Raw genomic sequence first — 141,445 nt, 5'->3', positions numbered from 1 at the left:
GACAGATTGTTGTCCAGTTTCCACTACAGAGTGTGAGTGTGCAGAGGTAACTTTATCCCTGCCTAATAATGTCACAATGAGCTACTCTGGTTTGAGCCTAAACACCAGCTTAAAAACTTTACACAGCTAGCAATAATGCCCACTATGAACACTATATAGGATTTTTATAGTAGCACATGTACATATAGTCATGTGGAATATTGATTTTTGCTATCACTTTGATATGCACCACATTGTGCTGTGTTGAATCCCACTGAATGTTACAGGAAACCAATCGATAATCGGATCGCAGCGAGCTGAGAGGTGAGGGATCGCATGCTGCCTTTAACTCGCTCCTAAGATGCTTCTCTCATGCCCGAGACCATGCTGTGTCTGTCTACCAAACTTGCCGCCGTTACCCCGACGGGGTCTGCGCCTCTGGAGCTGATAGCCCATTGGCTTGGGAGCTGAAGTTGGACCCCAGTTGCTTGTCCTCTTCTGAGGCCTGGAAGGGTCATACTGAAGGTGGGTGTTGGGGGACCAGGAGCCCTGTGGGGTCAGCAGCGGGACATGCGCTTGCGGTATTGCTCCACCAGTGGGACCAGGCACTGAGGTGAGCCGCTCTGCAGCAGGAAGGGGTGCTCCAACAAGTCGATGGCGCTGGCTCTCTCTAGGGGGTCTCGAGTCAGCATACGGTCCAGGAAGTCTTTAAGAACTGGAGAGACCTGCACCAGGAAGAAATACAAACAACCTTTATTTGTCACATAAACAATCATACAGAGTACAACATGTAGTGAAATGCTTGCGTCTGAGCTGCGCACAGGTGTAGCTGCGCCATTCCAGGGCTTGGTTTTTAGCATGGGGGGTCTAGACAGGACAGTTACTGGGTCGAGCTTGCAACTCCAAAGGTGTGTAGGCCTACCACTACGCTATCCAGCTGCTGTATAGGAACATAATAGGTACGTATAAGTACATAATATAGTTGTACTCCAATAAATCATTGCAGTGATATGGTCGTGTAATTGTGTTGCATCCAGCATTTGCCGAGACACTTCAGTCTGGACCATCAATGCTGCTAGCTTGCGTTCGTCTGTTCTCGTACCTGACTGGCGTTTCGAACAGTAGGAGCTGGCTCATCCCTCAGCCTCTTCATCGCTGCTACAGGGGTTTCACTGAAGTATGGCGGCTCTCCATCCACCATCTCAACCACCATGATGCCCATCGACCATATATCGACCTGGAAATAAACCACGACACAGGAAAAAAAGTGTCTAACAGGTCTCATACTATTGCACAGATTGCCTCTGTTGGCAATCAGTGCTACACTAGTGGTATTCATGCAAACTGAATGTGTGCCTCCTCACTTCAGTGCCATATGGCGACTTGGATATGACCTCAGGCGCCATCCAATAAGGTGTCCCCACTAGAGACTTCCTCTTAGGGATGTCCTTACTGATCTGTGCACAGAAGCCAAAGTCTGAAAGCTTGACCTGTGAGGAAAAAAACGCTTTCCTTAATTTTAATCAAGAAAGCAAAAAGAAAAAGAAAGAAGGAGACAGAAAGAAAGAAACATTTCATACCCTTCCGTCTAACGTAAGTAGTATAGAGTCACTTTTGATGTCTCTGTGAATGACTCCCTGTGAATGGAGATAAGCCAGGGCTTGCAGCACAGCTTCACACACTGTAGCAATCTGCTCTTCACTCAGCCTGCAGCACAACACACAGAAACACACAGATTTTACATGAATTTCACACTTTTACACTACTAGTTATGACGAATCAACAGGACTTAAAGTTGAATTTCATGAATCACCGCACATTAAAGGCAACGATAAAGTAGGCAAGGTTCAAAACAACAACTCCCACGTAGCACAGTGACGAATGAAGCACGCCCGTTCTGCCGCGATGCTAATGTGCCTTTAATATTTTTTCAAGTGCAGCATAAACAGTTAGAGTCGAGCAGCAAAAAGACATTTCACAGAAAACACCAGGTAACAATTACTTTACAGAGCAAGGTTCCTCCCACACACAACAACTATAGGTTAAAAACTGTCTAAAACTATATAAGATAAAATGATTAAAACTGAGTGGATTTTTAAAATAATCTGACATCATAGTTCAGCCTGGAGAAACAGCATACACAAAGGACTCTTGATCTTGATTGTTGTGTCAATATCCTGATTATTTTAGGCTTAGACCAGCAGTGGCAGTGACAGCTGGCTCACTTTATATATCATTTGGTATGAGAGGAAAATTTCCATCCCTTTGAGTCAAACAATCTAACCCTGAGGTCACCCTATGGAGACTGAGCCAGCCATCTGTTAGTAATATAAACCATATTGACAGCTCAAACAAACACACCCTGATAAATTTCAGCTCCCTGCTGCTGGTCAATATGTTTTCTCCCTTTTTGATGTATGTCGTAGCATCAGGGGATCAAATGTCTACCCAAAATCAGCCTTCCGTGTGGCATTTAAACACACACAAATTCAATTATTTTACTGTATTATTATTTTTCTCTGGAGGAAAGCAGCAGACGTGGCGTGCACGAGAAGACTTGATGACAGTTTTGCACTCCTGGGAGGAACATCGATTACCCACCAGTTGATACCACACTACCCTCTTGTGGCTGATTTAGTTATTAAAAAATATAAGTTCCATATGGAATCAATGAAATACAGTTTTTTGTTGTTGTTGTTTTGTTTTGTTTTTCTTCTGTGGATATTTAATGGCGTTCTCACCTGGTTTCAGAAACAATGTTAGTCAGTGCTCCACCCTGCAAGTACTCCATGATGACCCACAGCTCTTCCTCCACCAGAGCAGACTTAAACATCTCCACCACATTTCTGTGCTGATAGTCCCTCATGATGACCACCTGCAACACAAAACATTATTTGGTGGTATAATCTTTAGAAATATAACAAACAATGTCGCCACTTATTGGTTCTCCAGCAGTAAAGATGACTGCTGCTCAGTCATTGGAATTCACTGCCAAGCAGAAATATAGTTCATTTAAACTCCATGAAGATTACAAAGATGATGACATCAGTGCTACTCTTTCAGACTGGAAAATACCTCCAAATGATAGATGTGCATAAAAATATTGGACTCTATAAAGGCATACTCTGTGTCAGCTGCCTTTTGGAAGCCTCTTGGTTTTGTCAGAAATGATCATATTTGAATACAAGTGATCACTTAACCTTAATAAGCCATTGGATGTGTCACCCAGAATCAGATACCAGTTAGTGATAAGTAATACTAATAAAATATTAGACTTGTTTGTTTGTTTTTTAATTGCATTTGACAGCACGGCAAGCCAAAGCTGTCAGATAACTGTCATGGTCCTGGGCCATGTGGGCCCAGTATTCTTAGTTCTTTGTATTTTTGTATTTCGTTCCTTATTTAGGCCATGTCTTCTGAGTTGCCCTGTTGTGTTGTTCCCTAAGTGTTTTCCCTTCATGGCTCTCTCCCCCCTGTGTGCCCTCTATGTATTGATGAGCCCTCGTCTCCCTTTGTGGTTGTTTCATGTTTCCCCAGCCCGTTATGTCTGTGTTTCCCCGTGCTCTCTCTCCTCCTGTCTGAACCTCTGTGCCTGTACATGTCATGTTCAGTTCACCCCGCCCTGTCTCGTTATGATTATCAGTGTCACCTGTGTTCCCCGTGTGTGCCCACTTTCCTCGTTTACCCTCTGTGTATTTCTGTCTGAGTCTCCCTCTGTTCGGCGTCGTGTTCTCCCTCATGCTGTGTGTGATTCCCCTGTGTTCCTTGGTGAGCTTTATGTTAGTTTTTCCCAGTTTAGTTTTGTATTGTTTCTCGTGGCCAGCAATAAAGCTGTGTTTTTGAGTTCATCCCCGTGTGTGTGAGTTTTGCGATTGGGTCCTCATCCTGCCTGCCACACAGCCGAAACATGACAATAACTGCATTAAAAATGTTCAAACGTTGCTATGAAAGGCAAAATTAACTCTAGAGACCGACTCTGTTTTTTTCTTGTACCAGGCTGTAAACACTTCCCTACTTTAAAGCTGTGTTAACATAGGGATTAACTCACTTAAAGTGCTTTTTTTAGCACTTAAAATGAAGCAACTGCCTTCTCTTTTATGCCCTGATATCACTAAACTGCTTTCCCACAGGCTAAACAACAAAGATTAGAGATATGTTGCTATAAATGACTCTCGGTACATTTTAGAGTTATTTGCATTTGTATGTTGGGTTATTTTTTTTGTACCTCATTAAAGAGTAGCTCTCGCCTCTGCTGCCGCCGCAGGTCCATCATCTTCACCGCCACTTGCCGGCCGCTGTGCTTCTCTGTTGCGATACACACCACTCCTGTGGAGCCCTCTCCGATCTTCACAAAGTTCTCCAGATAAGAGCGGGGATCGCCTTTGTCCACCACCATCTGCAGGGCCGCCTTGAACTGTTCATGTGTCACCTTAGGTGGGTCGGGTGGCGGTCTGGGTGAGGGGTGTTGCGGGGGTCTGAAGGCAGGGGAGCAGGTGCCTGGAGGACTGGTGGCTAATGAGCCTGTAGGTGAAGGTCGAGGTTGGGAAGGGCTGTCTTGTCTGGGATAGGGAGGGTTGGGGCATCCGGAGTGTCTGAGAAAGGGGTCTGGTCCACTGGGTCTCAGTCCCATATTAGGAGACAGACCCAAGGTGTAGCTGGCTGAGGAGCGAACAGTCCGCTGGGGTCTGACGCCTCCCACAAGAGGACTGCTGGTGCCGGTGGGCAGGAAACCAGAGTGGTACCTCACTGCTGATTCTCCCTGCACAATAACACAGAAAAATGGGGTGAGGAAAATTAAGAGAGAACTGAAAGGCAGTTGGCCACCTGCCTGAGGTTCTTGACCCACTTTAAAACTAAATGTAAATCAAGTTCTTCACTTTCCCTCCTTTTCCACTTCACCTGATATGACTGATGTGTTGTTTTATGGACCCAAGTGTCCTGCAAAGATCTTGCCAAACACATCTTCTTTCAACATTTACAACTCTACTGGCAGTAGAGTTGTAAATGTTGAAAGAAGATGGTGCCAGTAGACTACTGGCACCATGAACCCACTTTCATTATTTTTAAGTCTAGAACTAAACCAAAGATTCAAACTCAGAACTTTGATCCTCTTTAGTGAAAAAGCCAATCAATAAGCTGCTTCACTAAAGTTCCACAACCTAAGCATTAACATGATCCGTGATGGTTTTTTGACAGCAAAATATAACTTTATTTAATGTATTCAGAGCTCATGCAAGAAACATGCTGAGTAGTTAAAAAATGATGTACATAGGATTAGAAATATGCATATATTGTGTATTCTATAAATAATGTATTATCGGTACACTTAATCGCTGCAAAGGCTTACTTTCAGGTCATAGGAGGAGAACGGCCTGCCAGGGCTGTTCTGTTGGTGCATGTATATTGGTATATTGGGTCGGAGTTCTGTGGTGACTGTGCCTTGATCTCCCTGGGGTGGCTGTACCGTCATAGCAGGGCTGTAGAAACAAGCTACAGGCCTTTGATTTGGTGGCATTCCCCTTGACAGCTGGAAATCTCTCTTCCATATCACTCTCTCCTGAGGACTACCCATATCACTACTCATATAAGCCCCATGACTTGGCATCTGGATGTTCTGGGACTGAGCAGGATGTGATGGGCCCTCGAGAGAGCTGACCCCGACTTCATAGGTGGACGTGGCCTTGGGCAAAATCCCATTAGGTTGCAGAGTGATACTCTTCTTCATGCCCAAGTAGGGGGTATTGGTCTCACTGTGGATGTTCCTGGCCCTATTCCTCCACTGTTCCTGGCCCGCATCCTCCTCATCGTCATCATCCTCCTGGGTCAGACCCTCATACTGGTAAGTGTCTCCCTCGTTCACTTCCCCCAACCTTCCCAGAGACTGGGCTCTCTTCCTGGCTGAAGGGCTGCTCTTCCGCAAAGAGTTGGAACTGGTCACAGACAGACGGCTCATGTCATTGATCATGGCTGCGATGTAGTCTCCGTGTCCGATCATGCTCCCACGCACAATGGTCTGAAAGGAGAGAAGCATTTATCTGTATCACATCCTGCAAGCCATGATTGCATTACAGAAGGATTTTGGACAGAGAGGAATGAGGGTGACATAATCATCGCTCAAAGGCGAGTTAAATTTAGACTTGGGAAGCTGTAAAGGACATCTTTGTCATTCTACAAAGACGGTGACTTGAATTTATTTTCCCCAGTGGCCGATTCTGACAATACACCAACAAATATACTTCACAAGCGAAACACAAAGAAAGAGCCTTTACAACTGCTCACATGCTTTCAGATTGTCGAGATAACCGCTCATGAACTTTCTCGTGGTATGCACAACTGGCAGGCAACCAAAGGCAAATGGCCTAAGCTTGCCCTGACATAAAATCATCAGACAATCTTTAGATGTTTTGCCAGAACAGAATGGATGTAACACTGACTACATGGTGGTTTAGTAGTCGTACTCAGGGTAGAGTCATGTTCAGTTATACTCTACTGCCTCTCCCATTTCTCTGGCTCAATGCCATTACATCAGCACAGGGGGGTAGAGGTCAGATGACATCTCACCTACTGTAGCACCTCGCTGTGAGGAGGGAATGGCAGGTGATAATAGCCTCTGTGCAATTTCACATGCTTTTTAAAAATGAAACTGTCTTCTCATATTCTGTATAGTTTTTCATATTTATATCCTGTTCATATCCTGTACATAGCTTGTACTCACTACAGCCTGTACATACTTATAGTTATAGAATATTCACAACATACTTCATACCGTGTACATTATAACATACCATAATAGACCCATTTCTGTAATATACTCACATATCTATATTATTGCTAATATATATTGTAATATATCTATATCACTAAAGCACTTCTGGATGGATGCAAACTGCATTTCGTTGCCCTGTACCTGTGCATGTGCAATGACAATAAAGTTGAATTCTATTCTATTCTATTCTATTCATCATGTAGAAATAATCTGAAACATGCTGAATCTTTAATTTTCTATTTTTAGCTTTTAGGATTTTCTGTGTTTCTGATGACACTAAACCCATGCTGACTGACCCGAGTGACCTAAATGCTGGAATGACTGTTCTCATATTTCACAGCACTAATAACAATCACGTCATAGACTTAACGAAATGTTCGTGGGTTTTTTATTTTCTGGAGGAGCCATAAAAAGCGTCAACGGTGTGTTCAATGAAGCACAGAAATCCTGAGATTTGCAGGCTTTATCACTCACTGGCAATTCCTTTGCTGTACCTGCACTTTTTAGCCCTTCTGCTTGACATCTCTGGGAAGGCACCATGGACTATTATTAATTGCCTGCGTGGAGTAATAAATCTTGTGGCCCCTATGAGTATTCAACATTGTACAGTCAGTGTACACAGCAGGGTCATTAGCTCAGCCACATGATAGATAAGAAAGCAAAAAGATGGGGAGGGGAGAGAGCTCTCCACGTTGCCATCCGAGGATTGTGGCATTTTCTGTGACAGCGCTCACAAATACTTTTGCACTGACGCAACCAGCACATATTTCTCTGTGAATGAAGCTCATTACAACTTAATGGGAATCAACGCCGTGCGCCATTCATTAGTAGTCACCTCAGGGTAAGGACAGAGAATCAATAAAGGGCTAAATAGCTTACCTTCTTTGGTCTCAACTCCACCTCTGTGATCCTGGAAGGGTCCACCATGGGTTTGGGCCTTCGCAGGTTCTCTATCAGGCTTTGCCACTGTGTCGGCAGGCCCACAAAGCAGCCGCGCTTAGCATCAAAAGAGGTGTGAACTCGGTGCTCAAAATTCTTGGGGGCTGATATCTCAGGCCTCTTCTTTTTCTTTTTGCGAAACATCTTTAGGTTCAGAGGGGTAGCAGCCTGTCTGCTTCAAAATGTCCCTGTAGAAAAAAGGTAATCGTCTTTAAAGAAGTTGCGCCAAACATCACATTCAGCACAAATTTAAGTAACTGTAAACCAGACATTTGAATACAAACAAAACTCATGTGCCACAATGATTAAAGAGTTGTTGCTGCTCTCATTTGCCCACTACTCCAGGTTCATTTAAATAAAATGTGCCAACAAATGATTCTTCCACATGAGAGAATATATATATTTAAATGGCTTATCCAATAGCTGTGCCTGGGACGTGGATGTCCCACACTGCCTTGCTGGCTGTCACAAGCTTGCGCCACAGAGAAGAGCTCCAAGGACAGCGAATGGATTTGTAAGCACATGTGTAATGAAGGATATCTGGTCAATTAAGGCTTATTCATTCTCTGTGCCCTTTTACTGATGAGCACGAGGCTGGGCTGGCCAGCGCCCACAGGCTTTCAGTGCATTAGCAGAATAAGTACAACACACATTCATGCACACACATATATACAGACATAAATATACTCTGGCAGGCTATCCTTCAAAGCCTTTTTATAACCGTTTTCATATCCCATCCTAATTAGTAGCTTGTGTGCCCTTGATTGCAGGGAGGGCAACTACTTAATCTTCAGATGGATGGTCCTGTATTTCTTGAGCCACTAACTCGGGTTTACTGTATATGCAGCTTTATTTTCCATTCAAGTGTGTGGGGGGGGGAATAATTAAATGCATTACATCTCATTTCCTCGGCTGCACAGCTGTAAGGGGAGATAATCACTCACATTTAAGTCACTTGATTGGAATTAATACTTTTTTTTTTAAAAATAGCTCACAGCACGGAAGCCGTCTCAGCTAGCCATGCGAGGGGGATGCCAGTGCCGGTCTGCTGCTTAGTCCACTACATCCGTCCTGATTTAAGTATTTGTTAACTCTAGCTTTGTGCTGGACATGCTAAAAGCTTTATATTGCTTTGTACAGACCCTACAATAATTGGGAGAAAACCCGAACAAGGAGACGACCCCCTATGAGCAAGTGCTTTGGTGACGGAGGGAAGGAAATACTCCATTTTAACAGGAAGAAACCTCCAGCAGACCCAGGCTCAGGGAGGGGCAGTGGTGCTGCTTTGAATGGGTCTTAGTTAAGACAGTGAGGGATCTCCTAGGCCTTAACTAATCTGGACCTCTTATCCTAGTTTGTAGTGTCTGTGCCTTTTGTAGCATTAATTAATGCATAGTCTGAAGCAATAATACCACGTCCAAGAAGTCTGTGCTCCAACTTTGGTGAGGGAAATTCTATTCTTTACATGTATGTGGTCTGCGGACGCAACTTGCTAGCCAAACTTGCTAACATTAGGTTATGGTTTGTGCTTAGTTCTGTCTCCAAAAAATACAAAACATTAAAATCAAGGCTTCAAAATGTAAGAACAAAAAATGGGTATATATGGGTATGTCCATATTGTATTTATCTTTCAAGCCGCGTGTGCAAATGACCAAATGTTGACATGCTAAACTAAGATAGCTAATACAGCAAACACTCTACTGCCATAGCAGGCTAACTTGACCTGTCAAGCTCAAAGCACTTCTGTGGCCAACTAAATGCTCACAGAACTTTTGTTTGTTTTTGCAAAAAGTCACCCTGAAATTAATAGCCAATGCAGAGGCCTACACGGTACCCTGAGAGGATCAGATACTATCTCCCATCATGCACTGTGAAATAGTGGGAGCTGAGAAAATTAGTTTTTCAGCCCTCTGCAAACCAGCAGGCGATCACACTGGCAGCCTTTCCTCTTTCCACCTCCGCCCTCGGATCAGCATGGCTCTAATCGGCATCAATGACGCCTGTTAAGAGATGTATTGGTAACTAACCCACGCCACACGTCCTGCTGCATCACTGCAAGGTAAAAGTAAGTCAGGCCCGCTGGTCACATCAGCTAAACCTCCACTTCATTACAGGAAGGGAGCGGTAGGATGAAATAGGTGGGAAGGAGGGGGCGCAGAAGGACTGCTAGAATAGACGTGACACTCGCCAAGGATAATTCAATCACAAGGCTAATATGCTAAGTGTTGCATAAACGCATCACTCTGTGCTCTCCCTATGTACATAATGTGATGCTGGGAAGGACTTTAATTCTATCTGACAGGGACATTATGATGTGAGGGCTCTCAGAAGGTGGGGTGAGAGGAGTCGGGGCCAAGATTACAGTCAAACGTGGATATATTAGTGAGACAGGGACCCAGTTTCTTTCCTGGAGACACAGAAAGGCTTTTAAGTGCCAGTTGTGGCCCCTTTTGAATAAAAAATGCCTGCAAAAAAAACACAAGCTGCAAAAATAGAAGATTGTGATCGCTGTCGTTTTTTTTCTTTTTGCACTGCATGAGAGGCTGTCTGCTTAGATAGCTGTTAAAGATGCCGATGCTGGCATTGCCCGAACAAATATTTACACATTTATGCTCACGTATTCTCTTATAAGCATACCAATCAATATTCGCTTGAGTAAAATGCAAACTGCTACAGTACCATTGCAAAAAGAGCAGCTGGTTTTTATGATACTTCATCAAGTTGCATCAGTTCAAAACAGCAGAGAACAGAATATATCACAGTATTCATTATTCATACTTGACCACTGTTCCCCTCTGCAGACTCTGGAAATACAAACTAACCACTGTGGTATTAGACACAAGAAGAAACACACATGCATACTTGATTCATTCCTGGGCAGAATGAATTTAAAAAGTTGATACAATTATTGATTTACAAGCTTTAATCATATGCGACTGGCCTTAGATTGACCTCTCAGACTCTGCCGGGCTTATGACAGTCCTGACAGCAATATGCTATTGATTTCTAAGCCCTAAAATATGTTTCCACAGAGCTTGACTTGCACAGTCCACCATCTCTTTCCAGTCACATCCCTCAAAACTGCAGGGACTTGACCCTATGCCTGAGTGGCTTTTCTTGAATCTATCAATGTGCTGATGCAAAACTCCGCCAGCTGCTGTCACAGACATGAAAGGAGAGCCAGGATGAGGTCACTCTTAAAATTGTGCAACATGAGGTGTTTTTCATCTTCACAACTTAATGCAGGAGCAACAAATTAAACAAGTCCAAACGCGTGACCTAAAAAAAAAAGCCTCACAAATCCCATCACTGAGAAATAAGATCTCATACACTGGAACTCAGCAGAAATCTGTTTGCAATAAGTATTTCTGAAGTCTAACTAAACATAAACCTTGAAAGAAAGACTCCACAGCCTGCACATTCTCTAACGCATGCAAAATACACTTATTTTTCTGCAGAAAGTAACCACTCAATCCCTTTCCCAATCCACGCTCAAATTAATATCCAATCATAGCTTTACCCCTGACTGGATGGAACTTCTTCACCTGGCAGAGTGGCTTGGCCTCTCATACCATCCAGAAATTCAACCGAGCAATCCATATGTGCCCCACAGACAACATGACAAAAGAAGAGAGAGCATGCTTTCCTTCCTCTCATGTTCAGATCACCCCAAGCAGGAGTTCCGGTTGAGTGGGAGGGGATCGAGAGATAAGAGAGATATTGGATTTGCTCGATGTTAGTGCTCCCAGCTCTGTTAAATGATTTTTTTCCCTATTTGCCCTGATTTCTGCTTCTATCTTTTTGTTGGCGTGCATGCAAAAAAATGTAATGAGTGTGCAGGTGACTGTGCTTGCAGGATTAGTGGTGTTCAGTCCCTCACTGATCTAATTTTAGGACGCATCATTCCCCCCCCGCCTCTCCCGCACTAGATGGATGTTTATTTTGTACGGGATTCATGTCAAATGGTGAAGTGAGGGTGTGAGACGATGGAGATGAGGTAATCCTGTTTTTGTACTTGTCAATGCATGTATAAGCATAATCCAGCTATACTGAATTACAGGAGGGGGGTTACATCTATTTCATAATAGTATAGATAGCATCAAGGTCTTAAATGGTGCTTTTGGAATCTACAGTGCAGTGTAGAGCGCTTAGAGATTGCTCTTCTATCAGCTTCATTATGATGACCGTTTTGCCCTTTGAGTGTAATGAGACTGCCTCTCGAGGGGGCGGTGGGGGTCTTGGATGGTCATCTTTTCCCTGTGCTTTGTAAAACACATACACATGCACTTACACACACACCGTCTGAGGGCATAAAAGGTACAAGGCGCCAGACGTGACTGGACAGTACAATAGCAGTGTTTATGATTTACGTTGATGTCTTTCTCTTTGAAGTCACCTCTGCAAAGATGGAAGGACTTTCAATAAGACTTTACATGTGATGTAATAAGCTGCATTCAACGACACGGAATAACAAGACGCTAGCACTCTGATACATCATGCATGACAAAGCACTCAGAATATAAGAAATGCTGGAGAATGTCGGCATGAATCTATTAGGTCCATAAAGTCATTCTTTGCACAAATGTGGCTTTGGTTGATTGCACAGTTTTGTTTCTTCAGGCATGCTAGCTGCACTGCACTGGAGATGACATTGTTGGGGTGTCAGTCTAACACTAGCAGTTGAACAGACCAAAATAGCTACTGTGCAATGATTATTCAAAGATGGTTAAACTTTGGTGACGTCTTGACTTTTTCTTTTGTGCAACCAGCACGCCATCAATTCTGTGGAATACCTACATACATGAACTAAAACAGTAATAATGATAATAACAATAATAACATCTCCGTATAAAGTAGAATGCGGGTTCAAAAGTATCAGTCGATTGTCGGGTTTATAGGCTCACATTTGCCAATGTCCTCATTGCTATTTCCTCCATAAAGAAAAGCATCACATCTTTTCATAGTCACTCCCTTATTTTTGGTTCCTTGAGGAACAGACCACTTGTGCTTTTAGCACCTTTGGACTCTCCCAGCCGAAAGAAGGGTGCTAGGTCTGACGTGTGGACAAAGATCCTGGATCAGTATTCGGCAACCCTCTGTAACCTCAGGCTGCTGCTTGAGTTGCTGTGAATTTTAAATGCGTCCCCTGTGTAACGTAAGCACTTACAGTTGATGGTGGAATAACTAAGAGGGAAGAAATCACATGAACTAACTTGGTCGTGTATCTTGTTAGATAACCCCCCCCCCCACACACACACACACACACACACACACACACTGTTTGTAAAGGAAGACTCCATAGCTAGGTGCTTGATTTTATACACCTGTGGTAAGACTATAAACACCTGAATTGTTTATTGCTTACACTCACTGAACATTTACTTGAAGACAAGATCAAATTGACACTGCGTCTAATAAGTCTAATAAGTCGGTGTGCCTGGGACATTGTCTGAAGTTTCTCTTTCTCAAATGTAGCTCACATGTAGCATGCAACAAGAGACTGTCAGCTTTAAATGCATTCTGGCTAGCACCCTAGTAGTGTTGCACACTTAACTTAATCTTAAACTCTGTCAGGACTTTGGCTTCCCACAGTTAAATGAGCTCGATAGACTGATGTCTAATATGAGTGCTTCACTTATCATGCTAAGAATGCTAAGAAAATCAGCAAGCGCTAAATCAGATCCTGACCACAAGCCTTGTGCCAATCACAAGTGACTGTTCTCTGCACCATACATTTTTCCTGGGCTGGTCTGGATGAGTAATCCTATTTTAAAAGACATATAAAGAACTAAATTGAAATGTCTGGGACAGGAGAAGGTGAGAGCTATCCCTTGAAGTGGAACATCCATTATTATTTGGAAAAACCTTGAATTTAGCACAAGTGATGTTAACTGAAAAGAAATCATATGAACAGAAACCTATGGACTGTGTCTGCACCGCAAACCAACACAGCTGATTTATTCAACTGCCTGAAAAAACTGCAGCACCATTAATGCATGAAAGCCCAAGGAAAACAGTGTAATGCCTGCTAACCTGTATCATCCAGATTCAACTTAAACGTCGATAAAAAAGTAGCCTATTCGGCGTGTCAGCATATACATCCAGCTCCCAAAGACGCACCGAAATCACCAAAGCAATCACATTAAATTTTGCCAAAGACATGTTTCTAATAAATATTGTGAGTAAAACATAATGGGCATAAGATATGTCAGCTGTCATAAAATTATTTTTTACAAAGTGGGAAAGGGGGTCGAGGAGAGGGATATTACAGCTGCCAAGAAGGTTTTATTAAATCATGTCAATTAGCTAAATGAATGGAGTAAAAGATGTTATGTTATTTTTCTGCAAAGATTAATTTCTGAAGATTGATGTAAAGGAGTGTAGCACACTGTAAAGGTGAAAGCAGTACCGTGTTTAATTTCGCTACTAGCTGTTGTCTTTAGGCTAATAAGGCTGCAGGCAGAATGCACATAGTGGCTCCGTTTGTTTATTTCTGAGGTAATATGCAGAATTTCTCCTTTCCTTTTCTTTGGGATTGCTTGAAGAGTAAGTATGATTTCCCTGAACCAACATTTTCTTTGGATGACTAAAGATATATTGTGCGGATATATAGTGCCAGTTTTCAAACAGCAACTTTCTCAGTCCTTGATGTAGCTGTAACTCTGATAAAAGCTCCACTCAGGGCTAAGGACATAATGTAGAGCATACCCAAGGGCACGTGAAGGACTAGTTTTTGTCTAAAGTTTAATAGCAGCAGTGGACAAAAAGAGTAAGCTTGCACAGAGTGTGGCCAAAATGTATGCACAGACAAACTTGATAAAGTACTCGTGGTGTTGGCATTGCTCCCGTTAAAGGTGTCTTCAGGACCAACTTTTGCCATGTTGACACGCAAACTGACAGGAGGACCCACAAGGTAAAACACATAATGAATACAGTCTTGCAGCTGATAAATATTAAGTGTTCATACCCTTGATGATTATAAAACCGATACAAATATATGAAAGCGTAAAGAAAATGTGGCTGCAAAGGTTGCAAAGTGTCAGAGTAGACCCTTATGTAACCATGGACGTATAGGTTCCTGGTTAGATAGTCAACTGTATCCATATTGTGCTTTCACTTTTCAGTTTATAAAATGAGATATTAAGCATGGATGACCCACATTTACACAGGGAGTTCATTCATAGTGACATATCTTGGGGTCTTTCAAATGTCACATAACTCGCAGCGATGCGTCATATGCCGGCTTTCACTCAAATCTCTGGATGAAGTCGTGCAAGTCTAAAATGGTAGAAGTCACTGAAGATTCTGAGAAAGTGAACGATCAAAAATGCTCATCTGTCATTTCCTCATGCTCGGCGTGAGTAAGGAAAAGGCCCGAGGATTGGAAGTACGCAGAAAAAAACAGTGTCAGTGCCCAACAATGTGGGCTGTCAGTTCCTTTAAGAGCAGAAATCTGCGCAGGAGGGAACACTTGTCCTGTGTTAAGATTGACAGGAGGAAACCAAAAATGAGAGGTCAAGACGGGAGCAGTAAGAGTGGGGGAGGAAAGGAGAGTCCAGACACTCAGCTGCGGTGACAGAAAAAAAAAAGAGAAGATGGATAAATCTAGGATGGAGGACAGAGAGAGGAAAAAAATACTGAAGGGGATGGCTGTAGATTTGAAGCTGTTGGCGAAAATTAGCATAGACATAGACGTTTTTGTCAAACTTTTTGAAAAGTAATGATGCTGAGAGGAGCTCTCTTTCAGTTCTGAAGATGCAAACTGTTTTCTCCATCATCTTTTCTGCAGTAAACAAGCCTCAGAGGGGATCTGAGGACAGGACAGTTGCATCAACACAGCACGTACATCATTCTGTCACCTGACATAATGGCACTGATTCTCACGGATAAGAAAATGGACAAGAAAACTAGTTTGCTCTGCCCTGCAGCGAACAGTGTGGACATTACTGCGCAGTAAAAGCTGTGGTCTCTATCTGCTCCAAACACCTTAATCTAATGACACTGTAAAAACAACGCTTCTGATGTCCTGCAGGATTTTATGGGACGTTATCTGGATGCTGACACATCAGTAGAACACCACAGACTGTCACGTCAGGAAATATGCATCAATATGTATACTAAGGACTAGAGGCAGGAGAGAAAGAAAATGCAGCAGTGACCAACACTCTGTTTAATGAAAGATCCTCTTGGCTCTCACAAGTGCTTTGAACAATTTGACGCTGTGCTGATAGAAACGTATGATCAGGCTGGACCAATGGTATGAGCCCAACTTTTCTCTCCTGGGTCTAATTTATTGATGCACTGGGACTCGGCGCATGCTTTACTGTATGCGCATGTGCTTATGAAGGCTTTGATTTATATTTTTTCCCAGCCAAGGCCTCAGCGTGTCTCTCCAAGGGACAAAGCACAGGCCATTTTTAACCTCAGATTCCTTTATGGTATCAATCTGCACCAACTCTGCTGTCCTTCTCTGTCACCCAGCATGGGTGCTGTTTCAGCCTAGAGAGAGGGGGGGGACTCATGTCATGCTGTCCTAATTTGGACTCTGAGGATTTTTTAATCCGCGGTGCTTGACATCTCGTGGCCAGTAGCTACACTAAGCTGGTAAATGCACAGCTCCCCCGCCTTCACCAGCATGAACATGTCACAGTCGCTCCTGAAAACAATCGTGAGCCCAGCATGGGTCGCTGGGGCATCGCAACAGCACCTGCGTGCCGTGATCAAGTGTGTGAGAGGTCCGTATCACTTGCTGTCCTGTCGGCGTCCTGAAGCGCGTGTTCAAGTCTGTTTGTTTTACTGTGAGCCTGTAAACCCGCACGATGAGCAACACACAACAAACACCAAAATATAGACTTTATAGAAGAGCGCACATCACCCCGAGTGAAGCAGAAGTCCAGCTGTGCGTGTGTGTTTATGTGCATTTGTGTGTGTGTGTGAACCAAAGAGACCTTCTCTGTCACATCCCCTACCCTTTGGCTGCTCTTCCTCTTCCTCTGTGAATATCAATGAATGACCTGAGACACAAACAAGAGCTTTTTTTTTACTTGCAGAGCCTCAGTTACATATCAACAGACTAAAAATAAAAATGTTAAAAAGCCCATACATTTCAATCAGTACTAAACTTATGAGCAAATCGCCCTGTATGTGCACAGATGTCGTCTCAACTCACACATGGAAGCATTAACAGTAGCATTGTTATTATTATTTCTTTTTTTAGTAGCAAGCGTGAGAAGTGCTGCGACAGCATCATTGACAATGAGTGCACTGGCAATGCTAAGTGGGCTAAAACAAACAATCTATACACTTCTTTAAAACACCTTCACCTTAGATTGATTTCCACAGAGGACTTAGCATCTAATAGCAGTCTAATAGAGAGACTTTACAAATCTATTTTTTCCAGTGTACTGACCAGATTTCTTATTTCTTAATGTGCTCAAACATCGCATCCCACGTTCATGCAACCCCTCGTACAATAGGTTTTCTTTATGCTAGGAAAAGACATCACGTGTGAGTCTCCTTTATCGTGTCTATTCTTTCCACAGCATCCATCTACTGAAGTATGTATATATGTGCAGTAGTAGAAGCTTCCACTGATACAACTAAAAAATATCACCTGAATTCACATTGGTAAAAACAGGAAGCATCTGTGTCCAGAGTACTCATAATAATCATCCTAGATTTATCAAGTGTGATCCATCTTGAGAGTGCTGAATCCTTTTTTGTGAAATCGGGGTTGAGGACAGAAGAGACAGGAGGAGGAGACGATGTTGGGATTTTAAGGAGGAGGGTGAGCAGAAGGTGAAGGCTCCTCTTTTGAGATGCAGTCCATCACTGAATACATCCTGCAGACCTCTCAGTATCCCCCCTCCCCACCACCACCACCACATCTGCACCTGGCTGCACTGGCCTTTGCTCCACATCCTCTTTCTCTTCCTCCACCACGACTGATACCTACCGATGGCATACACTAGCCTGCTCTTTATTAATGACGTTAAGCCTCTTTTTTTTTGTCCCCCACCCCACTTTACCCCACTCTCCTCGCTGTGAAGAGAGAAGATGGGACTCTGGAGGGATAAAATCATTGTTAGAGAAAGACACCAAAAAATATCAGTCATCCCCCCTTACCTTGCTGTCCAGTGAAGAGGAGAGCCTCTCTCCTCCAGGAAGGTTTGGAAGCGAGTGTGCACATACACTCACATCCACTATTATGCGCCGCTCACTCACGTTCACACACACATTTACGCTCGCACACAGACCTACACGCTCTCAAGCTCATGCACACAACGGCGAGGAGGGATGGCTCTCAAGCGAGAGCACACTGCAGGCTGCCGCTTGCCTGGGAAAGCCTGATGCGTTCCTCCCTCCGGGCAGAAACACACACTGCCATCTCAAAGGCTCTTTGTTGGGGCCGATTCATCCCCAGTTCTGTGGCTGAGTGCTGATTCGTGTACCGGTGCCTGCTCCCGGGGACGAGGGGGTGTCCGTACAATAGATAGACAAAGCCATGAAAAAGAAAAGCAGCATCCAGGAGGAGAGGAATATCACAGCACCATGTAGCTCCTTCCATCCACCCCCCTTTTCTCTCCTTCTCCTTCTCAGGCTCGCTGTCTTTCTCCTACAGACACACACACTCCCTCCCACCTCCCTTTCTCTCTTACTCTCTTCCTCCTCCTCTCTCTGCCTCTCTCTTTATCACTTCCCTCCTTCTCTGCCTCCTCCCACTCCCTCACTGGGCTGCAAAAGAACTGATAGCAGCATGTGCCTGCGCCCGTGTGCCGGTTTCCAGTGACTGTAAGGAGAGGAGAGCTCTTCAACACCTCATCACCTGGGATACCTTTCATCCCCCACCCTCTCCTCTCCCCTCCCCACCCACCATCTCTCTGCCTCTCTGTCTCCTTTGCACGTAATGTGGGTGACACGAGAACGCGAGGGTGCTGACTTCACCCGGTGCACTGCTGTTCACTCAAATGTATTATCCATGAAATGACATGGTCAGGGAGATGGCAGATGGCAGAGGAGGGGTTGCTGTACCGATGCTTGTAAAAAGGGGTGTGGGACTATCCTTGTAGAGGGGCTAGATCCTCATCCTCACACTGTCTTTTGAGTCTATCGTGACCCAGAAAAAACCCCAAAATCATTGCAAGTGAGGGGACACTGAAACTGAAGTTACAGCCACACTCCTGCCTCTGATCCGGCATCATTATTTGAGCGAAACATTTCCCCTCTCCTTTTACCACAATCATTTCCTGAATAATTTATACAGAAGCTAAGACCAGGCACGAAGAAGGAAAATGTATTAGGGTCAAGTCATGCAGAAACTGCCTGCAAGAGTGAGCCACATTTAGGGCATATGTGTAATACATGGCATTTTGATATGAAAGGCACTACGACAGGCTTAAATAATGGCACCCCCTCCCCCAGCACACACATCAAATAAAGTGAGGTGAAAAACGACTCCACTAAACCAATCTGCATAACAGTGGCAGATTTTCCTGTTAGGGGTATGGCAGACACAACCCCTCCCTCTCTTTCACTCTCACTTGTCAGCATTAATGTCACAGATATTGACTGGTGGTGGTTTGTTGTCTTATAGTCATGATTTCCTTTGAGTTTATGAAACAATAAAAGATGCACAAATATGGTGATCACAAAAACTACTCCAATTTTTACCAGGGTTATCTCAGCTGAGGTTGCTTATTTATCCTTATCTCTGCTTGCCCAGTATGAAGGAAAGCTGCACAGGTCAAAAGGTCAATAAATGAAACATGTCTTCTTGTTTCCGCGAGAATGCACAGAACCACACAATTTTGCTTCAGTGGTTTAGCACAAACGTAAAAAGAAAGCTACTGCTGCACTTTTAGGTAGTTATTATTTTTCTACTTATTTAATTATCATTTTCTTTTTTTATATATGTATGTATGGAATATTTTAGTGCATATTGTATTGCAATAAAAGGAGAGACTAGGAGATGTTATAAAAGAAATTATTTTTACATGTCATCCTCACTCCTCACCCGGCACTCCTCTCGGATAAATAGCGTAAAAGTAGCTTGTGATGTAAAACAGATTTTACAATGACAATACTGGTCTTAAACCACAGCGTCATTAAAGTGAAAGCCCCAGAGCTGCATAAGTAAGACAACTTTAACTCCTTGCATTTCAATTCATTCTATTGTTTAGCATGAATATGTAGGAATTACACAGCAGGCTACCGGGGCTCAGAGTACTAAGCTAAAGCAAATGTAATTTTTCATTTAGAAAAAAATATCCACTGACTTTTTCAGATGACCTAGAAATCCATTTTTAAATCTGTATGATTAAGACAGGCACTGCAGAAATCTAGACAAAGCCCGTGGCATTAACCTGCCAGCTAATGAGCAGTTAGGTAACCAAACAAATGTGCATGGTATAGTAAGTCACAGTTCTGACTTACTAAGTGGAAACAGTGAGATAAGTCAAACATGATCAGAGAAAAACCTAAAAAAAATACCACTAACTCATGATTATAAGATAATAAGCTGTCATTTTCATGGGTGTAATTACATGTAATTACATAACATTAAGCCAAATTTGAGATATATAAGTATATATCAAGCAGTGGCCTCGGGAGAACTGATAGGATCGAAGCGAAAGTGGTAAAAATACTGAGTCATCGGTTAGTATATTAACACGCTGGGGTTGCTGTCTGAATTACATAACCATGAGTCAAAATTACAGAATGAAATCATTGTAGATCTAAATCAGGAAATAATCTTCATAGTTTAAGTCATGAGCTATAGTTTCCTTTTCTGAAAGCGTATGAAATTCCACAACCAGAATGATTGGAGGGGGGAAAAGGGGCTGATGATTTTGGTGCTGCATGTTTGCAAGCTGTTGTGTCTGTGTGCAAGCCTGATGGAAGTTCACCTCAGTCCTTCTCACTGGGCAAAACCTCTACTAGTGACTTAAAGTGAGCCTAGGTAATGGACAGAAAGCTTTCTGGTAACTGGTGCATGCAAACACAAACCAAAGGCTACAAATAGGTAAAGACTACATGGCACTTGAGTGTTCTTGTCCATCGCAGTAAGAGGACAAAAGCTTTTCTTCTCCGAGGGCCTGCCTACAGAGCATTACGGTAGATGGCCTCCTCGTACCAGCTCTCCAGTGCAGTGCAGAGAGCTATGGATTTTCTGTCGGGAGTCGCTGGCTGGGACGAGCTTTTAATAAGTCATGCCAACCGGCGAGCCATAGAGGATGCATTATGGTGCAGTTATGCCGTTATTATGATGGGAGCGCATCATGTTGCCCATCACTTATCGCTGAATTTCAGCTGCTCCCAGCGCTGAGCCACAATTTAAAGTAGACAGTATGGGAACTCACCACTAGAGAGGATCTTGGCCGGCAGTGTCATATTTCCAGTGTGAAGTGTGCTCCTCCAGTGATCCACTTGCATGTAAAACTAACACTGCTTTGAGCCACGGTTCATCAGGCTTCCTGGGGATAACCACAGCCTGATCTGCTCACAGCTGCAAGTGGTTGATTTCACTTGCTAATGAGCCAGCTACCTATCTTGCAGCCATTCATCAAAGTCTGCCCAGCAAGTTGACTGTGTAAAGTGGACCCTGTCATCACAGTAGATTAAAAGTTTAAGCATACTTTCAATGCTTTTTGGGATTGGGGTAAACACTTCCTGAATAATGTCATTAGACATTTCCAAGGAATTTTCATCTGATGCCCCCACCAGCATCAGATTACAGTCAGCACTAAACTGTTCTCGTGTCCTGTTAGTAATTAAGCAAACACCATTACCTGGAGTGCAATCTATGCTTCCCCTTGCATGCCCCCTGCTGACAGTGCATTACTGCAACCCCCTTTGGTTTCTAAAAGAGAAATTAACAACTACCAGTAATTGGTTTGGTTATTGTAGCAAGTTTATTGGACATCAATGTTACATGGCCTGAAAGATGCATGTACTCAGACTGAGGCATGAAGCCCAGCTGAAGTGTCTCACTGAAACCCGTTTGTGACTGTGTTGGATTAGAGTAGAAAAATCTGCTCAAGAAATACTGAGCAAGATAAAAACAAAAACAGCACGCATAAAAAAAAACACTGCTTAAGAACACTGGACGCAATCGGGAGTGAAAAGGAACGAATTTGAGTAGTACACAGCAAAATCTCCAGTGTTAAATTAACACTGGAGAGTGTCTATATGGGTCCACACCTCTGAGTGTTAAATACAACACTGTTGAGTGTTAAATTAACACTGGAGAGTGTTATATGTTTAAAAGTAACCTAATTCATTTTGAAGATTAACAAAGACTAACACTGAGCAGTGCTGATTTTCTAACACTGGAAAATAACTCAAAATGTTAGAAATATTCCAGTGTTAGAAAATCAGCACTGCTCAGTGTTAGTCTTTGTTAATCTGCAAAACTGACTAGGTTACTTTTAAACATATAACACTGTCAAAAGTGTTAATTTAACACTCAACAGTGTTGTATTTAACACTCAGAGGTGTGGACCCATATAGACACTATCAACATGTATTTACATCTATGTTTTTTCTCACGCTAGTAGCATTTTTACTAGATTACATTACACTGTACAGGGGTTCCCATTATTTGGTCCAACCACTGTATTTGCATGAATCCAATACACCTTTTAGTGTCTTCAGCTCCCAGGGTATCCCCCTCAAAAAGCTTTTTTGTTTGTTTATAAAGCCTTCTGAGTAACTGGAAATCTATGACGATATTTACATCTGGGTGATGAACAGTCACTACATGATCTAGTCAAAAATGGTAAAAACTCAGAAAAGGAACTAAATCCCATTTGGAAGCATCAGTTTGCAGCACCAGCTGCAGCTTCATCCTTCTGCCCTTCCTCTGATTCTTGCGCCGTCTTTTTGAAGAACCGTTCAGCTCGTAGCTCCTCAAAGCAGAACTCAGCAGCACCATTTAGCAGCAGCTCTTTACAGTACATGCTCTGCTCCTGTTGTTTTCCCGATTCTGCCTCCTTCTGCTGCTGCTGATGGTCCTGCAGCCTTTTGAGAGGAGTCTCATCTCTGCCCGGCTTACGCGCTGACAAAACTGTGTTAACTGCTGGGTTGATCTTACATGGAGTCCTGAGGGAGGGACAGAACAATCCACTTACATTCAGCTTAGGAAGACACTAATCAACATGTGATGTGAATATAATATTTAGCAGATAAAGCAATGACATAAAATGTCAGATAAAAACTGGACCTTTTTCTGAGATATGCTACTAAAAATGTGAAGAATACTGGAAATACTTTTCCCCTCAACTGCAAGTATATATGGTAGTCTATTCATGTCTGTAGGTGCAATCAGCCTCCAGAAAACTGCACCCAGACTGAACAAGCTAATGATTTGATAACTGAGATGACGGAGGATTTTTTTAAAAATTCATTTATTTGGGCTTTTCAATTAAATGTGCGTATACAGCCACAGATCTTGGTACTCAGGCATTTCTGTTGAACCTTTAATGCTCCTGCCTGTTGTCTCTTTGTCTGTTCCCCCCTGGTCAAAATAATGGGTAAAATTAAAAATGAATGAATAAAAAAATGAAGGTTTTTATAGTAACTCACATTGTAGGAGGCTGATCCGACTCCTCCACAAACGGTTGGAAAGTGAGTTTGGGAGGCGGTGGCGCCATAACAGTATGTCCAAATTTGGACTTTTGGGGCATCTATGACGACATAAAAAGAAAGTTATGAATCAACTTTGCATAATGGCTTTCAACACACACAACAATGAGCCTGTTCTCCCATACCTTCACATCACACCATCGCTCAGGCTTCTGCTCATTCTCCTTCGCCCTAGATGTGGGAGGAGCCACCCAAGCTTCCAATCTAGGCTCCGATGGGCCTGCGCTCTGAGCCTTATTCTCGTCAAAGATGACCAACCGACTGTTACTGCCAAGAACAGGGGTGCCTTGTGACGTCAGGCCACCGGGAATACCTGAATACAAACTCATTATGTTTTTCCCAGTCTTAAAGTACTGTTATCATCAATTTAGTATTTTGAAACACATTTTATTTGTATATTCATGTGCTTACTTCTGATTCCGGCCCCTGTTCTGTTGATGGGGGCGACAGCCTTTTTCTTCCCTCTGTGTTTCAGATCAGCTAGAGAAACTCTCTCGAGTTGCTTAGGCTCATCATCACTGTCTTCCTCCTCCACATTCATCATCACCTGCCGGGAAACGCGTGCCTGCAGTGCCCTGCGAATATAAATACAGAAAAATGTGATCACTGTAACAACATAACAGAGATGTTCACTTATCAGAAACTATACTGGATGCCTCCATACTTGTGAAACTGTAGGAGTTTATCATGTGGGTCAGCACTCTTTCTGAACCCCTCTTGGTAGACCAAGTCTGCTTTGCGGAAATTGCCCTGATCCTCATACTCCTCTGACCAAGCAATGTAGAGGGAAGCTTGTGTTACTCCAATTCCCTGTGCTTGCATGTATCTGTAAATTTCCAAAGGCTCTTGGCAGTTCTTCACCTGGTGACATGTAATGAAAAGTTATAAATGCAGCATTAGTTTGTCAAAGTAACAGAAATAGTCAGAGGTTATGCTTTTGCACTCACAAATTTGATCCAGAGGTCAACATAGCGGGGGTCATTGTGATAATGTTTCTCCTCTGTAAATCTGGTCACGACCCGTTCCAGCAGTGTGGTGAGGTTGCTCTCTTTTCCACCCTGGGGGAAGGTTTGTTCTGTCCACTTAATATACCTGGAAAAATAAAACCGTGTTAGGATTACAGGGAAATTTAAGAGCAATGTTTATGAGCACACTTGGCTATTGACATATTTCCCTTACCGATCCCAAACACTAAGTGGATCATCGCCCTCGTATGTGCGCAACTCGGACTCAAATGCCCTGCAGAAATAAATATACACAAGGTCTTTTTTCATCATATAAAAAAATGCATGGACAAAATGTACAACAGAAATCTCTGTCACCTAATTTAAGTTTAAAATAGCCATCCATACTGTCGCTGCTGGTTGATTGCAGAGGTGGGTCCATCTTGTTGTTGACTCAGCGCCTGATGTAAGGCCGATATGGCTCTTCCCCGCCTCAAAGGCTGGATGTTTTCTTTGCTGAGCTCCCATTCCACATCTCCTCCTTCTGCCATTTCTGAGACTAGATACATACAGCAGGAGAATTAATTACTTGATATTTATCCCCGGCTGAATTTGTAATTAAAAATTAACCAGAACCCCAGAAAAAAAAAGAAGCTGCATGACAGTTTTAAATGGATTTGTTATTTGTTATTGAGTGAAATAAGTACTTGATCCCCTACAAACAGCCAGAAATCTGGCTCCCACTGATTGGCAAATTAAAAAAAAAAAATCAATCAATTACAGATACCCTTATCTCAACTTGTTATGTGTATAAAGCACACGTGCCCACAGAATCAGTCCTGGATCAAAACCATTATTTCGCCCTCTGTATACACATTTAATTCAGTTGCTTGGAGTTTTTAAGTTGTCCTATTTTTAAATTTCTGATCTGTAATCTAACTTCAATAAGAAATCACCTTATAGGCAAATCAATAGAACAATAAAAATTAAACGTAACCCTTTAATGCCTCATATTTGACACAAGAATTTTTGAGACTACTACATCATCAGTGTGTCCCCCCCACAAACAAACAAAACGGCCCAGAGATGTGAAATTTATATTCTAGATTGTTGGTCAGAAAGACACCATACTGTCACAAAATGAATAACGGAATCATTTTGAAGTTGTATAATGGTTTTAAAGGAAGATTTTCTGAGGTGACCTTCATAGTTTTATCTATGCTTTAAAAATTTACCACAATCCTGTTGTTTCTCATTTTTACCCAAGTTTGACTGGATAAGTCTTGACTCAGATCATAACTTGAGGGCTGTGCTGGGTGTGCCACTACATCATCCTTTTTATAACTCAAAAATGTTGCTAGAATGCAACCTTTTATCTTGGTGACCCTGACAAACCAATTCTATATACATAGCAGGCAGGACTACTTTAAGGCTCTGCTATCTAATCTACCTAAAATCTACTTGAGTTGATTCAGATCTCTGCTGCCAGACTTCTTACTACGACCAAAAGGAGAGAGTACATCACACCTGTTGACTTTAAAATCCTTTTATTTAAATCCTCTAGCTGTTGCAAAATGCAAGACAAAACCTCTGGGGAGGTATCTTTTTCAGTGTTATGCTTCAAGCTGCTGGAACAGCCTGCCAGAGGACCTGGCTGTGTTGAAATCTTTAAACTTAACAGCCCCCTCCAAAGCCTGAGTGTGACTGAATATTCTTTACAGACAGCACTTGTTTTAATTTCATATAACTTCTTTGCTTTAAGTAATATGTAGTTTCATTCAGTTTTTATTTTATTTTTCACTGGTCAAGTCTGTTACTTTTTATTTCATTTGATGCACTTTTGTTGTAGTTGTATTTAATTTTAAATAACTTTTTTGATGTTCTGACTTTGTTATACACTAACGTGAAATGTGATATACACAAAGCTTGTTATTATCTCTGTATAGCCAAAAGTAATCTATTACTGTACTGACACTGTCATTATAATTGTTTATTTCGGGCTTAATTAGTTCTTTTGTGTGAGAACTAAATAGCATGATGTCCAGGAGGCATACTGAACAAGTTTCAGGACAACATGAGCTAACGATGCACTTCAACAACAACAACACATTTTAAATAATTATGTGGTAAACTTCCATCGTATTACAAACCGTGTGACACGTACACAAAATAATGTTTAGCTATCAACACTCTCCCTGCGTTCCTGTTAACGTTAGGAAGTGCATGTGTTTGGAGCTAACACACTAGCTAGCGAACGATAGCTTTAGTCTGACCAACTTTAGCGTTTTTTCCATCGACGACAAATTTACATAACTGAATTAAAATAGACTTTCTGCAAAATGTGCGTGTTCTATACCGCTTCCGAGCCTCCTTTATTTCTTTTCTAGGTGACAGCTCGAACTCCAACGTTGTCGCAGTAAAGCTGTTGAACGGTTGTGTCTGTATTTTGAACAAGAGCCGCCAGAGATTTAGCAGGACTCTGATTGGACGGAAAACCGGAAAATGCGTTTACATTACGTCATACCTCCTCTTCCGCGTTGCTTCCTGTTTTGAATGAACACCTGAAAATAGTTGCTAGTAGCTAGCTGCCAAATTAATGCTCACGACTGAGTGTGTTTTCTTAGACATTTTAACGCACTGTAGCTGTATCGATAGCATTAACATCCCCCTACCCATGAGCCTCTGCATGTGTCGATATGGACAGTCGATGTTATTGTTGTGCATCCAAGTTTAGCCTCTTCAAGAAGGAGGTGAGTATTTCACGGCTAATGCTAACCACATAGACATACATAGAGGTACATTTTGAATAAAGTGATCTATTTACTGTTCGTCATAGCTGGGCTGTAAGAACTGCGGCCGTTCCTTCTGCTCCAGCTGCTTGACTTTCAGTGCTGTGGTGCCTCGCTGTGGCAACACCCAGCAGAAGGTCTGTAAACAGTGCCATGGTAATCTGACCAGGTAACGCTCAAACCCTGCAAGGAAGAAAAAAACCCCCCTAAAAGTAGTTTTGTTTGGACTTTGGAGCTTCTCTCTCATTTTAATTTCTTTCTTTTTAGTGGGCCATCTTCAACCAGTGCTGGCAGATGGTCTCCTCCAGAAAACTATAAAAAGTCAGTGTATACGATCAAATAAGGGAATAACTTAAACTTTGGCAGCACAGCGGTTTCATAACATCTAAAGTACACGTGTCTTCCATTAGACGGGTCGCTGCACTTGAGGCCAAACAGCAAGGACAGCCAACACAGCCTGTGAGGACCAGCAAAGCAGGACATCCACCAACCAGCGGCCTGAGCAAAGAAGATCAGGCAATTGCTGAAAGGCTTCAAAAGCTCAAGGAGGACACAGCACCTAGTAATAAGATTTTTAGCAGCTCTCATTTTTATTTAATCCAGCAAGTGCAGTAATATTATAATATTTTCCAAAACAAGGTAAGGAGTAAGCTTTTTGCCTTCTCTTCAGGGTCTGTCCCCTCTGACAAAGAGCTCGAGTCCCGACTTGCTGCTCTGAAAGCTCCCAGCAAGCCAGTACCTTCTGCACAGGAGATGGAGGACCGTCTGGCCACTCTGCGGGGTCTCCCTCCACCATCTCAAGCTCCTCGACCTGTGAGCTGAATCTCTTCCTGCTTGTTTGTAACATCTTAGGCCTTACAGTACAGCTCAGTAGCTCAATAGCTTCAAATATTTATTTAGAGGGAACTCAATACTAAACAGTGTCCCTTAACTCCAAGTATATATGCTTGTCTATTCATGTCTGTAGGTGCATCAGCCTCCAGAAAACCGGACCCAGACTGAACAAGCCAATGATTTGATAAGTCAGATGACAGACGAAGTTGCAATTGACAACCAACAATCAAATCCTGAATGCAGTAAGATATTGCATTTCTCCCTGATTTTACCTGCCTTAAACCAATAAGTAATGAGTCAGTCATAACATTCATTCTTATATCGTAAAATTAATAAACAGGTACTGAACAACACTGTTATTAAATCTGAAGGTGTAGATGGCCGCATGAATGATCTCAATAAAGGTGAGGCAGGTACATTGGATGAGAATTTGGAAGAGAACCAGGATGCAGCCAAGCAGCTGGAGGCTGAGAAAGCCCATCTGCTCGAGGAAGCTATGGAGGAGCTGAGGAAAGAAAGTCACTCTCAAGATCAGATCCTGCACATGGCAAAGAGGCTGGCACAGCTGAAGGGGCAGGACCCGGACAAAGGTGAGTTATTCGAGCACCATTCACCTCACCTTATCTGTTATCCACGCACTAGTGTGTCATAAAATATGATAAGGACGTGCGTTGTAAATGCAGTTTCCATGACAGAAGTCCTAGCATGCTAGTGTATCATGCCCCATTTTCATTGTGATTCATTTATAGTTACTATGGAGGACTTCCAGCAACCTGACAGTGAAGAGGAGACTGAAGAAGAAGCTGTTATGAGAGTGTTAAAACAGGTGTGGCAAAAATAACCACGAGATGATAATGAACTATAAATAATTTGTTTCTGCGTACATCTTACACCCCTAAAGGTGCAAGTGAACTAATTCAGACCAGTGTGCCTAGCCACAAGGGGCTGCTATTTTGCCAGTTTAATCACTTCTTATTTTTTCTTGTATGCTTTCAGCTCTCAGAAGAAGCTACACTAGATGAAGCCAGTGGCTACAACATACCTTTAGAACAGAGTGGGCCAAGGAATAGGGAAAATAAAAAATCGTCCAAGAAACCGGTACAAAACCACGCTTGAATTATTTCTTTATTTTAAAGCTACGTGAGTGCATAAAATTTAAATCCCGATCTGATTTTATTTTAAAGGCTCCGCCTCCGGCACCTAAGAGCAGGAACCTACCTGCTGCCGATGCACATCAGCCGTCAGACAGTGACGAAGAAGAGCTTCCGTGGTGCTGCATCTGTAACCAAGATGCCAGCCTTCGATGTCACACCTGTGATGGAGATCTGTACTGCAACCGCTGCTTCAGGTAGTATGAAATGCATTAATTATAGAAAGAAAGAAAAAAAGCCTAACTTTAGACTCATGATAGACTTTTGCATGGAAGCCTTGACTGCACACAAAAAAACAAGATCTCTGTGATTTGGAATGCATACCATGACCCAGATAAATTGCAGGCAAGCTGCTGCCCTACTGTTAAGCAGCATGAATATAAAGTATTTAGTCTGATGAATTATCAATCCATGCTTCATTATGTCCCCAGGGAAGGCCATGATAAATATGATAGGAAGGAGCATCGCACCACTAACTACACTGCGCCAAAGAAGAAGAGGGAGACATGATAGTGAAGCTAAGCTGCAGGTGATTGGTAGAGTTAGGCCAGCCATCACACTTAGACTTGTTCATTAGCCTTAAGTGACTTACTATTGTTAGAAAACAGTCTCTCTAATCATCTAAAACAAGCCACAAACCATCAGAACTCCTCAACATATTTTATTCAGTAAATGCTAAGGCTGAACTAATTGAATGAAGCATAATAAGAAACCACTGGTAATATTTCTTGCAAAGCACGGGTTAGATAAGGACCATAAACACAATGTAAATGCATTATAATATGTATAATATCTTAAATATAGTTTATTTTTTGTGGAATGTATAAAAATAGACGTATGTAATATTTGTGAAGGTATTGCAGCAAACCTGCACGGCCGCTTCACATAGGAATCCCAAAAATTCATATGGTTGATCTGAATAAGAAGTATTGGGTTTATTTTTATTGTGACTTGTCCTACTTCCTAATGGCAACAAAGGCTTATTTAAAGTGCTCTTTTGCACTTGTCATCATATGATGATTTCCAAGTTTTTATAACCCATACAGAAAGCAGACACGTCGTGAGCTCATCTGGGATGATGTACAATCCCAGACTGCTGTCAGCTCTGCACCGAAGAAGCACAGAGGAGTCAGTATAAAAGGATTACTAAGGGCTTTGTTTTCTTTTGGCAGTCACTGCAGTCGCTCTTGTAATCTGTGTTCGGCTGGGTGTGTAATTTCGTTATAAATAAAGGATAAGTGTTAGCAACTATGTCACGTCGTTGAGAGCATGCAGCATACCTTAGTCTTAATTTAAACATTAAAGCCTTATTTTTTTTCCTTTTTAGATCCAACGTATTATTACTTGATAAAAATATCTCAGTCTGTCAGGCCTTGTAAGGAGTGCAGTTCTTATAGTATACATGCCTTTGTCAGAGAAGTTGAGGAGAACCATATAAATTTCTATAGTGGAGACCTCACCCGAAAGACCCTCTGTGTTTGACAGAGAGAGGGCCAGAGTGCAGGCTCATCAGCGTGCATTACTGTCTGGCTGAGGAGAAACCATAATTACACTCTTCTCTTGGGGTTTGCTCCATTAAGGTTCATATGGAAAGTGTTACTGTGCCTTTTCTGGCCGTGTCATACACATACCCCAGACGGGAAATGGACGAGGATAATGGATGCATACTTAATGGAACATCTTGTTGCTGATCTCCGTGTGTTTACACCTACTCTTGACATGTCAAAGTTTCCTTTGTTTCCATCAATCTGTTGAAAATGCCTGAAAACACTACTTTATGTTTTGGGAATAAAATGCTGACTGCCGTTCTGTAGGAAAGTTGTCTGTAGACTGTAGGGCAAAATCATTATCTGTGTTTCTGAGCAGTTATGAGCTCAGGGTAGTTTAACTGGTACTGTAAACCAATTAGTGTAATGTACACGCCACTATTTATTTGAATGAGTGGAAATGATAATACCTGATGAAGCATATTGATGTATCACTTTGTTAAAAATCAGATGTGAGCATTGTCTTGAAAATGTTGAAATGTTTTTATTTTCTTTTTTTACATTTTGACAACACTGTTATCTGAACAAAAATATTTATGTACATAAATAAGCAACTAAAAATGTACAGTCATACACAAGAAACAGTCCGTCTGAGTAATAGTCAGTACAGCTTGTATCACGTGTACGTTATTGGTATGGTATTGGGAAACAAAATGTTGAAGCAGTCTATAAATGAATTTGAAATAACATTAAAAAAAAATCAATTCAAAGCCCCTCAGCTCTGGTGTTACATTGATGATGACCCAGCAGGAGGAGGCAGGGGGCAGGAATATAGTCCCTCTGATCCACACCTACAGGCATCCAAATGGTTAATGCGTGGGGGGACGGGAAGATGAGCGGCTCCACATTGTCTCCATTCTTAATTTGACCTACAATTATTTCTTCAGTGGACCTGACATTTTACGTAGACCCTTTATCCTGTAGAGCAGCCCGTTGATAAAATCCTGTGGAGAAGATGGGGAAATTTTATTTAATTTTTTATGTAACTTTAAAACAATAAGTAGACTTATTATTTCAGTCCTCTTTTCTAAGTTTTTGTCTCACCTCTTTTGGCTTCCCGCATTCTTGCAACAACTCCTAGTGAACAAACAGAAAGAGGTATACACTTCTCCATTGTTTTTTCTTTGAATACATTGCACAACAGGATTTCATTATGAGTCAGTTTCTTCTTAAGGACAACCAAATACAAATATGTACATTAGTGCTGACAGCGAGGGGCTTCACTGCCGTGCTGCCCTCACATGGGGCGATCCGGAGATTTGCCGCGTTAATGCTGTTATGGCGCTAACGTCATTTTAACGAGATTAACGCTGACAGCACTAATATACATATGTAATTTAGGGGAACTAGTTGCAGATACACTCAACAATAATAAATGACTGACAAGTCATTAACAAGCAATTGGGATGTTTAATCAGATCAGTATTTAGGCTATTCTACAGAATCCTACCTCCAGCCGGGTTCTTTGCCCCTCATCCGACAGCTCCAGGAGCTCGTCTATGTCGATTTCTAACTCTGGGATCTCTTCTTCCTGTGAGAGTGGAGAGGAATAAAAGTTAAAGACCATATTCATTGAGACTTGTGTTTCTGCATGCCTCACAAACTCCTACAAATTGGATTGTATAATGTGGGCTTCTTGGCTTCTTATCCCTCCTCATCTTTCCAGCCAACTAAGCGTAGTCATTCAGACAGAAGACTAAGGCTTACGTTTTCAGTTCAATTCCATTTTAGTTATATAGCACCAAATAACAACGAAAATCGCATCAAGGCACTTTAGAGAGAAAACCAATCAGATATTCCAACCCGACGAGCAAGCACTTGGTGACAGTGGGAAAGAAAAACTCCCTTTTTACAGGAAGAAACCTCTGGCAGAACCAGGCTCAGGGATGGGCAGCCATCTGACGACTGGTTGGGGGTGAGGGGAGGAACATGGGACAAATTTATTAGTTATGTTGGTGTGGGTTTACTGTAGAGGATAAAAAATTGATTGACTTGATGGGAAAAGCTGCAGTGGGCTGATGGATGAAGACAGAAAGGCTGTATGAGGATTCAGGATTCAGATTTTATGGATGGTTCAGCCAGCTGGCATTCCCAGCTCCGCCACTTTTTTTTACATATTAATCTCTGATGCACGTCACATGTTTTTAATACTGCACACCTGGAAAACAAAAAACAACACAAACCCACGAGCACTCCCAACTGCAATGTAACGACCTATAGATTGCATCATTTTTAAAGATTAGCAGCAATTATATGTGAAGACTGTAAAACATAGCACTCTCCACTCTCAAGGCCAAATATAGCAAAGCAATCACTTCATGTAACAAGCTCTGAACACCTTTCAGGGAGAATGAGGAGTGCTCACTGGAGGAACTCGAAGATATCTGGAGTCAGCAGGTGCATGCTCATATTTGACGAGTGTGGTCTCTTTTTTTATTAGGAGGAATATTTTCTGGTTTGGGAGCTTTCATGACATGAAAGGACGGGGCTCACACAGCTTTCTAGATGTGGAGAGAGAGCTAATCAATGCGGAAGTGCTGAGTGGCAGAATAGATGGGCCCCCGTGCCTGCCTCTAATTGATACACACTGCCAATTTGGACCCTGTGTAATTCTGCTGATGTCTGCAGGATAAATGCAGTGCCGAAGGTTTTTTTTATTATTATTATTATATCTAAGCTGTGCATTTATGGACTTTGCTTTACCAACTGTACTGCGGTTGGTCTTTTTGTACTTGACCTGGTTCAAAAGTGCTGATAGTGTAATCCTGAAAAACTTCAACAAAGCATCTTAATGACTAAAAGAAAAAAAAGCAGTGAATACGTTTATTATTGTACTTGTATTTATTAAAATGGATTGGGGTTTGGGGTTTTGTAGAATTGTGTTCAGTATGCATTCCAAACAGTGCTAAGATTACCTATGACATGACTGAAGAGGTTTAATTTTCACCATTTGGAGCCATTCAGTGGCTCTACTATAATTGTATGAGAATAGAAATGTGTATAAGTATACTTCATGTCCAGTGAAAAGGAAACCTCTCTAATGTACTTATACTGCTCTTAAACTTCCTCAGTCTGCCTCTGAAAGTGAGGCAATGCAGAGCACTGCTGAATATCAATGAGCGACGGCTTCCTCTTGCTGGGAGGAACACATGCGTTTATCACGAAGACTCACAATCTGATCCTCATTCTAACTTCCCAGTATTTCTCGCCGGGATTTACCTTCATTGTGAGAGGGAAAGGGCCTTTTAATGAGGCCTCTGGGTGGAAACCATCTCAGCAGCACTTTTTGAAGTTAAAAAGCAATATACTAAAGCTAAAACCAATGTTGGCACTAATGCTGAAATTCATGAATATCAAAGTGGCTCTCAGAGGACTGAAGCTTCAGATGGTAGTAGTGCAAATATGTTGCGAAGATAAGACGACTTCCACCGGAATTTTACAATTTTTACATTTCACCATTATCGGGAGTTGACCTAAAACTCTCTCAACAAGCACTCCTGAGCTGCAGTGATGGGAAACTGTCCACATATAGAACAGTAGCTACTATGTGCAGAGTGTTTGCCATTAGCTTTGCCTTAGGATGTGATATTCTCACTGCTTAAATCAAGAGAGGGTGTCTGAGCCAATAAAATTGTTGTGTAATATGTTGACATTTGATATCCCAAGGGAATAATGACTTTGGTGACCTTTGACCTGTTAACTGAGCAATCAATATCACTCCTTGACATTTATTAAGTACCAGACAGGAAATTCAAGCTATGTCTGATTTTTTATTCAGCTTCAATTTGGATATTTACTGATATTAAGAAGAGCATTACCACTTTTGCATAGCTCTAATAATCAGCTGGTGAATAATAAGCAAACTAAACTTTGCTTATTGCTGTGACCACTGAACACTTAGATTTGATGATGCTGTATTATTCTTTGCTAAGCAGCAGCAGGGATTAGACAGGAAGGGTTTGCTATTTTCACTAACACTTCACTATTGTGGGCATGAGCAGCTAACAACACGACAGCTTTTTCTTTTTTTTCTTTTTTTATTATTATAACAGGTTTAGTTGAACTTCCTGTAATTTCATAACACAGTCAGTAACACGGTTCACTAGCCTTTCCTTATAACAAGATATTAACATTAACATCAAACGCTCATCATGGTGTTTATTATTACACAGGAAGCCATGCCCAGGAAAACGTGTCTTGTTTCGAGAAGATGCCGGCACATGTTAACTTATCATCCCCTTCCCTTTTCCTGCCAGAAGCACGAGCTGTCCACATCTCAAAATATTCATTAACTTCAGCAAGTGAGTCACGGCAGAGTTGCAAGAGAAAAAAGGGAGCCTTATCCTGTTGTCTAATTACATACAAATCTGAGCAATTTTTTAAACAAGAATCAGCTGAACTTCATAGGATTCATCCCAGTCTGCATAAAGTCTCAAACAAATTACTGTCTCTCAGTGGAAATTTCTGCAGTTTGCACATTTAAAAAAACAAGTTTTCACTAAAGAAGACTGACACTCAGTGGGGAAAATAGAAGTGTCTGTCTAAATCGAAGCATGCAGACTGAGAGGTTGCGTTGCCTATTTTAGAATTCTTTACTTAGTATATAGTTTGAAAGGTGTGAACTCTGCAAACGGAAGCCGCCACACTGAGGCAGTGCTTTCTATGAATTAGAGATGTGTCTAAATAATTCAGGCGGTGACACAGGGGACTGACGGTAAATGCTTCCACGCGGAAGACTCAGAGAACCAACAAAGGAACCTTCCCCTGAGCCCATGCAAAATTCATTACACTGGCCTGTGCACGTGGACAAGAGCAAATAATCCCACATGAGGACCTGATGCAAATATTCAGGCTATCCAAAGTGGAAAGTTGAGCCTTAATTTCCATATGTAAAGAATGTAGGTTTGTCTTAAGGAAATTGTAAAGACAAAGTACTTGAAGTCAGTGGTAGCAGGTATTATTGTAAACCCATCAAAGAAATGCATTGTGTTATTGCTCTGTTGTCAGTTATACCGAGAATCCGTCCATCCTGCGGCAGGGCGAACATCTGCTATCTGTGCTGTACATGTGCTGCACAATTACACTTATGTTAGATCACGTTAGAACCAGAACGAAAAAGCAGAAGTACTAAAATAATTGTATGTTTCTGGGACAAGATCAAAAGAGTAGACAGAGACAAGACTTTGGATCTGTTTTTGTCTACGTGTCCCAGTTTCAACTAATGTGATTTATTCTGCCCTCAGCATCGCAAGCATATTAACATATATTACCAAGAGGCTCACAAAACAAGTATCCTGAGGAGGAAAACACTTAAGTACCCTGAGTTGTGACTCAAATGGTTTAACTTTAAGGCAGCCAGGCTTAACCCTGGTTTAGATAAAGACGTTATCTAATCATGTTCAGATTTTCTCCACAGAACTTCCCTGTCCGCAGGCAGCCATAGATCTGCCCACCTGCTCGTGCTCTGCAGTGTTACTATATTCAATTCAATTACAATTCAATTTTTTTTATGTAGCACCAAATCACAACAGCAGTCACTTTAAGGGGCTTTATATTGTAAGGTAAAGGTAACGACCACCTTTGAGCTAATGAGGAAGAAATCTCCAGCAAAACCAGACTCAGAAAGACACAGCCAGGACAGGACAAAATGTGTATAAACACAAATAAAGAGTGAAGAAGAAACACTCACAGTGTAACTAACAGAGGATTCAGAGTCATCAGATTCAGCCCTAACTATTATGCATTGCTTTATGCAACATGAAAAGGGTTTATTGATCATGTAAAGGGATGCCAGGCAGAGAGGTGGCTCTAGACCATCTTAAAGTGAGGAGAGCCTCCGTGTGGTTTGAGAGAAACGAGAAACACTTTGTCTCTGAGTTCTCCGGCACGAAACTGAGGCTGCGTTGTCATCTGATCCACGTCGTCACTGGAAAGCTCGCCCTCCTTTAACAGGCACCCTTAATTCCAACGTGCCACACCGCCTCGTGTAGGCGACGAGACATCTGTTGCCATGGTTTCCCCTTAGTGAACGCCAAGCAAATCAATATGGAGCCTATGACATAATTGGATTGCATCCCACCGTGCAGGAGGGAAGATATGAAGGATGTTGTTGTTGGTAGAGTCCTCGCTGTATTAAAACGAAGCCGTCTTCAGAGCATGGAATAAATTCGCTATGGAAGTAATAGTAATGCTTTTCCATGATGTAACTCTTTAACCATCACATGTCCTGTGGTAATACAGACTGCATATCTTTTGTTTTTTCCAATGCCTGCTGCATGTTAATTTCTATATCGAAACCATCATCGTTAATCATTTCCTTATATGTGAGCAATCAAACTATGTACTGTATTTTCGATTACATAGTTACTGAGTGACTGGGTGAATCTGTCACAAGACACGCAGACGTTGGATTGTGACATAATTGTTTTGGTGCACTGACTCACTGTTACTGTTGCTTGCCTCACTGTACAACTTTGTTATGTGCAAGGACATCATCTAAACGCCTCGTATCTTAATGTAGCCACATGGCGACCACGTATGCTTAAAGAGACCGAGGTGTGTAATTGTGGTCGTGCTTACTAGTCACGTCCCCTCTCTGCAAAATCATTCGATCTCTTAGTGCAGAAGACCACACAGCTGGCACCTCAGTCATTTTGATGACATGCGAGGGTTTCTGTACCAGAAAGAACAGCCGTGAAACACAGCTACTTTCCTACCACCCACTCCCCTATGAGGTTCTTGTCGTTTCTATTACAAGCACCCTTTTTGAGCGGCTCGGTGCCTCTCCCCTTACTTGCTCCCCTCTCCTCCTCTTTGGCCACCCCCGGCACAGCGTGCTTCTGAGTGAGTGTCTGTGTGAGCCAGCCCCGTCCTACCTCACAGTCAAACAGCAGGTGCAGCTGCCCGTCGATCCACTCCTCGATATCCAGCCTCTTCTGCAGGTCCTTGCGGTTGTATTTGACTGTCAGCTTGCCAAGTTTGCGGTGCGCCGGCTCCTCTGCTTTGTCTGTTGCCTGGAACATCACCCTGGACTGGGTGCTAGGGTCTGATGCCATGGCTGCCACGGCCTCAGGAGATCCGTGGAAACGCACCGAGCTGGAACACAGACAGACCTACAGGCACGCTGGACTTGCAGGCTCTGAATCCCCAGCTCTGTCTCTGCTTTTCTTTTAGTGATACGCTGCTCCCACACGTATCTCCTGTGTTTCCTGTTATCTTTGTGGAGCGCTCGTGCTCTCCCTTCTCCTTAGCACTGCCTCTGGTTCCCTGCTTGTCCTCACCCCCGACCCCCCTTCTCTCTCTCTCTCTCTCTCTCTCTCTCTGTCCCTCTCTAAAGCTCACTGTCTTGCTCTCCTTCTCTCCTCCTCTTGCAACACCCACTGGCTGCACTATCAGTAGAATGGTAATGAGATATGGCTCCGAGCTTGCCTCTGCATGTGTGTATGTGCACACACTTTACAGGGTGTGTGTTTGCGTTTTGCTCTCTTTGTCTGTCTTATATCAGGAAGGGGTGGGTGGGGAAAGGTGGTTGGGGGGAGGCAGTGGGCATAGGTCAATTACAGCAATAAAAAGAGGAGAATGGGTGAAAGGGCAACTGCCTTCAATCAAGTTAGGATAATAACTCTGGGTGAAAATATCCCAGCATATCCTTTTGCACTTTTGATCTTTCCCTTCTGATCATTGCACGTCTTGCCAATCCTGTCATTACTGGCACACCACTCGTGTTCTTTTTTATTGTTTCCCCCCTCAGTAAAAGTACCTTAAGTATTTATAAGTTGACAGACTCAAATGGGTTTGCCATCCTTGATGCTTCTTAAGTTCACAAACACTTCTAACTATAGCTGGGTCCCCCCCAACCTGACAGGTGATCCAGGGTTCCTCTAGTATGGTAGCTGCTTAGTCCTTTATAATGGGTATTATCAGGTGTGCGTTTAATAAGCCTTGAAGTCCAATTGGCATCCTCAGTTACGCACAGGTAAATAATGGATGACGCAGCGGCAGCAGCAGTGTTTATGACTCTTTAGAAGTCAAACGACAAAAGTCTGAAAGCATCAGTGTTTCCAAAGTCAAACAGCAGCACTCCACCCCACAGGTCAAAAAAATTCATAGTAGTGGACACCTATGCCAGATTATTACAGCTGAGACAAGAGAGGCAACAGGCTGCAGAGTTTCCACAGATCGTATTACGATATGAATAATGGGGTTCAGCTTTTTTGGCTTTTGGCAGGGACTATCCATCAGGCATGCCTGCAAGTGTTCACCCACTGATGCACCGTCTGTTACAAACACTGAATTATTGAGTGCCTCGAGCAGCTCACCTTTCCAAGCAAACAAATTCATCCATCCCATCTTATGGCTACTTGGTTCTGCTCTATTGGGTTGTCTAAAAAAAAGGCTAGGCCTTCTCACCTCAGGCCTATCAGGGTGACTCATTGTAGGTGACAGAAAAAGAAAGCAGGGCCAATAAATATGGTCTGCATTTGTATAGCGCTTTTCTAGTCCATAGGACCCCAAAGCGCTTTACACTACATTCAGTCATCCACCCATTCACACACACATTCACACACTGGCGATAGCAAGCTACATTGTAGCCACAGCTGCCCTGGGGCGCACTGACAGAGGCGAGGCTGCCGGACACTGGCGCCACCGGGCCCTCTGACCACCACCAGTATAGGCAAACATGGGGTCAGTATCTTGCCCAAGGACATTTGGCATGCAGCCAGGGTGCAGCCTGGGATCGAACCACCGACCTTCTGATTAGTGGCTGACCTGCTCTGCCACCTGAGCTACAGCCACCCAAATAAGCTTGACCTCAGCTCGTGTGACCCGTAGGGCTGAAGATGGGTCCTTTTAGGCAGCAGAGTTCACAGATAACCCCACTAACTTTGTTTTCTACAAGATAGTAATTTTCTGAGTGTTTTTGTCTTTCAACATTTCTAAACCAAATTATTTACATTGCATAATTTGATTATCAACTTCCTGTTGCTCCACACCTGGTTCATGCATTGCTTCCTGACTGGTCACATATTTTAATGAGTCACCAGCCTGAATCAGCTCAGTATTACTATGACAAAGAGAACTGGGGCTGCTGTGAATTTAAAAGATGGGTCCTTTTGTTTTGTTTTTTCATATTAGGGCTAGACGCATGTTTTGGTTTGTTTGTTTATTTTTTTACAGTAATTTTAGAAATAAACAATAAACTGCTCACCCAAGCCAGCTTGTTCAGCATTTGGTGGGGCCATACTGCCATCTTCTGGATTAAAGCTCATGAACATTTTAGGTCCGTGACAGTATAAAAAAAATAGGGTAAGTAATTAGACACTGAAAGAGGAGCTTCACAGCCACAGAGACTGTTCAGCTTTTTCCATTTTGGAAGAATTCCTAATTTGCATCTATGGTAAAGACATCAGTTTCAAAAAAAAAAAAAAAAAGGCTTGGAAATTGTGGTCAGCAGCTCACGTTTGATGTGCATTAGTGCAATATGTGAGGAGAAACAGAAGAGCAATCCTCCCCCTAGGTTGTCAGCAAAAACCTTTCAGTGACATTTACATAAAGGGAGATATTGTGTTGCAGTGCACAAACCCTATTACAATGTATTTAGTATTTTAGTATTTATTTATTTATTGTCATTGTCAAGAACAATGAAATTGCGTTTGGGGCTTCCATACAACCCAAAAAAAAGAAGAAAATAATAAATACCCCTTAAAACCCAAGTGTACATATTTAACCCAGTGTGACTCCAATGCAATAAGACAATCCTTAGCAATAATGATAAATGCACGTCTGTGGTACAAAAGCCACAGGCACTAGTCTAGAGATGCAGTGGGAAACGATATTAACCGATGAATCATTCCTCTCCATATTCTCACAACTGAGTGATTCATGTGTGGTGTAGGTAGGGCATGCTATCATCGTGTTATTTTGCGGGGAGAGGTGTTACTTCTACTTGTCTCCTCAGAGTGCATGGTCACTTCACTTTACAAAGTTCTCCCGATCACTTAAATCATGCGATTAAACGTTTCTATCCTGATGGCAGTGGTTTCTTCAGAGGTGGCAGTTCCCCCCATCAGGCAGAGGAGGTCACTAAATGGTTTTCATGAGTGTGAAAATGACACTCAAATGCTGTGACAGCTGCTATGCTCACCAGATCTCAACACAACGAGGTCTCCACAACTTTTCATAACTATCAAGAAAAAAAAATTAGGGTGATCTATCTATCTATCTATCTATCTATCTATCTATCTATATGTATATCTATATATATATCTATAGATATACATATAGATATATATATAGATATAAAACAACAAACAGAAGAAGACGGCCGTAGTGATCGATGTAGCGGTTCCCAATGACAGCAATATCAGGAAGAAGGAACACGAGAAGCTGGAGAAATACCAAGGGCTCAGAGAAGAGCTCGAGAGGATGTGGAGGGTGAAGGTAACGGTGGTCCCCGTGGTAATCGGAGCACTAGGTGCGGTGACTCCCAAGCTAGGCGAGTGGCTCCAGCAGATCCCGGGAACAACATCGGAGATCTCTGTCCAGAAGAGCGCAGTCCTGGGAACAGCTAAGATACTGCGCAGGACCCTCAAGCTCCCAGGCCTCTGGTAGAGGACCCGAGCTTGAGGGATAAACCGCCCGCAGGGGCGTGCTGGGTGTTTTTATAGATAGATAGATAGATAGATAGATAGATAGCGTTAATCCCCTCAATGCAGATCGAGAGACTTCAGTGCGCATGCACGTTAAAACTGGTGGCACGCAGAGTTCTCAAGATCTTATTGTTGGTTTTCGCTTTACATTTCTGATTACTATGAAAGAAGATTTAATAGTATTTTTTCTATATTCATTCATTTTAATATGTGTATTTTCTCTTGTTGCCAACGACTGGTTTATCTGACGGATTTTTAGATTTATCTCATTTACTAATTCATTTTTAAAAATAAAACAGCCGTTTGTATAGCGTTAAAATAAATACGTGTGTTTTGTTTAGTTGTTTTATTGCTGACTGATATTATTTTATTAGATATTATCTACTAATGGAACTTGAAATCAACCCTAAAGGTTGAGGACTGAATGATTGACTGGAGTGTCGCCCGGGTGTTTACAGTGCTGCTTTACACTCACACGCTCGGTCCTCTGTCCCTGTTTTGTTAGGAGAGAGAAGGGAGTGGCGCGGCTCAAGAGTGGAATTTCACTTCCTGTATCTCAGGTGAGTCACCTGGGCTATGTCGTTGACTCCGTGGTTTTTGCCGACATCAAACAGGTTAATCTCTTCTGAGTTTCAGTCTCGTAAAGCGTCAGATCAGTGTGGTAGCACTCAGATACGTCTTGTGGAATATCAGGAAGTTGTTAGTTTAATCAGAGTCGACTGCCGAGGAGGAGAAGTGTTGTTTAGCTTTGAGGCCTAAACTGGTCTCTCTTTTTAGGTTGTTTTTTGTTATAAGTTTTCCCAACTGTGGCTGTTTTTATATTTAAATATTGAACCGATTTCACTTTCACTTCTGGATTTTATTTGCGTCAATTTGCCATCGTGGGACTCTTATTTTAAAATAATGTATTCATTAATTAAAGGACGATCGGGTGCGTGTGCGCTGCTGCTCTTGTTACTTGTTGTAACCACCGCTGGTCAGCAGGTTGGTGAGGAATGCTTGGCCCAATTCGAGAAAGGTCGGGATGACTTTGTGCTCGATGCCGACGGATCTGTGAAAGACGGAGCGACTTTTATTTCGTCGCCGAAACTGTATCGACACAAGGACTGCGTGCAAGCCTGCTGCAAAGATTCCAGGTGCAATGTCGCCTTCATGGAGGAGGGAGAGGAGGGAGGCACGATCAGCTCCTGCTTTCTCTTTGATTGCCTGTACAAACAGAAATACGTTTGCCACTTTGTTGGGAAGAAAGGATACGACAGTTATATCCACAAGAACATTTTTAGCAGGTACCATGTTAATCACCCCGACCCAGGTAAGGCCAAAACTCACAAAAGAATATTTGTCATAGTGTTGTTAGTTATGCCTTTGTGAATATCTGACATGCATACGGACTATAACTGTGGGAACATCCAGTAGTGACATTTCTTTTTTCTAAGGAACCCAACTTCACAACAGACATTATGAGGGTGTCCTGTTTAAATGCTTAAAGGTCATGAATTTGCCAAATTTGTTAGCACACTCCGATAATTAAATCCACTAGTTTTGATTCACCCTTTTTTGTTTTGTTTAATGATAACAAGCATATCTTGTTCTTCATATCTATGGCAGTAATCTTCAGTTTTGCGTGTTCCTACATGCCTGGAAGGGTTAGCATGTTCATCTCTCTTCAGCTTGTTTAGTTGCTTGTACTGTTTTTGTTTTGTTGCTTATTTCTTTTACATTTTCTGTTAAAACTGGTCAAAATGTGATTCCCACCAATCTCACGGTTTCGCTCTAGATACTGATGACCGTCGTCCAGTGGCCGATGGAGGTCCGGGCCAGGTGATCCAGCCTCGTGAAAGCCTGGTACTGAATGGTATGAAAAGCAGAGATGACAAAGGGATTGTGTCCTACAAGTGGAAAATGCTCACCGAATATCTATATGCTGTCTATGAGGTGAGGAGAGTGACAAACCTGAGTTTACCACCATTATTTTAAGACGATGGCATTTATTTATAGGAATATCTGCTATAACTGTATTGATTCCACCTGCTGTTTCACTAAAAAAAACGTGAGACACTGTCTTTATATGCTCTACAGGACATCCAATTTAAAGACCAAATGGTTGTTTCCAACCTGACATCTGGGAAATACAGGTTCCAGCTGACTGTTACGGATACTATCGGCCAGTCGGATTCAACCGAAGTTAAGGTCCTCGTCCTCACTCCTGAGCAGTCTGAGCGTGAGTATCTAGTCTGAAAAAAGATGCTGTTTGAACCTTCAGCATGATTTGAACATACTGGGATTTAAATTATGTGGTGGCTGTGGCTCACGAGGTGGAGCAAGGAATCTACTATTTGAAGGATTGGTGGTTCTATCCCTGACTTCTCCAGTCTGTATGCCAAAGTATCCTCTGGCACGATCACAGTTGGAAGGTTAGATAGAAGGGTTAGGTGTAGAACAAAGGTGCTTATTTCTGTTATTGAGGCTGCTGTATAAAGCACTTTGAATGCTGAAGCAGAAAAGTGATATCTAAGAGTCAGTCCATGTATCTGTTTTTAAGTTTTAAATGGAGAGAGAACCTTACCCTGTAGATCAGAGTCTTCATGACATAAATACCGCGCTGCCAGTCCGAAGCTGGAAATTACATCTCAGCTTGGAGTTGGCCGATATGTTTCATTACTTGATAGACTGGCAGGAGCTATGGTTCAGTTTCAGTTGTAATGAGTCATGTTTTCCTCCGTATCGTATTTGTTGACATTTTCTTTAATGGGGTCAAGACGTCCTAATTCAGATATTTCCCCAAAAAAATAATTTTGTAAATATATGGATTATTTATTTTAATTAATTAATTTTCTGTTGCATCACCCTGACCCTGGAATATTAAACATTTCCAAGCAGCTTGTTTTCAGTTGCTCCTTGAAGTCCTTCCATGTTGGCAGACATGTCACAACATGCTAGAATCATTCCTGTGGACAGAGTGACATGACAACATGAACACAGAGGGATAAAAGCTTGTGTTTTAAAGGGATTACACCCAATTCTAAGACTCTGGGGAAGGAGGGCTGGTAGCAGGAAAATGAACTTTGGAGCACAAGCGACTGGTTTAATATTCTCCTTTTGTGTGAGGGGAAGTAATATCCAGGTCGCTTCTGTTGTAAAATACCACAGTAAGGCGACATGACGCTCTCTGGAGAAAACGGAAGTGAGCAATCTCAATCGGTGTGGTTTTTACTGTTCCCCCGATACCATCACTCCTCCCCCAACTCAGAAGAACCTGTCAGTCTGGTTTCTGCTTAGGCGGCACAAACAAAAAGTCAATGTCCGTAAATGTTAGTGTCCGTACTAATTAAGTCATTTAAAATCTGTTGTTTTTAAAAAATACGTGTGCGCTATAGGGGGTTGTCTTTTGCTTAGTTCTGCATCTGCTGGTTGATTATATAGTGAAGGACAGGAAAAGATTTCTAACCATGCAGTTGGTTCAGTCACCCATTAACAGGTTTAGTGCTGAATAATGTTCAGGAATGCTTTCTGTGGAATATGTGTGATTGTTGCTGAGACTTGCCTTTGTGTCAGTGCCTCGACTCTTGCATGACAATTCTTGCCATTCATGAATGAAGAAATAATACGAGAACTTACTAATTAAAGTACAGCTTATACTTCCAAATGCTACGTTTCCTTTTCCAGTGTAAAAAGAATCTATGATCTTTTGTGTCATTAACCACATTCGCATGATCTGTAGCTCTTTTGTTCTCCACTTCTTTTTTCTGCTCCCTCTTTCTGTCTGGACGGCAGTTTCATAAGTAATTATCTGTCTGCTCTCAAGACAACAAGGAAGCACACGTCAAAGAAAATCTCACCAAATAAAGTATCGCGTATGAGACAGGACAGCTGTCTCATACGATTGATCAGATTGGATTATGGACTTAAAGCAAGTGTCATATTGTTAATTTGCTTCAGAAAGTCATCTGATTAACATTTAAAGCATTGACTAATAGTGAATCATTTTATATTTGTTAATGGGGATCTGTTTTATGATTTCTTTTCAGCTACTTTTCAAGTTGGACTCTTTTAGAGTCATTTTGATGAATTAAATTCCCATATTATCCTTATTTATCTTAACACAGGGCCTTGGCGCAGTATCTTGATTCATCCACTGTTTGACTTATCAGCACAAGTGCTTGGTCTTAAAGGGAAAGGTGCTAATTGCCCTTTAAGCCAACTTTCTTTAATTGGCTGCCCCTGACACAGATAATATTTGAACAGCAGGTGTGTGAGGTTTCTGTCCTCATACCCAGAGCCGAGTGATAAAACATACATGAGGGAAGAGTGAGCGTTTAGAACAACCTGAATCCTTTTGCCTCACAGGGGTTTCTTGCACACACGCTGAGCTCATAGCTTGAAACTCTGGCCGTGTTTAATAGGATCTTAGCAGCATTTATATTACTGAAAATAAGAAAAAGCACAATTTGTTTCCTCTTAAAGTCACAAAGAAATGGCCTTTTGATAAGCTGTTGACAGGTTTCATATTTTCAAGTGAACACATACAGGCTGTGAAGTTACTAGTGAAATTTAATGTGTGGTGGAGTAAGTTAGCTGTGATTCAAAGGTAATCCTTTTTATTTTGTGTCCCATCAGACCACTGTATGGCTCCGAAGAAGGCTGGACCGTGTCGTGGCTCTTTCCCTCGGTGGCATTACAATGGCGCCGAAGAAAAGTGTGAGGAGTTCTTATTTGGGGGCTGTAGGGAGAATCTCAACAACTATCTCACTGAGGGCGAGTGCGTTAAGGCCTGCCACGGTTCAGGTACCTGTGATCAATGCTTTTATTCTTCTGTTTGTTGTTTTTCATTTAAATGACTGACAGATCATTAATATGTGTGTGTGTCAATTCACTGAAGGGGTTTACATTACAGATTATAAGAGGATATATATATATCTAGAGAACAAACTGTAACTGCTTGCCCTGGTATACATCTTTTACATTTTCAAGCCCTGTTTTAGAGCATTCCCTTCAATTTAAAACAAGTGTTTTTGCCACTAAGTGTCAGGTTCAGGTCTAAGCTTTCGTTTGAGTAGTTACATCAGCACAGACAGAACTGTGTCAGAGATCCAGCCCTTTGAGCACACAGAGCCCAGAGCTGCGAGACTTTGGCTTTGTTTCATTCTCCAAATAGCTCCTGCTGTGAGAGGTAATCACGTGAGCCTGCAAGTGAAGATGAACTATTATTATTATTTTTTAAATAAAGGAAAAATCAAGTAGAGACTTCAAAGCCAATATCAAGGCTTGTTCCAAAAAATGCCGGTGAACACGATTCTAATGGATAAGTGCAAAGTCCTTTGTATGGTAAAGAAAATGTACACTTATCTCTGCACAACAAATCAAGACTGCTCTCCAGAGTAGGTGTAAATGTCTCCTCAGGTGCATTAACAGAAAACATAGAAGTAGTAGTAATACAATACAAAATATATTAATTGATTATTTAAAAACATTTGAAAAATTGAAAACATCCCCCCAGGTGTTATACTGTCTGATCGCCCAAGGGACAAAATACCTCCTCAGCCTCTCTGCTGAGTGATTCTGAGATAGCAGACTATTGCTGAAAGTTGTCGTCTTTCTGCCTGAAGAGGTGAAATGTCACCGTCAGGACACGTCAGTGACCTGATCTAAAAGCTCGGTGTAATTCTCCAAGATTCTCAGATACAGTTGTTTCGGTCTGGATTTAAATCTACTCAAATTTAAGATGGGAATTAACTGTACCGGTACTTTTGTTTCAATTCCACTGTAATAATTGTTTTTAAGATTTTACTTCTTTTTTTATGGCTTCACTGATAGTTTGTAATTAAAAGAAATGAACATTTCTTCTCCTTAAGATTATCAAACCCCTTTTTATTTGAGGAAAATCTCAATACTAACGACTTTCTGTAGCTTACTCCCTGGTAAAAAAAAATAATTAACAAATCATTTTCATTTAATCATAATCTCCTTTTGTTTTATTTCTTTCAGTAAAAGGATCTGGTAGAAGTTTACCAATTCATGAAAATCAAGGTAGGTAAATGATGGTCGCGGAACAAAAGACTAGAAGCCTCATGTGCACAACTGGAAATGCATGTCTACTTTTTCTACTCTGTATGTTTTTCTTGGTCACCTCAGTGTTGCTCTCACAGTCTCTGATGCCAAGCTGAATGGTTCCTAATGAGGGACTGGCTAACATGTAAAAGTGATTTATTTACTTTTACAAATGTATTTGTACTGACACATAGTTTCATATTTACACAATTACGAAACACCATCAGAATTCCCTTGAAGCTGTGTTTCTGGCCATTTGACAAAAACCTGTTCTCACAACCAAAACTATGTAAATTTATGGCCTGACTGCTAAGTTCACCACAACTCTAGGTGATAGTTGTCTGATGGTTCATTAGCTATTGGATATAATTAGTTATCTAGGGCAAATATCTATCTAGGCCATAGAGCAGTACAAATGACACTTTCCCTTATGTTTGTGTGTCACAGCAGAAAAATGTGGTGCTCCGTGTAATGCGACACAATTCACCTGTGCTAATGGTTGCTGTTTGGATCCTGCACTCGAGTGTGACTCAACACCACAGTGTACCGACGGCTCTGATGAGCAGAACTGCGACGAGTGTGAGCAATAACTAACGGGCTTGTGGGATGACAAATGGGGCTTTGATAGCACTCTGATAAAATGTTTCTTGAAAGTCATGCTAACTGGTGTTGTCTCCTGTGTGGTCGTCAGTGAAAGACAACTTTGAGATTCTGCGGCAGATTCCAGTCAATGTAAAAAAAGGTGATTGGAGCTTCTAAGCCATTCTCTAGAGTTTATTTGTTATATAATTAGCTATTTCTAAATGTAGCACAGGCTGGTATTATCTATGTAACCTTAGTGGTGGTTTATTGAAATTCACAGCACACTGCACAGAAACTCCCGACCCAGGAAACTGCAGGGACAGTATGACTAAGTGGTACTACCAACCCATCGAACGGAAGTGTTTGCGCTTCAACTACGGTGGCTGCGGAGGAAATGATAACAAGTTTGAGAATGAGGAGGCCTGTCAAGACTATTGTCGTGGTGTCACAGGTAGGGTTTTATTTTTATATATTTATAGTACACATAATCCCAGACTTCATATATGATAGTACAATTTCCTATTCATGCCATTTTTATGCTACATGAGTTTAAATGGTTCTTTGTTTTCCTCGGGTTTAGTTTGGGCGCCTTTGTTAGAGGTGACATTTCACACCTGTTCTGATGGAGCAGTTCACAGCTCTCACAATGAACTGTAAACAAGGTGAACTGTAAATGAATTATTTTCCAGTAGGTTTAACTTCTTTATCAAATAAATTCTACCACGAACCCACAAAAGATAGAAGCCAGCTCCACAGTGGACCTCGCGTTATCTTTTATCTCACCGTTGAGCCTTTGTGGACCATAAAAAGCCCTGATAAACTTCCTGTATATTATTGCCCAGCTGCTGCCAACAACTAGCTAGTGATCATTTGGTGAGGAAAAAGGCCAACTAAATATTGTTTCAGGTGAAAACAACTAAATGCCAACTCTGCTACATGATTGTTGGGTCTGTAAATATGGAACTGTTTGTATAATGACAAACTGGCGTTACCATATGGTCCAAAAAATGTTTATGCATTTATTGCTGGAGGTGATGATAACCAGTACTGAAACCTTGGGCCATGCATTATTGCACATAATTTGAATACGGCTGAATGAGACTCATGAACCGTATGAATTATAGCCGAGTCGCACGGTGACACACAAATATTAGCTCGTTGCCAGATTAGTAAAAAGATGCTAACATACAGAGAAGCAGTAAAATGTAATTCATTCTGTCTTTACTGTCAAAGTGTTTGGCCAAAGGAAATCTGCAAGTTAATATTAAGTTATTTCCATCATTGCTTCATGCTAAAGAGTAACAGGTTGCTTGGTTTTACTGTTTAGATCAGTGGTGTCAAGCATATGGTCCGGGGGCCAAAATTGGCCCTGTAACGACACCCCTGAGGTTTTTTTGTTTGTTTGTTTGTTTTTACAGCGATTTCACAGTAAAATAAAAATGACATTTTATGTGAACAAGTTTACAGAAAACTATATATTTTTTAATTACAAGACAATCAGGGCAATAAAATATCAGAACTTTACCTGTAATTTCACATAGTTTCGCTGGTCAGGTCTAGCCCACTGAGATCAAAGTGGGCTGTATGTGGCCCACGATTGAAAATGACTGACATCCCTGGTTTAAATGAATGAATTATTGATTGAAATTGATAGTTATTTGTTAGTGTTTATGTGGCATTTGGGGTATTATAAATAGGTTTGGATCTATATGCTCCACACTTCAGAACTCCTTTACTAACTTGTGTTACAATTTCAAGAGTTTACCAACAATTTCCAACTTCAGCAGTGGTTTTACACCTGCTCTTTCCTCTAAAAGATTGTTTTTAATATTAAAGGAACTTTTTTTATTTTTTTAATGACATACTGCTTTTTGTTTTTCAGAAAATGATGTATATTTAAGAGAAAGACAAGAGAGCGAAACCAGTGAGAGTGACAGCCAAACAGGTATATTACCCTTTATTTTTATCTATGCCTGTACCAAAGGAAAATAATTTCTTGCCCGTTGAGGTTTAAATACCCATCCTACCACTTTTACATCAAGAGCATTACTCTTCACCCTCTTTTCAAGCTCAGATCTTATATGACCAAAAATGTAATGCTGTAATTGTCTGTAATTGTAATGCTTATTTTAATTCATTTTAACAGCCATTTTAGCGTTAGCTATCGTGTTGGGTGTGGCTATTGTCATCGTTCTAGCCATCCTGGTGTACCACTTCCTAAAGGGAAGGAAGTCCCAGCACCGTCGTCTGCCTGCCAGTAATGCAACGTACACCACGATGGAGCCGAGCAGAGACGCTCTGGTCTACAATAGCACCACCAAACCCATCTGATCGATGAGAAAAGAAAGGCTGGTGTTTGGTTGAGGTTGCGAGTTGGAGATGTATGTTTTTAAAGGTAATGTACAGCCAAGGATGTCTTGGACGTCATCAGTGATGAAATGTGAGGTTTCATTTGATTTTTTTTTTTTTTTTTTTTTGAGTTGTTGGATAGCAGTTTGTGCAGGCTGATAGGAAAGTACTTTTAATTCTTTGAAAGTAGATTTCCACAGGACATGATCAATTTTAACCATACCCACCCCCCCAAAAAAGGTTCTCTACATGTTCATCGTTGCATTAAATTATGTTATAGCTCCGTGTGGACAGTTAAATTATTAAAGTCTACATTCTTATCAGGCCCAAACTGGCCTCTTTCTACAAAGTAATGTTCTTGATTTTGTTTTGTTTTTTTACAACTGAAATCTGGGAAATTTGGCGGTTATGTAATGTCAGTGATGTTTTAACGCCACTGACATTACATAACTGCCACTGCGGTTGCTTTAATGCCGCCTTCTTTACTCTGTCCAATTTTCTTTGTATTGTGTTTTACAAACTATTGTTACATACTCCCATGGATTTCATATGAATAGTTAATGCTATAAATATTCTTAGAATTTCAGAAGGTAACGCTTTACCCTGAAGTTTCTGGGTTGATCATTTTTAAATATTTGTTTTTAGAAAAAGCATCATATATTATCAATTCCTTATTCACGCTTTAATAAATACACTTGCAGTTAATTATTCAGCATAAAATGTACATATTTGCTTGATCGTGATGTTCTTCCTTAATAAAAATATTAACTCACTTTTATTTGAGAAATCTTTGTCATGCAAAACACATCGGCTGTCTCGTTTGAACACGTTTCAGTTTTCATTTAGTCAGCTCTTGCAACACTGTCTTGTGTAATGTGCCGCACGCTTTGATTTGGGGTTTTTTTGTTAGTGAAATTAGTATTTCAGACTTCTGACGCTGCTGCCTGTCTGTGCATGTGCAGCTGGGATGATTAATAAATTAGATTTTTGATTTTTTTTTTTTAATATACTTTATGATTGGATCTTTTATTGGTTTTTATAGATTTACCATGTTGCTTATCTGGGCTCTGCGTGTGTATCTTCAGGTATGTGTTTGTGGTAATACACACTAGCTTTCTAAGACACCCTTGGAGAGCATGACACACTTCCTGGTGACTGTGTGTGGAGTTATTTGTTAAATAAGTTTTTGTCTCACCTTCAGGTGGTTAAAAGTCACAGGTAATACAGTTTATAAACCTTATAAAAGTACCTGAGTTGTTGAAATCTGTACAGTAATATCACAATGTAGCCTAGACTGTAGACATTTTGAAGAGCATTAAATATGCTTTTGCTGTTTTGGGTTTAGGTGCAAATGTATTTTTGTTGTGTTTGGTTACTTGTCTGGTCTATACTTTGCACGACTTGGCTCACATTAGCAATGATTGAGGCTGAAATGAGTCAAACCACTTCGGCTAATGTCTGTTTAAGCAGTTTCAGAAAATGAACCACATCCTGTCAACTTCACTGGCATGATGCAACACTTTCTCCACACTTTAACAACATAAAGTGTGATATAATGGCACATCGGGAAACTAATGACATGGGTTCAACATTTTACCAACGTCATTCCAAAATGGATTCTATTCATTTTTCACCTCTTCAATGCACAACACACCAAAATGGAAAGAAAAAAATGCTAGAAATTCTTGCTAATTTATTAAAAATAATAAACCAAAAATAAAACATGTAAATGAGTATTCACAGCACACAGATACGCTTGTAAAGTTCTGGATAGGAAGTCATATTAATGATTATTGTCATTTATTTACAAGATATAAAATTTTTAAGTCCTGATAACCTAATTTTGTGTTCAGATATAGGGTTAGCACATAAGGCTATGCAAAGTGGAGGTGGTTTATCTTTCTGCTGACCTCTGCTGGCTTCTAGGTGATCTGCTAGTTGAAAGAAGAAGTGCTGAAACCTGTGAGGTGAGAGCAATGAGATCTAAGTGATCATGTCAGTTTATTTCAAATAAAATGTTAAAATCTCTTACACCGGCAAATTTGTATTATACTGTTTTTAAACAACGCATCATAGGCAATTTATATACTGACTAGGGTGACCAGTTGTCTGTCTTTATGAAGGACTGCAGAGCATTTTTATAAAAATAAGGCTTTTATTGCCCAACAGGGAAACTTGTAACTCACCATAAAGTCACAGGCTCTGCAAATTTCTGTGAATAGGATCAAAACCATCACAAAGCAAATTAAGTGAGAATATTATTTTCAGTTTTGCACAGTACGGTACGTTGCTGTGCAAAGGTTTTGAACCACCCCTCATTTTGTGATATTTCCCTAGAGAAATGGGAAATAGATGCAGCAATTTGTTGAAATATCCATACATGGAACTATAGTAAGTAACTAAGGGAAAAACAGAGTTTGTACAATTCTAACACGTTTGAAAGTGAATATTTGGTATGCCCAACTGTATTATTCAACACAGCGTGAACTGCAACACCACTGGCTGAAATGGAGACTGGGTCAACTGAAGTGCTGGATGCATCTCTCAGGCACCATCAGTAGCACAGGAACAGAGCAGGAGGGAGCGAGAAAGAGAGCCAGGGGCAACAACAAGCGACAACATCGTCACATTACAGGGAGTGCAGAATTATTAGGCAAATGAGTATTTTGTCCACATCATCCTCTTCATGCATGTTGTCTCACTCCAAGCTGTATAGGCTCGAAAGCCTACTACCAATTAAGCATATTAGGTGATGTGCATCTCTGTAATGAGAAGGGGTGTGGTCTAATGACATCAACACCCTATATCAGGTGTGCATAATTATTAGGCAACGTCCTTTCCTTTGGCAAAATGGGTCAAAAGAAGGACTTGACAGGCTCAGAAAAGTCAAAAATAGTGAGATATCTTGCAGAGGGATGCAGCAGTCTCAAAATTGCAAAGCTTCTGAAGCGTGATCATCGAACAATCGAGCGTTTCATTCAAAATAGTCAACAGGGTCGCAAGAAGCGTGTGGAAAAACCAAGGCGCCAAATAACTGCCCATGAACTGAGAAAAGTCAAGCGTGCAGCTGCCAAGATGCCACTTGCCACCAGTTTGGCCATATTTCAGAGCTGCAACATCACTGGAGTGCCCAAAAGCACAAGGTGTGCAATACTCAGAGACATGGCCAAGGTAAGAAAGGCTGAAAGACGACCACCACTGAACAAGACACACAAGCTGAAACGTCAAGACTGGGCCAAGAAATATCTCAAGACTGGTTTTTCTAAGGTTTTATGGACTGATGAAATGAGAGTGAGTCTTGATGGGCCAGATGGATGGGCCCGTGGCTGGATTGGTAAAGGGCAGAGAGCTCCAGTCCCACTCAGACGCCAGCAAGGTGGAGGTGGAGTACTGGTTTGGGCTGGTATCATCAAAGATGAGCTTGTGGGGCCTTTTCGGGTTGAGGATGGAGTCAAGCTCAACTCCCAGTCCTACTGCCAGTTTCTGGAAGACACCTTCTTCAAGCAGTGGTACAGGAAGAAGTCTGCATCCTTCAAGAAAAACATGATTTTCATGCAGGACAATGCTCCATCACACGCGTCCAAGTACTCCACAGCGTGGCTGCAAGAAAGGGTATAAAAGAAGAAGAACTAATGACATGGCCTCCTTGTTCACCTGATCTGAACCCCATTGAGAACCTGTGGTCCATCATCAAATGTGAGCTTTACAAGGAGGGAAAACAGTACACCTCTCTGAACAGTGTCTGGGAGGCTGTGGTTGCTGCTGCACGCAATGTTGATGGTGAACAGATCAAAACACTGACAGAATCCATGGATGGCAGGCTTTTGAGTGTCCTTGCAAAGAAAGGTGGCTATATTGGTCGCTGATTTGTTTTTGTTTTGTTTTTGAATGTCAGAAATGTATATTTGTGAGTGTGGAGATGTTATATTGGTTTCACTGGTAAAAATAAATCATTGAAATGGGTATATATTTGTTTTTTGTTAAGTTGCCTAATAATTATGCACAGTAATAGTCACCTGCACACACAGATATCCCCCTAAAATAGCTCAAACTAAAAACAAACTAAAAACTACTTCCAAAAACATTCAGCTTTGATATTAATGAGTTTTTTGGGTTCATTGAGAACATGGTTGTTGTTCAATAATAACATTATTCCTCAAAAATACAACTTGCCTAATAATTCTGCACTCCCTGTAGAAAGGTATAGCAAAGAAAATGAGTAACACCAAGAAAAGAAGCAAAATCTGGAACCATTTCCACCATCTCTTTTTAGTGAGCTGAGCCAAAAGAGCCGGTTTTCTAGAAAGAGCCAGAATCCCATCACTAGTGCTGTGTACGTTGCTGGATGCATCCAAAGAAAAACGTTGAAAGCCCATCAGAAAGCTTTAAAAAATAAGTGAAAGTCTGACTTCTTGGAACAAAATATAAAGAAAGGACTAATTTATGTGCCTGTCATTTGGCTAAAAATGTTTAAAATTCTACCATCTTTGGATGCATCCTTAATGAAACATGCTATAATTACCTGCTCTGTCTGAAATACTGAAATCACTTATTTGCAAGACTATTAACATGCCATTAAACGAGATAATTAAAACAATCTTCATCTTCCTTTTATAATCCTTGTATATGTGTGTGTGTGTGTGTGTGTGTGTGTGTGTGTGAGAGAGAGAGAGTGAGTGAATGGTAAATGACAAATGACACACATTCAGTTTTCACTGCCCCATAGGTAGCTTGTAGTTATCTGGTCACTGTTAGAAGCCGATGCAATGATTTATAACAAGCTCCCAGCAGATGGCGATATTGGCCTTTCTAATTTTTAACTTTAAAATCACCAATTCAACCAATTTCAGCCACGTTTTGTAGATGGGTGGGAGTATGTCAAGTTCATTAAGTTAATTAAGGTGTGTGGGACAGTAAAAGCTGACTTTTCCCATCGTGTTGACTCCTTCTGTAAAGTGGAAAGCATGCTGTCTCCAGCCTTCTGCGGTGATGGTGACATTATTTTCAGGAGGACAGGAGAGAGGGGGTCGCGCAAAGCAATAGCGCACATAAATTAGCACCCACCCAATACACTCACTGACACCATCTTTTGTGAAGTCCCCATTTCAGATGACCTGACCCTCGTAAAAGTTATTGGCGGGGGTGTCTTTCTCAAGCTTTTGCTTTGCATACATATTCCGTGGGTGGGAGTAAAGATGATTTTATATATTTATTTGTTTATTTATTGTTAAAGGACCCAACATTTTGTTTAAAGAAACATATATACTATGTAGTCCAGATGTCTTTATGTGGGAACACATCTGACACCCACCAAGCATTACAGCATGTCAAAAACAGGCGTTCCTGTGCTGCGTTCGCGTCCTCCTCGTAAATATTACGTCTTCTGGGTATGTACACTTCATGCGCTCCTTGTTTCAGGGGCACCACCGTCGGGGGGCCCACTGGTGGTGGTGGTGGTGGGTGTGTGTGGGTGGGGGTTGTCTGCCAAGACTGTCCTATGTTGATAATAATTTTAATAATTATAATTATTTTCAGTGATATCAACTTTAACTTTAATATTAGGAAATTAACTAGGCATATAATTATTTTTCTTTCATTCTTGTTTGCCATATTTTTCAAGTAACGGATATTTGACAACAGCATAATAAAACTGGAAATTCTGTGTTTGGTGTGCCGCCGCAATATTTTTAGTCAACTCCACATAACCACCGCAATGAAAATATTCTGGAGGCACGCCTGTCTTGTTGTTGAATACTCGAGAGACGGACTTATATATAAGCAATTTTTTCACTTTGAGCTATTGTGCTACGTCTGTTTTGATTGTTGTTAGTGAGTTACAATTGTGAATTAAAACAACGAAGTAAACTACACCCCATAAAAACAGCAGTTATTCTGCGACATACACTGCTAATCCTGTTTAAAGGTAAAATAGCAGGGGGTGTAATGCAATCAGCATCCTAAGCCATGCTGACTTACAATTAGTGGGGTGGCATGGACCCATAAGCGCCATTTCCGATAGACATTGAAAGCGCCATCAGTTCTTTGCAGTTCTTCAAAGATGCAGCCGTTTAGTTCTCGGACGCAGTACGAGCTGATAACCTGCAGTTGGGATGTGTGTGTCTGAGCTGCATGTACCACGTGAAGAGAGTAAACTAACGGATTAACCTGATATTTTCAGCCAGAAACCACAGAAGAAAAAGGGGTTTACTGAGGATTGTAGTCGCTGGAAGGAGAGAAGTTGGCGAATTGGGTACGTGGGCTACTTTTGATAACTTCACCAAATCTTAGCTAACTTAACGTTAGCTTTGGAAAGACACACTGCGTGGTTTATTTTATTGTTCGGTGGTTGCAGAGGGTAAAATAATAAAGTAATTGTCTTTGTGAAGCACGTCTCGAGCTGACAAATATTCAGTTTCAGTAAAGACAAATGACCGAAACCGCCAGAGCGTTACAAAACATCTGCATGCCAATCTGTTCTCCGTGTATATTATGACAGAGATGAGCTGTGGAGTTGGTTACTCATAACGCGTTTCTTATCAAGAACCTCTTCGTCTTTAACTTTACATGAATTGCAGTTTCTGTTTAATATAATTTCACAGGACCTGAGGTGGGCACGAGTTTCAGTCAGATAAGTTCTGTTTGTCTTTGACGCAAAACCCTCTCCGTTCAATGAACTTTGGTCAGCTGCTGCAGTCTGTATTTTTTTTTCTCATTACAGACATTTTCCACTTTACCACGCTTATCCTGTGAGAAAAACTAGTCCTCCCTCTGCAGCTGAATCACTTGCCGTTTCCTCTTTCCTCGCACCCAATTTCCACCCCTACAGAGCGCATACTTGGCCCCAACCATCCTAATTGTTTCTTCTAATGAGCGCCCCAGAGAGACACAGGGAAGTTTTAAATGGTAGTTTAATGACTCGTCCCCACCAGCTGCTGAAGAATAAGAATGGGGCAAAAATCAATCAATTACCGCTGAAAAGTTCAATCTTCTGCCTCTTTGACCTCACTTGACCTTTCAGACAATAACGAAGCAACTTTATTCCACTTAAATGTTGCCTCAGTGCGATGAACAGCACTCTCCCTTTAAGGTGGTCCAGACAGGAAACTGCCCAAGTGTGTCTTGGATCTGAGCTGGCCTCTAAATCCTTCTACCAGAGTCTTGGTATGCTGCAGCTGTGATAAAATTACCAGAGCTGCAGATCCAAGGCTGGATTCATCTATATAGAGGCCTTATTCTTTCTTTTGAGAGTCTCAGAAATCCCCATCTTTATTATTTAGCCATTCGTTGCTCATTTGATGCTGTTCTTAGCATTTTTTATATTGTCCTGAATTGCCTTAGCTCCTTTTTTCCCTCTAAATTTCAGCTTAGATTAGACTGCAAGAATTAAAAGTTGTCTTTAAACAGAGACAGCATTGTGTTTACTAGAAAGGGGAGACTTGAGTGCCACAAGAGATTTGGTATTCTAGACACCCAAGGGAGGTTGTCGTTGCAGTACTGACAAGCCTTCAAGAAGGCCCAATGAACCATTTGGCTTGCAAAAGAAGTGTAATGTACCTTTAAACGTGCACACTGCAGTTCTATTTGAAGACTTGTCTAATTTTACTCCTCAGTCCGGTCCTCTCCCTTCCAAACACTGCAGGACATTATGGAGGACTGCCTTCCCTCTGGTTGTCTACCGTTTATAATTTTACAGAACTTGAAGTCTTCACTTGTCATTTGCACATTAAGCTGGCCGTTTCCAGCCTCGCAGGCCAGGTATGCATTCTACAGTTATAGGTCTCAGGTGGGGAAGTGAAAATCGCTCATTCTCCTTTTCCACCACATTGGGAAACAATTATTCTCCCATTAAAGGCTATTTTTGCTAAATTGTACGCAGACCATATGGGCACAACTCTGTGGGTGTTCATTGAGATGGGTCACTTATCACCTCACTTAAGCCTCACGCTCACAAATGCAACAGAGTTAAAAGTAAGAGGCTGGGGGAAGGTTAGGGCAGCGTCTTTTTGTAAAGGTTGTGGATTTGATTGAGACAAACAGCGACCATTGGGGTGTATTGTTTTCTCCGGTGAATGAAAAGCTGGTCTTAAAAGTCTTAAAGCCTGTGTGTCAGGGGGCAAACTGCAGAAATAATGTGGGAAAGGGGGCACTCACATAAAGGCTATTTTTCAAGCGGTATTTTCTACAAGGATGGACTGGGTAAGAGAGGTCGTGCTAGATAAATATGGCACCCATGCTGGAATAATAAAGAGTCTGTCTCGGTTACCTCATAGAATCCCGGGCCGTTCCAGGTCAGATTTTTATTCGTTCTGAGCGTAAACATCCGTCCTGCCTAATGATAAAGAAATAAAGAAAATCCACCCCACCGTGACTGAGTAAAGACATCCCGAGGGGAACTTGTCATATTTTCACTTTCCCGTGGCCCGTGTTTGGGTACACGTTTTGTTCACCGTGATGCAAAAGAGAAGTACTGCAAGAATTCTCTATTTATAGTTCCTCCTCCCATCAACTTGTTCTGCACCATGGGAAATTAATTTGTGTTGTTAATTGTCTCACAAAAGCCCAATTAAGGTCCCTTTTTTCATTCTGAATCCGACTTGTGCGTCATCATTTGGTAGTAGGACAACCTGTGCATGGAAGCTTTCTTTGGGGAGTGTTTTAAAAGCAGATGCAATCAAATAGTTGGCAGTATGATGTCATCTTCCTTGTATATGCCTGGAGAGACAGAGAAAGTGGCACATATCCCCAAGAGGAGAAGTATTGTTTTTCTCTGATTTCCTCTGTAGACATGTTCTTCAGTCTCACTTCCACATAACATCCACGAACGAAAAAAAGCTCCAGATAGATCGCTATCAGCCCCTGGGGACTTTCCTATAACATATCAAACCAGAGATGTTGATTCAAGGTACACATTTGTCTGCGTGTTTTCAGACCGCGCTGATGACATTTCCTATTTAGTTGCACAAGTACTGCATGTTTGCCAGCATCTGTTCCCCTTAAATGTCAGTTTGTTTTGCTTAAAGAAAGGAATTTGGGTTCTTGCTGCCGATCATGCGGATCACTGTAAAGCCTGCCGTTTAGAGGAACATTTCTTCAGACCAGTTTATCAGCTGGTCTAAAGAAATGATCCATTGCAGGTTTTTCTTTTAATAACTGTCAGCCTGGCTCTTGTGGCATCTGTCTTCAATTAAGGGGCAAGTTGCAAATTCCCATATGGGAGGTTCATGCTGCGGTTAGGGCAGTCATCAGCTGTGGGAACCAAATGTTCTCCATTTGTGTGAAATGACAACTAGTTCAAGCACAGGTGGTCAGTTTGGCATGAATGTTGGGCGTGTGTTTCATGTTTTTGTTAAGACTCAAAATTTGTCCACTGTCCCTCCCTAGGAAAACAAGGATTTGCCATATGTCAGCTAATGTAGGTAAAAGTTAATGAGTTCCAATTGATGATACTGTCCAGATGTTCTAAGATTAAGTTACAGTGTCCTGTTAGGCATCTTAAAACTTACAATCCCAAGCCACTGTTCTACAGCTACAAGCAGCCTTTGATAAGACATTTTTAAGACCCAGACGTCTGCACTGTATCTAGGTTTGAGCCCATTATTCCCAGTCTAGCCTCTGATTGACAAAAGACAGATTAACATAGTTTTGGTCTGGTCATTTGGCAAGGTTAGCTCAGAGGTCATAGTAGGTGGGATTATCAGAGGATTTTATTAGTTCACTGGTCAATGGGAAAAGTTCAAAGCCTGTTTCTCAGCATCAGTACTGCGTTTTTGTATATTAACCCAGCACTTGAAAATCAATTGGCCGAGCTTAGTCAAAGGTCAAATTTATTGAGTTTTTGCAGCGTTTGATACCAGTTGTGCAAGGCAACACAATAGAACTCATATGTTGGTTGGATGTCACTTTCTTATCTCAGGAATATTAAAAATAATTATATTAAGTATTTTTACAATGTTTTATTTAAATATTCATTTTAATCATTTTATGTTAACAATAAAAACTGGTGTTGCTTGTTAATTTCAGAATGCATTTACATCTGTACTTGCTAGCTACAGTTTTCTTACCTTTTGTTGCAGAACCTACATGGTGTAAATTAATGAGATATTGTAAAGCCATGCATTAGTCTTTATCGTGTACTGTGTGCATGCATTCTTGCATCTGTGTTTTCCTGCCATTGCAAAAGACATTGTGTAAAAGTGCTACCAGTGGTGCAACACTGCACAGGATATCTTTAGGTAATTAAGTAAACGTAAAACAAAACCTACATTTAACTTTTTAAAGGAGGATTTTTTTCTCATTACGTACTTGTCCTAGTTCATTCTGGGATTCTTAAATAATAATAAGAATTATGTGTCATAATTTTTGTTGTGGCTTTTTTTGGGGGGGTCCCAAACAGTCTTTACTTTATGCCAGCCAGTGGACCCCACAATGTGGCAGTGATCTTAATAGATCGAGCTCAGTGACTTTTCTTTTTACATTCCTGCACATCTTAATTGGTGAACCTCCTGGCAGCGGGCTCTGTTGGGCCTCGGCTGGCTTGGCTGTCAACTCTGCACAGTGGCCAGCAGATGAACTACGAACAATGCCCATCCTAATCCCTGAAGAATTCCTATTCCTCTGATCTAGCTGGACCAAGAATGTGATGCTTAAAAGGCCGGAGGCTCACCAGGAATCACAGAGAGACAAGTTCTCATGCACCGTGTTAATTTGCTGTAACGAGACCGAGAGGCAGCGATGTGAGAAACTGGCAGCACAGTGGCTCTGGAAAGGACATGGCTCATTATTAAGAACACAGCAGCCTGGCATAAGGGATAAAGGACAAATATTTACCACCAAGGGAGAACCTGTAATCTCACTAGACGGTTATATTTGTAATAAAAGATTATTCTGATTTGATGTGTTCTGTTTACAAGAGGTCGACAATCAGACGAAAGGCGAGGTGGCTAAAATCTCCTTTTTCCATACAGCGGATGAACCGAGACTCCACACCAGTGTCTGATAAAATGGTTTGAACTGTGAAATATGCAAATGCTCCAGTGGAATCCAAGAATAAAAACATGGTGCTGAAAATGAGCATAATGAGTCCACTTTAAGGATGTGGAATCAATACTCATAGCACTCGAATCCTGTAGCGTTAACTTAGTTGTGGCGAGCTGTCTTATGTCCATGTTCAGTGGGTTCTTACACTATTTAGCATGAGCTCCTGATCCTCTGCATACCAAAACCTTTGCCGCCACTTTGCATTATCCAGGGGCTAACATGAGCCAACACAGCTGTAAGCAGGGAATGGAAAATTTCTGTGTTTTATTCAGTAGTAGCTCAGTAAGCTGTGTCTAGTCAAGATTGAAGAGCCACGTGACACAAGAATGACTCTGTAAAGAAACAAAGCATTTTTCACAATTACAGCTCAGTCCAGTGAATCGAATTAATATTACGCTTTGTCTTGCTGTGAAATGCCTCTATTCTCTTTTGACCCTTCACATTTTCTCTTGTGTGCACCAGAGGCCCGCGTGCCATGCCAGAGGGGACCCATTCTGCTCTCTACCAGGGCCCAATGGGGGAAGGTAAATATATATATTTTATATGACCTAAGCGCTGGTGATTGCTGTCTATAAAGTGACTAGTTTCATGATATAGGGTTTTAATATGTTGGTTTATTCCTGCTGGTATATCTGGTTACCCAGGACACTGCTAACATAACACAGCAGTACAGCTGAGGTGAATGTAAAATGCTGGAAATAGAAGAATAGAGGAAATGTAGAGGCTTTGAGAGGCACAGCTGAGAGAGCAATGAACTCTCCTCCTACACTCCTGGCTGGTAGAGAGCCTCTTTGTGTGGATGTGGATCTTGGCCAACCCCCTTCATACAGCTGAAACCCCTGAACACTTGCACATCAAACCTGAATGTGTCTCAGGCAGCCAAGATGGGTAGTCTAGCCAGTAGTGCTGACCTTATATACTGGGGACCACTCAAATTACATATTATTTTAGTGTTCATTATCTTTAGTCACAGAGCCACAACATAGACATAGGGCCTCTTTGTATCTGCCTGCTCTGTCCTTCAGTCCTCCACCACCCCCACACCTCTCTTCTCTCCTCTACTGAACACATTTGGTGCTGGATTTTCACTGTTGCTGAAGACTACCAATGCATAAATGGTGGCCTTTCCCCCCCACGCCTATTCCACTGATTCAGCTTTGGCGAGAAGGAGACATGTGCCGCCCTCCATGAATTATGTGTCTGTTTCCTCAAAATGTCACTCTGCACCAAGTAAATGTCCTCACATTTTTTGTTTTTTTTATAGCCCATGTGACTTGTACATAATCATCCTGGCAGTAAAGCCCACTTGTGGTTAAATCCTTTTCAGCTGGAGTTAAAGTGTGACTGACCTGCCCCCCTGCTGTGTGGATGGATGGATGGTGATTAAGGGGCAGGGCAGCTGGTAATGTGCTTGCTGTGGAAGGTGATGATTGGATGTGGTTAACAGGCTGGAGGAATGCATGTGGTGAAAGGAAGACCTGTCTCTTCAAGGTAAACAATAAAAAGGCTGTGGTTACAGTCCAGCTCTGGTGTCTCTAAAAGGTCAGAGGATTTTGAAGTGAAAAGAGGGCGTTTTTATTGCCACTTGCAGGTTTTGGATAGAGGCCATGCACATAATAATGATCAACCAAGGTGCTTTTTTTTTTTTTTCCTCCCCCAGACAAATTTAAGGATGTAGGGTAACTTATATGTACCCCTAATCATTTTTGTAAAAATGTACCTTTCATTACTGCGTTAGAATGTGAAACTGCACAGTTGCAACCCCTGTAGCCCGAGGACAGGTGTAATCCATATATTCTGACATTTCAAAAAAAGAAAAATATGTGTCTAATCTGTGACAAGGTTCATCCAGGCATTAACAGGCCTGAGGCTGCATGAAATGACTCTCTCAAAGATAAGGGTTCCCCGTGACCTACTTAACCCCAAGCAGGAATGTAGCTGTGTGTGCAGAATGTACAGCTTTAAAGGGGTTCTAGGGGGACGGATGGATCATCTCCATTCACTGCAGCTTTTCCAGACCAGTGGGCATAGGGTTGTGGACATAGATGATGGCAGGGATGGCTACATCTCTGAGTGGGCTTGTTAATGGAGCTCCTGGACTGGAACTCTTTCTCTACCTAATTGTCTGTAGCGGAAATCACATGGAGTCTCAGGTGAGCCTGCCACAACTCTGTTCTGCATCGATTTGAACTCAGACTGAAATCCCAGACAGCTCCTCGTCCTGTATGTCAGCACAAATGTTGCATATATCTGTGCAAATCAATTATATACAATGCAAACTAATTTATAGAGAATTGTTTTTGTTTTTTTGCTCCTTACAAGACTTTCTTTCAGAATAAATTATTTTACATCCTCTCACATTGGCACCCCTTCTATAGAGCTCTTTCAGTGGATTACCCACATCAGCTAAAGGTTCTCAGCAGTGCTTGTTCCAGTTAGATGGCCTCTATGAATCTCATTTGAATCTATAAAACCCTCCATCAACTTCCTTTCTGCACTTTACAGTCAGTTGACAATCTAAAAGCCATTTTATATATAATATTCTAATCACCCTGCAGACATCAAGCTATGCTGTAATGTTATTGTAAAAGACTTTATGTAATAAATGTAGTGAAGGACTTTTTAAAAAACTCTTAGCATGAGAAAACCTTTGCTCGTGTCGTATTTAGTGATCTACACAAAGACGGAGAACTTGGTGTCGTAACAAGATTCTTTATTTGAGTGCAAAGTAACACAACTTTACTGGGGCCTAAATGCCAAGAAAAAACACCACCACACCCTTTATAACACTGCATGTGATAAACTGCTTCATGTGAAGTAAACGAACGGTTCCCCTCTGACCTCTCCTCTCCACGCCGCACACAGCTGTGCCGACACAAGCCCGCGTGGACTCGGCAGCTGGGCGCTAACAGGACAGCAGTTTGGCTGTAGATTGTCAAACTGGTGGTAAAGTTTACAATGGGCTCACACCTCAGGGGCCCAGAAGTGTGTGTTGTCCAGAGGAAATGATTTGAGTGGATCCAGAGGGGGTGTGTGTGTGTGTGTGTGTGTGTGTGTGTGTGTGTGTGTGTGTGCGTGCCTGAAGAGGTCTTGGAGGTGGGGGGGCTTGTTGATGGAGGAGTTTCTTAAGTGGATCATCTCATGCCTATGCACTGAGGTCAGCTGGCACGGCTGGATCCTTTAAGAGCCTGCGTCGAGCACAGAGGAGTTTTAGAAGATTACATTTAAGATTGTTTTGTTTTTCTGACAGGTTTTGTCCTTTTCACTCTTTAAGACATCTCCAGTGCTGAAATGTCAGTTTAATTCTGATAAAGTCAAAATAATACAGATGTATCTTAATGTTTCATGTTACAGACAGTAAATGGGAGACTTTTAGTTTCACTTTTGAACACCAGAATTCCCCCCTAAAACTCCTCAGTACAACAGTTTGACCTTGGCTGCCAGTGAGGAATGCAGGTTCAGCTTGTGTATGTGTATTCGGCCTATGTTGTTCACTGCGGGTTATTTACCGACCTTCAGGCTAATTATTAACGCAACATTAAAAGTTCCGTGTGAGGCGGTGTTAATCAAATCATATGAAGGACTGCTTACAGCAGGAAACCTTTGACGTGACCTTTTTTATTTTTTCTGTCAGGGAATACGAAATCAAACCAGGCCATTGGTTTCAGTGTCTAATCACCTCTGGGGCCCGTTCTTCGTACGTCGCTTACTACATCCAAGATCAAATGACACATCCAAGATCAAATCATCGCGCTAACCGTGAGCTCGCTAATCCGGTTCCCCGAACACACCTGCTGTTGACGATTACTACAGCTGGACGCAGTAATGTGACATCACTGGGTGTCGTAAAAGGGGCTACGCATCGATAGTAGAAACATTGATCGGCAACCCTCTGATTGGTCGGCGAAAATGTCGAAGGAGCGCGCTCGGCTCGGTATTTTTCGGCAGCAGAGCAAGAACTCTTGAGTGAGGGATTTCAGGAGTTTCAGAGTTTAATCAGAACGCAAGGGAACACTGCAAAGGCTGCAAAAGCAAGGAGAGAGGGCTGGCAGAAAGTTGCTGACAAATTAAACTCGTAAGTAATTTAATAATAATAATAATAATATATTGGATTTATATAGCGCTTTTCAAGGCACCCAAAGCGCTTTACAATGCCACTATTCATTCACTCTCACATTCACACACTGGTGGAGGCAGCTACGGTTGTAGCCACAGCTGCCCTGGGACAGACTGACAGAAGCCAGGCTGCCATATCGTGCCATCGGCCCCTCTGGCCAACACCAGTAGGCGGTAGGGTAGATTTATCATATCACACTATATTATCCAATATTATATTACATTATATTATATTGTTATATTATATCCTCTTTCACATTAGAGCCACAACAGGACCCACTAGAACATGGGAACAAGTAAAAGTGAAATATAAGAATATTCTATAGAATGGTAATATTTATCACTTATATTGCTTTTCGTCTCTTGGAAAGAGACCCTGAAATAATCTGTTTGTTTGTTTATAACAGCAACCAAGAAAAGGGCAGAGCAAAAAAAGACAGGTGGTGGTCCTGCACCCCCTCGTCAACAAGTTGGTTAAGTGAATAATACCCTCACGGGAATATCGATATCTCTCTATGAGCACACTGTCGCGCTGAGCTAAAGGATCCTGTCTGTCCCGCAATATACGCTGAATTCTGAGGACTCTCCTTATCAATCTTGCACCTTCCGCAATGGGTGGCTCGCGTAAACGGACAGGACATGGCTGCGACAGACTTCCCAAATCCACCTTCGCTTTTATAGCCGTGGTCTCTCATCTTGATTACACGAAGTAATTTACAATTACTACTCTGAAATATGACTTACATCTGTAATAATCACATACATGTAATAGAATGTTAATAGTACATTTCCCTTTTTTAGGAAATGACCTGTATGTATCTGTGTGACATCAATAAAAGGATCAAGTGCTGCATTATCTTCAGTTACATTGATGTTATTTATTTATCGCTGTTGCTTTCGTATAAATGAAGCGGACATACCTGCGTGGCCGCGATCTAATCCTGTTTACATAAAGTAAACCTGCTCCCGAGCAGGTTTACGCTTACGGCTCTGTTGCTATGACAGCAAGTCCCGGATGAGCTTCGGGGAACCGACTGATCCAGGATCACGCGAAATCGTCAACAATCTAATCCGGCTAACCTACTTAGCGAGGTACGAAGAACGGGCCCCCGTTCTGACTCATGCTGTTTGATAATGGTCTGTGAAGACTCCAGGCCTAATCCTCTGAGGCACCCTCACATCCTCCTGTGGGGCAGCCATTCACCGGGGCCAGGTGGGGAGGAGTTTTTCCCAAGGAAATCGGTGTAAGACTCCCTCCCTGTCTCCCAGCTGCCACTGGGGGAAGGACTTCATTGCCAGAGGTTGTGAAGGGGTGTTGGACGAGGAAGCTCGGAGTGGATCTTGAGTGGCGGAAGGGTTTTATTGAGATGTAGGGAGAAGCAAGAGTTCCTCTTATCTCCTGAGTGAAACATGGCCACACACACTGTTCTCGTGGCTCTGAAGAATCAGTTAGCAGATTAGCAGTAGTCTAGAGCTGAGGCCTCCGCTATGGAAAAAGGATTTGTAGTTGGTGAGGTAACCTGTTTTTAACTAGGGGTTTTTATCAGGATACAATGCCATGGTAATTTAGACTATAAACCTAACCTGGTCTGAAGGAGATTACGGTGTTTTTTTTGTCAGCTTCTGTCCTTTGTTTAAGCTTTGTTCTTGTGCAGGCTTTAGTCTTGCTTTTAGACATTAATATTGATGTGTTTAGCTTTGATTTTTAGGTAGATTATCGCTTGATGGCAACTTTGTTTTTCTGTTTTTGTTGCACAGCAACAAGAAAGAAGGAGTTGATGTAAAATCAAGTATGCTAATCTTCACTTCCTCTGCATATCCTACATACATTTTAGTGCCTCTCACAAGCACTAAGTATTAAAGGCCTCTTTAAGCAATATCAATCTGCAATAATCTAATAATAATAATCTAATGATTCTTATATTTCTGACAGATAAAGTAAAACAGACTCGTTGCTGCTACAGTACATGGACCAGTTGTGCTCATGGGTGCAGTTTCCTGCTTTATTCACACTTCAGACAAGTTGAAACTTATATAGACTGTGTACAATGAAATTGGCTGCTTCTGATATGACTGAGTTACAAACTTGTTTTCTTTTCTTTTAGTTAAGAATTAAGTAATAATACCTAAATCTCTAAAGCAATAAGAACATTGATTAGGGTGAGTGCAGCCAGATTATGGAAAAAAAGCTTTGTTTTCTTTATGGTATATATGTGAATACAAACTGCTAATTGTGTTCTTTGCTTGATAGTGAATTCATTAATGAGCCCATTAGGAACTCTGCTTTTCCTAGCATGTTATAACTTGGCAAATGAAAGTGATAATAAAAACATAGTTACTGCATTGCTTTAAACTGCCAGGTTCTTTATAAATGACTAAAACAAACCCTTTATTCAACAAGTTAAATTTCCCTTACTTGTGTCTCAGGTTACTATCACTTAATTGTCCTAAGTTGTCAGACGTAATGTTAACAACTGCGAGACAGAGGCTGGTACCAGAGAAACAGAGTTATTCACAGGACGGCAGCTTTATCACCATCACTCATCCGGTTCCTGATAAGGCTGTAGAAATAGCACAAGGTGACTTTAGAGATGATTCATTGTCTGCTGTGTTCAATTTATTGTCATTTAATACATGAGTCATTATGAATCAGGCAGGAGCGTCCAAGCAAAGTTTGGTAATGGAGCAGGCAGGGACTCGCTTTTTCTTTTGGATGGTTATCCACAGTGCTTTTCTAATCCCAGTAAAGGTACTCATGCAAATGACAGTGTCCCCAGAAAGGAAACATTTAGAGGAGCTGAGGTGTTTCATAGTGGTCCGTGTGTGTAGTATTTTATCAATTTTCAAATGGTAAAAGAAAGATGCTTTTCTAATGCTAAGTGCTTCTTTTTGCTTTCAAATAAGCATTTGCATGTGGAAAACAGGCTGTGTTCCTGTTTCTTTTCTCCTGATTTGCTTAGAAAACAAAAGGCCACAAGTCAGAGTGGGTAGCGCAGGAGGGACTTTAGCGCAAACTCTTTATTTTCAGGGACCCATTAACAACGTTAGCTACACTTGGGGGATTCTTTTAACTTCAGCTAAAGTAGTCATACAGGTGTGTCTCTTTGGGAGACATCTATTCTTTAAACACAAGACGCGTCCTCATTTGTCATACTGAAAGTGTCGTCATAGGAGTTGAGGGACTGAAGAGGAGATAGGAAATGTTGATTTATTGAAAAATTGGACTTTGCTCTGTGGCTCTTACTGGCTTCAACACGTCTATACGGTAAGCATTCAAATATTTGAATTTTTTTTAAAAAAGTGTCTTGAATTTGGCTGTGTAAGCATTTGTCAAACACAATTAAACTAGGTTACAAATAATTGTAGACTTCTTGCTGCTTGTAATATTTTCCATGGTGCAGTTTGTAACCTGCTCTGTAATCTTCTTCAGACTTTGGTTTCCTCATATTTCAAGTCAAGCAGACGTTGCATTGTGCAATGCAACCTTTACAAAGAGTTTGGTTCTTCCTGTGTTGTTGAGTCCAGACAGATTAGATATGCCGGGTACATGGACAGAGGGTAGTTTTAGGTGTCCCAGAAATAAAAACCAGAGCCTCTCTGGGCTAGAATTTGCATGGGTATCATGCTGGTTTGCATGAACTGATGGATAAATGTGAGTCTCATCATCACTGGGTTGTGTAACTATTAACTTACGTCATTGTGGCATGCTGTGGCTTATGTTAACAGAGAAGGTGATAATATTTACATGGGGGAAAAAAATGTACTGAGATATGCCCGATCATGTCTGCAGAGCTCATTGCGAGAGCATCATACCGACAGTAACATCTGTACTTTGTATGTGTCTTTGACAGAGACTGGTAAATGTTTTATACAAGTGTGTATATATGGAGGAACTCATTGTTCCCTATACAGTAGCAGCTTCTGACAGATGAAGCTTGAGACTGAGGTGATCTTGTCTATGACAGCCTTTTAGAAAGTTAATAACCAGGTGCAGAGGTTTTCATTTCAGTGTTTCCCTTCAACCCTCACATCATCCTATTAGGGACTGCATGTCACTCATATCATCCTAATGTCAGAGGCAGATGAGTTTATGAACTGTGCATTTGTTAACTGTCTGATAAGCTTGGGCTGAAATGGAAACAGACTTCTTTAGTTGTAGACTGATTAGACACAGAGCGCCTCTGTAAGCGAATGCTGTCTCTTTTCAGTAATGGCGAGACTGAAAATATACCATTAAGTTTGAGGAAGGATTGTCTTCAAATGTCTCATTATTTGAGCTGCAGCTTTTTAAGTTTAAGGAATACCTCCCTTGTTACAGATTGTATTAAGACACAGTTGAACTGCATTCAATTGTCCACTGCAGAGGATTCAAAGAGGCAGAGGGAAAAAGGGAAGTCATGCTTGTAGCATTAAAACACCTTTGTCTGTAAACGTTAACCTCAGCTTAACAGGCAAGAACTGGAATTTAAAGAATTACAATGAGGGGTTAGCTTTTTTCCATTTTAGGCTACAAGAGTCTGACCTATTTTAATCCATTAAGAATTGCACAGTCTCGACTCTTTGGCTTGTTGAGGTTAAGAGACTTTTTGAAATGTAGTCCAAATACTACACTATCTCAAACTCTAGCCTTGACTTGGTTAATGTTTATCTCAGTAAGGCACCAGCTGCATTGATGCTCAGCTGAAACAAAGGAGAGTGTTGTGCTGTAGCTGAGGTAGAACACTTTGTGAAACTGTGGCGTGTGAATGGCAAAATTACACTTGTGGCTTGGCTGCAATAATTTTTTTCTGGACCATACACTTAAGCTCCCTTATACTTAACATTCCCCACCAGCATTCTGTATAATCTGTGGTTTAACAGGTCTGTCCACTGAGTTGTTTAAAATGAAGAGACAGGAAATGAAGACTGTAAATGAATGCAGATATGCTAATTATACATTATAGGTAGACAGGGTGTCAAGTTTGTAATGTGTGGCTAAAAAGGAAAATTGATCTCGGCTTGCATGTATCACCGATGTTAAAAATGGATGCAACCCTTTGATCTGCTCCTTATTTACACATGGTGCGTCTCTGTGACACTTTCCACTTTAATATACAGTATATTATTACCTCTGTCAATGAAATTGGTTCTGGCTTTCTTAACAGGATCGCTGAAATGGTTATGAATGTATTCTCATGAAGGTTTTATCAGAAATGGAACTTGGCCCACCTTGGAGATCCACATTTACTGCGTTTTCCTGACACTTCCTCCCTGATGTTTAAAACTTGCACTTAAAAATCGAGCTGGTACGCAAAAATATTCGAAAGTGTAAATGTCATGCTTGTCTACCTTAGCTAGTTAACCGTTTTTTAGAAAGCATCTATTTAAACTAGTGCTCGCAGCCTCTGCTGTGGTGGTTTCTATTTAATGATTTTTCCCTGCAGGTGTTGCCAAAACATCACTGACATTTGGGCCTGAACCAAATACTCATCTAAAACACTGCACAGTATGGATGCTTTGATCTGTTTGCAGTACATGTGTAATGTTGTTTCTTTAATTGAAATCTTGTGTATTTATTCTTTAAAAGGCTTAATTTAAATGGCAGACACTTGTAAAGCGCTCCACATCTGACAACAGAGTGCCACAGTAATGGGAACGGCTTTGCCACTGTGGCTACGGATCCCTCAGAGATTAGTAATAAATATTTGCACATGCTGAAGAGACTATGTGGCACCAAGCAAGACCAGACACTCTCCTTTTGCACTGTCTGCATGATGGTTTTTCTTATTACTTAGGATATATGGAGGGAGAGATGATGTAAATGGAAATGTTACAGAGGATGCAGACTACACTGGCTTGGCTTTTGTCATCTTTGTGACAGGCTGACTGGAAACATTTTGCACTGAGTCACACAGGAGTACACATTGGGCTTATCTTAGATCAGCAGGTCATTTACATTCCTCTGCTCAGCCTCTTTCAGCATAGGTGGTGTTTGGTCCTCCAGTTTTAACCTAAAACATGTGGTAAGTGGTATCACCTACTGATAGTTCCTGCTTGTACAATCTCTGAAGTGGTCAATCAAAGCTGAGCTCCTTCTGATCTCAAGTGTGCACGCTCCAATCTGCAGATAAATCCAGAGTATTCTTACAATGCCGCTGTTTACTTTATAATGCAGTTTACTCATGCATGTTTTGTTTTGTCACTGTGGTTGTGCAAAAGAGTTGGGTTTTAGCCCATCTTTAGTTCACATTGTGTTGTTCCTCTTCCTCTTAACTTGGCAGTGTTTGCAGCCTGCTACAGAGAAGCTTTATTATAGAGGGATATTGGGTGGGAGGAAGAAATGGAAAGAGGAAGGGAGTTTCACATGCCTCACAGAGCAAGGCTCAAAACCAAAAGTACCGACAGAAGCAGCAAAGGAAGCAGATGCCTAATTCATAGCAGTGTATTGAGTGTAATAGCTCACCACTACACTCCCCTTACACCATCAACCCTGTGATTTGTCACAGAGCGTAAACAGAGCTTTCTCTAGCGGTCACCTCGTGCTTGCCAGCCCATCTGTTTCTCCCAGTGAGGTTTTGCATGGGAACGGTGTCAGTGGGAAGGCTTGGTGCAGATTGTAGATGTAGTATGAACAACATGAGCTCACTACTGAGTCATGGAAAGTTTCAAGATGCAAAAGAGGCGCGTCTGTGTGTGTGTGTGTCTGAATAAACCAAAGGTGGCTTGACTTTTCAAGTGAAACCCATCCAGTGCACATCACTTCATAAATCACTAACTTTATGTTCTTCCCATGCTCTGAGATGAAACGTTTGACTTGCTTAATATTATTTCTTAAACGGTTTCATGTTCTGTGCTGGGAAATAAGTGAAGTCAGGAAAGGTGAATCAGCATGGTTGCAACATATTTTTGGTTCTAAAACCTTGGGATTATCTTGCATCTGTTGTTGCACATCTACTGATGGAGATATGCAAGTTGAAGCTTGTCATCACTCATGTAGAACAGAAAGAAGTTTTCAAGCTCGTGACATAAGTGGCTTTTTTTGGGTGGGTTGTATCGGCACCATATTATGCTCTCCATCCACACGCAGTATGACCTAAGACATTAATTATCACTTGATGATTTGCCTCCGTAGATTTCCGTTTATTAGTCTGGAGTTGAACTGCTTGACAAAGCTGTGTTTCTTTAGCTTGGCAAACTGTTTTGACCTCTTTACTCTCTAAATATTTAAGGAAATGGAGCTCTCTGCACAGTGGCCATTCTCACCCTGCTATGATTTCATATGTTTAGGAAACGTTTGTGAGGAAAATTCCCCATCTGGCCAGGAAGAATGTGAAACTGAATATGGATTCCAGTTCTCTTAAATTCAGTCATGGTTCTATAAAGATGCATAAACAAAGCTCCTGGTCCCCTTACCCCCCCCCCCCCCCTTTTTTTTTTTTCTCATGAGTTTTTCCCCTCACTGTTTTTCCAAAGTTCAGTCTTCAATAGTCCGGAGAGCGAGGAAACGGCTGGGCTTTTCATATAATATGTGGCGTTGTAATTGGGCCGTGTCAGTAATGATCTGAGTGAGGCCTTTTACTGTAAGCCACTCCTGTCTTAGTCTGGGAGTGGAAACAGAGTTATGTATTGATTCTTGGATAGTAGTCTGTTCAGTGTTACTTAAACATTCATTGATTTACTTTTATCTAACATTGTCCAAAAATGGGACTCATGCAGTTGGATCCTTCTTTATTCACTTCCTTTATGATGATCTGTTTTGTGACATATTGTCTAAGGTAATTGTCATGAATGTCTGTTACTGAAACAGCGTTTTTATGGCTGCATGTATGAGAAGGCGAAATATAACGACTAATGAGGAATATCGATGCTGTACAGCCATTAGTAGCTGCATTGAATCCCTATAAGGCCTATGCTGTTGTGGGTGGCATCACTGTTTTTATTTCCCTTTTTACCCCGGTGTGTCTGCATAGCTCTACAATAATGAGCTAAATTCAAGCTAATGCATACTAAAGACCAGGTACTTGTTACTGAACTGCAGAAAAGAGAAGCAGAAGGCTTGTTTCTGTAGATTGATTATAAACTATCAAAATAAGAAAACAGTGCACGCCTACAATGGGAAAAATGCCATCTATTGCAGGAGCATTGCGGGGAAGCCATATACACTTACAGTGTATTGAAGTATGTTTATGGAGCCATTGTTCTTGTGCTAATAATTACTCTGCATTTACACTGCACTGCTAAACAGACTTACCATAGTGGTTTCACATAGTTGTGGCTATATCATAGATTTAACTGTATTATAGCTTGAGCTTTAAGACAAGCAGGAGCCAACAGTAAACGGTTGGTTACAGGGCAGAGTCCATGCATCTAAATGCATGAAAATGTTAGAATCCTATCAATAAAGGCAAAAAGTTGCACATTAGAATATTCCAATGTCCCTTAACCAAAATAATAATAATCGAGCATACATTATGGATGAAGACCCTTTTAATTTTTGACATTGTCTGCTTTTTGCTTATAGGTTTTACTTTTTTAAATTTCTCAAATTTATGTCAATGTTTCTCTCACCTGTTCCAGAATCTCCTCAGTTGTCCTCACCCCTCTCCAACAGTGACCATGTCCAGGGAGGCCTCGATTTGGGTCCATACTATTGCAACCAGGTATGCATGGAGCCACTGGATGGAGAGGGTGAACGTCCAGTGAGCCTGGTGTCCTCCCTGTCCTCTGGTTCATCCCGTGATAGTCACAGTCTTTTCGGGAGCACAGCAGTCCTTCCTTCCTCCACCACACCGCCTATTCCAAGTGAAGAGGACATAGATTTGGAGCTGAGCCCAGCTGAAGGCACCAGAGAGCAGGCTGGGAACCAGAGTCCCACCCTTTCAGGTTCTAGACATCGCTGGCAGGAACAGCTGGAGGCCAGGTTGATCACCAGCCAGTGGAATAACAACAACGGCACGGCCAACAGGAAAGCGACTGGTGAAATACTTCACATCCCCTGTTCGCCTGTCGTCGCGGATGCCATGGCGCCCAACCCAAAGCTGACCTATGTGGACCGGGTTGTCATGGAGATCATGGAGACGGAGCGCATGTACGTCAAGGATCTGCGCAGCATCGTAGAGGTGAGTGGATGTCAGGGTTTTTCCCCTTAAGCCAAGTATTCAGATTGAGCCAACGATTTTAAATTATAGCCACTAAATCATCTGAGCTTAAAGCTCATATTTGATTTGGATTAACAAGCAGCTATGACCTCATGTCTGCATCACCTTTTAGTGGCGATTTGATGAATTTGAGCAGCCAGGAACCAAAACACGGACAACTGAGTCAGTGGCTGTTGAAAGCAAATAATGCCTACTGTGTTCCCTACAAATAGGTCTGGTACTTGAACAGGATCCATTCTGATTTTCCTCTTTTCCAAACAAATCAGCCAGTTGACAAAAAATGTGCCAGACATCTGGCGGCTGAAGGCTTTGTTTAGAGATTTCTAGTTCATAGAAAGGAGGACCGTTAAACAGTTTATGGTCGAGTTTTAGTGTTTTGTATAAACTATTCTGTATATTTACAGTGCAGTGAAGGCTTACAGCCTACAGCCTGGGATTATGTAGTATGCTCATATGTGGAGTCAGAGTGGGAAACAGTGCAGGTCTTTCATGGCAGCAGGAATCTTGGGCTCTGTGATCTTGGTTAAAGATAGTGGAAACCTCATCTCAAAGATGTGAAGCGTGGAAAATGAGCCAGGGATGATTTTACCACTCAGCAGGCCACTTACGTCTTATCACTCTTTCTACCTTTGTAGTCTGGAAACAGCTTCCCGACAGAAATCTCCCCAGTTCTCAGTTTGTCCTGGGTGGGGAAAAAAACACAAAAAACAGAAGCAGTGTGTTACCGTTTCACTGCACGGACTGTAATGCCTTTAACAGGTGAGCCATTTCTGACACTGAATGGCAGTAAAACAGTTAGCACCTCCTCACTTTGCGCCAGACTGTGTCTGGCGTCTTGCATTTACTGTGGGAGGGAGTGCTGCCCCTGCTGTAGCTTAAATAATGACGTGCTCTCGACAAACACTTCCAGGACCTTAAACTCTTTCAGTTGACAGGAGCAGAGTCAGTGAGACAGACTCTGCTGCAAGATCTAGCCTAGTCTGAAGTGTCAGGCCTCCCCAGCCAACACAAATATCTCTATCTTTGCACCAACAGAAGAAATAACACACATGTGAAAAGAGATGTCGGGCTATAGCGTGGGAAAATAGTCATTCCATGATTACAGTATTGCTTCACTTACTTTTTTTTTTTTTTAATCCTATTCTTACTCAAAGCCTTGGATTCGACGGGCCCATAACACTTCTTTTGGCATTGTTTAATTTCATGCTAAATCAAAGCTCTTGCCTCATACTGACACGCAGCTGTTACACATGGACATCCTTGCTTTTTATCTTGCCATTTATCTCTCTGACTCTTAAAGCCATCACTCTGTCCTTTCATGAGATCATTTTTAGAACAGCTGTTTGACCCCGGCTGGTTTCGCTTAGCCAGATATATTCCCAACACTTGTCCAGAACACACCCAGAAAGATCTTTCAGCATTTTATTCGTAAATGTGAAAATTAGCGATTCAAACAATGAGTGTTGCAATTAAATGTAGGCGTTAGGGCTGGGCGATATGACCCAGAATTCATATCTCGATATTTTTTAGCTGGATGGCGATATAAGATATATATCTCGATTTTTTTTTTTTTAAAGCCATAAGTTAAGAACAAAAAGAGAGTTCCTAGTCACACTGTGTCCCAGATGTCACACGGGCACTTTTATTTACATACAGCGTAGATGTACATGAAGAAATTATTCAAAAATAAATTATCAGCATTTATTAAATAATCATGGTCCATAAATAAAAGAAAACAATGTTTTTTTGTGCATAACAAAAAGCTCACAATTGTGCAGTCAGAATGTAAACTAATAGACGCTGAGCATAATAACAAAGAGACAGATTTCACAGCTGCACCACGTCTCTGAACAGGTGCCGTTTGTGGTCCTTATACACACACAGTACGGTAATATTACGTTGAAGCACAGTACGTATCACTCAGCGAGGCTCCTCCCCGGTAGCCCTAATCCTCCAAGACAATCCATCAAGCGGTGCAGCTCCGTAGCTTAGCAAAGTCATATTAAAACATTTTTTGACAGATTGCCGAGCGCTGTGTACCACATAAAATCGGTTCACGGTCAGTAAGCACAACCAGAATTCATACATAAGGCGCACTGTCGAGTTTTGAGAAAATGAAAGGATTTTAGGCCGTGCAGCACCTCCTGGCTGCATGTCGTTAGCGCGGTTAGCTCGTTAGCGCGGTTAGCTCGCTAACACGTTGACGCTGTCCAGCCCCACGCACGGTAACTCGCTAACGGAGATTTTCCGCTTTCATCTTGTCATTGCCTGCAGGTGAAGCTATGGGGGAGGCGGAGTTGTGTTCAGTGAAGGAGAGGCGAGGCCGAGTAACGTTGCGTAGAGACAAAAGTGGACGAAAGAGAGGCAAACCTGCGGCTCCACAAGTATAATTATAACGTAACATAGACTATATCGATATAAACGATATTGTCACATCTTATATCTCGTATGAAAATATATCGATATTTTTAAAAAACTCGATATATCGCCCACCCCTAGTAGGCGTCCCTGTTCTATTAGCGAGAAAAAGCAACTTCTAGCACTATAAGCTACAGATGGCATTCACTAAATTAAATCTCACAGCACTCTGTCGGCTCGGAGTGAGCATTGCTATTGCAGCACAGGAATTCTCCATCAGTGGTGTGCAGCAGTTCATTCAGTAGTGTGATGTGATGACTGTTCTCCTAATCTGTGCCGTCCAGCAAGCCTGCTAAGTATGTCTGTATTTACACCACATCATCAGCGAGGCTTTGCCGTGTGCGCACAAGCTCTTTACTGGTATGCTCCGTATTTAGTAAATGCTTATGTCTGTGTTTGACTATCGTTAATTTTCCCCTTCGCCTGTTTTGAGTTGTTTTCTTTCCACACGAGTGTGTAATTGACAGAAAAAAAGGGTAATCAGCCAGATGTTGGCATGTTTGGCTTTAGTACTTTTTGATATTTTTAACTAGTTTGAATACTTTTTATGTCCAGAGGGAACAGGCTGTACTGATGTTTCTAGAATGGGTACTGCAGAGCTTCTTTCAGAGTCACGTTGCTCCCTGGTCCACAGAACAAGTCCTTAAAAGGATCCTTGAACTGTCTCATAACTGATTTATGAAATAATAATCCTGCTTCTGTAGCTCAGGAAGATCTGACACCCCACTTGTCTTTTTACACACATTAGAAGAAATGTTATAGCCCTAAAACTGCAGCAATCAGCTGCACTAAACAAATGTCATCATCACTCAGTGCAGAGGATGTGAGAAGGCAATGAGAGGAAAATGTATATGCATGTTCCCTCTGCTGGCAGGAATTTGGAAGTGCATGTCTCTTTCTTAACCATAAACATGTAACCACATTTTAAGGAGTTTTCAGATATAACTTCCCCTCTTTACTGTTTTTTCAGGATTACTTGGCTCACATTATCGATATAGGCAACCTTCCCATACGGCCAGAACAAGTGTGTGCTCTTTTTGGAAACATAGAGGACATCTACGAGTTCAACAGGTACATATAACAAGTCTGTTTTGGGTATTTTTATGCAGTCATTTTGTGCAAGGAATGTTTTGTACACTTTCATTATGCTATTGGATAATGGAGCATTTCATGAAAGTTAAAAATGGCTGACCCTTGATGAATTTTTCTTCACATGCTGCTTATATTTTATTGAGTCATTCAAACCGGATGCAGGGAAAACAAAGGAACAGCTCGCACAGCAGTAAAGACCCGACTGCAAATATCCGAAAGCGGCGGAAATAGAGGTGCAGCTGGCTTTACATTTCGACATCTTATGTCAGCAAGTGTTCGCTGCTGACCGCGCTTGCCTGCCAAAACACACATTAACATTGCTCTCTCCTCTCATGGTGAGGAGCCTCCCTGGTAATGCCAAAGCTATTATAAAGAAGGCTGCAGTAGTTATTACATCTTAATCAGTCTAATTTTACAGATTTGTAATTGATGTTGTGCCATTGTATCGAGGCCTGACTTGCACTGCATTGTGAGGGCTTTGCTTTCGCAATATATAAACAGTGATATTAACTTTAATCATATAAATCCTTATATCAGCTTTAGCACTAGTGCCATATGTTTATGTGCAAAAGGGGGAAACCAGCTTTTATTTTTCTGGATGAACGATATACAGAAATTCTGCTTACTTTGGATGCTGTACTGCACATACTGTAAAAAAGAAACCCGACTCTAACGGTTATTTACTTTGCTGTAGTCCAGTCTCTTGCTTAGCTTTACAATATTCTGAAAGTCATAAACTCTTATTTGACATTGGGAGTTTCTGATAAACAGTCTTTATTTCATCCAAGAATCTGTACTTCTTTGGGGCACTTAACATTCTCTAAATATTGTTAACCAAGCAATCATGTGGTATGAACAAATATTGACACTGTGCACATAATAAATCGTAACACTTTTCTCATTGAACCAAGAACACGCTGGCACGTTCCTTTGAAGTCAGTTTCAGTCAAAGATTTGCGGCACTTGAAAATGCGTTGTGCTGCGTGCATTAAAAATAGTTCATGCTTGACTTGTGATGATTAGTGATGACTTTTTTTCCCAACAGTTTTCCATTGTAATTGAACATTGAAGTACATTTTCAGCACTAGAGAAATGAGTCATACTGCAGTAAAGCGCCTGTATTTCTTTATTTTATTTCATTTTTTTACTGAGTTGGTGTTACAGCTTGTAAAAGTTACAACTACAACTCAGGGTTTGTTTTGTGACCTGAATAAAACACATTTTTGATTGGACTGGTGTTATGTTCTCAATCCAGATATGTATACACTCACCTGTTTAACAGTGTATGGCTCCCTCTACTGGTATTTTTTCCCCTCTAAGAAAGATCAAAAACTCCTTGAGGTTCATGTCATTATGTATTAAGTTCTTGCTGGTTACCTATTCCTTAATAGTTGTTAATTAATACGGTTTCAGTGTTCCCGATTGACACTCATCTATCACATATTGTTGCTTCCTGCATTTCAGTGAGTTGCTGGAGTCTTTGGACATGTGTGAAAATGATCCCGTGGCTATCGCTCAGTGTTTTGTAAATAAGGTAAGCACAACAATCTTGCACTAATTAAAGCGATATCAGCTCCCCAAGCAATGCACATAAGTAATATTTACGACTGGTCTGTGTTTCACCAGAGCGAATACTTTGAAATCTACACCCAGTATTGCACCAACTATCCCAAGTGAGTAACTAAGACGAGATGTTCTTCTCATATATTAAATTTTTTTTATTTTCCTGTTTTGGTGTGGAATGCTTTAAGGGAATCTCATTTGAACTAAAAGGTTAAGTAAATAAGTATCTGTTGCCTCATAAAGCGTGCTGTTTGCTATCATGTAACCACATGAATCTGTGGATGTTTAAACTGCAGCTTGGCTTGTTGGCAAAAACGCTCACAAAGCAGTAATTCTAGTTTTTGATATAACAAGCTTTAATGGTATTGATGGATGTCGCTCTTTGCCGTCCAACAGCTCAGTGGCAGCACTGACCGACTGCATGAGGAGTAAAACTTTGGCCAAGTTTTTCAGGGATCGACAGGCCGCTCTGAAGCGCTCCCTTCCTTTGGGCTCTTACCTCCTAAAGCCAGTTCAGAGGATACTGAAATATCACCTGCTGCTTCAGGTACAGAATCTCCTCAAGCGTCATTTTGGTTGACTAAAATGTTTCTTCAGTAAATTGTCTGATTTATGATTAAATAATTAAAAAACAAAAAACAAACTGTAAACAAATGTTTCTTGACCTCTTTCTTCAATTTTATATTACTTATTAATCTAGGTACAAAAAATGTTTAGGTATGAATGTACTGTAACTTGACCAAACCTCAACAGAAATTTATTTCTTTTTAATATTTTTGATCACTGCTAAAGGAAATTGCAAAGCACTTTGACCCAGACGAGGAGGGCTACGAGGTCATTCAGGAGGCCATAGACACCATGACAGGGGTTGCTTGGTACATCAACGATATGAAGAGGAAGCACGAACACGCTGTCAGAGTGCAGGTCAGATGAGATTCCTTTAAAATACTTGTGAAGAGTTTGATTTATGTCATTGCCATGTGGAATAAACGGTACAGGTTCAGTGAAGGTGCTTTTAAAATGTAATGATTCTGTAACTCTTCTTATTCGTTTATCAATTCATTTCATATATTTGCTTTTCTCAACAAGGCTGCCTCCTGTGACTTCCATCTCTTGCATGAGCGATTTTTTTTTTTTTGAGCGCCAGTGTTCAAAGTATCTCCCACGGCACATCCTTCTGATTTCAACTTGAATACTTTTCTCATGTTGTTTTTAATTTAAAGTGACAATAGCTTTTAATGATTTCCTTGGTTTAAGGTATGAGAAATAATGGATCTTTTGGACACAGAATCCTAGTTCATATTCACTGTACCTATCCTGGCGTGGTTTTCTGACAAGATTGTTTTATTTTATTACAAGACATCAAGGTTGCCTCCACCTTAATTGGATTAGAAAATGCATGGCTATTTTTCTCACCACAGGGATTTTCAAAAATGCCTTCTACTGTGAGAACAGTTCAGTAAGATAAGAGGAGTACTAAGTCTGTAAGAGGAACTTTGACAGTTCACTGTCATCTTGCTTTTTGTTTTAAATCTGTTCGCAGACAGTCCACCAAGAGGCATTTGAATAATCAGGTGCAGCTCAGTGCTTGCACAGTTTTAGGAGGCTAACTCAGAAGACCACCTATCAGTCATTTAGATGGAGATGAAACTGTATTAATCCCTGTATTGTCCCAGTGGACACACATCACCTGTAGTCAGTTCACTCTGTGTTTCCATTGTACAGGTGTTGTATGAGGACTAAAAATAACAGCCAGCTCCATACATACGGTACATATATATATATATATATATATATATATATATATATATACATACACTTAAAGGGTGTGTACTAACATGTTGATCTTCAGGAGATCCAGTCTCTTCTGATCAACTGGAAGGGGCCTGACCTGACCACCTACGGAGAGCTTGTGCTAGAGGGCACCTTTCATGTGCTAAGGGCGAAGAACACCCGCACTCTCTTCCTCTTTGAAAAGATGCTCCTTATTACCAAAAAAAGAGGAGAACACTATGTCTACAAGATCCATATCTTGGTACGTTTTTGTTATATTATTTGAACAAAGTTAAACACTTTGAAAATGGGGGGGAAAGGTGAGTTTTGTCTGGTGGAGTTGAAAATAACCAATTTATCTGCTGCAATATTTAATATGAGCACTCCTGTTTGTAACAAAATATATATGCCTGGAAATGAGCATAACTCATGTCCACTTTAATTAGATTTTTTTTAATTAGAAAGCAAATTAAGAGATAATGAAGTACACTTGGTGTAGCCCTTCTCTTCATTACTGCATTCTGTGGTTCCAGTGCTCCACCCTAATGCTACTTGACAGTGCCAAGGATCCCCTGCTCTTCAGTGTTATCCACTTCAAGCGTCCCAAGCAGCCTCACACAGTGCAGGTAAATGAAAATAGAATCATTATATAGATGGAGAGAAAGAGATGCATGGATGGATTGTATCTGGTGCATCTTTATTAATGTAAATGACTAAAGCAAGTGCTTGTTGATCCAGGCCAAGACTGTAGAAGAGAAGCGTCTCTGGGCCCATCACATCAAGAGGCTCATACTTGAAAATCACAGCACCATCGTTCCACAAAGGGTAAACAACATCATCCCTCACACTGATTTTTTTTTTTTTTCCTTTTCCTTATGAAGAGGCAGCTTTTCCTGAAACATGCTGCCTTCTTTTTACAGGCAAAAGAAGCCATTCTGGATAATTCAAACTGTAAGTGTTACAATTAAAGTAACCAATATGGACAGGGTGTGTTTTCAGTAGTTTAATATACAAAAAAGACATCTGTGTGGAGAAGATTGTTGTAGTAATCGGAGTATAATAGCATATCCTTCTGCTGCTCAGATCTGGGGAAGTACCAGTATAGCCCTGAGAAGCTGAAGAAGGTGGAGTCCTGCCAGCCTGATGACTTCCATCTCGAAGGAAGAAATGGGAGAAGGAGATCAGGTATAAGAACCGATTTTAAATCTGAATACAAAACCTTTGGTCTTTGTGTAGTTTTTGTGATCATTAAACCACCAGCTAGACTCTTAGTAAGCTCTCCCATTTTTAATCCTCTTTTTAGAGCCAGCCAAACAAATCAGAAGAAGCACAAAAGGTTGGTGTGTGTGTGTGTGTGTGTGTGTGTGTGTGTGTGTGTGTTAAATTGCTGGATGCTGAGTAAGATTTAGGTGCAAAAGGTGCAGATTCATTACCAGTGTTGAGAGTTTCATCCATATTCTGCCTCTTCATTGGTCCAGCAGCCCCACGGCCCCCTACCATGATTATTTTGTGTCTCCATTGCACTTCTGCTTTGTTCTCTTTCAAAGACACCTGGAAAACACATCAAAGACGCACATTCACTCCCACCCCCACTCCACCTCACTATAATCCATTTAATTATATGCCACATTGGTCAGAGGCTTTGTTATACACAGACTCTTTTCAGTAGTCAGATTCGGCCCAGCCCTTAGATCTGTGCATCTTCACAGATTCTGACTGACCATTTCCAAAGAGAAATTCTCCCTATTCTTGTTCTCCTTTGCTCCCAGACCTGATCTGTTTTTGAACCAGTGTAATGAAAAAGCAATTTTCATGTCAACCTTCTCATCAGGGTGAGGGAGGAGGTCATCACGTACTGGTTAATTGCATCATGTCCGGCTTTACAGTCTGAGAACAAGATGCTGCTTATCAGTATTTATCTAATCACAGGGCCTCCCTTAAGTCCGGGCCAGTCTAACAGCTACCTCACTCAGTTCCCATTTGTGAAGACAGAAATTGTCCTGATTATACAAGATGTACGTGGTATTCAGGTCATTTTGGCTCATAATGTTGGACTGGCATATACTTTTTTCATTGTCGTTAACATTCTCATTTGTTCATCTCTCGGCTCCTCTGTGGTTTTGTTCTCCACGCAGCTGTTTTGAAGGTGAGTGTCTGAAATCCAAATGCAGTCATTTAATAAGCCTTTTCTGTCTGTTGTAGCAAAGTTGTTTATTTAGGTCACTGGGCTGTGGTGAGATGTGGTTTAATCTGTTTTTGAGTCAGCAGTTCAAACTTTGTTCTAACTGAAAAAGAAAATCAAATAAAAATGAGATTTCTAATCTTCACAAAACGTACTTAACCTAGATTTGAAAAACATAAATAAATCACATCTCACCTAAAGCTAAAGCTGCTTTATGGTAATTTCATCCCATTTACAGCTTTGCAATCACAGCATTGCTCTAGCACTGGCCTTGCAATAACAAACCACATGTCCATGCCTTCACGCTACAGCACGCAGACAGTGAGGGGGCACTGCTGGGGGCTAGATGCTCCCTTCAGCCGGCCACTAGTGTCAGTACGCTGACCTCCAGTCTAGGGGAACCCCAGGCTGAGCGCCCGTGTGTGGAGGATCTAATGCTGAGAAGAGACTCTCTGGAGGAGCTAAGTCCTACTGACAGGGACCCGAAACAGGGCTATTTACCCAGTGAGGGGGGGCTGGAGCCAGAGAAGGCTGTGGAGGAGCAGGATGTGGAAGATGGGGAGAGCTACAAGGAAGATATACTGATGGGAGACGACCAGGTAGCCGACTTTGCCAGCTCAGTGCTCGCAGCCATCTCCTGCTGGCACTATAGAGCCAGGTCTTTGCTTTCTACTCACTTCACAACGGTGAGGGTTTCAGCCACCCACGGGTTTCCCATTTCCTGCTCCATTCCACCAGCTTACCAATATTCACTGCCACTCATTCTCCCACGCTGGCTCTCATCCCTATCACTTTTTTTTCCTTCCTTCATAAATGGAACTAACACCTGCTACCAATTGCACTGTCCACACTGAATGCATTGGGTTAAATTTTTGCTATCAAAGAACATCAACTGAAATCCTGTCAGTCGGATCATAAAGAACAATTTGAGGACTTGGGTGAAACCTAAGTCATACCTTGTGCATGTCTTTGCCTGTGTGTGTTTTGTTTTTTTGCTTTAGACTTTTGTGTCCTCTCACTGTGCATGCACTCCTGTTTTATCATTTCCTCCTCTTGCTACAAGGTGCTGGATTTCATGATGAATGTTAAAGCGAATGATGTTGAGAGCATGCTTACATTTGCATTTGAACCACTGAGTCAGTGTGCTCTGTTTAAATGTTGTTTGACTTCAAAGGTTAATGTAGCCATCTGATTAAACGAACATTATACGAGCAAGCGCTTTGCCCTTTGATAATCATATTTTCTAATCATATTTCCCCTTTGAACTTTCATAATTAGAAAGCCTTTGTTAAAGTTAATTGTTGTAGCAACATTGTTCCCAAATGTGACAGTGCACATCATTTCAATAGGAATAAGGGCTTCATTCATTTCATTTTTAAAAAAAGCAAAAGACAAGATTGATTCCATGTTTTGCCTTTTCAGGATGATCAGAACGAAGATATTGCTGAGCTGAAAACTCTGACAAGAGAGGAGGTGGAAAAACATGAGGCTGATGCTCTGAAAGAAACTTGCAGCTTGCAGGTAATTGATAAAGCCCAGTATACGGTTTATACACATCTATTAAACCCGATTTCCATACATGTCTCTGAGGCCACACGTAATGTGTATTAGGTCTATTAAAAAGTATCCATCTGTCCTCATTTTGATAAGCTTATTTTAGCCATTGTATATTTTGAATGAGGCTCTCAGTCTATTATCTGTTATTGTTATATCTCTGTGAATGAGAGCGAGCGTATTTAATAATACATTACACAAATAACCTGGTTTCCTATTTAATAGCTGCCCTCTGCCGTCAACATAGTCTCTATGCTACATGTAAATTATGCCTGGAGTCATATTAATGCCATATGTAGCCCCGGTAGTTAAAATTCCTCACACGTACTGTTGTGCTATGGTAGGCACTCTCACTGAGAAAGGCAACATTGGATTTAGATGCCGGTTACAGTTCAAGCCTGATTCTCATAATTGGTAACTTTGCGGGGGGGGGGGGAAGGTTTCTTCAGCCAAGCAGAGTGCAGGTTATTATTCTTCCTAACCTTATCTGCACCACACAGCTCCAAGCTGCACCTCTTGCAATTGCAGACACTCCAAAAGAGCAGGCAGCACCTGGAAATAAATTCATATTAATGCCAGGCTGGGGTGACATCAGCAATATGAACACTAGTACAGCCGCAAACAATGTAATAGTGAACTCGCCAGGATCCAGTAAAGAGTCATTACAGACAGCTGCAAATGGCCTTTGCAGTTTTTAACTACACTTGGATTTTTGTACAGACATGGATCCCTGTGATACATCTCAGCTGAGCCTAATGAGGTCATTTACAGTACAGTGCAAAAGTCTTGAGTCGCCCTGATTTATATTTTGCTTCCAAGGAGGCAGACATTCTTCTAATTGTTTTAAAGGCTTTCTGAAGTCTTTCTTTGGACATTGGCTGCTTTTTCATTTATTTTCAGTCGATTCTTTGTACATGACCATTTTCAAAGGAGTCTATTGGATTTTTTTTCTCCGTTGTTTAACCACTTAAAACTGGAAAAATGATAAGAAAGATGTGACATTTTTGCCATATACTATATTTCCACGTATATTTGCACGTTTCAATAAACTGCTGCACCCGTTTTCCATTTTCCTAGCAAAATATAAAGAGACCTTTTGCACAGCGCTGTACATGCATCATAAGTTGTTTATGCATTCAACTATTAAGATTACTGTAAATAGCACCATTAAGCTTAGATTGTTTGTTATTAGAAAGTGTCATTTTACTGTAAAACAAAACTTGTGTCATGTTTCAGGTCAGTATGCAGGAGCCGTGCAATCTAGACTGTCTTCCTCAAGTAAATGAGAGCAATCAGCTGGAAGAGGATCGCTTCCAGTGCCCTGAGTCTCCTGTGACCCCCTCAGAACAAGAAACGGAGACCTCAGGACCTCAGGATAGCTCAAGGGAAACTGGAGAGGAAGAAGAAGGAGAGAGTGATTCCTCTGGTCTTCAAGTGGAGGAGGCGAGTGTACTGACCAATGGAGAGCTCTCAGAAGAGGAAGAGGAGGAAATTTCGGGTAACGAAAGCATCCTACCTTCCTCTGTGCTAGACCAGGCGAGTGTGATAGCTGGACACTTCAGGGGCAGCCTATCTAGACGGAGCAGTGTAATGTCAGAGGACATGGGTTCACTTGTCTGCCCCTCAGAGTCCGTGGATGATGATGCCGTCCACAGCCCTTCAGCTTGCATGGATTTTGAGAAACAGACCCAAATGCTGCTCAGCTCCTCAGCAGAGCTGAAAACTAGCTCAGAGGCTAATCGGTCAGTTCCTGTGCGTGAACTTGGGCTGAATGAAGGGGAACGCAGGTCTACGCTCTCCAAACAAGATCGCCTCCTCATCCACAAAATTCGACAGTACTACGAGCACGCTGAGCACCAAGATGCTAACTTCAGCATCAGGCGCAGGGAGAGTCTGTCTTATATTCCAGCAGGTCTGGTCAGGAACTTGAGCCAACAGCTTAATGATAATCCTGCTCCTCAGGAGAGGGCCGTCCCAGCTCTTAGGAAAGGGCTCTCTCAGAACAGGCCTACATCTTGGTCTGTGTTTGACCTTCCTGGATTACAAACAAGTCAAAACACTGGAAATTATCTACCACAGAGATCAGTCGAGGCCCAGGCTAGTTGTAACAGCATTTCAGACAATTCAGGCACAGAAGAGGAATTCAGGCCTTCATCAGAAATGCTCAAGGTTTGGCAAGACATGGAAAATGAGGGACAGAGCCAGGAAGCCCAGCAGGATGCACAGGAGAAAGTTAGTGAGTCATTATTAGAAGTGGCACACCACAGCTCTGATACTTCAGATGCTAAAACCGATAAGCAACCACCTCAGGTTCTAGACGAGTCTGAAATGAGCACCGCTTCCAATACCCTCTCCACGTTGTCACCTATCCCAACTTGCCAAGCAGTGGAAGGAGGATCTGGTCAGGGCTCCGAGACCCCGGTGTTTCAAGAGATCGGTAAAGACAACCAAGGTCAACTACCTAAGATCATTAGCTTCCGAACAAGCATGGATGACGACCAGATCCTTCAAGACATGGGAAAGATGAAGAACAAGGTGTTCCAGTTGGCTCGTCAGTACAGCCAGCGCATTAAAAATAACAAACCCGTTGTCTGGCAGAGGAGCCGAGAAACTGCAAACCAGGAAGCCTTCAGGGACATGCCTGCTGTCCACGAGGAGAAGCTGCAGCTTAGAAAAAGGGGTAAATAGGATGCAAATCATTGCTCTTTTTCTTTTAAAGTACCCTAGCACTTTGACTTGTGTGCAAAGAGACCTGAAAGGCATTCTTTGTCTGTTTTCTGTGTGTATGCAGGTAAACCAAGCCTAAGATTGCCCACGAATGTTTGCAGTCAAGCAGTTATCCCTGAACTCCATTCTCCAAGTCCAGTCCTGACTCCCAGCTCTGGAGCCAGCTCCCAGAGCACAATTACCTGCCCGCAGAGCCCGGAGATGGAGACCTTCCATTGGCCTGATGTTCAGGAGCTGCGCTCCAAATACTCGGATGCATCCCACTCCTCAAAAATAACCCATAGCTGCACAGTCCTGAGTGGGATGGACAGGTGTAATGGCTGTGAACATAAATACAGTAGCTCCTCAGATCTTCGTAGGTCTGTGACAGACCCTGACACACTTCGAAAGCAATCTGAAACCACACGCAGTGACGGCTCCGTAGTAGAAGACTGGCCCCCACACCAGAAACGCTCTCGACTCTATCCCCTGCTGTGCAGGTGGAAATCTTTGGACCATATGCCTGTGTCTTTACCCCTTCATGAAGTACAGAACCTTCAGGAACCTGCCAGGACCTGCCTTAAGGTCAGCCAAGCACAAGAAGGAGATAACCTCTGTCCAGAGGGCGTAGACAGTGCAGCAAAGTCTGATCTCCTGAGTTCAGGGAAGACCTCAGAGAGCAAACTTGTGAGAAGCTTACGAGAGAAATTCCAGAACTTAAGCACAAGTTCATGAACATGTGATTTATGTACCGTATATTTTTATTAGAATTTTGAAACATTATCTGACAAATATCTCATACTTGTCCCAACACCCATATTTCATGTTAATTCTCTTAAAAGAATGCAACTTTGTGACTGTGCAGTGTTTTTACTATCGGAGACACCCTGACATGATCGCAGCACGGTGTGACACCAGAGACATATTAATGGCTATTGTCTTCTTATAAAATATGAATTACAATATTTACACACTGGGTAAATGTCTGCACAAAGTCTATGTAGAAATGTGTATAAAATCTCCTGTATGAAATGGGAACTGGTTGTACTTTATTATATCCATGTTTTTGGTTCCCAATGTTAGTGATTCTCGCTACAGTCAGTATAGCAATATTTCTGTGTAACTGTCAGGGAAGCTCTGACTGATGTCAGCTCTGCTATTAGCACAGCCTGTGTCCAAATACCAAAGATTGCTGCCATTTTTTGTTACTTTTGTTTTTAGCAACTGATCCTAGCAGTCGTTTGCTTTGTCATTTACTGTAGCTGCTTCTAAAACGTGTGAAACATCACTGGAGCTTTAGCGTTCTCAGCAAGTTGTATATTTTCTTAAACGTTATTTATAAAACTGTATATTTGGGAAATTTTGGCCTCTTGTAAATACTAATAATGCACTGTTTCATACTCTGTTTCCCATATTTTGAATAAAAACAGAAATGTCTTTGTCAGTTATTGGTAAATGTGCGTTACTGCAGATCCATTCATACCGTGGCTGACGTGGCTTCAAAGACAGCCTTCTATTTACATCAAATAAAATTCATTTAAAGGAGAGTTGAGAGGATTTATTGTTGTGGTGTAAGGAAATGCTCTATTTCAAAAACAAAGAGCAACAGTTCTAAGCAAAAGATGATACCAATGCCATAAAGGAGGAGCTCTATGACAAAGTTTTGTCCTCAATATATGAGAACTGCTTTTAAATATCTCTAAAAAAATTATCATCATCAAATGGGAGGCCCACTCCTGTAAGGAGAGTATGCAAAGGGCCTCAGTTAGAAAAACAAATGGCTCATTTCCTGTTACTTTTCCATGTAGAGCACTGAGCTCGGTGTGACACCCAAACAACGAGGCAGTAATAGTTACTGTAACTATGTTTTAGAATAAGATCCGGGTGGAGCTGCCAGTAGCAACTATAATTGTTAATGTGGTCTCATGAGTCTGTTCATTTGTGTTGGCTAATTTCTTATTATTTTTAAATGACCGCAAAGGTCATCCCGAGCGCCGCCTCGTTTAAAAAAAAAAAAAAAAAGTTCCATCAAGTCGGACATGAACACATCGAGTTACACCGGAAATACACAAGAGAGAAACCCTCTCCATAAAGCCACCAAACCTTTGTCATATTTGCGCATCACCGAGGGTTTATTTATTTATTTTGAGCCAACCACAGCTCGCATCCTGGTCACTGACTTGACGCGGAGGAGCGGAGCTCCAGACGCGCACTGAAACCAGATGTCACCACCAGCACATTTCCTCTGGCACCGAAGTATCTAACTGTCGTTTTTCCTTTTTAAAAAAAAAAATCTTCCTGGATTGGCATTGCCCCAAAATAGAATAAATAAAAAAAATCTTCTTTCCGTCTTTCATGTGAAGAATGGGCTGCGCAATATCAGGTCTCGCAGCAAAATCCGAGTTTGCAGAGAAGACTTCAGAGGATGCTGCTGCTGCCGCGTATCCCAGCGAGGACCAGATTCAGATGATTAAAGACTCGTGGAAAGTTATCCGGGACGATATAGCCAAAGTTGGGATTATTATGTTCGTCAGGTAGGACTTTTCTGATGTTTGGAGAATTTCAGGCAATTCAGAATCGAATAAAATACTAATTTAGTGAAGCGGTATGTAAGGATGGGGGGTGGTGTTATAATAAATTCTTTAGTTTTATGAAGTCACACTGAGTCCTTTAAGATATTGTATTGTACTGTATTAATGGGTTGCATCACTTTGTTGTTGCTTGTTACGCAGAAGAAGGAAAAAAAAAAAGTAAAAATGTCTATTAATTTCAGTCTGATCATCCAATCAGAGCTTAATGAAACGCTGTGACCTGCAGAGGAAGGGGTCTGTAAAGTATCTTGGTGAGCTACTGTGATGATGACATGCCTGAATTCTATCTCCATCACTCCCTCCCCCGTCTCCGTGTCCCCCGGAAGCTTGGAACAGATCCCCCCCACCCACACACACACACACACACCCGCGCACCTCCCTTCATATCACTCCAAATCACATCCTAATGTCATCACGTGATAGTAACAATAACATTATCAGAACTCCGGGTCTCCCATAGTACTATACAATTAAAGGCATTAGCCATCAGGCAAATTCATTTTAGCAATTAGGATGATAACTAGCTTCCGGGAAAACATCTTTAGCCCTTTGGCACTTGGCAGGGAAATGAGACAAATGAGAGGATATGGTGATGTAGACTGTCAGTCTTTAGAGTGAAGAGAGACTATTTGTGGCCAGAAGCCCAATGAAAGATGCCTGGAGTGAGTTAAAGCGATTGACCTTAAGTGTTGGCCTGAAAATACACGGGCCTCTCGTGGGCCAGGGACACCCCAGGGTACAAATGTCACCATGGCCTGCAACTCCTGATTGAACAGCAATGGTTACAATGAAACAACAAATGGGAATTGCCTGTTTGTCACTGGTGTTTTCACTTTACTCCTCAGCAAGTGAATTTTTATCTGTGAAATTTACCCAAAGTAAGGTGCATCAAAGGTGGAGTAGCATATCTGTGAACAACACAGAAATGAATGCAACGTCTGTGCAATGCCAATTAAAATTCCACTTGAGCCATTCAGAGTGCTACGTTGTCTGCATATGTTATGCATGCTTGCATGCACACTCCATGTCCACAAGAGATTAACAATGGAAGAAAATAACAAGCTGTCTATGTGTCGCCGGTGTGCTGACAGTCGTGAAATAAGAGCTTCAATTTCATCAGTGAAGCTGGCGAGCATCTCGGTATGAGTAGCGAGAAGGAAAGTGTCCCAGCTCTCTCATCGCGGATGAACTTTGCTACTGAAAAAAACAACAACACAAAAACAGTAACACTGTGCAAATATCACAGCATTGTTTCTTCAACTTTGTGCAGCTGAACTGAATGAAAAAGATACAATTACGTGCACGTTTCTCATGTGTGATGCTGTAGGTAATAAAGCGCATGGTGTACCCACATGTTGCTTAACTTGTCAGCTCTACGCATTCAGTTAAATGATAAAGACTAGAGAAACTGGAGGAAGAAACAGGGAGACATGATAGTAAGATGTGCTTTAACAGTACTTAAAAGCTCATACAAACATGCTGCTATGCATGCTTCCTCAGACCTCTGGGCATTTTGGTGAGCTTGTGTAAAGGCTAGAGAGCTATGGGTATGTTTTGCAGCATTCATTAGAGTCTCTGACACCTCTCCCAGCACCTCTAGCCATCTCTTTATCTTCCAAGGTTGTACATGTGCCCTTTTTTTTAAATCTCAGGTTTAAAAATGCAGGATTGCTTTCTTTCAAAGGGCCACAGGGAATAAAAGCAAAACAGCAAAACTGCCACACCCATCATCATTTTACATGTTATTATTTCCCATTAATCCTTAACCCAGAGTTAGAAATCAGCACCGTACATGTCCAAGTTGTCTGTGTAGCACTACAGGTAACAAATTTTCACAGTAAGCAGTGCTATTTGTGTTGTTAGCTAATAATTAAGAATTATTGTTGTTTCTCTGATAATATAATCAGCTCATAATTACTTCTGGTAATGCAGAGCTTTAACACGCTCTGAATAGTGTCTTCTTCAGAACAGGGCACATCAAACTTTACCTTAACCCACATTTTGTAGGTTTGCACAGGTATCAGCCACAATAAACACAATAAACAGTTTTTCTTTGATGAGTATCTGATATTACCTGATGTTTCATATCGGTGGAAATGTGATGCCTATCCTATCTCGTTAAGTTTTATGTGAATTAAAATCAACAGCTTCTCCCAGTCACCCTCTTTTTTTAAGCTTATATTTTCCTCCCCTGATTGTCTGACAACATTTCAGATGCCTGTCACAATGCTTTTCTTCCACGATGATGAAAACACAGAATTACCATAAGCCTTAGATCTCAGTGTGAGCACAACAGCACTCACATCCATGGGAGGCAGCTGTGTATTCTGGTAGCATGACTAATCACAGCTACCTCAGCTGGAGACTGAAAGGATCTCTGATTGGTTGGTAACATGCTTAAACATATCTGGTTAGAGAAACTGGCTTAGAGTTCAAGTCAGAAGACGCAAGCAAGGAGCAGTGGCTCATTTAATTGAGACTCTGAATCTGAGAGAGCGGCTCGCCCAGAGCCACGGGTGGAATTGAGTGTAAGGCCTAACAGGCTAACAAAGTCATGACCCCCGTGGCCTGTTTCTGATTGCAAATGTTGGCTGTGAAAACCGGAAGGCGCTGACTATAAGCAGCACTAGAGTAAGATCCAAAAGGCACAATCAGATCTCTATTCAAAGTGTCTATTTTAGAGAATGACTCAAGGGTGAGAGAAAATCCTCTAATTGCGTCGCTGATGAGGTGAAATCAGCACAGCAAAAACAGGATAATAAATGTGTGACTGTCCATCTTAAAACTCTGGGGTTTATATCATCTTAACTCTGGGGGAGAGGTTTGTTTTGGTGTGGGAATGAATGTGACAGGCTGTTACACGAGTGGCTCTGAGAGGCTCACGGATGGCTGCTTGTACTTGTTGTCATGGCAAACAGGTTGTTTGAGACCCATCCTGAATGCAAGGACGTCTTTTTCCTCTTCCGAGATGTGGAGGACCTGGAGAGGTTGCGGACCAGCCGAGAACTCAGGGCGCACGGCTTGCGGTCAGTCACGGACTCTACATCCCAGCACGTCCACACACCAGCATCTCGAACAACACTGAAAAAACAGCAAATTAAACATAGCATACACACCAAAGGGGAAGACAATATCTTTCACGTAAACTCAAATTTACTGCTACTATATATATATATATATATATATATATATATATATATATATGGTTTTATTTTTATAGTACTAGTTCACAATCACAGATATCTCAAGGCATTTTATATTGTAAGCTAAAGACCCTAAAAATATAAGAAAATTTCAACAAACTCACAGTTCTTACTTGGTGATGGTGGGGAGGAAGAACACTCTTTTAACAGGAAGAGGTTGTCTGGCAGAACCAAACTGAGGGAGGAGCATCCATCTGTTGTGACAAAAACAATCTCTGCACCCTCTGACATGCATCAGTCCTTCTTTTGATTGTGTTATAAGATTAGGTCCATTTTGATAGCCCATTTGTAGCATCTCAACCTAGCATAGATCTGCAGTTTACTCCACTATAGCTACTCCAGCTTGCCTTATTAAACATTTTTAAACAAACAAAGGGTCATGTTGCCTCCTCTAATCTGAAGTAGCTCAAGTTTCTGGTTGTTGTCCATGTGCTTCTTTAGCCTTCTTAGAACCATTGTTAGCTTTAGCCATCTTCTGCCAACAGATGACACACTCAACCTGAAGCAACAGGTTTTATTATTTCACTCTTTCATTGTTCAGTGTCTGATAACTATCCGGTCATTAAGTGATGACATGACGAATCCTACTTCCGGGTCTAAAGTAGTTAGTAGTAGTTAGTAGTAGTCTGCGTTTAATATGGCTTTTGTGTTGTTAACATGTTTAATGTTTTGTATTTTCTTCTATTTGATCTCAAAAAGCTCCTAAAACAGTCAGTGATCACTGTTGACCTCCCTCGGCTTTTATTACCGCTAATCATTTATTTAAGCTCAGTTTTTAAAACCTTAGGATGTAACTGCAGCCCAGCCCATGCAGCAGTATATGAATGACTAACCTCGTATTGTGGATAGATTATCTCAGTTGTTCTCCTGGCTGAAGTTTGGTCCTTTTACAGCATCCTGCCATGCGATTACATTTGTTCCTGACCACCGAGAACACTCACATTAACTTTTATCGAGTGGAAAAAAAGTTAGCTTGTTTATATTATGCTAACATAGCTGTGTCGCTAGCGGTCACGTAGCACATCATTATATACCAGCTAGCCCAACTTCAGTAACCCTACAAACGTCCCTGCTGTTTAGTTTTCTGTCTTTATTTATGCTGGAAGTGATAGCAGAGCTGTACGTTTTAATTTGTTTCCAAAACCCCGCAGTCAGGACATGCTATATTGTATTTAGAGAGAAGCTAGCGAGCTAACTCCATGCTAACTTCTAACTCCGTTAAATGTCATAAATTCCGTTTTCATGGATGCCTGGATGTTAAACTCAATTGTTACACCTGGTAGAGCAGAACGCTGATCGTTTTATTAAAGATGAAAGACTTTAGACAGTTTTTCAACTCTCAGTAATGCCACAGTGATCGTTTGATATATGGACCTGCAGCGGAGTTTAGACCCAGACGGCTAGTGACGTCAGACTGAACAATCGGATTGACAGGGATCCCTTTTGACCTAATTTTTTAAAGTACACACGCACACACACACACACACACACACAAATATATATATATATATATATATATATATATATATATATATATATATATATATATATATATATATATATATATGCTAGTTAACGAGAGACACCCGGAATGGCTAACTGAAGGCCGGACGGTCCTGATCCCCAAGGACCCCAAGAAGGGACCGGTCCCCTCCAACTACCGACCAATAACCTGCCTCAGTACTACATGGAAGCTCCTGTCAGGCATCATATCGGCTAAGATGAACAGGCACATGGGTCAATACATGAGCGGGACACAGAAAGGAATTGGCAAGAATACCAGAGGCGCAAAACACCAGCTACTGGTAGACAGAACAATCAGCCGAGACTGCAAGACTAGACTGACCAACCTGTGCACTGCCTGGATTGATTACAAGAAGGCCTATGACTCAATGCCCCACAGCTGGATACTGGAATGCCTAGAATTGTACAAGATCAATGGGACCCTAAGAGCCTTCATCAGGAACTCAATGGGGATGTGGCATACAACACTAGAGGCCAACTCCAAGCCCATAGCACAAGTCACCATCAAGTGCGGGATCTACCAAGGAGATGCTCTGTCCCCACTGCTGTTCTGCATAGGCCTGAACCCCCTCAGTGAGATCATTAACAAGACTGGCTACGGATACCGACTACGGAACGGAGCAGTTGTCAGCCACCTCCTGTACATGGATGACATCAAGCTGTATGCCAAGAGTGAACGAGACATCGATTCACTGATCCACACTACCAGGCTATACAGCAATGACATTGGAATGTCGTTCGGACTGGAGAAGTGTAGTCGGATGGTATCAAAGAGAGGGAAGGTAGTCAGAACTGAGGGGATTGAACTACCAGAAGGCAACATTGCAGACATAGAGGACAGTTACAAGTACCTGGGGATCCCGCAGGCAAATGGGAACCATGAAGAGGCCGCTAGAAAGGCTGCAACCACCAAGTACCTGCAGAGGGTCAGGCAAGTCCTGAGGAGTCAGCTGAATGGTAAGAACAAGATCCGGGCCATCAACACGTACGCCCTGCCCGTGATCAGGTACCCTGCTGGGGTAATAGGCTGGCCAAAGGAGGAGATAGAAGCCACTGACATAAAGACAAGAAAGCTCCTTACCATGCATGGAGGGTTTCACCCCAAGTCCAGCACCCTGAGGCTGTACGCTAAGCGGAAGGAAGGGGGCCGGGGACTGGTGAGTGTCAGCACCACAGTCCAGGATGAGACAACGAACATCCAAGAATACATTGGGAAGATGGCCCCAACTGACCGAGTGCTCAGTGAATACCTCAGGCAGCAGAAACCCAAGAAAGAGGAGGGAAACGAGGAACCATCATGGAAGGACAGGCCCCTGCACGGTATGTACCACCGGCAGATAGAGGAGGTGGCTGATATCCAGAAATCCTACCAGTGGCTGGACAAAGCTGGACTGAAAGACAGCACAGAGGCACTAATCATGGCAGCACAAGAACAAGCTCTGAGTACAAGATCCATAGAGGCTGGGGTCTATCACACCAGGCAAGACCCCAGGTGCAGGCTGTGTAAAGATGCCCCAGAGACAATCCAGCACATAACAGCAGGGTGCAAGATGCTAGCAGGCAAGGCATACATGGAACGCCATAACCAAGTGGCCGGCATAGTGTACAGGAACATCTGTGCCGAGTATAACCTGGAAGTCCCGAGGTCAAAATGGGAGATGCCCCCAAGGGTGGTGGAGAATGACCGAGCTAAGATCCTGTGGGACTTCCAGATACAGACGGACAAAATGGTGGTGGCTAACCAACCGGACATAGTGGTGGTAGACAAACAGAAGAAGATGGCCGTAGTGATCGATGTAGCGGTTCCGAATGACAGCAATATCAGGAAGAAGGAACACGAGAAGCTGGAGAAATACCAAGGGCTCAGAGAAGAGCTCGAGAGGATGTGGAGGGTGAAGGTAATGGTGGTCCCCGTGGTAATCGGAGCACTAGGTGCGGTGACTCCCAAGCTAGGCGAGTGGCTCCAGCAGATCCCGGGAACAACATCGGAGATCTCTGTCCAGAAGAGCGCAGTCCTGGGAACAGCTAAGATACTGCGCAGGACCCTCAAGCTCCCAGGCCTCTGGTAGAGGACCCGAGCTTGAAGGATAAACCGCCCGCAGGGGCGTGCTGGGTGTTTTTGTGTTTTTAGGCAGCACGGTGGCCGCACAGCAAGAAGGTCCTGAGTTCAATTCCACCATCAGGCTGGGGTCTTTCTGTGTGGAGTTTGCATGTTCTCCCCGTGTTTGCGTGGGTTCTCTCCGGGTACTCCGGCTTCCTCCCACCGTCCAAAGACATGCAGCTTGTGGGGATAGGTTAATTGGATAATTCAAATTGCCACTAGGTGTGAATGTGCGAGTGAATCTGAGTGTGAATGGTTGTCTGTCCCTATGTGTTAGCCCTGCGACAGACTGGCGACCTGTCCAGGGTGTACCCCGCCTCTCGCCCTATGACAGCTGGGATAGGCTCCAGCGCCCCCCGCGACCCTGAAAAGGATAAGCGGTAGCGAATGGATGGATGGATGGATATATATATATATATATATATATATATATATATATATATATATATATATATATATATATATATACACACACACACACACACCCACCCAGCACGCCCCTGCGGGCGGTTTATCCTTCAAGCTCGGGTCCTCTACCAGAGGCCTGGGAGCTTGAGGGTCCTGCGCAGTATCTTAGCTGTTCCCAGGACTGCGCTCTTCTGGACAGAGATCTCTGATGTTGTTCCCGGGATCTGCTGGAGCCACTCGCCTAGCTTGGGAGTCACCGCACCTAGTGCTCCGATTACCACGGGGACCACCGTTACCTTCACCCTCCACATCCTCTCGAGCTCTTCTCTGAGCCCTTGGTATTTCTCCAGCTTCTCGTGTTCCTTCTTCCTGATATTGCTGTCATTCGGAACCGCTACATCGATCACTACGGCCGTCTTCTTCTGTTTGTCTACCACCACTATGTCCGGTTGGTTAGCCACCACCATTTTGTCCGTCTGTATCTGGAAGTCCCACAGGATCTTAGCTCGGTCATTCTCCACCACCCTTGGGGGCATCTCCCATTTTGACCTCGGGACTTCCAGGTTATACTCGGCACAGATGTTCCTGTACACTATGCCGGCCACTTGGTTATGGCGTTCCATGTATGCCTTGCCTGCTAGCATCTTGCACCCTGCTGTTATGTGCTGGATTGTCTCTGGGGCATCTTTACACAGCCTGCACCTGGGGTCTTGCCTGGTGTGATAGACCCCAGCCTCTATGGATCTTGTGCTCAGAGCTTGTTCTTGTGCTGCCATGATTAGTGCCTCTGTGCTGTCTTTCAGTCCAGCTTTGTCCAGCCACTGGTAGGATTTCTGGATATCAGCCACCTCCTCTATCTGCCGGTGGTACATACCATGCAGGGGCCTGTCCTTCCATGATGGTTCCTCGTCTCCCTCCTCTTTCTTGGGTTTCTGCTGCCTGAGGTATTCACTGAGCACTCGGTCAGTTGGGGCCATCTTCCCAATGTATTCTTGGATGTTCGTTGTCTCATCCTGGACTGTGGTGCTGACACTCACCAGTCCCCGGCCCCCTTCCTTCCGCTTAGCGTACAGCCTCAGGGTGCTGGACTTGGGGTGAAACCCTCCATGCATGGTAAGGAGCTTTCTTGTCTTTATGTCAGTGGCTTCTATCTCCTCCTTTGGCCAGCCTATTACCCCAGCAGGCTACCTGATCACGGGCAGGGCGTACGTGTTGATGGCCCGGATCTTGTTCTTACCATTCAGCTGACTCCTCAGGACTTGCCTGACCCTCTGCAGGTACTTGGTGGTTGCAGCTTTTCTAGCGGCCTCTTCATGGTTCCCATTCGCCTGCGGGATCCCCAAGTACTTGTAACTGTCCTCTATGTCTGCAATGTTGCCTTCTGGTAGTTCAATCCCCTCAGTTCTGACTACCTTCCCTCTCTTTGTTACCATCCGACTACACTTCTCCAGTCCGAACGACATTCCAATGTCATTGCTGTATAGCCTGGTAGTATGGATCAGTGAATCGATGTCTCGTTCACTCTTGGCATACAGCTTGATGTCATCCATGTACAGGAGGTGGCTGACAACTGCTCCGTTCCGTAGTCGGTATCCGTAGCCAGTCTTGTTAATGATCTCACTGAGGGGGTTCAGGCCTATGCAGAACAGCAGTGGGGACAGAGCATCTCCTTGGTAGATCCCGCACTTGATGGTGACTTGTGCTATGGGCTTGGAGTTGGCCTCTAGTGTTGTACGCCACATCCCCATTGAGTTCCTGATGAAGGCTCTTAGGGTCCCATTGATCTTGTACAATTCTAGGCATTCCAGTATCCAGCTGTGGGGCATTGAGTCATAGGCCTTCTTGTAATCAATCCAGGCAGTGCACAGGTTGGTCAGTCTGGTCTTGCAGTCTCGGCTGATTGTTCTGTCTACCAGTAGCTGGTGTTTTGCGCCTCTGGTATTCTTGCCAATTCCTTTCTGTGTCCCGCTCATGTATTGACCCATGTGCCTGTTCATCTTAGCCGATATGATGCCTGACAGGAGCTTCCATGTAGTACTGAGGCAGGTTATTGGTCGGTAGTTGGAGGGGACCGGTCCCTTCTTGGGGTCCTTGGGGATCAGGACCGTCCGGCCTTCAGTTAGCCATTCCGGGTGTCTCTCGTTAACTAGCAGCTGGTTCATTTGTGCTGCCAGACGCTCGTGGAGTGCAGTCAGCTTCTTCAGCCAGTAGGCGTGAACTCTTCATACTGGAGACCCTTTCTTGGATATCTGCCACTGTGATGGTTACTGGACCCTGTTCAGGGAGGTCGCTGTGGTCTGCCCTCAGATCCTCTAGCCACTGAGCATTGCCGTTATGGGTTGCATCCTTCTCCCATATGCTCTTCCAGTATTGCTCCGTCTCCAGCCTTGGTGGTGCTGTTCTCTTATTGTTCCCTTGCCACTGAGAGTACACCTTGGCTGGTTCTGTGGAGAACAGCTGGTTTATTCTCCTGCCTTCTATCTCTCTGGTGTACCTCCTCAAGCGGCTGGCCAAGGCTGTGAGTCTTTGCTTGGCAGTTTCCAAGGCCTCAGGTATGGACAGCTTGCTGTATTTCTTAGGCACCTTATTTGTCGCACCTTTCTGCAACTCCGTTAGTTGGCTAACCTCCCTCCGTGCTACTTTGATCTTGCCCTCTAGCCTCCTTCTCCATGGAGGGTACTGCCCCTTGTTGCTGTTCAACTTGTAGCCAAGCATCTCACTGATCACTGCTGCCGTATTGTAGATCAGCTTGTTAGTGTCGGTAATCGTGGTTGTAGGTATTGCCCGTAGTGCTGCATTAACATCATCTAGCAGACCTTCTGAGGGTACTTCACATAATCTTGGTAACCGGCTACGGGGGATCCAGGTTTCAAGCTTCCAAAAAAAAAAAAAAAAAAAAAAAATAGGATATATATATATATATCCATCCATTCGCTTCCACTTATCCTTTTCAGGGTCACGGGGGGCGCTGGAGCCTATCCCAGCTGTCATAGGGCAAGAGGCAGGGTACACCCTGGACAGGTCACCAGTCTGTCGCAGGGCTAACACATAGGGACAGACAACCATTCACACTCACATTCACTCACACATTCACACCTAGTGACAATTTAGATTAATCAATTAACCTATCCCCACAAGCTGCATGTCTTTGGACGGTGGGAGGAAGCCGGAGTACCCGGAGAGAACCCACGCAAACACGGGGAGAACATGCAAACTCCACACAGAAAGACCCCGGCCTGATGAAGGAATTGAACTCAGGACCTTCTTGCTGTGCGGCAACAGTGCTAACCACCGTGCCGCCTGTATGTATGTATATATGTATGTATATATGTATATATGTATGTATATATATATATATATATATATATATATATATATATATATATATATATATATATATATATATATATATATAGATAGATAGATAGATAGATAGATAGATAACTATTATTGAGCAGCTACAGGAGATCTTTTATGAAGCACTTCACATAAATTTGAAAGCACTCTTGAAAATACAGTTTGCAGAAATAACACTTTAGGTAATGTAGCTGAACTTGTGTTCTAGGTGAGCATTTTCAAATATAACAGTGGGATACAGCAGACTGGTAACGGTATGTGGGAAATCCCACAATAGATGACACTTATGTTATATAAAACACACCAAGTGGAAAAAAAATAGAAATCGACTGAATAGGAAATGATTCATTCATGCGGTAAAGGTTTCCGATTCCAAAAAAACAACCGCATGACTTTTCATAAATCAAATGATAAAACATCAGTGACGCGTGCATCCTTCTCTTAATATTGTTCAATCCATGTGTAGCAACAAATGGGCCTATTTCATAACTTGATTGTGCTTACCGCCTAAAAACAAATTATTTCTGTTTTTCACATATTAAAAAAAAAGCTCCCCAAAAATCTTCCAGATAGCCCCTAGGGGAAATATCCACTAGGGTCCAAGCACCCTGTGCTCTAATGGGTATTTAGGGCGGTGTGTGTGTGTGGGGGGGGGGGACACAAACTCAAATAAATGTCCATATTTCTTGAAGTGAAAGAAACACATCACCCACATGAGGTACATTCATGTGGCAACGATCGTTTTTAGACCACAAAAGAACTTTATCACAAGACTTATGTTCTAGAATAACAAGAACAGATGATTAAACCATGTTGTGCATATCACACACCATAACAATAAACCACAGGTTATCATATAATCAGAGTGTCACTCGGTGCTTTCCAGTCCAAAGCAGAAGGAGCTCATAACATCCATCACTGGCACTTGTCGCTGTTTCCCAGCGTGCATCGTGCCTCTCTGTGTTTTTCTACACATGAGGCCAAAACACCCAATTACTGCCTGAGGACCTGAAGGTGCAGAGGGTAGCGTGGGGCTGCTGCAGCCACGGCGCAGGCGGAATTCCAGCCTGAACCAGCAGCTCATAAATTCACCGCTACAGCCAAATGGCTCTTCAGGTGCACTTGTTGGGGATCGGCACCAATGTCCAGGTTGGGCTGCGAGACAGAACTAGGAGGGAGCTAAATCAGCTCTCATCCTTTGTTCCATCTTTGAGGCTATCAAACACATATTTTACAGCAAACAGACAGACTCACACAAACAAAGAAAACTGATACTGTGTTCTTTTATGTAGAGAGATATTTGTCTTCGGGGAGGGATAAAGTATTGTGAGAGGAGCTGGTTGGCTTTCAGCTCAGAGGAACTGATAGATGCACATCGATCTTATATATTCTCATTGGCATGAGAGTCTGCAGCCTTTCAGCACAGACGAGTGTCATCTACAGTGGATGCGCATCACCTGATAGTTGCTCCCTGCTAATTCACGACTGAATGGTGGATCGATAAAGCTGAGTGTGTTTTTCAATCTGTTGCAGGGTGATGTCTTTTATTGAAAAAAGTGTGGCTAGACTGGACCAGCTGGACAGACTGGAGGCTCTGGCTCTGGAGCTGGGGAAAAGCCATTATCATTACAACGCCCCGCCTAAGTACTACAGCGTAAGGCCCCCGATGATCCCAACAGCTTTGAGCTGCTGTTTGTTTGTGTGTGATGCTGCTTTGTTTGGAGAGGCGTACACATATTTTTTAATTTGTGCTGATGGTGTAGCGCTTTATTAGCCATTATATAACGAGACCCCTAAAGTCACAGCAGCCGAATTAGCTGACGCACATCCCCAATCTGCAAAAATGCTTTACCCACCCGCTCTTGCAAATAGCACATAACAATCCATGAGCACATTAGCATCTCACATTATTATTTTTATTTATTTATTTATTTTTTCCCAGTATGTCGGAGCAGAATTCATCTGCGCCGTGCAGCCCATCTTGAAGGAGAGGTGGACGGCTGAGCTGCAGGAGGCGTGGAAGGTAAGGAGCCTGTGACCTGTGAGTCTCTCCACCTCCCGTTCTGGTTAAATAACCTCGTGGAATAGATGTGATGGCTGCGACCATCACAGCAGCAACGCTGGTTCCTGCTCGACTCCCTTCCTTAATGCTCCGCGTTATATGTCAAGATGGAGACTAATGCAACACAAGTTTGACTGATGGTAAAATCTACATCTCACTGAACCATGCAAGAGGGTGCTGAGCAAGTGGAAAGTGTTTCTGTCACGACGAGTTTTATCACTCTAAGACGTTTTTTTTTTTAAATGAAAGATTGCTGACGCTGCCCAGAGAGAAACGTTTTAACAGCTGTAAAGAAAAATCCAAATGCTTAGATCTAAAGTATAATATCCACATAAAAACTGTGCATCCTTTTCCATTTTGACCCTCTCCTGCTCTCTAGTGGCTAATGCTGGTTTGTCACACGTCAGCAAAGTTTAAAGTTCATAATCTGCTAATACATTTGCAAAACGTCAGTCAAGTCCTACCTTAACATTTTCAGAGGAATGTTTTGTATTCTGTGTGTGTGTTTCTTAAGCCACTTAATACTAACCTATGAATCATTCAAGCACAAAAAAGAAGCTTAAATTGAGGGATTTGGGGAGTGTTATGTCCACACATAACAGGTAATTTAGCAATGAACTCATTTTAAATCGTATCTTTAGGCCCTTTGTTACTAGAAGCCTGTCAAATAAAACAAACGATTTGTTCCCATGTCTTTGTCTGAATTGGCAAAGCAAAACCTTTTTAAAAATGCCAAAGATAACACCAGTTTAAAGACATGAAATGTTTTCACCAACAAGGTGATTCTCAAAGACCTTTATCTCACAGTGCAGTAAGTTTGTGAAAGTGTGTATTAAATTACACACAGAAGAGGGAACCGCTAAAACCTGATGACAAAAGCTTCACACTTCAAGGGTCAGCATGTGTGTAATGCTTATTGTTTCTGATCCAGACCATGTTCCAGTTTGTGACCAGCCTCATGAACCAGGGATACCAGGAAGAGAGCGCCCGGCAGCGCCAGCTCGCGCTATCCCCGAAGGAAAGACCGGACAAGAGAAACACAGCGCTATGAGACAGCACTTCTTTTAAACGCCACACAGACTGTTATCACCAGTACAGCACAAAAATGCAGTTTGTAAATAGCGTATTAACCGTAATGTTTTCCGTCCTTTAGTATTTCAACAGACAAAAACGAGCTGTGACTGTTTAGAAAGCACTTTATTTTTGAATTTAAATTCTGCTGCTGTCCTCTTGTATGAGAGCAGGACTCTGGTATCACGGTGGGACAAACACAAATGGGTGGAAACATTTTCTGGCTGCAGTCAAACATGCTTTGTGATTGTGATAAACAAAAAAAGGCATCTGAATTACAGCCAATACTCCTCTCTGTATTTATAACTCAAACATGCTTTCAGTAAATCTGCAGCTTTCAACATTTTCTGCACTATTGAACCAAATCATGACATCATTCAGACATTAGCTGAAGCTGTAATATACATATTGGTGTTAAAGTATTTAAGACAGCCAGTTTAACAGCTTGGTATCGGTATGTAAAAACAGTGACTAGAATATTAGTTGTGCCTCTAAAGACATAATAAAAAAATAAAAAAAATACAGTACATGACATTTGACCCCACCAGAAAAACAAAACAGGACATTTGGTTCTACGTGAAAACTCAAACTGACATTTAAATCCAATTTCATGAAAAAAGAAAAAAATGAAACATCTAAAACCAGCTGAATTAGAATGAGCTAGCACAACTTTTATTTTTAGCTGGCAACATAACATAAATATGCTCTAACAATTAAATAGAGTGAAGGGCTGTTAATCATCGGGCTCCAGAGGCAGCAGAACTTTTGAGAATCTGGTCCCGAAGCAGAAATGGTGGAGATGATGAATGAGAAATCCTCAGTTTTCTGTTCCAAATGGCACTGGGCAGTCAGGGATGAGATGTTATCATGCAAACAATGGCATAATATCAAAGCAGTCCGTGAATCTGAGGCCTTGAATGAATGGGAGGAAAGCAGATTGGGGGCTGCAGATCACATGGAGCCCTCTCCCACTCCCCTCAGTGCGAACCAGTTTAGGTACCCAAGGTTGTCTTAGAGTCTCTTGCTCATTGGGTGGCTTTGGTTTTCTTGCTTTTGCTTTTCTTGTCTTTCTTCTTAAGTCCATCCATATGAGCTCTGAGGAGGTTAGAGTACGCCTGAAAATGAAAGAAGTACAAATGGTGGATTTATCAAAGAGGCAAAACTTTAAGAAAAATATGGTAGTTTCAGTCTTATATGGAGATCAAAAAAGATTTTAGATGAAAACTTGCTCAACCTACCATCTGAAATTTGATAACTTCTTTGGTGCTGACCTGAAATTATAAGTGAAAAATCAGGATTAACCAGCTGTGGGGACGGCAAAGCATCTCAAAATTTAAATCTTAAAGCAACTCACCACTGTGCTAATTTTCTTCTTGCCGTCAGTCGCTCTGAGGAGACATTTGTTGTCTGCAGGTTCAAAAGACTCCGCGTGGCCCTTTCTGGGCACCGGTTTGGTTCTCCCATCATCTGGAAGAATGAAAGACTCTTATTAAAACTGCATAAATATAAATAAATACATTTTGAAACATGGAAATTCACAGCTTGGTTGTCGCTTTTAGAAAAACCCACTTACACTTCTTTAATGTGATGACAACACTGCCTGATGTTCTGCATTTCTGGAAGAGCCGTGTCAGCTCTGTGAGAAACTGGACAACAGGAGGAGAAAGAAAAAAAGATGTGAAATCAAGCTAACAGTCATGCAAAGTAGTTTAAGCATGGTCAGCAAGATTATGTAAAAACTACACCGCCGAATTTCATGAAACTTGGTGAGAAGGTGAAGCATTGGTGGAGGAAGAATTAGTTTAAATTCGGTGTGGATCCAGATTATTTTATTTAAAAGTACCGATTAGAGAATTGGCCTCGATAGATGATACAGACTGCCTTACTAGTAATATTTTATGAAACCGTTAATCCTAATCGTAACAATAAGATTTTTATTACTTATTTTCACTATTGCTAATCTTACGCTAATACATAAAAGGAGACGAGAGGACAAGACATTTCAAGCATTTAATGCTACTGCACTGCTCCACAAAACTGCAACAGTTTAGCTAAGTGTAATCCAATTTAACAAGTGGCAGCTGGAGATAATGTTAACAACACCTGGCTGAGAACCTACTGATTTCGGTTAGCTCCGTTTTGACCTGAACAATCAAATTATGCCAGAAAGTACAACTTTAAAGTCTAAGACCAGTCTTAGCTTCAGAGCTAACTGCTAATCTCAATCTGCCTACTGGCGTGTCTAACATTGTGGCTATTAGCAAGCTAGCTTTACGACAGCTAAAGAATACAATGTCTGCTTCTATCGCATAGTCAACAACAGGCCGAGTTATTAACGAGGTATATTTGCTCTTACCGAATCATTTTCCAGCAGCACCATGTCTCTGACTTCAGTTGTAGTGTTAACTCACTAACCGCAAGATAACTGCTGTGAAGCACACGTAGCCTACTGCACAAGCCGAAGCCCCGCCCTGCGACCTCATGACCTGTGCGCGATAGCTTTACCTCACACTGCCGCCTACTGTTCGGGAGGGCAAAAACAAGCAATGACACACTTGTTTTGTAAGAAGTTTTAAAGCAGGGCTGCCCAATCCCAGTCCTCGAGAGCTACTATCCTGCAGCTTTTAGATGCATCCCTACTCCAACACAGCTGAATCAAATGAATGGCTTGTTATCAGGCCTTTGCCAAACACGATGGCATGCTGAAGAGGTAACCAAACCATTTGATTCAGCTGTGTTGGAGTAGGGATGCATCTAAAAGCTGCAGGACGGTAGCTCTCGAGGACTGGGATTGGGCACCCCTGTTTTAAAGGAAACATTTGTACATTAATATCCATAAATTCCGCCGTCAGCTGATAAATGGTAAATGACCTGTATTTATATAGCGCTTTACTAGTCCCTAAGGACCCCAAAGCGCTTTACATATCCAGTCATCCACCCATTCACATTGTAGCCACAGCCACCCTGGGGCACTGACAGAGGCGAGGCTGCCGGACACTGGCGCCACCGGGCCCTCTGACCACCACCAGCAGGCAACGGGTGAAGTGTCTCGCCCAAGGACACAACGACCGAGACTGTCCAAGCCGGGGCTCGAACCGGCAACCTTCCGATTACAAGGCGAACTCCCAACTCTTGAGCCACGATCGCCCGATACAGATACAGAGGTAGTGTGTGACATTGTTCTCTCAACTATAGCTAGCCTGCAAAACAAATGACTATGTTTGTTGTACAGAGGTCACTGAAAGAAGAAGAGAGAAAAAGCTCACCCAAAACACCAATCTTACTTTACATATTTCTGAATGATCAGGCTCTATCATATTTTAAGACCTCACAGTCGCATATGATCCCAATAGACCACTGCCTTCTCAGACTCCAGGCTTACTTGTGTTTTTCTCGGGTTTCCAAAAGCAAATTGCAAAGAAGAGCTTTCAGCTGTCAGGATGTTGTGCTGTTGGGAAACCTTAGTTTGGATTCAGGAGACAGGAACACTCTCTTTTTTATGATTAGGCTTAACACCAACTTTTAATGACTTTTACAGTTAGAGTTGGATCAGGTGTCCCTCAATTATGTTGTTATAGACTCAGGCAACTGGGGACCTCCCCAAGATAGCCTTGGCATTCTCCCCACCATACTTTGTTTTTTGTTTGTCTATCTATGCTCTCTTTCTTCTCTTCTCTTTCCCTTGAATCCCCAACAGGTCACTGTAGATGACGGTGTCTTCCTGAACCTGGCTAACTGACAAAGGTGTCTTCTTGTTAAAGGGGAGTTCCTCCTCCCCACTTTTCCCAAAAGCTCTTCATGGTGCATCGTCTGATTGTTTGAGTTTTCTCTCTAATCTATGGTGTCCTTACCTTACACTATGGTTCACGAAGTTAAAGCATCTCAAAGCGACTGTTGTGAACTGACACTATAAAAAAAGTCTAAAGATCAGATTCTTTTTCTTCCCACCATATCTTTATTACACTGTTCTTTATGCAAAACAGATCAGCAGTCCAAGCGGTACCCCACAGGAAGCTGCTGTATAGTGTGAGATCTCACCCCATCTGACAGCATCTCCAACACTTGGGTGGAAACATATACAAAGACCAACACAAACAAAAGTACAAAAATCTACCAACAAACTGAACAATTGCAGACACAAACAAACAGAGGACATCCATGCAACATATCAGAAACAAAGATGAGGTTCTTATTGCACAGCTGCAGCTTCCACTGCCCTTGCCTGTAACTCCAGGATTGTGCTGGCGCATTCAACCAATATTCCTGTGCTGGCAAAAGTTGGTGGATTTCTCAGCCTTTCTTTGATGACTTTCCCCATCAAACCTGCGCTTATCTGATCAGACCAGCAGGTGTAAGCATGGCCTTGTAGTGCTGTGCTGGTCAGTGTTACTTAGATACTGCAGCCACAGGTACACAAAAGTCTCATGCATGTTTACATATTTAACCATGACATTAAAATGCACTCAATGGTTGATATTCATTAATCATGCTTTAAAACAATCAGCTCAGCAGTGAATGATCACACTGCGCCTGAAAGAACATTGTAAATCTGACTGCACATGTACTAAAACATGTTCAGTCAGAACTGTAGCATGACACATTTAGTAGGTTAATTAACATATGTGACAGTTGTATTAAAAATATCGTTCCTGACAAAAAGGTCATAAAAACAGCAGAATACTGTGTCCCAACTGGGATTTGAATGTCATGAAATGCACTTAAGATTCATAAAAGAGCTTCAGTCATCTCGATAGTGAACAGTCTGGGTGGTGTCCCAGGTCATCGAGGAGCACAGCAAACTCTGAATACCAGTCTCTGTTAAATACTGCCTTGAGCTGACTGTACAGGGTCGTATTCTTCATTTCAGGTTGAGATGCATGCTGGGACACCACCAGGCCCACTCCAGCGGTGGTAAGAAAGTAGTCTCCTGACCAGTTAGAGGTACCTGGGTAGCAGCAGAGCATAAACCTGGTCAGAGATTCCATCAACTTACTTAGAGCAACGACACATTTGTAGAATAACTGTGTTTCTCACCGATATAAGCTACTTTATCAGTCACCATGTATTTGTTGTGGTTGACTCTGGAAAATGGAATATCGGACTGGTTTGCCACTGGGACGATGTAGAGTTTCTGAAAAAAGAAAGGAGCGTAAACACAATTTTTTTTTAAAATAGTGGCAATCATCTTCAGGAGTTTCATGTATCCCATGTTGCGTCTTACTATCTGGATGCTGATATGCTGCTGAGGAGAGTCGAGTGAGGCTAGAGACTGAAGAAAAGGCAACATGTCTGGATCAGAATCCCGCCCGCAGCTGATCAGCATCCTGATTTGCACTTTCCTCTCGAACGCGGCCGTCTTGATGGCATCCTCGATGACCGGCCAGTATCTGCTGAGTGAAAGCCGAGGATTTCAGAGTGAGGAAAACAGAGGAAAACGATGTGGATCATTAATGTGGAGTATTTTCTGTAAAGGGTTAAGTTAACCTCCGAGGCCTGTCAAAGCGCGTGGTGGGGAAGTACTCCATGACAGCTACATCAACATAGTGTTGAGCCCCATAGATGATGGAGAGAATAGCATCCAGGTCCTGAGTCCTCGATGGAGGACAGAAGGATGGAGGAGAAGCCTGGAGTGAAACACAAGAAATCAACAGGAGCACTTGATTCATAACCACAGGTTTTAAGTATGTTTTTGTAGACATAGCTGCAGAGTACAACCCTTTCTCTATTAATGATAAAGAAAACCTAACAGTATCCTTTAAAAAGGAACTGAAACCTAATGAACTTACTGCCACATACAGCCGGGTGGAGATGTTATTCTCTTTCACCAGCAGGGGGTGTTGTTTGTTGATGTCTGTGTTATAGTTTGCAGGCCAAGGCTGTGGCAAGGAGCTGTTGGGTTGACCCATCACCCAGTAGGACTGGAAGATTTTACGAAGGTCCTTCGCAAGACTGGAGCAGTTGTAGATCACAACTCCTAGTTCCTTCACCTGCAGTTAAAAGTAACTCTTTAAATTGTTTAGCAGCGTTTCTAAAGGTTCAAAATAGCAAAGTACCTTTGATTGTCTAATGTGAGCGTTCACCTGTGTTAAAGCCCTCCAGTCCATGTTGGCGCTTCCAATAAACACGTGTTTCCTATCGACAATCCAGAACTTGCTGTGAAGAACGCCGTTTGCAAGGCGGCCAAAGTCCACCTTTCTCACATGAACTCCTGCAGGCAGGAAGAAAAAGACAAGGGTCAAGGTCAAGCTGGTGCAAAGAGTTGGTGGCCTACAAGACTTTGTTGAAGAGAAAGCAAACCTTTTTGTTTTAAGATCTGTAAATCGGTGGAGTTTGTTCTGACGGTGGGAACACTCGTTATCACTCGGACAGTCACATTCCTCGAAGGAAGCTCTTCAAGCTCTTTCAGGATGTTCCTTCCCTGCCAAGGACACAATGAAAACATTAGAAGAAAAAAGTTTGTAGGGATGTTTTAATGAGGAACACAACTATCCACTGCAGCTGGTAACTCACGGGCATATCAGAGGAAGAGTTGACACTGATGTCTTCCCCAGTTAACGTCCAGTAGAAAGAGACCACATCCACTTCGTTTGTTGCCACTGAGATGAGATTGTTCCAGACTTGTTCAAGAGGGATCCCAAATGTTACGTTGCCTTTGTATTTCATATGTTCGGGAATGCTCTCCACAAGGGCCATGCTGCAGGATTTTAAAAAAAAGACATCTGCTCAGGGAATTCTTTGGAAGTTGAAGTGGAAAAAATTGAAAAAAGTAACTTTTAATCTTTAAGTCTACAGATGTGGAGTTGTAGACTCATCCAAAGCTTTAACTGACATCTATGAGGTGCTTTTACCCCTTTTAAGGGGTATTACAGCTTCCCTTTAACCTCTATATCCTTAAAAACAGTCAAAGTTGATGTTTTGTAGAGTCAAAATATTACTGCAAATGAACTTAAAACAAACACTTGCTTCTACTAGCAAAATGATTTTGAGGGTTACCAGGAGAAAGGCTCTTTTCTCCAAAAATATCTCGATGGCTTAGGTTTGCAAAGTTGCATCTGAACAGACAACAAGAGTTTTGGAACAATTTCCTTTGGACAGACTAGAGCAAAGTGGAGATGTTTGCCGAAAACCAAACACAGCACAGCAGCACAAACACCTCATATCAACTATCAACCGCGGGGGAGGACAGGTGATGGTTTGGGCTTGTTTTGCAGACCTGCACCTTGGTGGCATCGAGTCAAAAGAATCCAGATGCTGAAATGGCACAAAGTCCAGACCTCAACCTGACTGAAATGCTATGGGGGGCTTTAAGAGAGGTGTGCAAAAATGAATGCCAGCAAACCTCAATGAAGCAAAACAAAGGAGTTAATCAAAAACAATGTGAAAGACAGTCACACAAAAAATGATTACATCAAGTACTTCTATGCATTTTTTTTGAACGTTTTACCAACTTTCTACAAACCTTAAAAGAAACCTGACGTTTGATGGCAACATCCCCTGAGAATAAGTGACTTCACCTGGTTAGCTAGTCACATAGCTTCACAGCCTTTATTGTAACAAAGAACTTCCTTTTCTTTGTGGCAGCTTCAGTGACATTCCAGTGAAGCAGCTTTTACCTTTGTGGGCATAAAACCGCGGTAAAGTGAGCCGTCATTTGTGAGCCGTCATTTGTGAGCCGCGGTCAAGCCAGCCGCCTCCTATCCGCCGCATAAATTTCCTTGCGCTTTTACACCAGTCTTTACGGTAGCGCCTTTTCGCTTTATATCCCACGCGCACGCGCGCACACAAATTACAATGGAACAGCCCAATACAGTCAATACAATTATGGAAATTTCAGAAATTCATTAAAAATCATCCTGAATAGTTGAGGTCCAACTTTCAACAGATTCCTTCTCTGGGACACCTACTGTACCTGTGTGCCAAGTTCCATCCAGATTTACTGTAAAATTCCTCAGAAAATAAAGGAAACTTATATTCAATCTAATACAGCCAATACACTACAATTATGTCAATTTTCAAAAATTCATTAAAAATCATCCTGAGTACACTCTAAGAAATGAAACATGGGGTTTTTAAAAATTAATTCTTAGTTTTATGTTCAATATACTTAAAATTGTTAATCTTATGGGTGTAATTAATATTTTTAAATTTGATTTAATTAATTCTATACCGTTTTAATGTTAAATAATATTGATATTTCCAATTTATTGAACACATTTAATTAAATCCAAAGAGCCCTTTCCACATCCTTTCTGAGCATGCGCAGAGAATGAAAAAAATCTTCGCGCATACGCATTGACCTTCTTCACCTACGCCACAGTGTGCTTTGGCCACGTGTCTGGAAAGAGGGATTAATCACGATTCATCCGTTGGAGTTAAGGTAATTTCTTCCTATTTTTAATAGAATATAATTTAACTAGTACTTTGTGATAATATATGGCGTATATTTTTCCGGTAAATATGTGGGCAGTATGTGTTCTGTAGGTTGTAGCATTTTGCTAGCATTGGAAACATTCATTTGCATATTCGATATTACTGCACATCTGAATATTGTCCCATCTGCGTTTAAAATTTCATTCGAACTCCGAATAGCACACTTATTTTATTTGTTTTATTGCACTATCAAGTTAGAAGAACGTTAGCCCGAACAAGAATTGGGATACATGTGCAGTGATTGTTGAGGACTCGTCTGTTTCACTGAAGAGAACCGCTAGCTGCGTAGTTTGCATATCTTCGCGCATCAAGTCTCAAAGAGACCTCTGAAGGTGACCCCCACTTGCCCCCAAAATTAAGTATACTGGGTGGTTAGTGCTCCGTTTGTTTGCTACGGTGTCAAAGATATTGCACTTTTATTTAATAGGTCATTGAGAGTTGAAGAGCCCCCTCCCAGCAAAACGACAACAGCCAAAAATAGGCCAAAACATGCCAAAAAATGCTCTGCTTGGTTAGTGCTTGTTTGTGCCGTTAAAATTAACATTTGTGCTGCTAAGGTTAACCAGTTACTAATGTTTTACTTTTTCGCGGTGACGTCAAGGGCGTCAAGCACGCGCCCCGTGCTTACGGGCGCGAGTGAGCGTCCGGGTGATGTAGGCGTCGTAGAAAACGCTCGCTCGCGCCCGAGCATTTTGTGGCATGTTTTGACCTATTTTGGGCCATTTTCGTGTTGCTTGGGGGGGGGGATGAACTCTGAATGACCTATTAAATAAAAGTGTAATATCTTTGACACCTAGCGATACAAACGATGATTTTACCAGCACAAACCGACAAACGGAGCACTAACCACCCAGTATACTTGATTTCATTTTTGGGGGCAAGTGGGGGTCACCTTCAAAGGGTCACGTTCACAGACTGGGCTGCTCCGGTATATAATGGTAAACGTGCTCACAGGAACAGATTTATGAAATGAGTAATAGAAATTTTGGAGCATTTGAAATTTAACTTGTATTATTAATACATTTTAAAAGAAACAGGATTGTTCTTAAGTTTAGACCATCTCTGTGCTACCCCTTTGCATGTGTCTCACTGTACACGATTCATTTTTTCTGGTTTTCTTTTTCTCTCAGGTTGCTGGTTGTGGAATTTGGAGCTGCGGAGATTTGAGCTGTGCTCCAAAAGTGCATGTTGAAGGTACCTAATGCTTTCATATTATTTACTTTTTCCTTAATACGCAATTTTACATTTTGAATTCTCTTATTTGGTCTTTTAGGTTATCACCACAGTTCCACTGCTGTCCACATTCATGAGCAGTCTTGACCAGTACTCTGACCAGTTGATGAAGATTCTACGAAAAAAAGGAGGGGAAACAGCGCGGCGGATCACAGCAGCATTGTCTACAATTCACAGGTATTCTGTCTTGTTATAATGTTCTGTAACTAATAGATTAGTTGCAGGTTGATCTCAGGTCTGGTTATTAACCTGTATTTTTAACTTTCTTGGGTCATTTTATGCTTGTTCTCTCCTGCGTTATACTTCTCATCTCGCTTTTGGCTTATATTCTGGACTTGGTCCTGACACAAAGCAGAACTAAGTAACTCATGCCCCTAGAGGCCATAAGTGCCGCTGCTGGCATTGTAGCTTTTTTCTTTTCTTTTTTTTGTTACTCATTAATTGTCCAAAGGAATAATTAGCTACACTGAGAAAAGACAAAGGCAGACAACATTTCACATTTCGCCACAACTCAGTGACACAATAGATTATTTTTTTTCACTCAAACTTGGTATAAATACTGCAAATGTGGTGGTAGCCCGCATACCTCATATTAACCTGACAGTGTGTAGTTTTTGTCATTAATTTTTGGAAATCTCTATCAAAATGTTTTTGATTCCTTTGAACAGCACTCCTATGCAACAACACTTTTCGGGTGGTACACCACGCTAAAGCTGCATTTTCCGCGACCCAATGTATCGCAATCAGTGTAATTGGACTCATAACTTATAATCTTTATGGGAATGAATTGGTAAGCTTCTCATTCTCTAACACAAAATACTACTTGCTTGCAAAAAGCATGTTTAAAATTACTTAGAAACAATTATGAATTGGTTAAACAACAATAAAAATTGACTTAAGTTCTGTGGGGGTCTCTAAAAACTTCAAAAAAGTAATTGCCATGCATGTGTTGTTTTGTTTAGAGTTCCCGAATCGAAGTGAAGCGTGAATGCATCCTTAAAGCTGTGATTATATACCTGAATGAGAACCCTGAAAATCTCATCAGTAAGTTTATTTTTAAAGGGATATTCCACCCCTCAGTAAAATTTTGACTGTCATAATTCCCAGAGTTTTGTAAGTTGAAAAATGTATTTTCTAAACAAGCCCAGGCATTCTCCTGATCTGGCAGCAATCAGTTTTCTTTAAATTAGCTTACAACAATAAAGTGCATGGGAAATACTAGGATTTTGTTTCCATTCACTTACATTGTTTTATGCAAAACTAAAGAAAATGACCCTGGTCAGCAGAATATTGATAATATTATTAATGTATACTCCTTCTGCCCTCTGTCCATGTTTCATGTATCTTCTTCTTGGTCTTTATTTGGTGATAGTCTTAAATCCACATTTTTCTTTGGTCTGTTCTCCTCAGTCTCATTCAGGGATCTGTGTAATTAGGATAGTGTGGACCATTTGAACTAAAATGGAGTGAATAGATAGATGATGCAATGACCAAAATACAACAGATTTAAAATATATCTGTCCTTTTCAGGATTTCAACGTGATGGAAGCTGAAGAGCTTGAGAGGATGGATTTGGCGTGTTTATAAAATAATCCATGAAGGAGCACAGCCTGATGACTCCCTTGAAGATGTTGGCATCATTATCGAGAGATGCACCGTCTTGCAGGATCTTCACGATGTGGCGAGCGGGTGTGCACTTTTGTTTGGGCTAATTTACTGCCTCAATCTGAGTTACCCAAAGCCACGTCGCTACACATTTGAGTTCTTCCAGAAGGTGCTCATGGGACTGGAAGACAAAAAACTGTCTAACAAAATACAAGTGCTGAAGAACAAACTCTGCCAAAAGGAGACGCAATGACTCTTGTAGATCGAAATGTCTCCGAAAATAAGTGCTCTGTTTCACTGTTTAAAAGTTCATAAATATATATATATGTTGATCTTTGTTTGTAAATATTTTGTCATAGCTTTAATATTTAAGAGATTTACCGAATGCTTTTTTTCTTTTGATTGTGGAAAAGAAAACATAATTCAGAAACTGAGTTTTTTGAACTGGGGACAAAATTACGCAGATGGATATATTTCCTTGTTTCACAACATTTTCTTCAGTTTGAGTTGCTGTGGTAATTCTGCAGACTGTAGCCATTACAGACCTACAACTGTAGATCCTGAAATCATCCTACTCCTCACTACACTGTCACTTAGTTGAAACTGGAAAGTTGTTTCAGATGTTTACATTTTATTTTACACACTTCATTTAATGTTGCATTATGCAGTGTTGTTTCCCTGTTTAAGCTTTGCCTCGTTGAAGGCTTTTGTTCAAGTTGTTAAAGCAACACAATTTTTTTGTATTTACACTTCATATTAGTTCTTGTGTACCAGGTTTCCATTGTAGGTCAAGGATCTTGAGTGTTATAAATGTTAAAGTGTATGTGCAAACAAATGTGAAAAGGTTCTAAGGTTGTCACCTGTACTCAAGTTAAGTGCTGGATTTTTGGTCTTAGTATTTAATTAAGAATATTTTGAGATTTGCTATATGCATTTTTTTTATTGTAAAATTTATTATATAATAGAAAACTTATAATTCTGAATCAGATTTTTGTAACTGGGGACTAAATCGTTTTTACCTTTTTGTGTCACTTAAATATTTTCTGTAATTGCATTATACAGTGATTTTTAAGTTGCTGTGGTAAATCTGCAGATCTGACTATAATCACAAGTTGTATTGAATTTGACATCTTACGGCACACTACAATGTCACTTTGTTGAAACTCGAAAGTTGTTTCCAATGTTTAAATTTTGGTCATGCCCTTTAAGCATTTAATATTGCCTTATGCAGTGTTGTTCCCTGTAGAAGCTTTGCCTTGTTAAGGCTCACCGTAAATAAAGTTGTTGATGCAGCACCCTTTTTTTGCATTTACACTTTATGTAAGCTTTGGTGTAAGAGTTTTCTGTTGAAGTGCAAGGATCTTGAATGTTATAAATGGTAACGTGTGAGCAAGTGTAAAAAGGTTTTTGAGTTGTCACCTGTACTCTGTAGTTAAGTGTTAGACCTTTGCTGAAGACCTCTGAAAGGTCCAAACACCTAATTACAATGTATAGATGACAACTCAGGAACCTTTCTAGACTTGTTTTGTTGATACCTAAACATTTAGCATATAGATGAAACTATTAATTAAATCATAATTAATCAAATTAATTAGGTCCAAAACGCAATCTAAATGGTTCCATTAAATTCAAATTAATATTGTCAATTGAACCTAAAGCAATACAGTTAATAAAATGAACAAAGTGTTTAAATTCTATTTAATGGTGTTAAATAGTAACAATGAAAGGAAAGCTGTTGCTTTTATAGAACAATTTCACTTCTGATATACATCGCCATTGAAATTGCAGATAATAACCATATTGATTTGTTTAATTGACCAGGTTTTGTGAAAAAAAATATTTTTCAATTTGTTTCAGTTTTTAAAAATATGTTCTTAAAGATTACCGCAAGGTTTAGAATGGAATATGTTTTACTTACTATACAGCGGATGAGATGATGTAATTTAAAAGCAGTTAGGGGAGAATTAGAAGAACGTAACAAAGTATCGCCAAATTAAAAGTACTAACTAATAACAGCAAAAACAAGAATTACATACACTGATCAATAGTAATCTTAATCAACAAATACCAAAACTAATGCAAAAAGGGTTGGGTCACAAACCCAAACTGCGAGAATCACATTATTTTCTAAACTTAGTGTAATTTTTTAGAAAAGGTATTAAAATGAAAAAGAATGCAATACAAAATCTAAACGAACAAGCTCTATTTACATTTCTGAAATACATAACCTACATATGTACAGAAAAATCAGAATCGGAGAAGCTTTATTAATTTGACGGTGAAATTGAATACAAGTTTCCTGTAATTTCTGTGGAATATTACAGTGAATCTGGCTGAAACTTGGCACACAGGTACAGTAGGTGTCCAGAGAAGGAATCTGTTGAAAGTTGGACCTCAACTACTATGGATGATTTTTAATGAATTTCTGAAATTTCCATAATTGTAGTGTATTGGCTGTATTGAATTGCATATAAATGTCCTTTATTTTCTGAGGAATTTTACAGTAAATCTGGATGGAACTTGGCACACGGGTACAGTAGGTGTCCCAGAGAAGGAATCTGTTGAAAGTTGGACCTCAACTATTCAGGATGATTTTTAATGAATTTTTGAAAATTGAGAGAATCCTATTGTATTGACTGTATTAGATTGAATATAAGTTTCCTTTATTTTCTGAGGAATTTTACAGTAAATCTGGATGGAACTTGGCACACAGGTACAGTAGGTGTCCCAGAGGAGGGATGTGTTGAAAGTTGGACCTCAACTATTCAGGATGATTTTTAATGAATTTTTGAAATAAACATGATTGTAGTGTATTGACTGTATTGCACTGAATATGAGTTTACTGTGATTTCTGAGTAATATTACAGTAAATCTGGGTAAAAACTGGCCCAGAGGTAAAGTAGGTGTCCGAGAAGAGGATTGTGTTGAAAGCTTGGCATCAACTTTTAAGAATGATTTTTAATGAATTTTTGAATATGCAACCAGACTGTCACGATGGCTGTATTGGGCTGTTCCATTGTAATTTGTGTGTGCGCGCGCGCGGGTCTAGGCTTTCAATCAGGATATAAAGCGAAAAGGCGCTACCGTAAAGACTGGTGTAAAAGCGCAAGGAAATTTATGCGGCGGATAGGAGGCGGCTGGCTTGACCGCGGCTCACAAATGACGGCTCACTTTACCGCGGTGGAATAAAATAGTCTGCAGGTGATACAAGATCGCAGTCTGTCCTATTTTATTTTCCACATCTAAAATTAGGTTACAGTCAAATTCCAGTGAAGTGTCTGTGCTGCAGTGTTTAACTTTGCAAGCTAGAGCCAATCAAACCGTGGGTCAGGCTGATAAGGAATAACGTCCAGTCCCACATAAAGAGGAACACCTGGCCACTCAGCCTCCTCCTCCTTATATTTATTACACATAAAGAGGAAACTGTGGTAGATTTTGCGCGTTAAAAAAATAATCAGAGAATGAGGCCAAATAAAGTTTAAAAACGCACCACTTTACAAACACGGCGAAATCACGACTTGATTCCGAAACAGTGAGCAAATGTGGACATGTTTCTTCAAGCCGTGCAGCAGATAGTTAAGAAGATCGTGATGTAATTACTGGATTATTACCTGCACTGATCAGTAGAGAAATTGCTCCAGCCGTCGTCACCTGGGAGTATCTCGTGGTTTTTGGGAGGTGGAGGTCTCTCCAGCACGATGATGGCGAGCAAAACTCCCAAAATAGTCAGACATGCCACAATCGCAAGTAGCTTCACGCAGCTGGTCTAAGAAGGTGAGGTTTGAGAGGAAGAGAGCTTTAAGAGTAAGAAAGGTCACGAAAGCGCATAGTTTGCTTTTTAATGTTTGATGCTGCCCTACCCTTTTGTTTGAATCGTTACTGTCATCAAGGCTGCTATACGAGGAGGTCATTTTCCCCTTTCAAGTGCTGTTAGAGACCAAAAGCAGGAAGTTACCGTGTCGGACAGAAGATAAACAAATTAGAGAGCTCACATCTGTGATAAGAACCAAATCATCTTCATTTCTGCAATTATTCCAGATGGTTTTCATTTTGGAATTGGATTCATTTTTAAAGTAATGAAAAGAAACTTACAGATTGAACTCTTTAAAAGTTTCTTCTAAGCCAACTTGATTGTTTTCTTCCTCCAAACTTCCCCCCAAATATGAGCAGAAGTGAATTCTGATGCTGAATATATCACAACATAGTTCCCATTTTCAGTTTCGTTTCAGGTTTTTTGGGTAGTTCTGTAGCATGGGGAGGGGTAGAGTGTAACAAGAGATAACAGATGACAAAAAGCAAAACAGGTTTACTAATCACATTTATTTGGAAAAAAACAAAACATATCTGACATCTTACACAAATAACCAAACATAAATAACAGCTATCAAATTACAACCAAATCATTTGGGTAGGGAAGGAATGGAAACAGAAACTGAAGATCCAAAACAGGGGACAGAAATTTGATACACACATTTTAAATCTTCAGCGGACCGTGTCGGACTAAAGCTAAGTGGAAATACTATCCCACAGAAGATGAATAGCAGCAACGGGTTGAGAATGACAAGAAGAAAAACATTCAAATTTTGCTGGAGTCTGTAAACAACCACTGTACTCGCCCGCATGAAACTTTATCCCATGCAGCTAATGTGGCACTTTTGTAGGTACTTCCCAGTTACAATCACATGCATGGTCCAGACTAGGAAGAGGGAAACTGAGAAGCTTGCCGGAGTTCCCTGCTTCGGCCTCCTGTGTCAGCATCGGATTCTTACAATCTTTCACCGGAGAGTCAAAGCTTTCAGTTTGCAGCGTATCGGCTTAAAGAGGGATGACGCTGTACTACCTCAGTGCAAAAAGACGAGATTGAGAGGTAACCTGTAGGACGTGTAGACGATCTTTAGACATTTACACACACGTTAACAAATCAGCTGCTATCATCAAAATTTTTTAACAATTTCATACAATTTACTTGGTCATAAATAACATTACATCTCTCACGACTCGAAGGGCCGAGGTGTCGTGCAGAAACAGATAAAGACGACACATTTCTCGTCCTTGAAATCGTGTTCGTCTTTGGACAAACCTTGGAGCCAAATTTTGCTTGAGGCGTGGAAAACAATCCAAAGCTCCCAAAGTGTTTGACACAAATATAAAAATAAGAAATTTTACAAAAGTTAGAAGGGCTGGGAATACTCTAAAGCTGCAGCCAGAGTTTGTGATTGCTTGCTGATTTACTTATAGAGCACACCCGTTCCTCCATTTAGATTGCACACTCCTGAAGTGGATTTTTTTCACCCTCTGTTGGACAAAAGCGTAGTGCCGACGAGGGAAATAGTACCAGCGTGCACACAAAATTGGCTTGTAGCGATTGCGTAATAGTAACAAACTATTCTGGCACAAAAGGCGACTAACTCGTACCTACAGCCGTGCTGTGTCAGTTACAAAATACCAGTGTCTCAGGAAAAAATCCCCTAAAAAATACATTTTCATTCTACCCCACAAAGAGGAAGGAGGCAAACAAAAAACAATAAGCGTGGGGAGTTACTGAGGATGGAGCACACAGCATATCAGCATGTGCGAGTATTAACTTTAGTTCTTGCTATTATAAAAATAAAATACTTCCTCAATGATGATTTGTCACTAAACACACATGTTTGACGTATCTGAAGACTTCCCTGGGATGATTATGTTCAGGCTTGTTTTTCTCTGGGCAGCTAATTATGATGATCTTTTATTAAAGAAAAAAAAAGTGCTGGTGATAACAACATTGGCAAATAATGACGACTATCTGTAACACACACAATCAAGTATAGCTTTGTGGTCTCTCTCAGTGTGTTACATCCTTACACAGGTGGGTGTGCTTATAGTGCAGTAGTGTGTGTGTTTGTGTGTGCAGGAGGATGCACTTCTGTGAACAAAGTCTCACTTCCCTCCTTTGGGTTTCCTTTGTGCGCACAGAGGTCTGGCACCTGGCTGTTTGGAGTGGACTGGCTGGACCTGCGTGTTTGTGCCAGATCTCAGACTAAATATCCCTCTCTGACATCGTCTGGGGTCGCAGCCGCTCTCCTGACCCTCTCGCTGGGCCTCGGGCCACCGCCACGCTTGAAAATGGAGTGCACCGTTCTCCAGTCTCGTGAGGAAGAATGCTTGCTAGTGTGAACTCCAGATGAGGAGGAGACTGCAGTGGCTGAGGTCTTGGTAGCTCCAGGCTGCCAGCTGGGCTCCATGACTGTGTTAATGACTAAATATTAAAAAAAAATAATTGAAATTAGTCATCAGCCACAAGAAAATTATTTTAAAATTATTTCCATTTAAATAGTTTCTAAAGGGTCTGAATGACTCACCTTCGAGTTGTCTCTGAACTCTCCTGAGTTCTTTCAAGATAGATGAGATTTCCTGAAACACAGACGTCTAACTTGGCTCAAACATGCAGTGTTTACCAGCATGTGTTTATCCTGTCATTCAACCAAAAGCACACTAACCTTGTTGGATGTTTTTGCAAACGGGACATTATTTTCAGAATCGACCTTGGCCTCAATCTCTTCCCAGATATCCACTCTGTCCTGGAACATCACCCTGTGTGCAGAGGTGCCTTTCAGTCAACGTTCTGCTCTCTGACACTGATCATTTTGCAGAATTTATCACAGCAAAAGTAAGCCACAGCTTTCGTTTGACGTCTGAAACATTACCAAATAACGACCAGGAAAAGACAAGCTGAAGCCGCATGTAGCAGAGGAAACAGTTTTTTCATCTGTGTCTCATTTACTTAGATTAGATCTCTGCTCTTGGTCCCATATCGTCAGCCAATCTGTCTGTGAGCTGACTCACTAAGTTACAGTAATTAAATTAGAGCTGATGCTCACTGCAGTCTGGCTGTCAGACAGGATCAATAAAGTTTTTCATCAAAGCCAGATCAGGAATGGAAAGAGAGGAGTTTAAGTGTTCATGGTGTCTGCTCTTCTTAGTATCTTACTTCATTTTGTCAGCGAGCTGCTCCGTGTTTTCTCTGATAGCAATTATGACCTGAGACACCGGATTCAGCATCGCAGTGTCCACAACGCCCTGAGGGGGACAACAATAAAACACTTTTATAAAAGAGCTCTCGTTACAGGATATCTAAAGGAGAAGCAACTGATCATGTCTGACCTCTTCTCTGCTCCTGGAGTTGTGTTCACGGTCACTCCAGCTCTGCTCAGCTTCCCCTAATGGTGCAGAACTTGGGGGGACTTTCTGGTAACTGTTAGCCTCTGAAACATGCTGATCAAGAAAAAGATGAAATAAAGAAATACGTTTTTTATTTTTTAATGGCAGGTAAATGCATTAGAAGACTTAGTGTAACTATGGTTTTCCTTTATTTTATTTAAAAAGAGATGACTAGAATCATCTTCATCTGAGCTCTTTCATCGTCACTTTGGGCTAATATCGGTCTATAAGCTATGAATCACTGTAAAATTTTAAAATGTGGTGGAAACCACAAAAAAAATGTTTAAGTCATAAATGGTCCCATATAATTTTCAATTATGAGCCAATTCCTTTAAAACAAATACCAAAGCTGTAAGAGAGGTAAACAAATCCATAGCAGGAAATGGCTTTACAATTAAAAACATCATAACAGCACATGTTAACACATGACTGCCGTCAAAAATGCCCTCACTCGTTCACTTGAAGTTTAAGGTAACAACGGTACCTGTTCATAAGAAACCGCCGTGGAGCCTGGTGCACTGCACTCCTCTCCGGGCTCGCCATCACCCGCTACATCGTGGATCTCTCTGGCTAATATTGCCAAGTCTTTGGCCAGATCTTGACTCAACCTTCAATAAAAAAATTAATAAATCCATATTGTATTGAATTTAAGTATTCCTTTTAAACCAATTCTCCACAACAAAGTCAATGCAAATATTTTTGCAAGAAACTAAAGGAAATATCCAATAATATATATTCAAGTTTAGTGTTGCAGTGAAGTAAATTAACTGTTTGAACAGATAAAAATCATCATCTACTGTGATTTTTCACACAACCCTTAACTAATGAAACAAAAATAAATGCTTAAAACTGTTTGCGTTTGCTGGAAAACCCAAGTATTCACACCAGAAACGCCCAGCCTGTCATATTTCTTACCGTGCAATCTCAGCACTGTGTGTGGACCAGTTGTGGAAGGCATCTCCCTCGTTGGTCTCCTCTTCAGAGTCTCTGCCGCGGTGTTTCGGGCGCAGGGCCACGATCGGCTGCGGCCGAACCGGATTGCGTGGGCTATGAGAAGCTGAGGAAGGTTGGGAGCGTTTGTGTTTAGGAGTGCTCTGGTTTGAGTCGTACTCCTCATCTGAGGTAGAGGTATAGTCAGAGCCTTTCTGTCGTCGCCTAGAGCCTTGGTGTTGTGAATTGGTTAGAGTTTTGGAAGACGAGGACAAATAAGTTGGGAAAACAGGAGAGAGAGAAAGAGATGCCATGAAAGAACCACCAAGAAAAAGAAAAAAACCCCACTGAGTGTTTTAATAGAAACCCCCAAAACATTTCCCCGAACAAGAGACAGACATGATGCTGTGGAAGTCTTCATGACTTTCCAACAATTTACTGTTGTTGTTTTTAAGGGGGGGTCTGAACCAAACTCAAATGAACACTAGACTTCCACAGTACAGCGGCTGAGTACAGATAGGAATAAATGAGTTTAAAAAATAATACAAGTTGATTTGTAATGTGAAACATATTGTGTTAAAGTCAGGACCAGTAATACACTCTCAAAGCACGGCTGCATAAAGAAACGGCAATCCAGCCTTCACTTCAATGAGTGTACACTGTGCAGATGAAAGATATTGAACATTGGAGAATTAATATTAGTGTTAGTTTCCTTCACACACAGCTGTTGTTTGATGAAAAAGTTCTTAATTGCAGAGCTGAGAAATCGGTTATATTAGCTGAGACTTATAAAGGCTTCAGACCAATTCTCTGTCATGTCTGACACACATTGCAGGCATGTCATTCCCACAATGCTAAATCCGAGTTCATTTTTATGGCTGATAAGGCCCTGCACTTAAATATATAAGAACAGATGGTGTGTAAGTGCCGGTACTATACTTACTTGCTGTGCTGCTGGCATATTTGGCACTGCTGGAGCGAACACGAGTGATTGGAGTTCTGTTGAGTGCTGCCTTCTGTGGCCTTTCTCCCGGCTTTGGCCCTGGACCAGAGGCCCTACGAGTGGAGCTGACACCCAGCTCTGCGCTGCGGTTGGAAAATCCTGTGCTTCTGCCTGTCCACTGTGGGGTGGAGGAGGCCTCGTTGTCACTGGGTGTGTTAAATGAGCTCGTCCGTTTCCGAGGCATGGCCAGCATATCCAGCCTGGAGAGTTTCTTGGCTTCCTGGGGCTGCTTAGCTGGGGTGTTGTTGGCCTCCTGGTACAGCTTATCAGTCTCTGTGCCCTCGTTGTCTGAGGCCTCTCCGAGGCGAGCCCGGCGCAGCATGGAAGTCCTGGTGGGTCTTGGGGCTGATAGACTGTTGGCACGACTCAGTGCCTGGGACACTCTGGAGCTCTTGGTATCCTCCTTCTGAAGGGGAATTGTGTATTTGCGTGTTTGTTTGCTGTTTGACTCCTGATCAGAGTATGGTAAGCTCTGGTGGTCATCACTTAGGTCTGTGGAACCACGTTTTCCCACACTGCGTCTCAATCCGACTGGCCTCCTCAGAGGTTCAGTCCTGTTGCTCCTTTCTGCTTCCTGAGTACGGTGCTTTTCTGAGGACTGCTGAGTCGAATCCTGACTAGTTAGGCTAGCTGAAGACCTCTCTCTCTGGAGGCCACTGACCGACACTTTTTTTGTTAGTGTGCTTGGCTTTGTCTTACTGCTGTGTTGGCTGACTGTACTGGAGGTGTCCACATCAGACTCCCCAGAAAGAGAGTCCATAACAGGAGATGGAGTGTTGGTTTGTCCTGCTTGGAGTTTGGCTTCCAGTACAGCCAGAACATCTTCAGTCTCTTTGAGAAATGAATGCGTGTCCTGACTGTTAGCTCTCTGCAGTAATTCAGGGTTTAGATCTCTTTGAGCAGGCTGGCTAGAGATGTTAGGCAACCTGGTGCTGCTAGATCGCTCCTTCGTGAAGCTCTCCTGTCTGAATAACGGGGATGCTTCTTTACCCTCTGGCCTCTGTGTTGCCTGGCTCAGTACAGGAGCTGATACAACAGGTTTGACTCTTGCAGACTCCTGACTGCCTCTCAGTTTGGTCAGAGTGGCTGTTGAAAAGGTTTTGGTCACCTGTTTTCTCTCAGCCTTAGGAGTTCTAGCTTTGGGCACCACCTCCTCCTCTGACCCGATGTAAAAAGATGTAGACTTGGCCGGGAGCGTGCGCTTGTCTCCATTTTGGTCCGACAGAGGCTTCCTCTTCTGCTCTACAATAGATCCATCATCTGACTTGCTGGCATCACTCAGGCTGTCAGGCTCTACATCGTCCTGCACAGTTAACCTGTGAATGCCGTCTTGAGCGTCAGGGACCCCCAAGCTGTTATCTTCAACATCAAATGTTGAATTTGGGTCATAATGAACATGAATGCTGGGAGCTGGAATGTCACTCTTCTCCCCCGGTGATGTCAGCTGCAGGCCGCGCTGAACTCTTTCTTGGCTTTGGCTGAGCGTAGCCTTGTGGACGATTGTGCCTCGTGCTGAAGTGGAACAGTTTTAATGCATATTAACCACAGACGATGACGCTGAATATCATTCATATTCATCAGGGTGTCTCATTATCATTTCAAATAGAGCAATGGCTGGTTAGGTGGCTTACCCCCTTCTGACAGTCCCATCTGGGAATGGATGTCAAAGAGGCCGGACGAAGGCCCAGATTCTGCATAGCTGTCTGCCAAGCTGGCCCAGCAAGACATCCACTTAGGAGCCCCCTGTAAGACTGCACCTCCTGACTGAACCTGTAAAAGATGGCATACAAGTTATTCATTACTGTTAAAAATAGCAAAACTGTTAAAAATATAATTCCCTTAGTTCCAGTTATTATAAATTCCAAAAGAGCAATCTGGTTCAAGTGCTGTATGCACTTGAACCCTAACATGTTGTACTAAACACGTGGTTTGGTTTTCTGTTTTCTTTTATTTGGTTAGAAAAGAAAAACCCAAACGATCATGAACCCAGAGCCTGTGTGCAAAGAAGAGGCAAGTGCACAAATCAAAAGAGAGACACCGAAAAAAGAGCAAAAACCAAGAAGGCAAATCAAGGAAGCACTACATCCCGATTGGTGCAATCAGACACTTGAGTCTTACCGACTGAAAATAATCATTGTTACATTAAAATGATCAATCATCTATCAATTCATCATTCAACCCTGAGCAGGAAAGTTTACCTTCACCAGACTCTGTCCCTGCTCTGGAGCTGGCCTCACCTCCCCACAACTTTTCTGACTATGCTCCTCCCTGCCCTGAACAATAACAGGCCTAAATGCTGACGGTGTTTCTGCTTCACTCAGGTTCGTTCGCTCTGGGCTGTCAACGACACCAAACACCTGTCAGGAACAAAGCATTGCAAGTGGATAAGTGCACAGAGAGGCAAAGCAGGACTGCTAATGTTCATGGCTCAGGACTTCACTCCGAGAAACACGAGGAGACCGGTAATTAGCAAAGCTGCCTTATTTCTTTTAAAACGAGCATACGTGAAAGAACTTGCCTGGTCAATCTTGCTCCGTGCCTCTTCCAGCTCCTTATCGTGAACATCTGTTTCAATAGTGTAGGTTCCTGCGTCACTCAGACTGTCCTCCTCTTCATTTCTGGGGCCTGTGGGGCTCTTAACGTCAAAACTTTGAGATGCTGGGGGCATAACAGGAGCCTTGAGGGGGACAGGTTTATGAATTGGCGAGGAAGTTTGAGGCTGGAAATGAGCGGGGCTAGTGGTAATTTGGCCAGACTGTGATGCTGGCCCTGACCCTGCTTTAGATGCTGTAGTATTTCTCTCCCAGGTGGCAGAAGAGATCTCCTTTGCTTGTTTCAGTAATTCAGCAGTAAACTCCTGGGTGAGTTTAGATTTGCGGCCCACGCTGCTAAATGGTCTTGCGGACACAGATGAGGATGAGCGGGAGGAAAGGCTGGTGCTGATCCGTTCTTCAGTCTTTTCCCTTCGTAGAGAGTCAGCTCTTTGGGAGCCCATAGAAGCAGGGCCCTTCAGGGGGATAGTGTACCGTTGGGTTGGTGGAGTAGTGGTGGAAGATGGAGGTGTGACTTGTCTCTCCCCAGTCGGACTTGAGCTTTTCTTTACTTTCTCCAGCTGTGGCCTGAGACTGGAGGGTTCTGGTGGGGCCATGATATTGATGGACTGGGAACGCTTCTTTCTCTGGTTGTCGTCAATGAATTCAATCACAAAGGCTGGGTGGGGCTCAGCTTTAGCAAGACTGGAAAGGGACTGGGACTCTGGTGGAGAGCCAGACACAGGCTCCACTGAGTCAGGGGAGAGAAATTGCTGTGGTGGGGAAGCTCTCAAGGCTTGTGGAGAATCCTGATGTTCTAACTGGAGAAAGTTATTTCCATTGAGTGCTGGGTGCCCCGAATCACTTTGAGAACCATCTTCATGGTAGTTTGCTGTTGATGGAAGGAGAACAAGTTAACACAGTATTTCATCTAAAACTAGAGTAAACAGATGGTGTATAAGAGACTCACTCTTGGTGGTCTTCAGAAGAGATGGGTCACTGTTTGTGCTGCACACATCTTCATCTTGCGAGCTCTTTCCCATCATGCTAGCGCTGCTTTGGACGAGCCAGTCAGCAACTTTACTCTCTGCTGACATCACCTCAGTAGGTGTGCTAGCAACCTCAGTGGAAGGTTGCTTACGCTGACGGAAAGAAAACTTGGTCACATGGTCCTTGATTTTTATTTTACCTGGCGTGCATTCATCAAATTCGATGGTAAAGGATGCGTGGCTTTGAACCACAGGGGGTGTGGGGGTGGAGGAGATGCAGTCAGAGGCATCTGCTGTGTCTTTTGTTGGAACTTCATGAACCTGCGACTCTGGTTTCTTGGTAGGACGCTGCTGGAACTCCTTTGTTGGGATCTCAAAGTAACTGGGCTCCCGGCGGTAGGAGAAGATGGGCTTAGCCTGACTGTCTGGCAGAGAGCCATTGCTCTCATATGTGGGCACATCTTTAGCAGGTTCTGTTGTCAATAAAAAAAAGCTTTTAGTGTGCTGAATATTAGAATATTGTCACACTTATATCAAAGTTCCTAACTCAAAGTTAAAGGAACTCAGATTTATGTAAATCTCTTAAAGCATAACCACTAAACATTTCCTGAAAATAAGAGCCATAAATAACATGAAGGTTCCAGACGGTGGGGCAGCACGGTGGTTAGCACTGTTGCCGCACAGCAAGAAGGTCCTGAGTTCAATTCCACCATCAGGCCGGGGTCTTTCTGTGTGGAGTTTGCATGTTCTCCCCGTGTTTGCGTGGGTTCTCTCCGGGTACTCCGGCTTCCTCCCACCGTCCAAAGACATGCAGCTTGTGGGGATAGGTTGATTGGATAATCCAAATTGTCACTAGGTGTGAATGTGCGAGTGAATGTGAGTGTGAATGGTTGTCTGTCCCTGTGTGTTAGCCCTGCGACAGACTGGCGACCTGTCCAGGGTGGACCCCGCCTCTCGCCCTATGACAGCTGGGATAGGCTCCAGCGCCCCCCGCGACCCTGAAAAGGAGAAGCGGAAGCGGATGGATGGGTTCCAGACGGTAGGCTGGGAAAACAAATCATGTGATTGGTCTTTGGATGCCAGCTGGGTGTGGCCAAATACCACTTTAGGAGTTCAGAGTCCAGTGGAGGGTAGTTGAGGGGGAATAATCTGTTTCAGTCTGGGCAACGTGAGGAGAACAATCACCATCATCGGCTTAGATGGTCATAATCCATCATGAGGCAGACAGCCACTGGTTTGGCCTGGCTATCAGTCCACAACTGACAGCCAGGGACCTGCCTTGGGCTTAACACCATCTACCTCTCAGTGACCCACAGAGAACATCAAATGCCACAAAAAAGGCAACTTTAAATCTAATTCACAAACATGGGAATATCCAATAAATGCAATTAAATCACTAATATAAAATACATTCTGCTTGTAAAGACAAACACTTCTGAAGGCATACACCAAATGAAAGGAGTTTACAGTGATTGCATGTAGAAATATAAGACAGATTCACTGACCTGGAGATTCCTTCTCTGGAAATTTTCCACCTCTGCTCTCCTTTTTGTTGGCCGGGTCCTCATCTTCTCCCCACCAGGAAGGCTGGCCATACAGAGGCGTGGGCTTGGATATCGGAGCATCTGTGGAGGCTAGCAGGAAAAAGCCCACAGACAGACACAAACACAATCAGGTACATAATATACTAAAAGGTGCAGGGAGGAATGGTAGGAACAAAGAAAGAGCCAACAAAGACGTGAATTTAAACCACTGCTTGGTTTTATAATCCAATAAGTTTGTTAGTCACATGACAAAACAGTGTTTTGTTTGACGTTGCAACAATAAAAAGTTACACAATGCTGGAGCTCAGAAACAAAGCCTCACGCTGCAAGTGGCCTTTGGATGTTTCAGAGCTCCCACACATTCCCATGACACAGAGAGTGTAGTGGGGGTAGGGAGGTCAAACTGTGATGCCAGATGTATCAGCAAACCACCAAAACATAATCCTCCTCATGTGAGGACAGTACAGCTAATCCTAATCTTTATAGGAAAAATGGAAGAAATCGGTCCAGGATATGGAGTAAGCTGGGCACGCAAAGGCTTTATGTATACAGAGGTCTCTGCATATATTCTCTTAAATTTGAGACTAGTTAGCTTGGCTAAATTTGCTGATGATATGTGTTTAGCAAGACTTGCCATATAACCTGGCATACTGTTCCACACAAGCCAGCCAGCCTCTACTAATCAGATCATCTAGAAGCTGCCGTTTGGCCTGATAAATAGGATAAACAAGCTCTTCTGAGTTTAATGTGGCTGCACAATCCCAAGTATCAGCAGCACTTGACCACTGTTGCCTTGGACACACACAATAAGACATCAACACAGTGACCGAAGAGGCAGAGGGGCACGTTACAGATTCCTTTCCACTTATTTAATCTTCCCCTTTTAGCTAAAGAAAATGTGGGCGAGTGTAGCAGCTTCAGTACACAGAGCAAGGTTATGCTAAGTGTATTATTTGGCATCTCAAACTGTGCACAGACACAGAGGTACAACAAAGACGGGACATAATCTCCCAAAATAAAGGTGGCAGTTATTAGGGACATTAGGTACTGTGTTTGGAGGTAGTTAAAAAGCAAAAAAAGTGAATTTTTGTTTTAGCTATTGTTATAACTTACTGGATTTGTTAAGTATGGAAACTTTAAAAAGGAAGCCACTACAAGAGCAACCACTGGGAACGCTGAACTGTTAATTTCATGCCCTCTTTTTTTCCTCTCAATACTAAATAGCCCTGGGTCCTGGCACAGTAATGTAGGCCCGACTGAGTCACACACTGTACAAGTGAAGTGTCCTGTGCTGCAGACAGCTGGAGGATTGGAGTCACTCCACATCCTGTACAGCTGCAGGGGAAAACAAGCACAGAAAAAGACACACACGTCTTTTTTTTCCCTTCTCTACGAGGCTTGTCAGAATTAAAAGAAAACAAACCTAATATGAGGCAAAATAACATATCAAGACCTTAAACAAGCTCAGCCAAAGAGACTGAATTTGCATCAGCATTTGTCAACAGAGATATGCAAGCTCGGTCTCTGTGAGGCAAAGAGACTTTCCTACATCAAACAAACTCAACATGAATGAAAGTGACACTTTAAAAAGCGTGTACTCATTTTCTCTAACATGCTTCTCTCACTGAGGCTGTAGATTTAGCACGACAGCAGTGGACACTTTCACACCAGCACAGACTCCTTTGAGTGCAGGCAGTAACTGCGTAGCAACAAGTAAATATAGAGTTTGCACTGAAAGATGTCTTGCAAATAATGAACTCATACTTGCAGGCAACATAATCACACTCTGCTCCAAAGTGATGTTTACTAAAAAAAAAAAGCTAACAAAAGAAGAGTTTCTCGCAGTGCCGCAGTCAATTACACAGCTATGAGAAACATGAGGCGTGTGCTGGAAAAGTCCTATTTTAGGCACAGTTGTAGTTTTCCTTCTAAGCTCAAAGGCCTGATTATGGAGCAGAAAGCACAAGGCTGCTGCTTGCTAGATTAACTACAGCTGGAAAACGTTTCATCGGTGTGAATAAGCTTCATTCATAAAATGCCTAACTTAACAGTTCTGCTGTTGACATAGAGTGAAATAATAAATTCACTAAGTACATGTCAGAGTAAAGAGGGTGTGAAAGAACTGGAAATATCAGCAGTGACAGATCTACCATCACCTACATGGACAGAAGTGCCAAGCTGGGACTAAAAACCTACAGACCTTTCTAATTCTACAGCACGTGGCTGAACCACCGTCAGGCATGTCTGACTGAGATAAGACTGTTTGTCCTTAACTCTTTACCCCTCTGCTTGTCTGCAAAGCCCTTACTCATGTATACTTACTCTGGCAACCCTGGGATGTCAAGATCTACTTTTTTACCGACACCACAGGATTGTAGCATCAGCCTCTCTACTCACATGGCATCCTAATCCCACAGCAGGGAAGCTCTTAATAAGAGAAGCCATCATCCTATCGAGGGATCTATGGCCAAAGTCATGCAGTACATGGAGACTCAAGCAGACTTCCTCTTCCTCATGTATGTGGGACCAAGCTATTCAAATCCACTTCATTTAAAACTGTTTCTCTCATGCACCCAGAACAATTTATCTACTTCTGTTATCATAAAACCTGCAACCTTCCTTCTAACAAATGAACTGTGTGGATAGAATTATTTACCTGTGAGGGAGTGGGCTTTACACTCAGCTTTGTCCTGGAGTTTGGCATTGGATAAAGAGTCTTTGCTCTTCTCTGAGTGCTGGAAGTGCAGTTTTTCCTTTGCCTTGGCCTCCAGGGCTTTTATGCTAAGCTGCAACTGGCTTGTGTACTTCTCATGCTGCACACACACACAGACAGGAGGGAAGCAGGATGTGAAAAACCTTCCGCCAACAATCAGTACAGCTGTAACGGTCCTAACATATACACACTGTAAGGAAGAATATCCACCAGAGACTCAAGCTTCAACTTCTAAATATTACACATGCATCATTTTTATTTTAATTGAATTCAGCTACAGTAACTAGCATCATTAAACATGCAGAAATGACTTTAAGTGTTAAGTTATTTAATTTAATATGAAAGAAAAAATTTATTGTAGATAATTAAGCTCTAGTTTGCCATGGTAGGAGTTGGCCTGGGAAGATTGTGACTATTTTAACATATTATTTAATACCAAAATAATGTTAGTCTTTCTCAGTAGGGATCTACAGCAAACAGCTATCGCTGAAGACAGTCGAGCACTGACGATTAAAAAAGGAAGCTTACTCTTACTTACTTTAAGCGCTTCCTCCGGGACTTTGTGTTGACTCTTTTCCAGGATATACACATGCACATGTACAGATGGAGTTAAAGGAAACAATCTACATATTTTTCTTTTCAAACAATTAGATATTAGAGATGTCCTGACTGGAAAATACTGAGCACTGACCATTACTTTTTTCTGATTGAAAAATCAGAAATGTTGCTCATTTCTCCGTTTGCACCAAGACAACAAATAAATCTTTATTATAACCAAAAAATAAGTGAACTGGTTTACTGTCTTGTAGCACTATCACGAAACTTATCAGTTCTAAACTGATGAGACAACAGATAAACATCAAGAGACATCACCTATAAAGCTATAAATGTATTTATAGCAGTGAATTACTTCTCGAAACTGTGCCCCTTCACCTCTAACGACAAAGCATGTCTACATGTATCTGTACACTGAACAGTGTTGCTTTGTGTTATCTAACATACATTTCACCACTCATTAGTTTTCTCCTGAGGTCAAAGGGCGCAGGCGGCTTCCGGTCAACAGTTCACTATCCTGGCTGAAAAACACACAGGATTTTCATGCCAGTAGATCAAGGTGGAGAAAAAAAATGTAATAAATGTGAGAAAAAGTGCTGCTGACCCCTGGTCCTTTTCTGTGTTGAATACCAAAGACCAATGAAAACAAAAGCAGAAAGTCTGGATAATGTATGAATGATACACGTCCAATGATGATTAAGCCAACAGAATTAAAAAAAATAAAAATGCATAAAGTTTAAAACATAAGTATAAAAAAAGGATATCATAACCAAAGCGAATGACATCTGACAGCTTTAGGGTGATATATGTCTGGTCTGGGATTCTGAGGTCGTTCACAAATGTCTGCAAAACAGAAAAACAAAACAAAATTCATAACATTCACTGTTCATTCGCTAATGAAGGTAATGACTCACAGGTGACAGGCCTTCTAATTCCAAGCACTCGGATACCGTAAGGTGCTTTGCCAGCGGACCTTTCCCATTGAAAGTTAATCCACCAACACGTTAAAACTCTGATGAGATTATGTTGTTATGCAATGTCAGTAAGCTTTTATAAAATGGCCAGGTGGAAAGAAACATGTGCAATTTGTTCATCAATTTGTTTTAACTTCTCCCTTAACTAACAGATGGTTAGAGGAGTTACTCAATTTATCTTTAGATGATTAAAAGTAAAGAAACAAGGATAACACTGTGCACCAAACAGTAGCTCTCATTCTACACAGACTAAACAAAGGTAATTAGGGAAGGATTTCAGTTATAGGCCCTCGTACTGTTCTGCTCTGATTAGTTTAGCTGCAGTTACTAAGGCCAAAAGAAACACTGAGAACAATGAACGGTTTCTCCCACGGCTCAGCTCAGGATTTCATTTGGATAATGGTGCAGTGAAGTGGCAACAGCAGCAGAGAGACAAGGGAACAGGGTGAGATCGAAAGATTTTCTTTTTTTGGGGGGAATGGTCACTGTTTGCCCAACCGTTTGCACACACACACATTTTTGTACTAAGGGATTTACTGCAGTTGAAACACGAGCCTTCGGTGATACCAGAGACTTTTTTTGTTGTTTTTTGCACAAGCTGAAGTACAAAGTTTGGAAGTAAAGACAGACCCACTCACCCCGTTCAAGCTGCCCAGGTCCTTCACCATGTGCTCATCTGTATTTGGGTCATAGTTGATGACAGCATGCTGTTTATCCACACTGCGAGACTGAAACAAATGTGGAAAAAAAAAAAGTGCATGATGTGCTGACAACTTGATTACATGACATGAAATTTGTGATCATTTATTTAGATTCTAAATTGAGATCCCAAGGTAAGATTTTCCAGGCTTACAACTGGGATTCTGGAAGGTGGCGACAGTACGAATTTTACCGATATGCACCATAGGCACTGAGTCTATCAGAAATTATGTCAGTTTAACAGCTTATTCAGTTTTGGGTTGAGGTGGTGTACACTTTGAACAGGTTGCCAGGTCATCACAGGGCTAACACAGAGAGAGAGAGCTAACCATTCATGCTCAAAGTCACACCTACAGCCACGTTAGAATCAGCAGTCGACTTAACATAAATGTATCTGGACTGCGAGGGGAAAAAACAGAGTACTCAGAGAGAACGTGCCACCTCTATAGTGAAAAGGTCACTGCCAGTCAGCATGCAGACCTGGGACCTTTATGCTGCGAGGCAACAGCACTGCACTGCTGTGCCGCAGTAGTTATTTTTGATACCTAAAAAGTCCTTTATTCTGGTTTACACACAATCCCAATTAACAAAACTGTGCACAAATATTTTCATTAGGAAACCCAAGCATGAGATGGAGCAGCGGGTAGCACTGCTGCCTCGCACCAAGAAGGTCCACCATCAGGCTGGAGCTGTTTGGCTTCCTCCCACAGCGCACAGACATGCACAAGATCAAGTTAACCGGCAAGTCTAAACTGATAAAAGGTGTGAATAGTTGTGGTGTTTCTGTGTTAGTTTTGTGATAGACTGGCAACCTCTCCACCGATGACAACCCTGAAGTGGATAAGAAGATGGATGGATGGGATTGAAACAGGAATTTTCTTTTGGATGTGCCAACGCGCCCTAAACTAACTATTCGCCCTAATCTACCAAAATCTTCTCTGAATGCTGAAGTTTCTGTGCACGCATCTGCTATTACACAGTTGTGTGGAGTACCCACAATTTTGTTGTACATGTACAACAACAATAAAAGGGCTATTCTATTCTATTCTATTAAGCAGAGTAAAAATGCGTCTTCATCAATTAAGTTCAGGCTAAGCCAGTGATTCAGACTGACTCACTTTTTCTTCTCTCCTCATTAGGGCCTCAGCACAAGCGAACTCACTGAGTGCCAAACTTGTCTGCAAAATTAACACTGTCATTCAATGGACAATTTATGGGCTTGTCACAAACTGTTCCAAACCAAACCCTAACTGGGATAAACAGCAGTCGGAGGCAGTCTGTACTGCCTGTGTTAATCAGCTCAATTGGTCGCCTTTTAAATAACTTACTTTAAGTTTTTAGTGTTGGTTAATCAATTTGTCGATTAGTTTAACAGATCTGAATTCATAACTCTTAGTCCTTAACTTCCCTTTGCACCCTTTATCAGAGGAAAACAACGTATCTCTGGCTTAAGAAACAATAACAGGCCACTGAATTAGAAACAAAAGGCACTCAGTATCATTGTAGAGGCGTACGGTCTAATTACTTCTCATGGAGATACAGACTGATCAAACACTAGTACTCATGGAAAGTCCAAACTTTCAAGGCGAGGTCCTTAATTGTGCGGTTTGATAAAATTTCCCTTAAGCTGGATCCGTGCCTCTCATGCCAAATGGGATTCTCTTCTTGTAATCTTTCAGATACAATGTGAATGAGGGAGGAAAAAAACTCCCCAAGAAACCCAAAACATTTAAGACATTAAAGACAATATAGGGCAGGAATGGGCTATGTGCCAAGTCAGGAAGAAGCCCCAAGCACTAGAAATATCTGCATCGCTTCAAGCTGGGGAAAAAGATGAGGCGGCGACGCCTAAATGTGGACATAAGCAACTCTGTGGTTTGCGGGGCTTTTCTGCACATAACGCACAAACTAAGGAAAGTATAAACAACTGCTGCCGAGGCAACATTCTTCCTTCGCTGGTCTAAACACAGAGCGAGAAGAAAATGGGAGGAGAATATTACACAAAAACCACAAAGAAATTGTGTTTGTGGCACACAGAGCATGGAAAAGCAACACATGGGAATGCTTTAGTTGAGTTTTTAAGTCATTGTTTGTGAGGCTGCGAGGGGCAACTTTGAGTGAAGACACCGTCACCTGGTTAGACACCTAACCAGGTGACGCATGCCAGAAGCCTCCTGCTGGTTTTTCGCATACTTGTGTGACCAGCTGTCCTGTCAGACATCAGTGCAGAGTAATGCAACTTATCCTGAGCATCCTGAACGTCACGTACGACACTCTGCGTGACACTCACCTGGAGCATGAGCTCGCAGTCGTCCCGACCGACGAAGATCATCTCGCGTGGCAGCCTGTGACGCGTGCCAGAGCTGCTCACCAGAAACCATGATGTCACACTCATGTTGGGGTTGCGAGTCAGGAGCTTCTTGGCATCCTGGGAAAAGACGACAACCAAATAGATCTAGGATGGCAAAAAATCTTTATGCTAATTTAATGTTATCTGAAATTTGCTGTGCTTGTTCTTCATTTTAAATAGGCTATTTATATTCCATTTATAATTATTTGTTTCACTGATTTTTGTCAGTATTTTATATCAAGCTTTTTAGGCAGTATTAGTCATTGTAATTTCTTGTGTATTTTTTCCTCCAGCTATTTTGTTTGGTCATATTTTGTTTAATTTCACTTAATAAAGTTGATGACTCTGTTTTGGCAGGAACTTTCAAACCTTTGGGATTAATCATATTTTGCTACTATCTGAACAATATTGAATATCATTTTTTTTAAGGGCAAAGAAAAACCCTCACTGCAATGAGAGGATCTTTTTATCCAACCAGCTGTGTCTGGCTGTATTACTACCAGCTAATGCCATAAAAAAACGGATCCCATTTTTGTAGCTAGATTTTCACTCGTCAGGAAAGGCTACACAGCAGAGTATGTTCACACAAGTAACAAACGCAGATATCGTAATCGAATAAAGGCGATATGAGATGTTAGAGTTTATCTTTTTGATGAAGCATGCCGGGAAACTTGTTGCAAATGGCTCCTGTGAGGAGTAAGGTAACGATGGCTAACAATTCAAACTTCCAGCTCAGGTTTAACTTCCTGTAACCTTTGCGAGCTAACCAAAAAATACAAGCCAGTGTTTGTATTTTAAATTACAAGCTGCTTGTAAATAAACCACTATTTTTTAATTTTTTTTTATTTGATAAAACAGGGAGCTGTTGGGAGTCTGTCGGTGAGGTTGTTTAGCTAACGCTCGTGAGCCTCCGGCTTGAACGAAATAAGCTATCTCCAAACGATTTCCCCCAACAAGGACTCACCTTTAAAGCCTTCTCCGTTTTACTCCTGAGTGAATCCAGTGTTTGTCGTCCCACAGCAGTTTGGAAATTCGACGTCCGACCGACACTCACTTACAACAAGCTCATCAGGTGACAACGGGCAGGTAAAGTTCGCTCACACCCTTACCTTCCTGCGGGAATGACAACCGGACGAAACTCAAACCTCAAACGCGTCTCCTCCCGTCGGGCTGACGTAGCTTGACAAGTCCCCATCAAAAGCGTTTTTTTTCTCTCCGAGAGGTTAGAGGAGAGTAAGAGCTCTCACTCTGTCCGGGTTCCGGGAGCAGAAAAGATGGCGGCGGCTTCAAGCTGAAAGCTAAGGGTCGTGTCCAGAGGAAGAGTGTTGTATATTTTTTTTAAAATATCAAAAATGTCTACCTACCTTCTTTATTTTTTCATTTTATTAATTTATTTATACATTTCTCTTTAATGTCGGCTGCCCTGAATTTGTTAAATGTGTAATGTTTATTAGCGTGGTTTCTAAGACTTTTTATGGGCCTAATTTATTTTATATACAGTTGAAAAGTTCTAACATCTGACATTTGTAGCGTAAGTAAATGGTTATCTATTGGCTAAATAAATTCAGAACTTCGACGCGCATGTGCAGCACAACATAGCGCTAGTCGCCATCTGGTGAGTAACCGCTTTTATAGACGATCTACGGCTTTATTCGTGTCCCGACCGGACTTTGTTTATCCTGTGTTTCGCTTTGGCAACGCATCCCCGTCTAAATAGAAGAAATGAAGGCGTTTGGGAGAAACAGCCTCTAAGAGCACGAACAATAGGAGGTCGTCGTTAAAATCAGCTCATTAGTTAAAAGTGTGCAAAGCGCATGTTAACTCATAAACTATGTTAAATTTAAAAAAAAAACAATATCACAAAATACCACCGTTTAACTTTGCAACAGGTGGTGATAATCGCTGAAACAGAACTCTGGAGATGATGGCAGGCTATAAAAAATATTAATCCAAAGGCAGAAGCCTTGCACCCATTAGATGGCGCTCTAGTTTCAATTTACAGTAGAGCTGCTCCGGGTTAAAAAAAAAAAAAAAGAAAGATTTCATCACGAGATTCATTCAGGAAATTTCAAAGAAGCCACAAGGTCACAATGACTTTCTGTGTTTATACTGGGTGTATAAACCATCCAGTTTATTTTAACACTTTCATATTTTACTGAATCATGGTGCATTTGAGTGCAATGAAAACAATGTTCTCATATACTGGCCATGCATTATGTGCTCCAAAACACTAAGTTCACTGTGAGGCAAATGTGGTTGAGTTTAGCTGAATTTGCCCTCCACCTAAAAGAGGTTTTAATCAGCAGGTCTGACCGGTTTCCGAGGGCTTTCCCTCTAAACAGAAAACACCCAGCTCTGTTACGATTAAAACCTGCTCTTTCACCAATTCACCACTTTCTTCCACAGACGCCATGAGTCAGCACTGAGACAAATCTCTGAGAAGCATATACTTTCACGGTGACATCACTGGATGGAAACTGAAACTGGATAGAGTAAAAAGTGTGAATTTCCCATGAACCAGACAGTAACTGTGGTTCTTTTTCTGTGCAGCTGGTGTTACACTTTTTCTGCTTTTGCATATCTCACGTTAGGTCAGCACTTTAATATTGTTTATCTGTCTATACAGCTTAGAGAACTTTAGACAAATCTATGTGGGAATGTGCATTTCACCCACATTTACCTCATCACCACCACACTTTGTCATGTGTGTTGGGGAAATGCACTTGGAATCAGGTAAGGGACTTTTTTGTCAGGTGAGTTCCACAATGGTTCAGACCTCGCAGTCAGTGTGTGGCGCTGTGCATTGCAGCTGGCCAAAAGACAGACTGTGAGCCCTGGCTGTCAACATCTGCTCCAGAGACTGTACCATCTGCCCGAGGCCCCGGGGGGAGCATCTCTCCTCGTCTCAGACCAGCTGTGGAGCTCCAGACGTGGACCTGAGCAGTCTTGCAGAGGTGGAGAACACGGCCAAGACACAGTCAGAGGCGCTGAGTGCTGGAACATTTGTCACACACACTTAGCCATGTTTTATCTGTGGGGTGTGATCACAGTGAGGTTTAGACAAACAAAACTCCTGCATCAGTTCTTTCTTTCACTATGTAGTGGCAGATTACCACTACATACCAGTTTATTTTAAAGCTTTTGTTACTTCTTATTTGTAAATCTACACAGCAGTATGTCAGTAATTCAGATCATCTCCAGCTGAATCAGTATTTTTGTTTCAAAAACGTAATGTATTTACAGCTCTGTGTAAAAGTCTTCAGACACGCATATCTTTCTTTCTTTGGAAAATGGGAAATATATGCAGCAATTTCTTCAAAAGTGCAAACTCATTGAAATAAAGTATGAGGCAAAAACAGAGTTTTACGACTCTAACGAGATTTGAAAGTCAGTATTTGTTACGACCACATTTATTCTTCAGCACAACCTGAACTCTCTTAGATAAGCGTTCTTATCGTTAGTCTTCAGAAATAGTTCTCCAGGCTTCTTGAAGGGCATTCAAAGCTCTTCTTTGGATGTTGGCTGCCTTTTGTTCTGTTCCCACACTGCTCCATTAAGGAAGAGAAGCAGAGTGTAAAGGTTCAAGTATGCCGAATTGGACGAGAACTGAAATAAAAATCAGTGACATGAAGCCTTTTTGAATGATGAATCCAAATGTTACATTTTGTGGTGCAAATCACAATAAGGAGAATTTCAAGAAAAAGATATAACAGTGTGAGTGTCTGTAAAAACAGTAAAAACACACTGGAGAGAAAAACACACAGTGAAACATTACCAGTCATGGATTGGCCTCCTCAGAGCACAGACCTCAACATTAAGAATGACTTCTTGTCAGCAACCCTTCCACAGTGGATGGATCAACTGAAGGGCTAGATGGATCTGTCATGTCCTGTTAATACTGTTTATCATCTGTAGATATATTTTTTAGGCTTGCCACTTCTTCCTTTATTCTCTACTTGTCCAGTTTCCTCAAAATACAGTGGCTTGCAAAAGTATTCGGCCCCCTTGAACTTTTCCACATTTTGTCACATTACAGCCACAAACATGAATCAGTTTTATTGGACTTCCAGGTGAAAGACCAACACAAAGTGGTGCACACGTGAGAAGTGGAACGAAAATTAGACATGATTCCAAACATTTTATACAAATAAATAACTGCAAAGTGGGGTGTGCGTAATTATTCAGCCCCCTGAGTCAATACTTTGTAGAACCAGCTTTTGCTGCAGTTCCAGCTGCCAGTCTTTTAGGGTCTGTCTCTACCAGCTTTGCACATCTACAGCCTGAAATCTTTGCACATTCTTCTTTGCAAAACAGCTCCAGCTCAGTCAGATTAGATGGGCAGCGTTTGTGAACAGCAGTTTTCAGATCTTGCCACAGATTCTCGATTGGATTTAGACACCAGACAGGTCAGGGATAAAGTTACTGAGACATTTAAAGCAGGCTTAGGCTACAAAAAGGTTTCCCAAGCCTTGAACATCCCACGGAGCACTGTTCAAGCCATCATTCAGAAATGGAAGGAGTACAGCACAACTGTAAACCTACCAAGACAAGGCCGTCCTCCTAAACTCACAGGCC

The 141,445-nt window shown here is 41.9% G+C and overlaps 10 protein-coding genes across 12 annotated transcripts; 4 read left to right on the top strand and 6 right to left on the bottom strand.

The window, feature by feature from the left end:
- Positions 1 to 536: 536 nt before the first annotated feature.
- On the bottom strand, positions 537 to 7,828 carry pak6 (p21 (RAC1) activated kinase 6). The gene is made up of 8 exons (XM_085342770.1): positions 7,625 to 7,828; positions 5,327 to 5,992; positions 4,205 to 4,738; positions 2,721 to 2,854; positions 1,560 to 1,686; positions 1,344 to 1,469; positions 1,082 to 1,216; positions 537 to 704 (listed from the first exon to the last, which is right to left on the bottom strand). Exons 1-8 carry the CDS (start codon positions 7,826 to 7,828, stop codon positions 537 to 539), a joined length of 2,094 nt encoding a protein of 697 aa, XP_085198896.1.
- A 14,672-nt stretch (positions 7,829 to 22,500) lies between these two features.
- Positions 22,501 to 24,821, bottom strand: bub1bb (BUB1 mitotic checkpoint serine/threonine kinase Bb). The gene is made up of 8 exons (XM_085343364.1): positions 24,679 to 24,821; positions 24,506 to 24,565; positions 24,274 to 24,418; positions 23,991 to 24,187; positions 23,738 to 23,901; positions 23,452 to 23,639; positions 23,267 to 23,367; positions 22,501 to 22,783 (listed from the first exon to the last, which is right to left on the bottom strand). Exons 1-8 carry the CDS (start codon positions 24,819 to 24,821, stop codon positions 22,501 to 22,503), a joined length of 1,281 nt encoding a protein of 426 aa, XP_085199490.1.
- A 1,998-nt stretch (positions 24,822 to 26,819) lies between these two features.
- On the top strand, positions 26,820 to 31,040 carry zfyve19 (zinc finger, FYVE domain containing 19). Of its 3 annotated transcripts, XM_085379239.1 has the most exons (12): positions 26,820 to 27,020; positions 27,107 to 27,228; positions 27,327 to 27,380; positions 27,470 to 27,621; positions 27,730 to 27,872; positions 28,027 to 28,135; positions 28,265 to 28,483; positions 28,643 to 28,719; positions 28,890 to 28,991; positions 29,078 to 29,241; positions 29,476 to 29,573; positions 30,091 to 30,142. In XM_085379239.1, exons 1-11 carry the CDS (start codon positions 26,967 to 26,969, stop codon positions 29,552 to 29,554), a joined length of 1,275 nt encoding a protein of 424 aa, XP_085235365.1. In that variant the 5' UTR covers positions 26,820 to 26,966; the 3' UTR covers positions 29,555 to 29,573; positions 30,091 to 30,142. The 3 variants fall into 3 exon arrangements, with proteins under 3 accessions (XP_085235365.1, XP_085235366.1, XP_085235364.1); XM_085379240.1 differs by lacking the exon at positions 29,476 to 29,573 and having other exon boundaries at positions 30,091 to 31,040; XM_085379238.1 differs by having other exon boundaries at positions 29,476 to 30,158.
- A 426-nt stretch (positions 31,041 to 31,466) lies between these two features.
- Positions 31,467 to 37,649, bottom strand: ppp1r14d (protein phosphatase 1 regulatory inhibitor subunit 14D). Its single transcript, XM_085379241.1, has 4 exons — positions 37,467 to 37,649; positions 32,042 to 32,122; positions 31,636 to 31,668; positions 31,467 to 31,535 (listed from the first exon to the last, which is right to left on the bottom strand). Exons 1-4 carry the CDS (start codon positions 37,644 to 37,646, stop codon positions 31,467 to 31,469), a joined length of 363 nt encoding a protein of 120 aa, XP_085235367.1. The 5' UTR covers positions 37,647 to 37,649.
- Positions 37,650 to 42,040: 4,391 nt separating this feature from the next.
- On the top strand, positions 42,041 to 50,244 carry spint1a (serine peptidase inhibitor, Kunitz type 1 a). Its single transcript, XM_085342883.1, has 10 exons — positions 42,041 to 42,552; positions 43,018 to 43,175; positions 43,320 to 43,461; positions 45,858 to 46,025; positions 47,226 to 47,267; positions 47,736 to 47,867; positions 47,980 to 48,030; positions 48,151 to 48,321; positions 49,753 to 49,815; positions 50,017 to 50,244. Exons 1-10 carry the CDS (start codon positions 42,144 to 42,146, stop codon positions 50,199 to 50,201), a joined length of 1,521 nt encoding a protein of 506 aa, XP_085199009.1. The 5' UTR covers positions 42,041 to 42,143; the 3' UTR covers positions 50,202 to 50,244.
- A 6,030-nt stretch (positions 50,245 to 56,274) lies between these two features.
- LOC146612634 (pleckstrin homology domain-containing family G member 3-like) lies at positions 56,275 to 89,182 on the top strand. The gene is made up of 19 exons (XM_085379223.1): positions 56,275 to 56,469; positions 61,719 to 61,780; positions 73,929 to 74,470; positions 77,898 to 77,998; positions 79,484 to 79,553; positions 79,646 to 79,692; positions 79,979 to 80,129; positions 80,375 to 80,506; positions 81,435 to 81,617; positions 81,889 to 81,981; positions 82,094 to 82,180; positions 82,276 to 82,306; positions 82,439 to 82,540; positions 82,659 to 82,691; positions 83,491 to 83,501; positions 83,849 to 84,223; positions 84,960 to 85,058; positions 86,328 to 87,771; positions 87,883 to 89,182. Exons 2-19 carry the CDS (start codon positions 61,732 to 61,734, stop codon positions 88,530 to 88,532), a joined length of 4,200 nt encoding a protein of 1,399 aa, XP_085235349.1. The 5' UTR covers positions 56,275 to 56,469; positions 61,719 to 61,731; the 3' UTR covers positions 88,533 to 89,182.
- A 979-nt stretch (positions 89,183 to 90,161) lies between these two features.
- Positions 90,162 to 104,094, top strand: xgb (x globin). The gene is made up of 5 exons (XM_085342670.1): positions 90,162 to 90,331; positions 93,307 to 93,414; positions 102,515 to 102,635; positions 102,924 to 103,004; positions 103,975 to 104,094. Exons 1-5 carry the CDS (start codon positions 90,162 to 90,164, stop codon positions 104,092 to 104,094), a joined length of 600 nt encoding a protein of 199 aa, XP_085198796.1.
- Positions 104,095 to 104,746: 652 nt separating this feature from the next.
- On the bottom strand, positions 104,747 to 106,576 carry srp14 (signal recognition particle 14). Its single transcript, XM_085342671.1, has 5 exons — positions 106,471 to 106,576; positions 105,688 to 105,760; positions 105,469 to 105,581; positions 105,353 to 105,385; positions 104,747 to 105,229 (listed from the first exon to the last, which is right to left on the bottom strand). The coding sequence occupies exons 1-5, from the start codon at positions 106,492 to 106,494 to the stop codon at positions 105,140 to 105,142; spliced, it is 333 nt and encodes a 110-aa protein (XP_085198797.1). The 5' UTR covers positions 106,495 to 106,576; the 3' UTR covers positions 104,747 to 105,139.
- Positions 106,577 to 108,856: 2,280 nt separating this feature from the next.
- On the bottom strand, positions 108,857 to 119,532 carry pld4 (phospholipase D family member 4). The gene is made up of 11 exons (XM_085342857.1): positions 119,475 to 119,532; positions 119,243 to 119,309; positions 118,994 to 119,148; positions 110,625 to 110,808; positions 110,412 to 110,532; positions 110,195 to 110,322; positions 109,901 to 110,101; positions 109,599 to 109,738; positions 109,336 to 109,504; positions 109,149 to 109,245; positions 108,857 to 109,059 (listed from the first exon to the last, which is right to left on the bottom strand). Exons 2-11 carry the CDS (start codon positions 119,291 to 119,293, stop codon positions 108,857 to 108,859), a joined length of 1,449 nt encoding a protein of 482 aa, XP_085198983.1. The 5' UTR covers positions 119,294 to 119,309; positions 119,475 to 119,532.
- A 1,458-nt stretch (positions 119,533 to 120,990) lies between these two features.
- Positions 120,991 to 138,009, bottom strand: cep170ba (centrosomal protein 170Ba). The gene is made up of 19 exons (XM_085342338.1): positions 137,835 to 138,009; positions 136,811 to 136,948; positions 134,460 to 134,549; positions 133,612 to 133,690; positions 132,831 to 132,889; positions 132,236 to 132,392; positions 129,541 to 129,669; positions 128,017 to 128,508; positions 127,034 to 127,938; positions 126,714 to 126,872; positions 126,147 to 126,285; positions 124,456 to 126,027; positions 123,498 to 123,744; positions 123,067 to 123,190; positions 122,526 to 122,636; positions 122,353 to 122,441; positions 121,862 to 121,955; positions 121,724 to 121,775; positions 120,991 to 121,620 (listed from the first exon to the last, which is right to left on the bottom strand). The coding sequence occupies exons 2-19, from the start codon at positions 136,913 to 136,915 to the stop codon at positions 121,397 to 121,399; spliced, it is 4,827 nt and encodes a 1,608-aa protein (XP_085198464.1). The 5' UTR covers positions 136,916 to 136,948; positions 137,835 to 138,009; the 3' UTR covers positions 120,991 to 121,396.
- Between the last annotated feature and the right edge of the window lie 3,436 nt (positions 138,010 to 141,445).

Source organism: Diplotaxodon limnothrissa, linkage group LG19 (genome assembly GCF_057381915.1).
Source record: "Diplotaxodon limnothrissa isolate DT_005_m linkage group LG19, D_limnothrissa_male_GT1.1, whole genome shotgun sequence".
Classification (NCBI taxonomy): Eukaryota; Metazoa; Chordata; class Actinopteri; order Cichliformes; family Cichlidae; genus Diplotaxodon; species Diplotaxodon limnothrissa.
Note: the sequence above shows the minus strand (reverse complement) of the source record. Positions and strands in the feature narration are given on the sequence as shown.

Coding starts and splice junctions, on each gene's coding strand:
- pld4 (XM_085342857.1), bottom strand. CDS start 119,293: ATGACCTCCTCGTATAGCAGCCTTGATGACAGTAACGATTCAAACAAA. Junction 119,149..119,242: donor GTAACGATTCAAACAAAAGG/GTAGGGCAGCAT, acceptor TCACCTTCTTAG/ACCAGCTGCGTGAAGCTACT. Junction 110,809..118,993: donor TTCTCTACTGATCAGTGCAG/GTAATAATCCAG, acceptor AAAATCCTGCAG/CATGGCCCTTGTGGAGAGCA.
- ppp1r14d (XM_085379241.1), bottom strand. CDS start 37,646: ATGGCATCAGACCCTAGCACCCAGTCCAGGGTGATGTTCCAGGCAACA. Junction 31,669..32,041: donor GGCAAAGAACCCGGCTGGAG/GTAGGATTCTGT, acceptor TTTGTTCACTAG/GAGTTGTTGCAAGAATGCGG. Junction 31,536..31,635: donor AATGCGGGAAGCCAAAAGAG/GTGAGACAAAAA, acceptor TCTTCTCCACAG/GATTTTATCAACGGGCTGCT.
- srp14 (XM_085342671.1), bottom strand. CDS start 106,494: ATGGTGCTGCTGGAAAATGATTCG. Junction 105,582..105,687: donor TGTCATCACATTAAAGAAGT/GTAAGTGGGTTT, acceptor TCATTCTTCCAG/ATGATGGGAGAACCAAACCG. Junction 105,230..105,352: donor AAGTTATCAAATTTCAGATG/GTAGGTTGAGCA, acceptor TTTCATTTTCAG/GCGTACTCTAACCTCCTCAG.
- LOC146612634 (XM_085379223.1), top strand. CDS start 61,732: ATGCCAGAGGGGACCCATTCTGCTCTCTACCAGGGCCCAATGGGGGAA. Junction 79,693..79,978: donor TATTGCACCAACTATCCCAA/GTGAGTAACTAA, acceptor GCCGTCCAACAG/CTCAGTGGCAGCACTGACCG. Junction 82,541..82,658: donor AAATGGGAGAAGGAGATCAG/GTATAAGAACCG, acceptor TCCTCTTTTTAG/AGCCAGCCAAACAAATCAGA.
- zfyve19 (XM_085379240.1), top strand. CDS start 26,967: ATGGACAGTCGATGTTATTGTTGTGCATCCAAGTTTAGCCTCTTCAAG. Junction 27,622..27,729: donor CAAGGAGGACACAGCACCTA/GTAATAAGATTT, acceptor CCTTCTCTTCAG/GGTCTGTCCCCTCTGACAAA. Junction 28,136..28,264: donor ACAATCAAATCCTGAATGCA/GTAAGATATTGC, acceptor TTAAATCTGAAG/GTGTAGATGGCCGCATGAAT.
- pak6 (XM_085342770.1), bottom strand. CDS start 7,828: ATGTTTCGCAAAAAGAAAAAGAAGAGGCCTGAGATATCAGCCCCCAAG. Junction 2,855..4,204: donor GAGAGCTACTCTTTAATGAG/GTACAAAAAAAA, acceptor TTTGTGTTGCAG/GTGGTCATCATGAGGGACTA. Junction 1,217..1,343: donor AGTCGCCATATGGCACTGAA/GTGAGGAGGCAC, acceptor GTTTATTTCCAG/GTCGATATATGGTCGATGGG.
- xgb (XM_085342670.1), top strand. CDS start 90,162: ATGGGCTGCGCAATATCAGGTCTCGCAGCAAAATCCGAGTTTGCAGAG. Junction 102,636..102,923: donor CCCCGCCTAAGTACTACAGC/GTAAGGCCCCCG, acceptor ATTTTTTCCCAG/TATGTCGGAGCAGAATTCAT. Junction 103,005..103,974: donor AGCTGCAGGAGGCGTGGAAG/GTAAGGAGCCTG, acceptor TTTCTGATCCAG/ACCATGTTCCAGTTTGTGAC.
- cep170ba (XM_085342338.1), bottom strand. CDS start 136,915: ATGAGTGTGACATCATGGTTTCTGGTGAGCAGCTCTGGCACGCGTCAC. Junction 126,028..126,146: donor GATGGGACTGTCAGAAGGGG/GTAAGCCACCTA, acceptor GTTCCACTTCAG/CACGAGGCACAATCGTCCAC. Junction 121,776..121,861: donor TTGCAAAAACATCCAACAAG/GTTAGTGTGCTT, acceptor TCTGTGTTTCAG/GAAATCTCATCTATCTTGAA.
- bub1bb (XM_085343364.1), bottom strand. CDS start 24,821: ATGGCAGAAGGAGGAGATGTGGAATGGGAGCTCAGCAAAGAAAACATC. Junction 24,419..24,505: donor CCACTTAGTGTTTGGGATCG/GTAAGGGAAATA, acceptor TTATTTTTCCAG/GTATATTAAGTGGACAGAAC. Junction 23,640..23,737: donor AACAGGGGCCGGAATCAGAA/GTAAGCACATGA, acceptor GTTTGTATTCAG/GTATTCCCGGTGGCCTGACG.
- spint1a (XM_085342883.1), top strand. CDS start 42,144: ATGTATTCATTAATTAAAGGACGATCGGGTGCGTGTGCGCTGCTGCTC. Junction 47,868..47,979: donor TGAGCAGAACTGCGACGAGT/GTGAGCAATAAC, acceptor TGTGGTCGTCAG/TGAAAGACAACTTTGAGATT. Junction 48,322..49,752: donor CTATTGTCGTGGTGTCACAG/GTAGGGTTTTAT, acceptor TTTGTTTTTCAG/AAAATGATGTATATTTAAGA.